The sequence below is a fragment of the Emydura macquarii genome, unplaced genomic scaffold (genome assembly GCF_026122565.2).
Source record: "Emydura macquarii macquarii isolate MOO-44397 ecotype Brisbane River unplaced genomic scaffold, CSIRO-AGI_Emac_v2 contig_1253, whole genome shotgun sequence".
NCBI classification, from domain to species: domain Eukaryota; kingdom Metazoa; phylum Chordata; order Testudines; family Chelidae; genus Emydura; species Emydura macquarii.
In genome coordinates this window covers 99098053-99242231 of record NW_027131390.1, presented here as the reverse complement: position 1 = coordinate 99242231, position 144179 = coordinate 99098053, and the positions used below count along the sequence as shown (strand labels likewise).

Below are 144179 nucleotides of genomic sequence, written 5' to 3'. Positions count from 1 at the left end.
TAATCCTAGCATTCTCTAATTTTGGAGTGCTTGACTTCTGCAACCTTAATAAAGTTCTTTCAAAGTCTGACTTTTTAAAATGTAATTAATAAATACATTAAGCAATACCAGTTCGAATGCAGGATCTTTGGGGGCACCCTGCTGTTAATATTTTGCCATGTTGAAAAGTTTGTTTTGGATCTTTTATTCCAGGCATTCTCAAACTTTTTTTTGCTGGAACCCTCTTTGAAAATATTGCAGGCTGTGATGGCCACTCCCCCAAACCATGCCACCCTTACTTCTGCACTGCTGCTGGCAGCAGCGCTGCCTTCAGAGCTCGGCACCTGACTGGCAGCCAGCACTCTCTGGCTGCCCAGCTCTGAAGGCAGCGCAGAAGTAAGGGTGGCAATACTACCACAACCCCCCTACAATAGGCTCGCGACCTCCTTTTGGGTCGGGATCCCCAGGCTGAGAAATGCTCTTTTAGTATATGGATCTCCAAGCAGTCTCTAAACATAAATCAATTAAGCTTTACAACCTTTTGTGAGGTAGATAAATCTTACCCATCTTACAGACAGGGAAACTGAGGCACAAAATGGTTAAGTGCATTGCTAAAGATTGCATAATAAGTTAATGGCAGAGCTGGGAACAGAGTCCAGGTGTCACTATTTAGTCTCCTGATCTAACAGCTAGACCATCTAGTCTCCCTAATAGTACTCTATTATATTAAATATTTTTTTTAAATGTAATGTTAAGTTTTCATAGTTAATATCTAAAAATCAGGAAGTACAAAAGTTAGGATTCCTACAACAATTAAACTTGGCTATGTTGCACATACAAGTATTTTCCATTCCTGCTTTTCTGTTCTTGTTGAATATGAAGTTTAATACATTCCTGTTTATGTACAAAAATGTAATTTAGATCAGCATACAGGATATGCAACACAGTCAATTTACATTGCTGCAAGAACCTTACCTTTTGTATTTTATCAGAGCTCTATATTATTATTTTATTACTTGAAATTATTATTATTATATATATTATTATTTTATTATTACTTGAAAAATGTTTAAACTATTTTTTGCATTTAACTTGTTTTCTTTAAAGAAAATAGGAAAGCAAAGAAACAGTGCTCAGTAATGTAAGAATTTAAATGTTCCTGAAGTTCATAGCAGATTTTGAGGAATGGAGTCGGAATATAGAACATTCCCCTACATCGTTACATCCCATATGACATCCCTGGCAGAGCAGTGCTTCTTTAGACTCACAAAATTTTTAGCAGGTGGACACTGAGCATTGTTGGGCCCACATTCTGCAGGTACTTAACTTTACTACTGTGAGCACATGGGATTACTCACAGTAATGAAGTTAAGCATCTCTGTCTTTGTAGGACTGGGGCCTTGGATGTAATTTTCCAGGCCCTTCAACTTTTCTATTTTTATTTTTTCCCCAGATCTAACAGTGGCATCAGTCCTCGGTCAATACCATTGACAAGTAAAGCTCCAACTTTCAAAGTTTGACTGTTTTTGTAGTAGCCTGGCTAAAAAGTGTAGTTTTTTAATGGGAAAAGTATTGTTTTTCCACTGTCACTAAATTCAAAAACATTGGTAAAAAGTTTCCAAAACAGAATTTTCATTGGTGGGGTGAGTCCAAGCACAGAAAGTTTTAGCCAAAGGGAAAAATATTTCAGAAACTTATGAACATCTGCAAAGAGGGGGTTATTTAGTACTTTGAAAACATAACTTTCGCTTTCACTACCAGCGAAAGCTATAGTAATGGGCTGTCCTCTCCTTCCTCTTCAAATAACTGCCCTTGAAGTAGTTTTGAGTCACTCATCTTGAAGTCAGCCAAGTGGCTGCTGTTTGAGTGGGAGTAGCAGTGGAGATCAGCATAATGTATTCATTGGCTGACTCCGATAATAATTCAATCACACCTTTGCATTACAAGATAGTGTTTTTACTTGGTCTGCAGTCAATTTAACCACAACCCATGTGCAGATTAGATAAAACATGATGTCTACCCTACTTATAAATACATAAATGCAACCGTTTCAGCCCTGCAGCACAGTCACTAGCTGCTTATTAATGAAGCTTGCATTTACATCAGTGTAGGATTACATGCCCCAAAATGCCTTGAAGGAGACTTTAGTCTATAACTATTTTCTTACATGTTGCTTGTTTCTTTGCCGAGGTGAATCTTGGACTGTAAGGTGACCAGATTTTTTAGTTCTGTTTAAAGAGGTCTTAAAAGTTTTTTAAAATTCTGTTAACAATATTGGAATTCACAAAATATAGCAGACAACAGTATAACAAGATCCAAAAGCTGGAAGTTGAAGCTAGACAAAAATTCAGATGGGAAATAAGGTGCAAATTTTTAATTAATTAATTTTTAATAATCAAGGATTGTAGTGGATTTGCTATCACTGGATATTTTAAAATCAGGACTGGTTGTTTTTGTAAAGGCTATGCTCTAGTAAAAACAGGAATTAATTTGGGGAAGTATGCCCTGTGTTATTCAGGAGGTCGGACTAGATAATCACAATGGTCTCTTATGGCTTTATGATCTCTGAAAATCTCTGATCAGAATACATAATATTGTGGATGTTGAACAGAAAAGAGAAAGAGAGATTGGTTCTGTCCAAACAGGCTGCATAGAAGACAGATCTTAGAGTTCCCAAATACAATGCTTATAAGGCCATTGTAAAAACATGGATGAGTTCTTGAGACTCACCATTGTCTGAATCTTCTTACAGGGGATATTAAAAAAATAAAGATGTGGTGCAGTTATTTTTTTTTAAATGTCAATGAGAGCCATGAGTACACCCATCAGGAGGAAAACATCAGGTTTTTCAATTTCCCATTATAGCAAACGTGATCTCAACTGGTACCCTAGCACTTATACTGAGCCTCTGAGCTGCTTTCAGATACCTTGTTTTTAATAAAAAGAACCTATCACAAAATGTTTCTCCTTCCTCCCAAAAGTAGATCAGGAAAAACAGAGAATGATTGCACTGGTCTGACCTGTGACAGTTTTAATGTCGGCTATCACATGACTAGAAATTACACCTGTAACCACTGGGTTTCCAGGCTTTCTAATGATACAATTAAAGCAATTGTGCTGCCTAGCTGTGGGACATTGCACTAGAAAATACGCAGGGTTTTTGAAAACGTATTAGTACTAATTTTGCTATCACTCGAAAGCTGGCCCATGGTAACTGAGACAACTTGCTTTAAAGGTGGAGAGTTATGAAAAACCACTGCCAATGGCTCTCTCTTAAAGGATAAGGTTTATTGTTTAAAATATGCAACGTAAGCAAAATCCATGCTGGTGTGGCATAAAGGCACTAATTTGGGATGATCTGCATAACTCACGCATGGTTTTGCTACTTGAGAACAATGTGGTAATCCCAAAAATTAAACCTAATAAAAACTGCACACACCTCACTCTTCAACTATTTTCTGTTTATATCCAGCGGCTCATCTCCTAGGTGTCTGACACAGCTGAATATAAAAAACGAATATAAGGGTAAAAAACACAGTCAAGATGTTAACACAAAGACCTTCTGAAATGAAAAGGGTTTCAAACCTGACTTAAAGTCCTCACTTAACAAGTAGTTATTGTTCATATTCCTCACAGCCTTCCTATGGATGTAACAGTTCCCCTCTACAAACTGCTCACCCCCTCAGAGTGAAATTTGATCCAGATTCTGGTTATCATATTGCAAAGACTTGGGATCTGATCCTACTGTCTTTCCTTAAGGAAAAAAAACCACCCCAAATCCTCTCTCTGAGTTTTGGGAGTTTTACCTAAGTAAGGACAGCAGCGTCAGGCCCTTGTGTTGTGTTGTGTTCTATTGTCGAGGAATGCAACACAAGCTGAGCATGAACCTTATGTCATATTGTGCATTCAGTGACTTTGGGCAGAAGCTGTGCACGTAGGCAATGATCATGAAAATAATTATGTCGGTGCCTAACTTTATTTTTTGTGAATCATCTCAGTGACTTGAAACAGCCCTAGCCATAGCCCAGAACGACCAACCAGCCCCAACCCTAAGCCTTATCCAGGGCTACCAACTTGAAATCTAACTTTTGAAGTCAGTGGAACTACTCAAATGCATAAGTAAATCTCTGCAGATTAGGACCTTAGCTAAGTATGTATGTAACCTCATGCTTCTATTACTGTCACTTCTTGTCTTCCCCCTACTCTCCTCCATTGAGTTCTACACTTCCCTACTGAGGTATCTTGTCTCTGCTTAGCTTACAAACACTTTGGGGTAGGGACTTTATTTTATTGCATCCAGTACAGCATCCAGCACAATGAGGCCCTGAACCCGATTGGTACCTCTCGGCACTGCTGGCATACAAATAACAATTGTTTCACTTGTCTGCTTCTCCTGGCTAATGAGGAGTCTGGTTCTGGCAGCAGCTGAGAAACAGCAAGTGCCATTGTCACAGCAGCTGGGAGAGATCAAAGTGTACCTAACTCAAGGCAGAAACAGTGAAGGGGGAGGAGTCTCCACTGGCCCTGTTCCCTATACTCCAGCTGGGCACATTAACTGTGGAATTTACAGAGATAAGGCACAAGAAAGTAAAATTTAAAAAACCAACTATGATCCAAGCACAGAGAGAGAAGAAGAAGAAAAAGCTTTCTACATAGAAAGCAAGGTGGGGAGGGTGTCACTGGCTTGTAGTAGTTATAAAGGTGGAATTGAAGTTAAGGTGAATGGATTCTGGTTTTGTTCCTGGCTCTGCCACTGACTGTGTGAGATGCAGTGTTGTAGCTGTAACAACAACAAGAATCCTGTAGCACCTTAAAGACTAACAAATTTCTGCAGGCATAAGCTTTCGTGGGCTGCAACCCACTTCGTCAGATGCATGAAGTGGAAACCACAGATAGGTGTCGGTCCCAGGATCTTGAGAAGCAGACGAGCTCTGTGTAAGCTCAAAAGCTTGTCTTGCTCACCAACAGAAGTTGATCCCATAAAAGATACTGCTTCACCCACCTTGTCTGATTGCGTGATAGCTACTCTCATCTGACTACATGTAGCGCCACTTAAAGCTGACAGAAATGCTGTACTTTTCGGTATGCTGTTGGTGCCATCTACTGAACAAAACAGGTATCGCATTAATACATTGAAAAGGAAAGCTGACAGGAAATACTGTGCCAAAAGATACATATTCTACAATAATATTAAGTACTAAGAGGTAGTTATCCAGTTACCTGTGAGTTTGAAATCTACTAGAGATGAATTTGGGGATTAACTATAAACACCTTTAAAATTATTTGTAGAGAACTGGAGTGAGATGTCAGTATCTGATTATTATTTGCACAGTTCTCAGGTTTGATAGGCACTTTACAGAGCAGATAAAAAGACAAGACAAAATCTCACAATTTAATGGTAGATGATATATGTGATGGTCTAGTGGATAGGACACAGGACTGAGAGTCAGGAGAGCTTCAGTTTTTTCCCTAATTTGTACCCAACGCAAACTTTATTATTATACTGCACATTTTTAATCGCAGAAGCACAGTCTGATTAAACAAACTTCTTTGTTTCCATTTCTCTGTTTATTATATGATTTATTTGACTGATCTTTCAAAATCAAAGGATTTGTGGATATAGAGCTGCAAATATTTCAGTCTAAAACCAATCAAAGGCCTTTTCTTGCTGGAGGTCAAAAACTTCCTGATAACCTGGTTAATCTTTTCAATAAAAAACCATCTTTTCAAATGGCTGCTCTGCTTTGTTGTTTGTATAATAATTAATCACGCGTGTGAACAGTGCTCCTTCAAGTTTCACTTGTGTACTTCATTATACATTTCTCCGTAACAGTGGATCCTGCTATAGAAAATGCCTGCTCATCCACTCCAATGGGACTCTGACCCTTAGAAAGTAAATATGAGTCCTGGCAAGATGTATTTTAACAAAAGTGCCAGAGCCTTGACAAAGAAAGGGTCTGCATTTTTAGTAGTGCAGACCACCCCAGCGCCCATGAAGCTCAATGGAAGCTGTGGTGAGAGCTTAGCAACTCAGAAAATGAATGTTCTGTGTATTCCATGGCAAGCTGCCCCTAAATCCTGCTTTTTTTGCAGCAAAACTAATGCTGAATTCTACAGCATGTTGAAATTGCTGTGACCATCCAAGTACATTCATGGCAGAGCTTTGTAGTGAATGATATATGCATAGTGAATTTCCCAGGGGGCATGCAATATCATTTCTACTGTCACCTTTTCATGAGCAGCCAGTGTATAAACACCTTTGAAAGTGTAATCCCAGAAGTTAAAGGAATTACAAAGTATTCTAAAAATAAATAATTGAAGGCCAGAGTATGGTATCCTTATGACCCCTTACTCCACAGACAGGTCCCACTGAAGTCAGCAGGGCTACTCATGGAGTAAGGTAGCCAAATCTGGGCCTGCATTAGTTCATCTCTTGAGATATCTCAGACACATTTGATGGTGCATGCATTAGCCGTTTGTTTTAATGTCCAGAGGGACACACTTGAAAAGCTGACACAACAGGGAACTTCAGAGTAAGACACCCACTGTAGATCACAAACATGAAATTCATATTATTAGAGAGATGAGATTATAGTGACTACTAGGGTATGAATTATAAACTGGAAAAAGGCCAATTCCAACCCCGCTCCACTCCACTAGCGCAAAAAACTTTCTGTTGCCCATTATTGATCCCTGTCTTTGTGACATTCATAACCTGGGACCCATTCCTTGCAGGATCTGAGTTCTTGCTGTCCTCCAGCCTTTACGGGTTGAATGTCAGGGTCACCGCTTTCCTATAGAAACCTGATACAGGAAAATGGATGGAACTGTCTTTGTAGCAGTTGTACAAAATTGCCTAGTATGGTTTTAAAAAGTCCTCCAGCGCTGTGGGCCAGTGGGAACTTATCGCTGTTCTCTTTTAATAAATATTTCCCACCCTGTTCTTCCTGCAATTCATCATTGACAATTACTGGTCAACTCAACGGAGCAGAGACCAGTGGCAAGGGCAATAATGGGCCCAAGAAATGACTGGAAACTTTAAAATCTTGAAAGACAAAGGAAAGAAGGGATTAATTTATGAAGTAAGGCTAGACCCCAAAGGAGATGAAACAATTGGTGCCAGTAGCTGATGAAAAGAATGTTTACCATTGTCTCTAGCAAAGGAATCCAATTTATTTAAAAGTGTTAATTCACCGCCTATACATGAATTCTCCACTGGAGACAACCTGTGAAACATCTATCAGGGGCTTGTCTGATTGTTGTTTCTGTGAGCGCCTGGTGGGATCGACTGGCAAGCACAGCTACTTGCCTGATGTAAATTAACTTTGATTTATCTGTCCAATTGGGAGGTACAGCAAAACTTCATCTACAGCAATGCATGCAATGGAGCACGTCCTATGAGAGGCTGAGCACCCTCGAATGCCAAGGAAGGTGGTGGGAATTGAGGATATCAGCACCTTGCAGATCAGGGTAGATATTTCCAATACTTTGCTTTTCTCTGTATGTATGTGTTTCTGTCTCTCCTGCATGGAGAAATTTGTCCCAGTGTGCCACCCAGACCTTTAACATGGAGCTTAAGTGATTCATTGAGTCTTACTTGGGGTGGGTTTCACATTTAATGCAGAAAAAAAGCAACAACTTCCATAATAATAACACTTAGCACAGAGAGGTAGAAGTAGGGGTATAGACCCAGATCCCCGGTTGATGCAAATCAGTGTGGCTGCTTTAACTTCAATAGAGCCATACCGATTTATGCCATCTGAAGATCTGGCCTGTAATTGAATAGACACAATAATCTTGTGAGGTAGGTACAATTATTACCCCAGATTGAGAGACTGAGGCAGAGAGATTAAGTGACTTGCTCAACACAGCAATGTGACACAGAGCAGGGGCTAAAACTCTAGTTTCTTTTCTGAAAAAAAGGGAGCCAGAACATAATATTGGAATTACTGACTGAATGTTTAGCTGCCTCATTGCACTATTTTGCCACATGGGGTCACTGTTTCCCACCCTGTATCTTAAGGCTTTGAGGTTTTAAAAAAACCGGCCTGTCACTATGCAAAAGAATAAATGGACACAAATCAGATATAAAAAATGGTAACATCCATAAACCAATCGGAGAGCACTTCAATCTCCCAGGATACTCTGTAGCTGACTTGACTATACTTCTACAAAAAAAACTTCAAAAACAGACTTCAAAGAGAAACTGCAGAACTGGAACTCATCTGCAAACTTGACACAATCAAACTGGGTCTAAAGAGGGACTTGGAACGGTTATCTCATTACAAGAAGTAATTGTCACTGTTCACACATTCTCACCTCCTAATCAATGATTGTGAATAGACCTCAACTACTCTAACTGAATGGACTTGGCTTATACCTACCTTCCCCATTGTTGTTATTTACCCTTAGATGTATATATATACCCCCAATCTGATTTCTATTCCCTATATCAGACGAAGTGGGTTACAGCCCACGAAAGCTCATACCTGCAGAAATTAAATGTGTTAGTCTCTAAAGTGCTATAGAACTCTTGTTGGTTTAACTATAAGCACGTGACTAATTCTTTGTCATTTAAAAACAGACAGCTTCTAGCATTTGGTGAGCACTTTGGAATTTGTATTTTCTCCATTAATTTAACGTCAGATGTAAAATAGCACCAGACGGCTTTAAGATAAATTAAACTGCAGCATGTGAAAAGTTTAAACTGTGTGTTTAGGAGACAGCACTTTAGACTTGGCCTGCTGGAATTCTAGCCATCAATAGCTCATGCGGTACTAGAGTACTAGGAGGACATGTTTGTCTAGAAAATTACATCATGTCAGCAGCTTGTTTTCACCATCTCATTTCCAAAACTTCAAGCAAATACATCAGTCATGACCATGTTCCCCCGCTGGGACAAAATTAAATACACATGTGAAACTTAGGCAAACAAGGTAACTTTTGTTGAGGAAGCATTTGTTTTACAAAGAATGAATTGATCCACCCTCAATCCAACCTCACAGAAGCCCAGAATAAATGGCTTTTGTGTCAGCACCTGGGGAGAAGTCGTACACTAATGGTAAAGAATCGCAAAAGGAATCACTTTCTTCTGACAGTGAGCAAGGAACTTTATTAGAACAAGGAAAATAATATCATCCCTTAAAGATACTGGATTTAATTCTCCATTCCCTTACAAAAGCATTCCTAAGTAATGTAGCCATTCCAGATTCTTGAACTATACCTTTTATACCACACCCATCACACATTTTATAAGTTTGTTTGCCTATGTCACAGCCAGCTTGGAAAATATCAGCGTTCTAAGGGTTAATAATATAGTCACACAGAGATAAAGGAAACACAATATAAACCAAAGTCTGCTCCCCAAAATACAAAGGACCCAGTTAACATGTAAGGCTGGCTCTTTTGCACCTCTCCACTGCCACAAAACAGCTGTGAACTTGACTTAACTATACCTTAGATCCCTGACTGCCAGAATGGCCTCTGGGAACCAAGGGCAGCTGGCATAAAGTATAGCAGCTCTGAGGCTACTCTGCTTTAAACCAGTGTCTAGTTTTGGACTGAGCACAGCTAGACTGGACCAGAGAACCCAACCTCCAGAATGAAGGACATTTAAGGGGCCTGGGGAAATGGAGTATGATAAAAAGTCATCTGCTGACCTGAATGCTGGAAAGAAAATGAAGACAGTTTTTATCTCTGTGTTAAAGCATCATAGGCTTGGTCTACAATTACCGCAAAATTCGGTGGCAGTCAACAGGAGATATGCAAGCTATGTAGAGTAGCTTGCATATCTCCCATCGATTTCCTAAATTCTAATGAGCGCAGCGTCCCCACTATGCTGCGCCGACGGGAAACGCCCTCCTGTCAGTGCAGTGTTACTCTTTTTCTGGGGGTGGATTTATTAAGTTGATTTCCGGATCAACTGAGCGGGTCTCCACTTCTGCTCAATTGACCCTGAAGAATCAATCTGAGGGCGGCTAATTTGCCGTCAGTGAAGACAGACCCATAGGTTACAGCAGAGCTGTGGGAAATGGTGTTTGTGCCTGCTACGTGCATTGCTCTGTTACCAAGTGACGGCTCCTAGCTTTGTGGTTTGGAGTTTTTGTTCAGTATAGACACATTCTACTTTTGCAGGCAGATTAATATTCCTGCCTTTCATCTGGCCAGAAGGATGTTATTGTTTATGACCAATTGTTTCTGACCCAGAATAAAGAGGAAAGATCCAGCTGCTGAACTATAAACTTTCCCATATCACGTAAGCTGTTGTTTTTCCTTTAAACAGAGGATGTATTCTGTGCCCCACATTTCATTCCTTAGATGCAATTTCAGCTGTTTTGCTTTTCCTTTTTCAAGGATGATTGTAACTTGTTTCCTCTGTAGTTAAGCAGAGAGCAGCCTTATTTAGTGGTGTCCAATGGATTCAGGAAGGGATGACACTTGGTCAATCAGTTTGCTGCTGTAAGTTCTGCCTAACTCAAAATGATTGTGGTTCTGCATGAAGTTGTGAAAGTGACAATGGCATGCAAAAAGTTCTATAAAAGTTAATGGCTACGGAACATAGCGTGCCATTGATTTTAAACTCCCGTTTACCCCTTCTCATAACACATGAGACAATCACTGCTCTGAAGAGCTTACAATCTAATTTAAGACAGACACAACAAGTGGGTGTACTGTACAACAAACAAACGGAAGAATGAGTTAAACATGTAATAGTTTCATTAATCACCTTTGAGAACTGCATGATATTTTTGTGTCAATTAATCTTTAATAAGACATAAGTATGGCAGAAATCCCTGTGAAATGGGTCTTGCAAAGACAGGAGAATGGCTTTATCAAACAGTCTGAGGAGGTGTTCCATTCATCAAATGCCACAAGGACGAAGGCACAAAGACATCTTTGGGAGAAGTGGACAAATGGGCTATTGAGACTGATACCGTTGGTGGACAGGAGCAGATGTAAAGACAGTAAATGACATTCTGGCATCACTGATCAGTCAGTGGGAATTTTGCCACTGACTTCAGTGGATCCAAGATTTCACCCATGAAGTTTGTATTTGATGCAGTGGAGAAGAGGGCGCCGGTGGAGGGCAATATAAAATATGGCAATTCCTATGTCTTTAACCAAATTCCCCATTGGAGTCAGTGGGCAGCTGTGCTTAAAAATTGCTGTCACTAAGTGGATCCTTATTTTATAAATTAAATGACTCAATAAGCGCAGTTCTGGATATTTGGAGCCAGGTACTTGACTGGTGTAAATCAATGCTGCATCGCTGAAATCAGGAACTGGTGCTGAATTGCCAGCCCTGCAGCTACTAAACCGAGTCAAACTTCATTGAGGTTACAGGGGAAGAATTGGTCCAAACTACTGATGACTGGTGGTGGTCTGACTCTTCCATAACAAGGGAGTGTTTTGATAGTTAAGTGAACATCAAGGCCATTAGGAAATAATGAAAATTTTTGTCAAAAACTCTGGAGACTTTCATTTGCAGCTCTTGTGCAAAGTGTGTGTGAAAATATTTTGTGACTACCATTTTTTCATGGTTAGTTGCATCAGAAATGCTGGGCTGCTCTGCAGGTTTATTTCATGAATCACTATACATCCAGCTTCCAATTTGTCCTTTTATTTCTTGATTTCCAAAACTCCATGTATCTCCTGCAGCTAGAAGAATATAAATTATCTTAGCAATAAAAACAAACAACAAAAAACTCTTCTGGATGCCAGCCCACACCAGTCTTGTGGGTGTCCTCAGATTCACAGCCATAATGGTCATGTATTGCATGATTCCCCCGCAAGATATATAATAATTCCCCCCTCTTCTTCCCCTTTCCCTCTCATTTGTTCAGTCGTCAGCTCTTGTGAGGTTCTAAATCCACTAGGTGTCTACAGAATTCTCCTGTTAAAACAGAGGAGACAAGACCCAATATTTTCAAAATAATACAGTAATTTCTTCCTTCCCCCCAGACACTCTCCAACACTCAGGTCTTTATACTTTGTAAAGAAATAAAACAAAAAGGCACACACATTTTTTTTATCTTTTCATGTCAACTTTATAATTAAATGGTTTCAGGGAGATCATGTTTTTGGCCTTTGCTTTACTGAGCACATAAAGATCTTTTGTTTCCCATCAGGTAACCCAGTCATAGGACCTGCAGGTTCAAGGTAGCAGCCATTGTTCATTTCATGTGTAAATCTCCAGGAATAAATGGTTTTGCTGTTAATCAATAATCAGAGTTGAATTTGCTGGGAAACATCTACAATTAAAGGACTGGAAACATTAGCTTCATTATCTATTCAGAACCAACGTCTGGAAGCTGAAGCCAGACAAATTCAAATTGGAAATAAGGTGCAAATTTTAACAGCAAGGGAGACTAACACTGGAACAAACTATCAAGGGAAGTGGTGGATTCTCCTTCTCTTGAAGTCTTCACATCAACATTGGATGCCTTTCTGGGTCAGACCAATGATCCATCTAGCCCAATATCCTGTCTTCCAACAGTGGCCAGTGCCAGGTTCTTCAGAGGGAATGAACAGAGCAAGTACTCATCAAGTGATCTATCCCGTTGCCCATTCTCAGCTTCTGGCAAACAGAGGCTAGGGAGGCTTCAGGGCATAGTTTTGCATCCCTGACCATCCTGGCTAATAGCTACTGATGGGCCTATCCTCTGTGCACTTATCTAGTTCTTTTTAAAACCGTGTTATAATCTTGGCTTTCACAACTTCCTCTGGCAAGGAGTTCCATAGGTTGACTGTACATTGTGTGAAGAAATTCTTCCTTTTGTTCATTTTAAACATGCTGCCTATTAATTTAATTTAACTAATTTAACTAGGGACCCCTAGTTCTTGTGTTATGAGAAGGAATAAATAACACTTCCTTATTTATTTTCTCCACACCAGTCATGATTTTATAAACCTCTGTCATATCTCTCCTTAGTCGTCGTTTTCTGAGCTGAAAAGTGGGATATGGAAGCTGTTTCATACTGATTTTCATTTTTGTTGCCCTTTTCTGTATCTTTTCCAATTGCAATATATCTTTTTTGAGATGGGGCGACCAGTTCTGCATGCAGTATTCAAGATGTGGGCATACCCTGTATTTATAAAGAGGCAATATGATATTTACTGTCTTATTATCTATCCTTTTCCTAATGATTCCCAACATTTTTTGACTGCCACTGCACATTGATTGGATGTTTTCAGAGAACTATCCACAATGACTCCGTGATCCCTTTCTTGAGTGGTAATGGCTAATTTAGACCCCATCATTTTATATGTATAGTTGAGATTATGTTTTCCATTGCGCATTACTTTGTATTTATCAACACTGAATTTCATCTGTCATTTTGTTGCCCAGTCACCCAGCTTTGTGAGATCTCTTTTTAACTCTTCGCAGTCTGCTTTGGACTTCACTATCTTGAGTAGTTTTGTAACATCTGCAGTTTTTGCCATCTCACTGCTTACCCCTTTTTCCAGATAATTTATGAATATGTTGAGCAGTATTGGTCCCAGTACAGACTCCTGGGAGACACCACTATTTATCTCTCTCCATTCTGATAATTGACCATTTATTCCTACCCTTTGTTTCCTATCTTTTAACCAGCTACTGATCCAGGAGAGGACTTTTCCTTTTATCCCATGACTTACTTTCTCCCACTTACTTTGCTTAAGAGCCTTGTCAAAGGCTTTCTGAAAATCTAAGTACACTATATCCACTGGATCACCCTTCTCCACATGCTTGTTGATCCCATCAAAGAATTCTAGTAGATTGATGAGACATGATTTCCCTTTACAAAAACCATGTTGACTCTTCCCCAACAAATCGTATTCATCTATGTGTCTTTTCTTTACTATAGTTTCAACCAATTTGCCTGGTACTGAAGTTAGCCTTACTGGCCTGTAATTGCCGGGATTGTCTCTGGAGCCTTTTTAAAAACTTAGCATCACATTAGCTATCATCCAGTCATTTGGTACAGAAGCTGATTTAAATGATAGGTCACATACCACAGTTGGTAGTTCTGCAATTTCACATTTGAATTCCTTCAGAACTCTTGGGTGAATACCACCTGATCCTGGTGACTTATTACTGTTTATTAATTTGTTCCAAAATCTCCTCTAATGACACCTCAATCTGGAACAGTTCCTCAGATTTGCCACATAAAAAGAATGGCTCAGGTTTGGAATCTCCCTCACATTCTCAACCGTGAAGACCAATTGAAAGAATTCATTTAATTTCTCTGCAATAGCTTTATCTTCCTTGAGTACTCCTTTAGTATTTCGATCATCCAGTGGCCCCACTGGTTGTTTAGCAGGCTTCCTGCTTCTGATGTACTTAATAAAACTTTTGTTGTTATTTTTTGAGTCTTTGGCTAGCTGGTCTTCAAATTATTTTTTTGGGCTTCCTAGTTATATTTTTACACTTCACTTGCCAGAGTTTATGCGCTTTTTTATTTTCCTCAATGGGATTTAACTTCCCTTTTTTAAAGGATGCCTTTTTGCCTCTAACTGCTTCTTTTATTTTGTTGTTCACTTTGGTGACACTTTTTTGGTCCTCTTATTATGTTTTTTAATTTGGGGTATACATTTAAATTCAGCCTCTATTATGGTATCTTTAAAAAGTTCCCATGCAGCTTGCAGGGATTTCAGTTTTGGCACTGTACCTTTTAATTCCTGTTTAACTAACTTACTCATTTTTGTGTAGTTCCCCTTTCTGAAATTAAATGCTATTGTGGTGGGCTGCTTTGGTGTCCCCTCCTCCCGCACAGGGATGTTAAATTTTATTATGTTATTATCACTATTATCAAGTGGTTTAGCTACATTCACCTTTTGGACCAGATCCTTTGCTCCATTTAGGACTAAAACAAGAATTGCCTCTCCTCTTGTGGGTTCTAGGACCAGCTGCTCCAAGAAGCAGTCATTTAAGGGATCCAGAAATTTTATCTCTGCATCCCATCCTGAGGTGACATTTACCCAGTCAATATGGGGATAGTTGAAATCCCCCATTATTATTATTATTGAATTTTTATTTTTTTAGCCTCACTAATCTGCCTGTGCGTTTCACAGTCACTATCACCATCCTGGTCAGGGGGTCGGTAGTATATCCCCACTGCTATATTCTTATTATTCAAGCATGGAATTACTATCCATGGAGATTCTATGGCCCAGTTTGGTTCATTTAAGATTTTTACTTCATTTAACGCTATGCTTTCTTTCACACACACTGCCTCTCTCCCGCCAGTATAACCTATTCTGTCCTTCCGATATATTTTGCACCCTAGCATTACTGTGTGCCATTGATTATCTTCATTCCATCAAGTTGCTGTGATGCCTATGATATCAATATCCTCATTTAATATGAGGCACTCAAGTTCACCCATCTTAGTATTTAGACATCTAGCATTTATATATATCAGGGGTAGCCAAACTGTGGCTTGTGAGCTGCATGCAGCTTTTACAGTTAAAGTGTGGCTCGCGGAGCCCCCTATGCTCTCCCCATTCTCTGCCCACCAGACTGAGATGGGGAGCTTGGAGCTTCTGCCCTGCAGCAGGGTGATGGGGCTAGAGGATTCTGCCCAGTGGGGAAGAGGGTCTCAGGGGGTGAGTAAGTTTGGGCTCCCCTGGTATATAAACACTTTAAAAAATTGTCACTTTTTAGCTGTCTGCCGTTATGTGATGTAATTGGGACTCTTTTTCATTTGACTGTTTCTCATCAGATCCTACCCATATTTTATCCTCTTCCCTCCTCTCCTCCTTACTAGGATATAGAGAATCTCCGTTAATAGATCCTCCCAAAGGGATGTCTCTGTCCGAACCATGTGTTCCTCCGCACCTGTCGGCTTTCCCCCAGCCTTTAGTATAAAAACTGCTCTATGACCTTTTTAATTTTACGTGCCAGCAATCCGGTTGCATTTTGGTGTTGGTGGAGCCCATCCTTCCTGTATAGGCTCCCCCTTTCCCAAAAGGTTCCCCAGTTCCTAATAAATCTAAACCCCTCCTCCCTACGCCATCCTCTCATCTATGCATTGAGACCCTGCCTGTCTAACTGGCCCTGCAGGTGGAACTGGAAGCATTTCAGAGAATGCTACCATGGAAGTCCTGGTCTTCAGTCTTTTACCTAGCAGCTTAAATTTGGCCTCCAGGACCTCTCCCCTATCCTTCCCTATGTCATTGGTACCTACGTGTACTACACCCACCAACTCCTCCCCAGCACTACACATAAGTCTGTGTAGATGTCTCGAGAGATCCGCAACCTTCACACCCGGCAGACAAGTCACTATGCGGTTTTCCCGGTCATCACAAACCCAGCTATGTTTCTAATGATCAAATCCCCCATTACAATTACCTGTCTCTTCCTAATAACTAGAGTTCTCTTTCCTCCCTCCCCCCCTGGAGAGGTATCCTCAATGTGACAGGATACCATGACATCATCTGGAAAGGGGGTCCCAACTATGGGATAGTTTCCCTCCACTCCAGTTTGATATTCTCATTCCCTGAGACTTTCATCCTCCTCAACTGTACAGAGGCTGTCAGATCAGGGGTGGGACCGTTCTACTGTGTCCTAGAAAGTCTCATCGATGTACCTTTCTGTCTCCTTTAGCTCCTCCAGTTTAGCCACCAAAGCCAGGGTAGCTGGAGCAGGACTCAGAGAGGAACCTCTATGGAAAGGGATTGTACCTTCCTATATGTATGTATAAGGCCTACCAAAATGAGGCCCTGATGAAGCCTCAGGTCACAACCGAAAGCAAAATAATCAATAGTAATAACTAATAATTGAAGTCAACATACTGGAATAGGACCTTTGACAGATAAGAAAACTGTCCATTGACTTCAGGGTTGAATGTGGCCCTTTGATTTAGCTGTTCTCAGAGTTACTAATCTATGTATGACTGGTTCAAATAGTCCATACTACATCTATTTCTACTCTTTAATGGAGTTACACTTGTTTATACCAAGGGCTGAATTTGGCCCAACAGAGTTTCAATCACAGTCACTACAATCTGGACGTCATCTTTCATTCTGAACTTTACAGAACTTCAAAGAAAGAGAAGTAATAATTACAAATCAGGGATAGCTTGTTTCATGGGACAGCTGATGATCTCATACTTTAAAGCCGTCAAAGTTCTTTAACAGTCAGAATTCTTTCAAACAATTGTGCTCTTTGCCCGTTTGAGGGCAACATGATAGATTGCTGGGAAAGTTATTTCTCAAATATCATCTCCATTCCAAAGTAAACAGGCAATTCACATAGGACTAGACTTCTATCCTCTTATGTTACTCAAATAGCTATAGGAAAACTTAATCCAGAATAAGGTGTTGAGTCAAAAAAAGATTTCAAAATGCAGTTGATATGGAATTGCATAGGTTAAGGAGTTTCTTATGTGGCTGTTTTATAAGGTAGATTGCTGTCCCTGCAGGCCAAGATTTTCAAGAGTGACTAGTAATTTTGGATGCCCAACTTCAAATATTTAAAGTCACATGATTTTCAGAAAGTGCTGAGTATCCACTCTCTGAAAATCAGGCCTCTTTGAAGTGTCTCAAGTTGGCCAGCCCTAAACAGAAGCATCTAAAATCATTAGTCACTTCTAAAAATCTTCGCCTTATGGAATTTAATAGCGACACAGTTGATGGGGTAATACAGAAATTAACAGTTCTATAGAAATTCTACTAAAAATTGTGGGCCACATCCTCAATTGGTTTAAATCAGCAAAGCCCCACATTGAAACCCATGGATCTTGGCTGATGTTAGCCAGCGGAAGAGCTGAACCTAGGGGTTTTAATAGAGAATGATATACTTACAATCGGTTTTTATATAATCCTTTATAATTCTATTATAGGAAACTCTCTATTCAATTACACCTTTCCTCACCTGTGAGGAAATGATCTGATCTTTTACTTGGCTTTGTTTTGCATTAAAAAAGTGAAAGTTATAATAATACATTCGGAAAAATCACATCACTGCAGCTCCTGTTCCTCATTTTGCAACATCGATGGGAGAGCAGTAAGTGCCCATTCCCTAACACTCACTAAACACTTCTATTCCATTTATAAAAAGTAGCACAGAACAGGGCAACTGCCTCTTTATTTTCCCTCAGTGGTTCAGCAAGGACCCCCAGCTCTCAGGCTTCCAGCTCCCCAACAGTTGCCTATCTTGGGTGAAGACCCATGTCAATCTCCCTTCTGACCAGGATGTGCCCAGGCTGCACAGCTCCCTGCCTTCACTGGGTTGTTTCCCAGCAAAGGCAGTCTGCCTAAACAGACCCGCTTGCTTTCTTTTCAGAGACTGATAGAGTGATTGCTACAGATATAAGTTAAACTACACCGTTCCTTCTAAGCAAGCGTACTTTATTCTTAAGGTAAAAACATGCAAAACAACAAAATAATATAATAATGAAATAAATATATAATATAAGATTACCAGAGCTCACCCTAACATTGATTCTGGCAAGCCCAGGACTCCTGCCAGACCTGCTCTGAGGCATAGGCGTGCACAGCACATTCATTAGGGTGTGCACCCAGGGAATTTTCATTCGGGTGTGCACCCAGGGGTGTCAAACTCAATTCCACCGGTGGGCCACATTTAAATTACCCGCCGGTGGAATTCTCGCTGTGTCCTAGTCTCCACCAAGAAATATCGCGAGGAACGGTATTTTGGAGGCAGATCGCAGCGCGTTCCCATCTGCTGCAAATTCTCGCAGCTCCTTCTTCCTCCTGTCTTGCTGTCCGCTGAAAAATCTCACGCCCTACACTCTTTCGGCAGCAGATGGTGTCATGGAACGCATCAAAAAGGGTCGTATGTTTGGCACCCCTGCATTAGGGTGTGCCTGCGCACACCCAGCACACCCCGTGCGCACGGCTATGCTCGGAGGATTGGGGCCCTCTGTGGACCAGGGTTCCTGTCCGGTTGCTGAATCAGGAAAAAGGCCATGAGCCAGTTTAAACTCAAGCTGTTATCACAAAGTCTTTTATTTGTCTGTTGGGCTCCGGGGAATCCAGTCTGAACTAGTATATGTGTATCTCTCCAGGGCCCTGGCTTGAAAAACTAACAGGATATTCCTGAGCATTCCCTCTCCCTACCAGAGAAGGTAGAGACAATGCCACAATAACACCTACACAATTGCATTTTTAATATCTTGTGCCCCAAAGTTATTAACCCTAATTCAATGGAGTTTATCTGAAACGCATACGGTTGTTCAGGATATTGTTAATCTGTCACATGGGGGTTGGAGGACATGTGGGATAGGGTTGTTGGATGTCTGCCCTTTACTCTGAAATGAAGGAGGGGGCCTTGCTCTTGCCTGGTTTGTGATTATTCTTACAAAAGTTATTCTAAATGTCTAAAGAAAAACAACTAAAAAGAGTGAAATGAGTAGAGATGATCCACGCCAGCCTGTATAAACAACCCCTGGTGTTTGAGAGATGGGGGGGGCCTCTCTCAGAGTCAACAAGCTGCTGTGATCACCTACAGGAATCTTTTATCTGTTGCCCACAGACCCTTGATGACCCGCACCGGCTTCTTTTCAAATGGCTGGTGACTGGCTGAGAGGCTTCACTTTAGCAGATTCCTCCCGTACGGGCCCAGTCCCAAACCTTCTGCATCAAAGTGTGATTGCCCAGACTATTTCATTCTGTAAAATGCAGAAATAATGGACCAGGTAGTGATCCCAGGCTCACCACCCTGCTTGGAAATTTAAAATCTATTTAAATTAGGGGCCTATTAGTTCTAGTCCCAGCTGGTCACAGCTGCTGCAGTATCACACAAGGAGACGTGTCAGGATCCAAACTACATAGGGCATGGAGCACACTAGTATAGCTTTGGTTAAACTGTTTAGTTTAGCAAGAGGCATATAGACGAAAAGGGCCTATTCCCCCTTTCAATGCTGTCAGTGACAAAACTCCCATTGTTTTCAGCAGGGGCCGGATCAGAGACAAAATCCAGATTGTTAGCGGAAAATTCAGCATGTGTCACTTTTGAAAAGCTAATTTTTCTCAACATCTTTATCTGCCTATCTATATAAACACATTACTCCAAATAAATGTGACAGGATAATGACTCAAAAGATAGCTAAGCACAACTGTGTTTCTCCAAGTGTACAACTCTAGTCAGATAATCTAGTCCAAATCAGGGACGTGGCCAGGAATGCCTGCAGATAGACACAATGTTTGGGTCTCCAATAGCAAAGGGCAGAAAAAAAGCCCTAACATTAACATGGATTCTTCTGTTTATTTCTTTTATTCCATCATAGAGAGATACTCAATTGAACGAACTAGGCCATGTTGTTCCCTCGTCTGTTCTTCTTCTGATTATGAAAACTCAAGGATGAAAGCCAAAACTTCCTGGAAGAGACTTCAAAAGGCAATGAAAGACAAGACTAAACTATCTCCAGACACGGTGACTTTACAGTGACTTAATAAATTCCCCTAGACACAGGGTCAGATCCTCAACTGGTGTAAATTGGTGCAATTTCATTGACTTCAGTGGAACTATGCCAGTTTCAGGATAACAACACTGGCAACTTTACTGTGAGTCTCATGGTATTCAGTGTTTATCTTAAAGTCCCAGCTCCTGGAGTCAGGTGACTATCTCAGCTTTCATTAAATAAAAAAGGTTTCTAGCTCTCATAGTTGCACAGACAAGTTATAAAATGTGACCTGAGTGACTGAAGGCTCAAAAACCAGCAGGCAATTAAATAAAACTCAAATTGGCCCAGTCTTAAATTCTGACACTTAGGGGAACATAACACTAAAATCATACAAGTTTCTTCCTCCTCCTCCATCTCCCAACTATGGACATTGCACAGCAACAAGCCAAGATCTCATCTAGTGCTCAAGAGACTACACGGAGGGGGACCCAGCTACCGTGCCCCAGTGAGGTGTGATCATGCTACGTCATGGCCCAAATGCGGTGTGATCGTCCCATCTGAAAATCGGACTGTAAGTGTCTTGTACAACATCACAGGGGAGGGCTGTGGAAGATCTAGGACTACAACCTAGAATGTCCGAGTCCTACTCGAGCGCCATCCTTCCTTTCCCTGCAACATCCCCTTTAGTGTGGGAAAGTGTAACCATACTATAGTGCCTGGTATCAAAGCATGCAGGTGTTCACTATTTCAGGTGAGCTCAACAATCTGAGCTCATTAACCATCAATAAGCTCTGAGAAACAACAGGCAGTCACAGAAAGTGCCTGAGAAGGCGCTGTGCTATCGCGCAGCTATGAGGTGGGGGGATCTTTTAGCAGAGTCAGCCCGCTGGCTGAGATAAAGGCCTGATTAATGCTGTGGTAAATCACGTACTGCCTGTGCTCAGTAGCAGTTTATGAATCACTGCAGCTTCCTGCAGAGAGGCTGAAGCTGCTCGACTCCCTGGAAGGATTAATCCATTAAAAAATAGGGTCCAGCACTTGAGTTGGTGTAAGGCAGTGTAGTTCTATTGACTTCAGTACAGCTCTGCTGATTTACACCACCCGGAGACCAGGTTCACTTTGTACTTTGGGAGTGACAGGGGACCATGCACGTTTAACATGTTTGTGTGATAGATAAGCCAAGCCAGTGATGTCTGCAACTTAATTAAAGGCAGGATGTAGCCTTAAAGAGAGAACGTCGATAAAGTTCCGTGGGAATGGGAGAGACCAAGCACACAGTGAGTGATTCATTCTGGCATTCTGCATGTGAACTGAGACCCAAGCGGGCAGCTGCCCCTGCAGTGGGGAGGGTAGACTATGCTACAATTAAAGGGGCAATACACAGAATGACATCTCCCTTCAGTTTCACAGATATGTACAGCAGTGGCATTGCCTTTGTTAACTCTATGGACTACAGTGGATGTGTTACAGGCTTCATACGGTAGCCTCTGTGTGTAGTAAACGACAAGCATTGTATGAAGGTCAGGAAAGCTTTTGTTAAGACCAGACAGGCTACTCTCGAGGTGACGAGTAAGGTGTTGGTATTCACTAGCAACGCTAAAGTTGTGCTGGGGTTGAACCTAGGAGTATCACAAGTCATGCTCTGAGGTTCGTCACATTCTTGGGCAGGAAATAAAACCTCAGAGCGCCAATCAATCATTGCCTGCTGCATTGTCCGTCCAGAAAGGGGTGGATCCAGGTTTGGAAAAGGTGAGGAAAGTGGGGAGTTGGAGTTGTTCCTGTTTTACAGAGGATCCACGACGAACGAAATGTACGGCTAGGAAAATCAGCCAGTGTTTATTGGTGCGAAAGCATTCTGACATGGGTAGATTAAACATGTCCTGCTCTCATGAACAAAAAGCAGGCCTCTGACTCTCATTAGACACTAGAGTTGGTTTCAGCTTATCAGCAGCATGAGTTAATTTGTATTTAAATAATAGCAAACTCTGAGGCCCTTTGTCTAACAGTCTCCAGATGTAAATGGCTGGGGATTTTAGGCCAAATGCTCTCAGCTCTGCCTTTCACTGGTGGTCTGAGAAGGACAAAGTTTGTTGAACTCCAATGAAAGCGGCAAGACCCATCAAGCTGGCGTAAGTCTGGACAGAAGATTTCCCCAATTTCAGCCATTGCAGTAGGTTCACTAATGCCCCGTTTGGACTGGTAAAGCTGCTATTGGCAGCAGTGCAGCTTATCCTGGGTTCAAGCACAGAGAAGCTCTACCAATGCAAACAGTAGCTTTCCTTGTCATCTCCACTAAGGGTTTGCATTGATGCAGCTGCACAAATGCCTGGCCACTGTGGCTGAATATAGGGCAAAATCCTACTCAAGACAAGGCCTTATAGAATCATAGAAGATCGGGGTTGGAAGGGGCCTCAGGAGGTCATCTAGTCCAACCCCCTACGCAAAGCAGGACCAACCTCAACTAAACCATCCCAGCCAGGGCTTTGTCAAGCTGCACCTTAAAAACCTCTAAGGATGGAGATTCCACCACCTCCCTAGGTAGCACATTCCAGTGCTTCACCACCCTCCTAGTGAAAAAGTTTTTCCTAATATCCAACCTAGACTTCCCCAACTGCAACTTGAGACCATTGCTCCAAGTTCTGTCATCTACTATCACTGAGAACAGACTAGTTCCATCCTCTCTGGAACCCCCTTTCAGGTAGTTAAAGGCTGCTATCAAATCCTCCCTCATTCTTCTCTTCTGTAGACTAAACAAGACCCTGCTTTGGCCCTTGTATGCTGGGTAAGAGGGCCAGAGTGGTGTAGCGGGGCCCTATCTGTTGTGGGTACTGGGACAGCTGGGTGTAAGAGAATCCTAAAAAGGGATCCTAAAAGCCTTGGTGCTGGGTTGAAAAGAATGCCCTAATGCAGACATTGCAGGAGATGGTGCTCTGGGGCTGGGGGGATGCTGGGGTGGGGCTGAGAGCAGGAAGGGTGTGTCAGGGATCAGATCACAGCCTGCAGCATTGTGAAGATTCTGGGCAGCGCTGTGGCTGTATAATTTACAGTGCTTAATTTGTGCCAGGGCAGAGCCCCGGCACCTCTAGTCTTGGTGGTTCATGGCCCTGACACCTCTGCTGCATCAGTTATGAATGTAGAACAATTGCTTAAGTGGCAGCACCTCTTTCATTACAAATTAAGCACTGGTAACTTAGCCCCTCACGGCTGCCAAAATATGCGGGAGCATAGTTTGAAGCCACCAGAGCTCCACTTCCCTCTTGGCAGTGAGTTCTGCGTTGTGACCCTTAGAGGCGCAGCACAGACTGTCATGTATGGTCTTTGCCTTTAGATCTTACAATGTAAGCAGACTAGTGTCATACGTGAGGGGAGAAGGGTACAAGCATTTACATTTTTCATGTTGCCATTCTATCCCCACTTGCTCCCAGCATGGGACAGATTTTTTGCTTGATTGCAGATATGTCTGGAAGGAGGATTGGAAAGAGCAGTGGCCTTTTGAACAGATCATGGGGAATAGTCCTTGCAGAAAAGTTATTGTGGAAGAACACACGGAGAAGTTGATAAATGGCTAGACAAGGTCTGTGCCCTGGCAGAACAGAGGTGGTGGAGAAAGTAGGGGGAGGGAGTCGCAGGAAGAGACAAGAGTGGACAAATAAGGAGGGATGGAGCTGCATGGCCTTCACTGTTTTGCAGTGTTGCTAGGTGTTGTCAAACAGCTAAGGCATAGGACACTGCATTTCAGTGACTGATGACATGATCCTCCATGTGTAAGTATAATGTGACACCCCCGAATGGGTCATTGGCACTGGAGACTAAACCTCTGGATTGAAGAGGCCCAGGTCTGTTAACTGTAAGCCAGTAACAGACTCAGAAACGTCTGTGTTACAATTGCTATGGAAGAGACAGCCCATAAGCCCAGGCTACATATCAAATGGGAGTCATGCATGAATGTCCACAAACCAGAATCGACCTCATAATTCCTGACTCAGCAAGTTACTTGAACACTTGCCTAACTTTAAGCATGAGTGATTTCACGGACTTCACTGGGATTGTTCACAGGCTTTAAAAGAGGGCTTGTCTATATGGCAAAATTGACTGGAACAGCTATTCCGGATTAGCTGCCCGTGTTGATAATTACTTTTGAAGTGCATTAATTAGTCTGGAATAAAAGTCACTTCTGTTCCCAAATAGAATGTCCACATGGGGAGCTATTCTGGAGTATAGCTGTTCTGGAGTTATAGCTATTCTGGCCAATTTCCTTGTGTAGACAAGCCCCCAAGTACCTGGCCGAATTGGGGCCATTGTTTATAAAATGCATTGAGATCATTCTAGATGGAAAGCGCTATGTGAATGTAAATACTTTCTACCCACTGTTGCTGGGCATACCACTGTGTATGACACCTGCGCCTGCTGTGTTGCTAGCTGTAGTAAATATGTCCAAACATTATACTGATTGCAGGGACAGAACAGCAGGCACAATGGAGGAGCAGAAAGCAAAAGCCTTGATTATAATGGCTGAAAGCCGCTCTCTGTTGATGCACGAGGTCCATTTTAGAGCAATCACAGGGAATTAAATAGGCAATCCTATTAAAAATAAATGTGAATCAAACCTTTGCTTCTTCACTCAGTGCACTGAAAATTCGCTTAGTGAGACATGCATCCAATATCATCGTAAGGGCAAATTATTATTGATTTGTAGGCAACACACAGACGATGGCAGACCAAGATGGTGAAATTTTATATTTTTAATAGGGCAGTAATTCATTGCTGAAGCAGGTGTCATTTGGTTTAGAATTTTGAAGCCATAGCTACAAATTCAATCAGGTGATTTTAAAAATGGCTTTGTTATCGGTAACTTGTGTAATTAAAGTCTCCCTTAGCAGCTACTTGAAAAGCTTTTCTACTAGCAGAGAAAATGGTAACCATTTTATTTATCACAGACGGTCTAAAGAGGATGCCCAATAACGGTGAGATTGGAGACAATCCTTGGGGTCTGATTCTGCAATCTCACTGAAGTTAGTGGGAGCTAGTGGTGCTCAACACCTTGCAAAATCGACCCCATAATTTACTAAGGTGCATCCAAAAGTGTGATTCTCAACCTGTTTACCATTGTGGGCCGCAGATGCAGCTCTCTGTGTGTTATGTGAGCCACGTCCACACAATATATATACTGCCTGATTGGCCCTGAGGATGTCACATGGGCCGCAGCTCTGTGCTGATTGGGCCATGGGTTGAGAACCACTGATCTAAAAGCTCTCCTTTGTAAAACATGTGATACTGGTGCAAGATGGTATCTGACAAGTGAATACCTTACAACAGGAAGGCATTGATAAAGTGTCACCATTACTTCATGGCATTAATATCGTGTCTCTGTTATTTAGGGCCACTGGCACATGCAGCTGGTGACAGAGAAACACGGAATGTTCTTGAGAATTTGATCTCACATTTGGAGCACTCCTGGAGTCGGCAGCCATCAGCATACGTGTTGCTTGACAATGCCTTAGTGACCAAGTAGCTTCTGCAGAGTTCAAGTTACTCTTGCCGAATCAGCCCGGCTAGCTATGCTGAATCTGTTCCTTCCAATTCTGCTTTTTTTGTTGATGTAATAGAATTAATACAAACCATCAACCCCTATCTAGTTTTGGTCAGGCCCGGCCAGGACTTTCCAAGGAAAGGAGGCGAGTGTCTCACAACGTAAACACAGGAGACATGTGGAGCTGGGCATCTGTCCTTTCTTGGAGGGCAGGGGCTGCATCCCTGCAGATCTTTAATTAGGTGCTAATAGCAAAATCTGCTATCAGCCCTATGCTGTCCAACAACGGCCAATTGTTTGTTGTTTTAAAATCTTTTTTTCTCTGAACGATTTGTTTCTCGGGTTAAAACAAACAATGCTTTAGTTTACCTCGCTGTCTGATCACTGGATACTACTAGTCACAGGCTCCTGAAAGAAAGAACCGCAGCTGCCAGGGCTCAGTCAGACCTGCTGGATAAGGCATGTAGCCTAGGGCATGGTTTAAAGAGTGGGAGAATTGTGGAATTCCACCATCTGGGATAAATTCCAGAGGGGTAGCCATGTTAGTCTGTGTACAGCAAAAACAACGAGAGTTCTGGGGCACCTTAAAGACTAACACATTTAATTTTAGCAGGCATAAGCTTTCGTGAGGCTCAGCTCACTTCATCAGATGCAGAGGTAGAAAAATGAGAAATATAGGATCATCATATAAATATACAAGTGCATAGAGAAAAATGGGGGAGGTGGATGAAACCCAGCTTTCATCCACCTCCCTCATTGTTCTCTATGCACTTGTATATTTATATGATGATCCTATGTTTCTCATTTTTACCTCAGCATCTGATGAAGTGAGCTGAGCCATCTGGGATAAGTGAAGGCAGGCGGCCTGATGCCCGAGGGGGGTGCACTGGGAGAGACCAGGGAAGGGACAGAAGTATAGCTAGCCCTTTTATAAACCTAATTTTTAAAGGTCTTGAGTGACTTCAGCATGTCAGCTCTTACTTCTCAGCACCTGGGGAAATCAGGCCATTGATTTACGTGTCTAAATATGGATTAAGGGGCCTAAGCGCAGACATCCAGAGATTTTGGGCCTTAATTGCTTCGGGTCTCAGTTTGCCTGGCTGTAAAATGGAGCTCTCTCTGATTGGTATCCCACAGATGTTGTGAGAATTAGTTGGTTAATGATTTTAAAACAGTTTGAAGATATAAATGCTAAGTACTATCATTTTGCATTCAGAAGATTATTGCTTAAAAATGTGCACAAGTATATGAAAAAATCCTTACCAGCTCATTGCTTACATATTTAAAATATATTTAAATGCTCATTCCTTACATATTTAAAATATATTTTCAGACACTTCTTTTAACTCAGACACATGTTATAGTTTCCCCCCAGCAATCCTATAAAATGTCATTTAATTTAAAGAGATTGATAGCTTTTCTCTTATTTTTATGAACAAAAAGTTCATGAACAATATAACAAATGCTCTCTCTCCCATCTACCCAGCATGACATTAATTATCTAGCATTCTAGCCCAAAGATGATTTGCAGATGAAAACATTAACAGTCTCCTAATTTTTAAAATGCACATTTTAACTTAATTTAGTTTTCAAGTGCTCATTTTTTAGGTAATCACAGGGGAAAATGATAAAGCATGATGCAGAATTTCAATATATATTAGCCCAGCTAATGAGACAGGCATTTGCTAGGTAAGATGAATACACCTTAATTTACCAGTATAAGGAAGATAAATAGTAATTTAGCCAATTAATCCTTTTCAAAGTAAGAGAGGAAGAGGCAGATTGACCTGTCCCTAGCAGGCACAAATTTATCACATCCTGCACATCAATTTACATGTTCCTGCCCCATGGAAGTCAAGAGGAGTTTAGCCTAACACAGTTAAGAGTGTATTGAAGTGTTCACCTACATTGTCATTATATATCTCTCTTTTTAGGGAGCCAACCATGCGTTAAATACACACACGGTATTATGGGGCTAGTCTGGAGAAAAACTACAAATTTCCCTACAACAAGAATTCTTAAGTTACTTTCTTAAAAGGGATATTAGGGCAAATAAACCATATTAAAAAAATCCACTTTAATAAAATGTTCTTGGCAGAATACATATTTTTATGGCCAGTGCTTGGATGATGTCAGTTACATTTTAAGTGGCACTGATATAGATTCTCGGACAACAAAAAATATATTGTAATGGAGTTACTCCTGTTAAAAGTACCTGGGTGTAGAAATGAGAAGAAACTTAACAGCAGCTGCTAATTTTTAATTTTAAAGGAGAAAAGGAGGCAGGCAACATTTAAATAGTCACTCTTTGGATAATCACAAACACTTCCCTTTAACACTGAGGTTTTCCTTTGCTAGATTTTAGTCATCACCTTTGGTTGGGGGTGCAGGCTTGTTGTTTGGTGGTCAAATGTGAACCTTTGGGAAATCTTTCCAACTGTGGATAAAGACTCAGTAAGTGAAACTGCCTTGTGAAGTATGTCTGTATTTGCTCACTAGCTAAATACATTATTATGACAAAGAGGGAATTTTTTGTAATATTTTTATGAAGCCTGTGTGCCTCAGTTTCCCCTGTGTGCTGCATTGTTACCTAGGGGGTAGAAAAGCACTGTTTGCTCTCAGAGCAGGCGAAGACACATAGATATGGGTGTAGCCTCGCTGTTTGGGCCTTCGGTCCCGTATCAATGGAGCTCTTGAGAATACAATGGCAAATCCAATTGCCTGGAAATTGATACCTAGCAAGGAACAACCCAGAAAGATATAGACTTCCCCACCTCTCCTCGAGGGGGCTGAGCTGCATTTCCCCAGCTCAGGAACAAAGGACAGGAGAGGTGGGAGCTGTGGGGGTAAGTGTGGACTGCTGGAGGCAGTCGGGGCTCTGACCCGGGATGTAGACCAAGGAGGTCAGACAGCTGGAGAGACAGAGCTTGAACAACGGGGTTCACTTCAACCTGGCTGGGTGCTGGGCTACCCGGAATGGCCTATGCTTTAACCTTCATTCCTCTATGCTAACCTAAGCACTTCCAGATTCCACATGTGTTCCACTGTTTTGACAATGCTGTGTGAGTGTCATTGCAAATGTTTGGCAACGTGCACTTATTCCGGAGTGTACCAGTCTCCATCAGGGCTCTGTCTGAGTGGGAGTTGCTGAGGGGCGAAGCAGGAATGCTGAAGGCCCAGAGGTCCAGTCTGAGGAGGCAGTGAAGCCGCATGGCTTACTCCGCGGGAAGTGCGAGACCCCTAGAGAGTCTGGAACTCTGAAAGGGTTCCTCCTGGAGACTGTTCCAAAGCTGGGGCGGTAGTCCTGATCCAGTGTATCCAGACAGTGGCAATTATTTGCCTCTGATTTCTGCTATTGAAGTCAAGTTAATATTTTGTGGATAGGGCCCTTAGACTCTGATTCTGCAAGCCGATCCCATGCCTGAGCATTTATTTCCACATAGTATTCATTTCATGATTTTCTTTCTATTATGCATCAGTAAAATCTGCTTTTACTTAAGATAACTGGAATCAGGTCTTGGATACTGGTAGGATCCTAGGAGTGCCCTGGAGTCTTGGCTACAATCTTGAATTCAGGCAGGGCAGATACAGCAAAACCATTAACTGTTTACAAACTTCATTTCTGAGCTTCTCTCTTTCCTTATGCTACACAGACCATATACTAACATCAAAATACAAACAGTTTTAAAAAGTTGAAACGTGCTAGAGAAAAATGAATCCAGAAACAGTTTTCCTTCTGTCTTCCTTGACTCAAAGCCGACATCCCAAACAGACACACACCCTTTCTAGTCCAATAAAACCATTAAGGTCCAGATCCATCTAGCTGCGCCACACTAGTGGATCCTATAAAACCTTTGAGCATTTATTAGCCGGTATTAGATAGTTCAATAGAGACAAAGTGAATAAAAAAAACATTGTCCATACTTAATAGTAAAATAGCTATACAAGTAAAACCAAAATTGATTCAAACTAAAATTGGCACTCAGGTTTAATACAGTATAAATCATACATCCTGCTATAGCTAGCTGTCTTAGGTATCTTTTAGTGCATTAGACAATGTTAGCCCCAAAACTTTTCTCCTTTTACTGGCATAAATCCTACTTTTTTCCATTTATTTCCTATAATCCTCCAATCTTCCAGACAAGGCACAGAACAGATGTAAAATACTGTAAATCACTATTGGTTTGTTGCTTATTGCTGTTTATATCCCATTTCTAAAAGGATTCTGTACTTCTCCAGGAGGCAAATTAAGTGGCTTCACATAGGGAAACTAATGCATGCCTTCTTTTTGAGATACTCCGTTTTTAAAAGTATTACTAGTTTATTTACAAAAATAATGTTTAATCACAGAAATAAAACTGTTTTGTGCATGCTGGAAAACGTCTGCATTTAGTGGCTGACACACTTCCGGAAGCCCTTATAATTATTTAGGCAAGTTTCTAGGCAAATGTACAATACATGAGCTAAGACAGGGGATGCACAGAGTACAATTAAGGAAGAACATGAGAAGTTAAGTCCCTTCTATCCCTGTTATGAGTAGAGCAAGGTGGGAAATGGGTTCCCCATCTCATGAAAATGTGTAAGGTTTCAAAAGTGTTTCCTGTTCCATACTGGGACAAAACCAAAATCTTTCCAAATTTGGTGCAAAAAAATGAAAGTGTGAGAGTCACCCCAGACCAGCCAGTACCCAGGGCACTAATTCGGGTCTCCCACATCCCAGTTTTAAATCAGGGAGAACAAGAATTTGAACTTGAGTCTACCACATCCCAAGGGAGTGCCCTAACCCCTGAGCTATTGTGGGGTGGGTTGTGGAGAGCTGAGATACCTTCCTGACAAAAGTTTAATTGAAATGGATACATTTCAATGACAAGTTTTGTTTTGCCAAATTGTCATTTTCCTACAAAAGAAGTTACATTGAAAAATTCCCCAACCAGCTCTAATTGTGAGTATTTTTATTTTTTACTGACGTGGGATAAGCAAAACCAAAATTCATATGCTAGGATGATACAGAATAGAATTTGGAATTATATATCTAGTGCCTGCTATAATCCAGGTATCCCAAAATACTCTGAAGTACTCAGACAGGGGCAGTGCATAGATCAGTGGTCCCCCAACCTTTTAGGTCGTGTCCCCTCCTTACCCCTGTCCGCACCCTCCCTAACGTTCCTCTGGGAGCAGGGCCATGGTCGGGGCTGGGGGTTGCGGCTGGGAGTGGAGCCGTGGTGGCTGAGGGGGCCGAGTTGGGAACAGCAGCTGGGAGCTGGGGGCCAAGGCCGGTGGCCGAGGCAGGGCTGCAGCAGCTGAGACTGGGAGTGGGACTACGGCGGCCGAGACCATGATTGGGCACCAGAGGCTGAGGCCAGGAATGGGGCTGCAGTGACCAAGGCTGGGAATGGGGTGGGGCCCACCTGGGGAATTGCAGCTGGCAGCCAGAGCCGGGAGCAGAGGGTGGAGCCACGGTTGGGGGCTGAGCTGGAGCAGAGCTTGGGGCAGAATGGGGTGGGATGGCGCTCCCTCCCCACCTCCCATGGGGGCTGACCTGGGCCCTGCTATGCCCCCCCACCCACATTCCTCTGTGCCTCCCAGGGGGCACACACCAGTTCGAAGACCTCTGGCATTGATCATGGAAGCAGACGTCTGGCAGCCATGGTGGAGTCAACTCCAAAGATCTGGCCAGTCAGTTTGCCCAACTGTCGTGTTTCTGAAACACAACCTCCTGTAGCTACACGGCACAAAGGAGAGTGAGATTCCTGGGGGCACAAAGGGGGCATTAGCTGCCCTAAATGTCCCCACCCCCACTGCAGAGGCTGTCACCCTCGGCGATGTAGAGTCAGCTCCGTGCCCTTTATTCCGTGGGGCTAGATCTCTGTGCAGTGGCTGCTGGAGCTGGCCCTCGGGGCTGTGGAAACAAAGCACTTCCTCTCTCTATGCTGATCCCTGGCCCAACAAACCCTAAGACACAGAAGCAAGGTGGATCATTCTGAAGACCCAATGCGGAGTTCTGGGGCTCTGCCAGTTGCAGTGCAACTGTAAACACCACCAGGTTTCCATAGCAATTCCATCCATTTTAAACTTTAATCAGCTCATTCTCTGGCTGCCTGGGCCACATCCCTTTCCTCATCCCTTTCTGACCCTGTTCTCCATCTCCACTGTACGTAGCATCTTCGCTGCTTTGTGCTGCCTCGTCTTGGGTACTGGCACACAGCCTTCTAATGGGCTTTACTGGGGCAGGGAATTGAACCCCTGTGTCACACATGTCCCTGCAAATTAGGGTACTAGAGAGACAAGTCCTATTGGGCCTGTTTCAAACATGCCTGGCTTCCTTCAACAGAAGAAGCAGCATGTACCTCCTATATTGAACCCATTGTCATAAGAGAAACTCTCCAGGCACCTACTACTTTGCAACTGTCCAGATTTGCCTTGTTGGCAACTGTGAACTAGGCAGTTTAGCAGAAACCTACTGCCCTCCTACTTTAGCCTCTCCGAAACAGCGAAGAAAGAAGTGGCTGGGGCTTGCTGTAGTTCTCTGACACGTAGGAAAAAACAGATTCCATGTTTGCACCACTCCTAGCAGCGCCTCAGGCTGTGTCTGTGCCCACTGAATTAAATTTGCTTTCTAGGGGGCTGAGTAAAGTATTTCTGGCATGCAACACAGGTCTTAACGTGCATCGTGCACAGCAGCATTTCTTTGCCTTACAGGCATGTAGCATGCAAGATTCAAGCTTTTTACCGTCTCAGCTTTAGATAGCTTAGGCCCTTCTTCAAACTGGTTAACTAGCTCTCCTTAGATAAACTAAACAAACATGCCAACATACTACTTGCCCAAGACAAAAACTGCTTTATATCAGTTGCTTGGCACTAGGAAAAGTTATCTGCATCTCAGGGAAGGGGGCCCTATACTTAAAACTTCCCCCACAGATCACCCCCCACCCCTTAGCTACCTTCCCAAAGTTCAAGCAAGGATTTGTGTTTGGCAATACCCTGGAGCATGCATTCCTCAGGGGTAGGACCATACGTCCTGTTTTGGCTGGGACAGTCAGTGGCGCACTGAGGGGGCCAGGCACTGGCTGGGCCCTCTTCAGAGAAGGCCCCCGCCCCCAACATCCCCAGTGGCTGCGCTGACCCAGCTCCTCCTCCTCCTGTCCTCCTGGTCCCTCCGCCCCTGCGCTGGGTGCAACGAGGGAGCCACGGGGACCCCTGCCGTGCAGGGGCCAGCCAGGCAGGCAGCCCCCTCCGCCAGGTGGCCTGAGGACATCTGCCCCTGCCACTCCTGCTCCCTGCCGCACCCACAGTGCGGGGGTGGAGAGTGGGAAAAGGGCCCACAGCCCCCCCACTGGCGGGGCACTGCCGCCCATGGAGGGTGGGTGGCACAAATACAACTATTGGCCTCCGGGCGCTGGAGGCCCACAGTATGCCACTGGGGACAGTCCCTTTTTTAAGGCCTGTGCTGAATGTCCCGACTTATTTTTAGCAAAAGTGGGCATTTGCAAAGGCCCACTTTTGTCAGAGAAGTAGGATGCAGAGGAACGTGCGGGGAAGGGGAGGGGGGAGGAGCGGCAATACCAGCCGTGCAGAGGGAGGCAGGGCTTGGGTGGGGGGCAGGCAGTGGTTGGGCACAGTGATGCCAGCCCAGCATGGGGAGGAGGGATAAGTCTGGCGAGCAGTTCGGGCCAGCCCCACGCAGGGAGGGGGGCTCGGGTGAGCGGCTCGGGGCCTCCAGGTGGCTTGAGCTAGCCCAGCATGGGGGGGGGGCCAGGGCTAGGCCCAAAGAGTGTCCCCTTTTCCCTTTCAGAAATCTGGTCACCCTACTCAGGGGGGAAGGAGCTCTTCTAAGGGGCACAGTCAAGTAGCACAGTTCGACAGGCGTCTTTTCTCTCAACCGTTCGTGGTAAGCTTGCATCAGACACGCTTTAACTCGACTATACCACAACCCAGAGAATAAACAAGCCCTGCTCCGCCTGCTGCAAAGCCAACCCCCATCTAACCTGTCACGACGTGTCTGTGGCTGTCCAGCAATTCCCCCTTCCTCCTCGTCAATGGTCCCTCTGCACCAGGAGCGTCTCCTTCTCCTCCCTCAGGTGCTGCGCTCTCATCACCCCACCATCCAGTCCACCTGCGTGGGTGTGGCCTGCAAGATACTTGAGCGAGGCGTTAACTCACTGACTGCTGGGGTCTGGAGGGGACTACACAGGGGGTGCTAGTCACCAGCTGGGGATGGACGGACAGACAGCCACGCACGGGGTCAGTTTCCGTCCCTTTCTTCAGGGCTTTGCATGTCATCTTCACAAAGAAGGAAAAGTGCACAAAAAGAAACACAAAACAAACAGTCTCGTTAGGGGTTCAGAGTAGGGTCCTCCAGCAGCTACTGGGTAGGGCCTTTTCGGGGGGGGGGGGGGGGATGACAGACACGACGACTCTTGCTCTGATTCCCAGAGAGTACCTCTCTCCTGGTTTCCCCCTCCCTTCATGGAGCTGAGTTTGCATTTATGTTGTCCAGGTGAGAGTGTAGCCAATCATGAGGTGCTGATCAGCTATGTCAACTGATTCCCAGCACCTGTCTGCTGGGCTACTCTCTGGGGAAGGGGCGGCTGCCCCCCTGGGCTATTGAAGGGGCAGGGGCCCTGTCACAGAGACCGACTTGTATGTTATTTCTTTGTGGACAATCACAGGGTTTAATTCACCCCGCCCAGTACACAGATTGCATGAACAGGTTGGTGTGCAGGTTGAGAATCAGGGTATATCTACCCTTAGGGCCTGTCTACACGTGCGCCACTACAGAAGCACAGCTGTGCCAAGACAGTGTGTCTGGTGAAGACACTCTATCTTTCCCGTTGACAAAATAAAACGACCTCCCTGCAGGGCCCCCACATTGGGGGGGGGGGGGGGGGGCCGGGTACACTTTACCGGGGCCCGGAGGCCCGGGGGGGAGGGAGGGAGGTGGGGGGCAGCCCAAGCTACAACCCCCATTACCATGAGGAAAATTTTTTTTATGGCTCATGAGATTGTATGTACGGAATGAGGGATTGTGGTATGTGTGTGGGAAGGGGCCCATGTTACAAGTTTGTACTGGGCCTGAAAAAATTACGCTTGGGCCCTGCCTCTGGGAACGGCAGAAGCTATACTGGCGGAAGAAGCTCTCACTGACATAGCGCTGTGCCCACTATGTGGGTGCACGTGGGCAAAGTCTGTATCAAAACAATACACAGATTAATAAAATCCAAACACATTTCTTCATGTTGCTTTTTACACTATATTTGAAAGCAGCAGACACACTCAGACAAAATGCATATAACGGTACTTAGTGGCAAAGGAAAGATAGTCCATTAAATATGTGGGGAAAAAAGCTGTATATAAAACTACAAAATAGCTATGTGCTGGTATAGTTTTCTAGCACTTAACCCCAGTGCACCATGAAGGAGCACATAGGGAAAGAACCCCTCACAGAGAGATCATTAAACTCATATACAATATATACAGTAAGGGTCCTAACAGAGATTATACTAGCGGGTGCTTGTGCCTAGACAGGAATCTGTTGCTTTTTGAACGTAATTTCATACCTGTGCTGCACAGATACAGAAGTCCAGACCCAGAGATATTGTGCGGCTGAGATGCAGCACATTAGTGTAAAAGAAACAGCGACTGAGCTGTGGAATTCAGGAGCTACTTTCATGAGCTCGTCCCATATTCCAGAATGAGGGTTTTGTTGAGTGCTTTCTGCTTCATTTTCTCCACGTGTCCTTGCATCCTCTCTCTGAGTTTGCTTTTCTGGGATTGAAAATACAAATCCAGATGGTCTTTCGGGTCTCTGTAGGAGATGGTAAAACTAATTTATACTCGTAACAACAAGGTAAACTGTTACACAATGCGCATAAAACCAAAGAGACAGCCATTCATGCCAAGGTGTCATATTCACTCTCTCGTTAAGGGCAGGAGATGACTTTAATAAAGCCTATGTAAATACTGTTTTACATGAATATACACAGTATTGAAAAGGGTAACAAGAACTGCAAAGGGGGCATTCCACTAAGTGCTGACTGGGGAGCTAAGGACTTATTTTACAGTAAGAATGTTCTGTTCTCCTCGGAGCAAACTCAAGAGTGTCTTTAAAAAAATATAAATGGTATAATCCAGTAAAATACACACATACACTAATGCTGAAGAGCCTTCCTTTGAGAATGCATGGGACTTCCACTGGCATCAAAAGGCACTGCACTGGGCCTTAACTGTTTGTTAACACAAGCTTGGTTCCCCCATCATAAAGCCCAAGAAAATAGGAAACTTTCCCTCATAGCTGTCAGGCAGGAAAAGCTAAGCCAGGGTAAAGCTGTATTACTGCCTATTGTCTTCTGTGACCCCTCTTCCAACATGGGGATTGTGACCTGTGGATTTATGTAATTCCCAGATCCACTGGCTAGGTTCTACCATTTCTGAGGCCTGTTCTCAGTCCTCCAGGCAGCCATGTGGAGAGAGAAACTGGGGGCAACTCAGCACTGGGATGAGAATCATAATTTTTCATATTTATTCTGGTTATTTTGGCCTTCATACCATGAGCTTCTCCGGAGATAAGACACAGAGCCTGCACCACTGCACAATAAAGTATCATGAGAATAAATTCAAACTCCATGTCTTAGCAGCTCCACGGAGAAGCACTTGCATAGTTTAGCACCAGAAGGGGCCATTAGATCATCTAGTCTGACCTCCTTTATTTTGCAAGTCATTACATTTCACTCAGGCCTGATCTACACTGCGGCTTCTGTTGATCTCATAATGTGTGCGTTTTCACTGGCAGGTCACTTCCGTCGACCTAAATCGCGGGACAATTCGACTTAATAAAACCACCTCTGCAAGAGGCGTAGTGCTGAAGTTGAATTGTACGGGTCGAATGAGTGGCAGTGTAGGCAGAGTGCTGCGTAAATCGACATAATTGGCCTCCAGGAGTTATCCCACAATGCTCTGCTGTGACCACTCTGCACATTCACACACTGCCGCACAGCGGCCAGGTACACAGGAAACAGGCCTCCCCCCCTTAAGCCGATTTCCTAATTCCTATTTCCTGTTTCAGTGTGGAGAGAGTTTGCCAGCAGAACTGATCATAGCGACTGCATGCCCCAAACGTGCTCCAGCCTGGAGTTGGATCTCATCGGTCTGTGAGGCGAAGAGTCTGTTCTGGCTCAGCTATGAGCCAGCAAAAGAAATTTGGATATCTACAAGAAGATATCGCACGGCATGTTGGAGAAGGGGCACAAAAGGGACGCGCAGCAGTGCTGCGTTGAAATCAAAGAGCTGAGGCAGGTGTATCAGAAAACTAGGGAGGCGAACCATCATTCTGGCTCGTCACCAAAGACATGCTGCTTTCATGACAAGCTGCATGCAATTCTCGGCAGTGACCCCGCCACTATGCCAACACGCAGTGTAGATACCTCAGGGCAATCCGAGTTCAGGATGAATGAGGATGAGAACAGGGAGCAGGTGAGTGGTGTATCCCTTCTCCCTGAAAGCCAAGAGCTGTTTGCTCCTCAGAGCAGCCCAGCCGGATGAGGAAAGCGTGACTGACTGAGATGCCAGGGAAGGCACATCTGGTGAGTATGTACTGCAATCTCATTTCTGTGGTTGTATCCCCAGTCCAGCTTCTTGTAACTGCAAAATAAAGTCTGTGTGTGTGGGGATGGACTTCAATGGAGTTCCCACTTAAGTATAGGGCTGCCCTCAGAAAAAAATTATTTATGTGCACAGGATGCTCCGAGAATCCTCCGTGGATATCTCCAGGAAACTTTCATGTAGGTACTCTGCAATCCTTTGCAGATTTCATGGGAGGGCAGCCTTATTTCTTCCACTGCGATAGAACACTTTTCCACACCATTCTGTTATTAATTGTACAGACATCATCACAGAACACAGCACAGCAGCATAAGGGCCAGGCCTGTACCCAGATCCTTGCAGCAAATCCTCCCTTTCCACCTATGTTACCCTCAGGAGACTGATATCATGGTCACCTAGGGAAGATGGTGCAAGTTTACTGAACCTGCCCAATACACTGCTTTTTAGGTGCTGCTATTCCCCAGCCATGGATGTTTTCTTGGGTCCATAAACCACTAGTCTATAGACAGGACACTGTTGTTATGGGTCTCAGGGATCTGGAAATGGGTGCCCATATTTTTTCTCCAGGGACACTTCACCCCTACCCGTCCCACACACCCTTTGTACTGCCTCTTCAAGAACCATTTTTTGGGAGGTTAAGGGAAGCCCAACAATCCTGCTGCTTGGGAAGCATGGTGTTGTGCAGCATGGGCTATGGAGATTTCCCTAAAATGGATAGACCAGCCCCTTACTTACCATGGCTGGAACGGCACTCCAACCCGTGCAATAATTAGAGACTGGTAAGTAGGTCAACTGTTCCCTTGGGAATGTAAAGGGGAGCTCTTTTTACATTGTAACATTACTTTACGTCCATGGCTCCAGCTAACATTGGATGCCTGGTGCTTTGCTTCCTTTTCAGCAGACAGCGTGACCTTCAGTGCAGCCTCTAATACTTCTTCTGAGTGCCTGCCGCAGATTAGGAGGCGGAAAAAAAACCCAACTTGGGATGACATGTTCAACAAGATAAGGAATGCCTCTGCGGCTGCTGACACAGAGCTCAGAGCCTGGAAGATTTCATTATCAGAGAAACTGAACATGGACATGGACAACAGGAAAGCAGCCCAGAAACATGAGCATGCAATGCAGGATGAGATGCTGTGTATAATTAGGGATCAGTCAGACATGTTGAGGCATCTGGTTGAGCTTCAGGAACAGCAGCGGCAGGACAGACACCCTCTGCAGCCCGTGTAAAACTCTCCAGTAACTCACTCTTTCCTAGCCCCCATCTCCAAACGGTGTAGGACGAGGTTGAGCAGGATGCAGTATGTGCTCCACTCGACATCGAGTGAGAAGAGCAGAAAGAGGCGCCAGCCTCTTTAAGATCTGGGAATGTGTATTGTTTGCACAGTCAAACTTGTTTGCACAGTCAAACTTGGCTCTGTATCCCCTCATAGTCCCATTACAATGCATGCAAAATGTTAAATTATCTTCCTTTCCTTGCACTGTGAAGGATCAGCAATAAAAACAGACTGCTTTAAAATTCATCACACTTTAATTATTGAGAGCATGGGGATTGGTGGTGGGGGAAGAGGGGAGCACAGCACTGCAAGGGTGGGGGATGGTAAAGGAAGGCACAGCACAGATAAGTGACACACATTACTGTGCCTCATTGCAAAAATGGTTTTTTAATGCTTCCCTGAGGTGCAGTGCTCCACGGTTGACTCTCAGCGTTGCACTGGTATCTGGCTGCTCAAAATTTGCAGTCAGCCTATCTGCTTCCACGACCCAACCCAAGGGGAACTTCTCCCTCTTTGCTACACAGACATTATGGAGCACACAGCAAACAGAGATAAGTATTGGGATGTTTCTTTCACTCAGTTCTAACCTAGTGAGCAAACTGCGCCACTGCGCCTTTAAATGGCCAAATGCACATTCCACGATCATTCTGCATTTGCTATCAGTGTACGGCTTCATGAGCCAGGGGAGCAAGGGGTAGGCAGGGTCCCCCAGGATCACCATTGGCATTTCAACATCGCCAACATTTATTTTTTGGTCAGGGAAGAAAGTACCTGCTTGCATCTTTTTGAACAGACTTGAGTTCCTAAAGATGCGCGTCATGCACCTTTCCAGACCAGCCCACATTGATGTCGGTGAAGCATCCCCTGTGATCCACAAGGGCCTGCAACACCATTGAGAAGTATCCCTTACGGTTTATGTATTCTGTGGCAAGGTGGTCTGGTACTAAGACAGGGATATGCTTGCCATCTATGGCCCCTCCCCCCACATTGTTTGGGAACCCCATTGCGACAAACCCTTCCACTATGTCCTTCAGGTTTCCCAAAGTCACTACCCTTCTCAGTGGAAGTTTATTAATGGCCCGGCACACTTGTATCACAGCTGCTCCCATGGTGGATTTACCAACTCCAAATTGATTCCCAACTGACCAGTAGCAGTCTGGCATTGCTAGCTTCCATGGAGCGATGGCCACTCTCTTCTCCATTGCCAGAGCAGGTCTCAAGCGAGAATTCATGCGTTTCAGGGCTGGAAAGTGGCCTTTCGCATACAAAAGTTCTGCAGCCATTGCTCATCATCCCACATCTTCATAACGATGCAATCCCACCAGTCACTGCTTGTTTCCTGGGCTCAGAAGTGGTGCTCCACCGACTGCAGATGGTTTGTGACAGTCTGCAGCAACCAGGAATTGGTTTGTTCTATGGCTTGCAGCAAGACGGCTTGAGTAACATCGCAGTTTTCAGCACTGCAGCTCCTGTCTCGCCCTTGAAAATACTGCAGGATAAGTTGTGATGTGTTTGTGATGCTCACAATGATAGTGCAGAGCTGAGCGGGCTCCATGCCTCTCCGGCAATGGTGTGCGTGCAGCAGAGACTGAAGGGTTTCCAGAAATGGCATGAAAAGGTGTTCTTCTGTTTGTTTGGGACGGGGTGGGAGCGGGGAGTTTTGGTTAGATTACTGCAAAGTAATCTAAAAAACACAGCCTCCTCTGGCTAGTGCAGAGGTTCCCAAAGCTCAATGAACTGAACATTTCTACTGAAAAATTCTGTTCTGTTCAATAGAGGTTCCTATGCTGTGCTCATCACCATAGTATGTAAGTGCCTTCCAGTCATGCATTAAACAATGTGACTAATACCTGTCACATGTACGTTCTTTCACACACCCACACACACCCACCCCCACACACCCATTTGTTTGTTAGAGAAGAAGAAATGTGCCTTGGTTTGTGATGGTCTTTGGTTCCCCTGAGAGTTCATTCCAAAGCCTGGGGCCAGTCTGTCTCCTGACCCAAGATGTGTTTAAAATACGGTATTTTTTTTAGCTTTGTGGAAAATAAAAGAATTTTAAAAGAATGAATCTTACAGTCACATATCTGCTTACCCAGAAAAAGGAGCAGCAGTATCCCCTGTGTTGCTGGAAGCAAGTTTAAAATCCAGGGCTGTCTCGCTAGGAGAAAAAAGCCATTCTTTACTAACACAAACTATTCCAAATTTTCATATTCTTCACAACACAGTGAGAGGAAATGCTGCATGTAAAGCAGTACTGAGACACATAAGTGAACCCAGGTGCTTATTTACTGTAAATTACTTTCAATCGACACTGCAGAGATTACAATACTGTAATTAACACTTATTTATAGTCGCCATAATGCTTAGCATTTATAGAAAGTTTTGTGGATGATATGGGGCCTCCAGGGTGTGGAAACTCAATTCCTTTTCAAATTCATGGGAATTAGGCGGCTTTGAAAAAATTACAGCCTGCAAATTCAAAGCTTTGTATTAATGGATCTCTCAACAGCTTTGGGAGGGAGGCAGGTAAGCATTATTACCCCATTTTACAGATGGCAAAACTGAGCCCCGAGAGGTGAAGCAACTGGCTCAAACTCACACAGTGAGTCAGTGACAGAGTCAGAGTTTTAACACAGGACCACCTCATGCCTAACTTTGCATTCATTTCGCCTGACCACACTGCCCCAGCTCAAGCCCCACTGTCTCCAAAATACCATGATTACCATCATATTTTACCACCCTGCTCTCCTCAGCCCCCCTCACACCCTCCCGCAGCTCCCCACAAATGTGCTTACTCCCATTCATCTCCCCACAGAGTTGAGTTGCTATCTAATGCATCTTGAAGCCAGGACAATAGTTTTAGCTGTTCTTCTCCCCCATTGCCTAACCCACAAAACCCCTGTCTATCCCCTAGAGCCCACCCATTCCACGGCCTGGCTCCCCTGAATCTCTGTGCTGAGCTGCGTCAGTCTAGCTGTATTGGAGAATGGAAGCCACAAGGAGAACTTGGTAAGTCCCTTGGCTTTTCCCTGCAGAGACAAGGTGATAACGAAAAAGGGGAATGTGTTTATAAATGTGACATTTAAAAAGCAGCTGGTGTGTGAGACACCATGGGAATGACTATGTGGGAAGCTGGGAGTTTACAGAGATTGTGACTCCTTCAAAGTCTAAAACAATCATCATCATCATCCCAAGGGAAATTTCAAAGGACTCATTTCGTCTACCAATGTTAGTAAATATCTGACAAAGAACATTATAGAAAATTCACCTGGCCCAAGAAGAGAGAGTGTGTTTTATTTTGGAGACTAAATTCAAATCTTAGTGTAAAACAGTCTTGCCCAAAGTGCGTGATCTGAATGAGGGTGCTGCTAGCGGACCTCAGCAATGAGCTTGTACATAAACCTGAACAAGAGAAGTGCCCTCAAATTCCTTGCTAGGCATCTTCCCTATATTTAAATAAATATACGTTTACCTTCCATCTTTCAGTGGTTTACTTTTGGCTTCGTCCCCGGATACCTGTACAGATTCGAGCTGCGGAAATTCGGCTTTCAGCATATCCGGAGTAAGTACCACTTTTAACTCAGCTTCATCAGTCTCACTAAAAATGAATGTTAAAAAACACTTTGTTTTTACCTATTCTTATTTTTTTGTTACCTGTCCTATATTTTTGTGCCTGGGAAAACAAAAGGATGCTTTACGCAAGGAGAATCATCTGCACTTTTTTGTTGCTGTGTGAGTGTTTCTACAAACATGCTATATGCACACACAGATACACAAGTGCTAAATACTCAGTGCAAAGGATATTAAATAAATAATAGAGAGGAAACTTACTAGCCAGTTATATTTTCCTTGTCTCTGTCAGGTAAGTCATCCAGCATTGGAGGTACATCTCTTGGAAGCATATCTAAATTGTAGGCATCACTACTGTTTGAATGACATAATCATATGTTTTATATGGGAAGGGTAAGGTAATGACATATGATAAATATGTTCTGGGAATCTTCACACTGTAAATTTTCTGGAAAATTCAGATACTTTGGAAAGCAAATACATCCACTACCTATAGACACATGAGTCACCAAAGCACAGTTTTATTCTTTAAAGGTTAGGTCCAAAACTGGTAAACTTAAGTGCGTAAAAGGGAGGCAATATAGTATATTTTTAGGTATTGAAATAAGTAACTTGATTTTCAAAGTAGCTGAGCATCTGCAGCTCCCATTAACCTCAATGGAGGCTATGAGTGCTCAGCACCTTTGAAAGTCAAGCCATCTATTTAAGTGCTTAAATATCAGCTTAAGTACCTACCATTAGGCACCCAGGTTTTGAAAAGTTTTCATTCAGTTATGAGTGTGTTATACTGCTAATGCAGTAGATATTTGCAGTAGGTACTAAGTCCTCAATTCAGCAAAGCACTGAAGCACGTGCTAATTTTAATCACATGCTTAGATTTCATTGGCTTCAAGGGGACTTAAGTACATGATTATAGTTAAGCACATGATTGAAAGATTCCTATTGGCTTCAATGGGCTTTGGTCAGGGGCCTGCTGAATACGGAAAAGGATTTAAGTATGTTCTGAATTGGGGCCTAAGTGCAATGCTCCAAATGGATTAGTTACTCCTCCTTCCCGTCTGATGAGCTAAAACTATGGGAGCCAGGTGAGTAAAGAAGCAAAGCTGCTGTGACCCATAGTGGCAGCTGGGAGAGAGATGTTGCAATCAGATGCCTGTGTCTTTCCACAGGCTTCTATGGACATTAGATTGGGTCCAGTGAGCAATCATTTACTCTGCACGTAATCCCCTTTGTTTCAGTGGGACAATCTGTAGAGTTAATTACTGGCCAATATGAGTAAGGGTGGCAGAATCTGGTCCAGAGTGAAGGTGTTTTATGTTCAAACTCTTTCTTACCAATGATGCATCACTGTGCTTGTCAGAGTGGGAGCATTAGACAAGGTTGAATAAACCACTGACGGGAATCTTCTCCAGTACGTTACTCCTCGAATGACTTCCTGAAACGACAACAACCACAGTGACCATGCCTGTAAAATGCAATGCAGTAAAAAGAGATGGGGCAGGAGAAATGTGTGCAGGAGGGAATGCTTGATTTTGCTTTGTTAAAGCATCTATTTACTCAACTTCAGTTCTCTTCAACTGAAAAGTTACGGACTCCAGTGCAGGATCTTGAAGAGGCAGTGGGGGATTAAAAAAGGGAAATAGTGAGAAGGACTACTGCAAAAAGGACATGGAGAAGCCCAAGGGTGGAACATGCTTCAACCAATGAGCAACCACATTTAACTGTAAATACGAATTATTAATCAGCTGCATTAATAGTTTAAGATATCTTCCATCTGGGATAACTGTCTATGTTCTTTTTGTGTATACAAGGCAAATTCTCTGCTGACTTACACCCTTTGCAATTAATATTTCAGTGAAACCAAAGGCTGTACCTTGTGATGCAGAAATTTCTTTTGTGTAATCGGGATGCTGGATCCTATGGGATATTCTTTGGTGAATCTATATTTTGGATGAGGGCAAAGATGATATTCAATGTTTGTTTCTGAATAGTCCAAAGGCTGCATAAAGACATATAATCCTGGAGTGGGATTCTGAAAACAAACAAGAAAGATTTAAAAAAAAAAAATAATTCTGAGCTCTTTAAGCAAATCTGTCACTGAAAATTCAGTTCTCATCATTAATAAGAAAAGGATTCCCAGCCCAAACTCCACCATCTAGATCCCACTTTGCTTCTCTTGTTCAACTTAACAACTAATCTCTCCCTCCTGCCCTCTACCCCAGGTCTAAGTCTGTCCTATGATCACCTGTAGAACATGGCTAGCAACAGACACTATCTGGCACCATTCCTGGCCCACTGATTTCAACGGGAGTGAGGCACTTTTGAAAATCCCACTAGGCATCTGGCAGTGCCTTTGGGCACCTAAATACCTTTGAAAACCCACCTATGATCATGGGCACTACAAAATAGATGGATACGTAGAACACAAGGGCCCTTTCTCCTCCCCAACCCTTTCTCAGTCTGTTTAAGGACCAGGCAGACCTGCAAACCTGGAGTTCTGGAGAACTGTGCCAACCCTATCCCACTTAAGGAGGTGCATGATGCCACACAGGGGTTGGAAAGGAGGTAAGGCCATGGCCCTCCTCTGTGCTAACCTGAAAATGAGGACTAGCATGCAAGCGGTTGAGGGGACAGACTGCAGCCCCTATAGAGTGTGGTAGCGGGTGCATGCCAGGAAGCTCTGGATGTCATTCAGCACTTACCTGTTGCTCCCCGTTTTGGTGGGAGAGTGTGGCTCTGTGGCACTTCCATAGCAGGGCTGTGCCCAGTAGCACCATTGGGCCCCAAGGGAAAGAGGTTTTATATATAAACGTATGGAAGGTAATTGTCTTCCAATTCCTTACCAACCCTGTAATGGAACAAACATACATTCCTTGGGGGCTTTACCAGAGCAGAGTTCTACTTACAAATACACGAAGTGGGTGACTGTCTGGAGGCTGCAGTAATGCTTTGGGAGCTGCCAGGTTTAAAAGGCCCGTGGCCCTTTCCAAGGATTTATCTTCTGGGTGTTTGCAAAGATCCCCCTGTGGTGAGGAAGGACTGAGCTGTGGCTCTGGAGAAGTTACCATTGAGATCAGTTCATCCTGGAAAAATTCAGAAGACAAAAATGTTCAGGGTGCAGAGGGAGTTTTGGTGTAAAATATTGTGACAAAATGCTGTACACTGAAACCAAATAATGGATTTTAGTTGACTTATTACCTTGGCTCCCTGCTGTAGTGGTCGGGAAAGTTTTTGAGGTTTATAGCTGATGGATGCATGGTGTATACAAAATGGCTGGTACCCCATAATGCTGAAGTGCTGCGGAACCTAGGAACAAATAAAGATGATTTATTGCTGCACATGCATATGGAGATCAGTGTATTCTAACTTTCCAGTTTTAACATGGAAACTTCATATGTTCTCTTGCTGTGACAGATGCCTGGACTATTACTTGGTAACAGTGACACATGATGAAAACTTGGAGCAGCAATACTTAAGCCCTGTACAGTCAAATGAATTTGTGAAGGAATGTTTTCACTCTAGATATTTTCTATAAAGGCTCATGTCTGAGGTAATTTTTTGCCCAAACAATACGAAATCAAAGGGCTGGAGGAAAGCTGTGTTTGCATAATACACCTAACACTGGTATTTGAAAGTAAAATGGAATGGGAGCAAAGGTACAAACAGGAAAAAAGTTGAGAGCTCCTTTAAGCAACGTTGTTTCTATGCTTGTTGCAATCAGCAAAACTATGATGGGGCCAAATTCTGCACTGATTTAAACCTCGTGGAATCTCCTGACATTAGGGAGTGACAGAATTTGGCCTTTTTTATTTTCTAAATTTTGAGGGAAGAAGAATTAGAGGTTGGAAGGTAAAAAATAGCTTCTGGATTCACAATGCTTGAGAACAAATATTATGTAGCTAAAGATGGAAACACGAGTCTGTATTTACTATCTAAATTAGTGGAATACACAGATATCCTACAGCACCTAGAAAAAAACCATGTCTTTACTTTTTTGTAACCTTTATCGGGGCATTTATTTGCTTTGGGGCCATACCCTGCACTCCTTGCATGTTCAATTCTTGAATTCAATGAGAAATGTGAAATCAGGCCCCTTAAATCAAAAGACTAGTAAGCCCAAGTCATATAGTTTCTCAAAGGCTGTCTTCAGTCTCATGATTCAGGAAGCTGAGAGAGCAGAAGAGCAGAGCCCTGGAGACACCATCCAGAGATCCGGAACCTCACACCTATGATGATGTGGTCTTCATCAGCTTGGTGAGCGCATTGACTGACACTCAAACACTGAGAGTATGAACCCGCAGAGCCCTTGCCTATACACGTAGTCCTATTGGAGAAGTCAAAGAAGTTCTCTGCGTAGAAGTCAGTCTGAGATGCCCTGACCATAGGAGGTCACACACAGTGCCTCTGCACTGCCCCCTATTGCTGACTCTCCAGTAATACCGCAAATGAGCCCACATATTTAGGGATCTAACAAAAGTACACCAATCCCACAGTCCTCTCAGGCCAAACTCTGACCTGAATGACAGGGACTACAGGTTCATACACAAAACATGATACTGTATTTCTGAACTCACACTGACCCTAATGAAAGAAAGCAATATGACACAGGTGAGCGACGGAGCTGTACTGTTTCACCTTTAAGTCGTAGAAGGGGTGAATGTGCTTGACTTTCATGTCTAAAGACTTGACAGGAACTGGACCAAGACCATCGGGAGCCTGAAACAATACAGTTTTTTAAGACACAACAATATACTGGGCATTTTCTTTTTCAGCTAAAATAAGTCATCAGTACAGCCAGTTGGAAAAACAGGGAAAGAATTTTGAAAACATTTTATCATCCTTTTCTTCCTGTCTTTTCGGGTTATTGAAATTTCAAAGAATTTTTTTCTCCCTGAAAAATCAAATTTCATAAAATTTCAACCAGCTCCAGCCATTGTTGCATTATTATGAACTTGAGAACAGTAGAGAGCAATTAATAAAATGTAACATTATTTTGCCAGTATTTGTAATAAACTTATTGTACAATAAACCTATTGTACTTTTAATAAACCAGTACTTTTAATAAACCTATTGCCTGAATTAAGTGGCTGGTGTTTTGTTTTCCCCATATAACCACCATGGTATATGAGGAATTTCACAAGTGAATGCTCTGAGATGGTATCTGCATTTTTACTAGAGATGGTATCTCCATCCTTACAGCATTGCTGTGACCTGGAATCCTCATGATTCTATGATTCATGGATTATTGTTGGGATTTCAATGCGCTCAGATAAGCGCTTAGATGTTCTCGTGGAAGTGAAAGACCCTTTGGGCTTTAACCCAGAAGGCTAGGGAAAACTGCAACAGGACTGGCCATATGCCCAATTATGTCACTGTGCGTTGTCTGAATATATCATGCTTTTAGCACTTTAGTGTAAGTATTCGTAAGACAACTACCACTGTAGCATCTAAACAAGGGGAGGCTGTTTCCTAATGGATAGCGCACTGGACTGGGCTTCAGGAGATGAGAGTTCTATTCCTGGCTTTGCCACTGGCCTGCTGGGTGACTTTGGGCAAGTCACTTCGCCTCTCTGTGCCTCAGTTTCCCCATCTTTAAAATTGGGATAAAGATACTAACCTCCTTTGTAAAGCACTTTGAGATCTACTGATGAAGAGTGCTATATAAAAGCTGGGTATTATCATTAATAAGTATCCTGTTAGATGGTCTCATCATTTCTTTGACTCTTTGTACATGGCGATTAACCTATATCAACATCAGAACTAGTCTGTGTCTTCATGTGATATTGTTGTGTCTCTCTTATTCCATGCACCCTGCAAGATCAGTCTCTGCCCTGGAGGAATCCTGCAAATTATGTGCAAGAGTACTCAGTTTGTGTGATTTTTTTCATCCGCATCTGTGTCTCTGCAGCAATTCAGAATAAAAGGTACATCTTCAACTACTCTTGAAATGGAATAAAGGTTCCAAGCCCAATACTGCCCTCTCTCCCAGTGATTTCAATGGGATCTTTACAGTAATCTTTAAAGAATCTTACAGCGTGAAACCTGTCTGAATGGATCCCTCAAGTGACAAACAAAACCAGGTGATTAACCGAAGTTGTGGATGGTCTTGAACCTCTGGTTCGTATACAAACTGTGTGTAAACCCATACAAGGATTGTGTATTGCAAAGATTTCTGGAGTGGAGTTCCAGACCTGTTGAAACATACAGTTAGTTTTCAAATAAGAATACATGATCTGAAAACAGAGATCTCTAAAGAGTATTGGCCTTTGGAGATCTCTTCCTAACTGAGGACAAAAATTAGTATGAGAAAGGGAAATGACCTTTTTGTTGATATGAATGGTTAATGCGATGACTCTTCTATAATGTGCAGTGTGGGAATTAATTCTTCATAGGAAACAAGGGTCCAAGTTGTGTTCCTGAGTGATACTAACATTTGGAAGTATTTTCAGTAGCCCTAAAGCTACTTACCTCATTCTGACTGAGAGTTAGGAAATGGTACAGAGTGCATATTTTAATGTAAACTTCAAAAATGTTGAGGAAAATGATTGGGCAATAATAGTCTTTTAACCAGCTGATTGGGGGCAGGGACCATGCCTTCACATGTTTGTAAAGTCCTATGCACATCTATGGCATTACATAAAGAGTTTGATCTTTGGTATCGCAGAACTAAGACACTTGTGTTTATACTTCAAGGGTCAGCGCCTCAGCTGGTGTAAATTGTCAGAGCTTCATCAATATCAATGGAATATCAACTACAGCAGCTGATGATCTGGATCCAACTTTCCAGGCTAAATTCTCATTCACACAAACACTGTTTTATCTCACTCTGGGCATTATATTTATACTCATTTTAAGACTCCTTTACACTTCCAGAGTGGGATAAAAAGTGGCCTTAGTGTAAATGAGAATCAGACCCTTCATTTCTAGTAACTGATTGGTTGCCACTGTAATCCTCGGACCTACCAGTTCATCGGACCACTGAGGTGGATGATAGGTTGGGAATTCGAAAGGTAATATGCGATCCACAGACAAGTTGAAAGTGACTCTCTTATGCTCTTCACCCATAGCTGTTGTGCTGATAGTTTTGAAATTGCTGTTTTCTGCCATGTGGAGAGAAAGAATCAAGATTTTGTAATGCATTTTAAGATATTCTCTCAACAGGAAAGCCAAACCACATCACAGACTTTTAATATTTTCCTAAGTCAGGATTTGTCCAACCATTTTGATATAAACTGTAAGGTATTATTTCACAATTGCTCTACATGCCACATTTAAGAGTAGTCTTCGAAGCAATAGATTTTTATTGGTAAATGTTGATAAACATCATTTTCACCGGACAAACACAAACTGACAAAAATATTTCCATCAATAACAGTCTAAATTTACAGATAAGCAAAGGAAGAAAAATGCTGCTTGAGAACATATTAGTTTGATTTAAGGATATTTACTTTGTATATTTTGACCTGTGATGTTGATAATTTGTATTTTAACATTTATAAACCTTTAACTTCTTGAATATCAGCGTCTACTGTCATTAAATAGTTATCATCTGACTCCCACTGATGTCTGACCTACCCCCATAATTTCTGGCAGCTGTGAAAATTTAAATAGATAAAAAAAATTTAAAATGCTTAAACCCCATGATTTTGCATAACTCTGAAAATTTGAATTGATAAACATAAAAAGGTTAATAATGAATATCAATCTCCATCAAAATTATAAAATGATAAAAATCTAACTCTGGGATTGCAAATAATGAATATCAATCTCCATCAAAATTATAAAATGATAAAAATCTAACTCTGGGATTGCTGGGTGAATTCAACGACAAGCCAGTACCAACCTGCTCTTCTCTAGCAATTGTATTTTTGCCCACTTGTTTTCCTTCTCTTCAAAGATTGTTTCATTTATCTGTTTCTGCTCATGCTGCAAGGTATATATTTAAATTTATCAGCTGCACCTGAGAATCTTTTACACTGGCTACCACAGCATCTCAACTTTAAATCGCCAATGGAATTGCTGTGATGGTTTTTGAGGAACTGGAATCGCTCACTGAAGAAACAAAGAACATCCTTTGGGAAAGGAAAGGACATAGACAAGGGACTAGGTGGGTTGCCAAACAGGGTGGGTAAGCAAGAAGGAGAGAGCGGTGAAGGAAGAGACTCAAATCCCATCATCGCTTAGACATCAGTGCACCTGGACTGGCCTTGTCTTGGATAGCTCAATGGTTTATTTCATTTCCCCATTGTTATCAAATGAATAACTTCTGTATTAAAACTTCCCTTTCACTATGAGGAAATGATCCACTACTCTTCTCTGCTTATCAAGAGCCAAGACCAATATCACATAATTATTGGAAAGCATCTGTTCAGAAACAGTGACAGGAGACAAAAGGAGCAGCACTGGCTGGCTGGCTTTGCCTTTTCTGATTCCCCCTCTTTTACTGCACCAAGTTCAAGCATCCTATCCTCTTCACCTTCAAGGTCCTTTCTCAACTCTGCCCCTCCCTTTTTGTCTTCTCACCCCTCTTATCACGTTGCCTCCTAACTTACCCGCTCCACCAATGATGTCAGCCTTATCCACTTTCCACATCTTCCACCCTTATGCATGGAACATCTTCACTGAACTGATCCCTACAATCAATACAGTATCCCTTTCAAGTCCCCCTTCAAGACCCACTCCTTACATGATGCCTAAAAATAATTGCCGAAGTAATAATGGATAAGCTTTGTGGCTCTCAAGAATAGTCAAGGTTTTTTTAATGGCTGTAAATAATGTGCATCAAAGTCACACATATTTTGACGGTAGCCATCTCAAATTCCCATCACAAGATACTTATCCTTTTTGATTGCAAGCCCTTGGGAAGGGATTGTGTGTACGTACATATGCACGTGTATGCGCTATATGTAAAGCATTGTGGGTACTACCACAATAACCACAATACATCGAGATTAGCCAAAATGCAAATGTCTTATTCTATGCGTTACCTGATACAGAACTTTCTTCATCGCTTTGCCCTTTGATGTCTCTATCTAGTCCACGAAACAAAAGTAATACACGATTTAGCCGCCACTGAATCAGGATCTAGGATAGTTATTTAAAGTTTTCAAGTTAATATTAAATTGAATTCTCTACAATTTACATTTATACTGGCATACAGTACTGACAGCTCTGTTTATTCCAAACTGATCACTTGGACTTCAGCTGAAAGGAGTTTTTTGATGTATTGCATAATTTTTGTCCTAGAGTATTTTTGTTTGTTTGTTTGGGATGCATTTCAGGATGCATGCATAAGCTGCAGAATATTCTGATTAAAAACCAGCTAAATGTGACATTACGCATGTAAAATAGATGACTGAACAGGTAGGCTGGGCTGTCAATTTAAAAACAGATTGTAAATAAGTCTCCATTCTGTAACTGGATCCATGTGAATGCAAACATCTGCCCATTAGGATCCAGTTGCACGACAGGACCATGGATGTATTTTTGCACTGTAGAGTAATGAAGTCTTTAACGTGCACTTGTGTGCACTTTACACAGTATTATATATTACAAACTGGCAGCACACAATCATCGATTTTAAGGAGAGAAGGGTCCATTTGAACACACCATAGGATTTCACCCAGTTACCCATCCATGGAGCTTAATAACTCGTGTTTCACGAAAGCATATTGTGACCCTCTGTACCACAAAATAATACCCTGGAACCCCCATATTCACCACTGCCATATGATTATAGGTTTTGTACAATGCATGCCTTGGGAGGTACCATTTGAAAAGTCTTGATCTGTTGAACATTAATATCCTGTTGGATTGAATGTGCTATTGTTGTACGTGAAGTTATGAAGGCTTGCTCAGTGTGTTACTGAAATATGTTGTGTTGCCAGCCTTTCAATGGCAGCCAGACACGTGCTGATGGCCCATTAAAAGGGAATCCACTCATCTAATGACCATACCAGAGACTTCTAGAGAGAGCACAAAGGCAATGGAAACTGCCTGACCAATGGGGGCTGCCTGACCCCCACATCACAACAAGGATCTTTTTAGCAACTAGGAGAGGGTATACAAAGAGACAGTGACATCATCACTTGGCCTCTCTCTCCCCATCTCAACACCTGGAAGAATGTCTGGAAGACAAAGACTTTGAACTGGGGAAGGGTGGCCTCAAGCTGGAAGGTTGTCCCAGCCTGTGTACTGAGAAACTGGAACCTGCTTGTACCATCTCTCAGCGTGAGACATTGTTTGATTCAACTCTTGCTTAGACTAAAAGTTTAGGATTTTGAATGTTATGTTTACTTTTTATTTTCTTAAGGTAACTATCTCTGACCTTTATGCCTACCACTTATAATCACTTAGAACCTACCTTTCTGTGGTTAATAAACTCGTTTTATATTTGACCTAAAACAGTGTGTTTTGGTTGAAGTGCTTGGGAAATCTCAGCTCAGGTTATCAAAGGCTGTTACACGTGCACTACCCTTTTGTCAGAGTGGGGAGCTAGGTAATGAGCTTCTGGCCAGTGCAAGACAGTACAGTTCTGGGGTGCAAGGCTTGGGAGCTGGGGGGAATTGGCTGGAGCCTCTCTATTGATGATTCATGAATGACTGGGAAATCATTCATGTAAGTCAGCTGGGTATGTCCCTGCCTGTAGATGTCTGTGTAAGTGCAGTGCCTGTCAGAGGTTTGTAGCTTGACATCAGTACCACAGTGTGAGAGGCAGCCCAGGTTGGTGCATTTGAAGAGCTCAGCGGTCCCACAGCCCAGCTTGCACCATAGGGACGCCATCACACATATTCCAGCAAGGTATCCAATTTTGAAATTAAGACATCAAGAGATGGAGAATCTACACTGGCCATTGCATTTGGATTTATGGGAAATGAATGGCAGAACTGCAGGGTAATACTTAAATCCAAAAAGACAACTTTTCATTCATTTGGTTTTTAGTTTCACAAAAAAGTGTTTCACATTTGGTTTAGGTTTGTTTGTTTACAACATTCTAAATTTGGAGCCTTTAGCTTTTCTCTCTGCTTAACATTGATTTATTCTACACTAGTGGCTTATGGATTTTTTATTAAACCCCGTTGTTTTCTGAAAAGGCTGTGATACATTTATGACAAACAGTGAAGCCAATGGACTAGCTGCGTAGGTTCCTTGAAGATGGCAAACAAATCTGTGTGGCTTTTTGTGTGCTTCCCAAGACACGTTGCTATTACACTGCATTTTGGTTGTCTACTTTACCCTGCGAGCCGCTTGTTGAAACCGTCTCAGACTCCTGTGTCTGTTGGCCCAAGGGTCGTTAAGGAGAAGGTCAAACTTGGGCTGGACACTTGGACACTGTACAGCACACAGTAAATGAAAATGCAGGTTACAATTGTTTTAATTGGATAGTGGAGAAATATCTAGTAGTCACTCCGTGGATTAAATCCATACAATATTTTCTAGCACTGAGGTTATACCAGGTAAAAATGTTCAGCCAAATAATAAACTAATTCTTTTCCTAAAACCGTATCACACCATCCGTTTTTAAATTGAAATCCTCATTAGTGGTTTCATTGGGAAGCTATTGTTAAATATTCAAAGACACAACATGCTCTTCTCTTGTGCTAGTGTAAACCTGGAGTACTTCACTGAAGTAAGGAGTGAACACTAAATAAATGTAATCAATTAGTGGTAGCATAGGGGTGAAGATAATGGGCCAGATCCTGATCTCCCTGATACCTGTGTAAATCCAAACTAACATAATTTACTTTACTGATGCTAGAGTCAAAACCTGATCCCATTGAAATCAATGACAAAACTTTTCAGTTCAGTGCAAGCTGGTTTGGCCCTTAATCCATATTTAAAATGTGGAACTGAAATAAGAATTTGGGTAATGACATGGGCTGAGTAAATTCACCACAAGGCGAGGCATTTCAAGAAATCCTATAAGTGCATATACAACCATCCCAGGCAAAAAGAAAGGGCTGAGAATGGTAGTGAGCAAATTGCTCCTAGGAAAGCCTTCATAAACAAGCAATCTGCAACTCAGGTTGGGCCTACATGTCATCCTTTATAGCAATAGCAGTATATGAATTAAAGCAGATGCATCAGCCTGCATATTTGTGCATGCAATGCTTTCCACATTGTGCTGTTCTATGTATACAGTGAGCAGCTAGTCCTAACATTCTAAAGATAGCACTGAAAATGAAACACAAATATAAAAATTTTAGAGCTCTCAACTTAATAGGAAAAGCAACTGATACAGAACAGTTCGGTATGCAGTATTAGCATAATAGCCAAGAATTACACGTAAACATACCTGTTTGACAGATCGGATAACACGTCTGAAAGAAACTTCCACTTTATTCCTTTGAAACTCTCTCTCCATAATGGGATCTCCCCTTTTGATCTGGTTTGCCATCAGTAAGAAGGTCCACATTAGTGCAATGTATTCAGAATGTTCTTTTGTCACTTATAGTAAACTAAAACTGTAACATTCCACAACTAAACATGTAGACAAAATGCAGACTTCATACATTTCAGGGAGATGATGATCATTGCACTTTAGAAAGTCAAACAAAGTAATGTTATGACTCTCTGGTCCCCCTTCTGCAGCCACCATGTCACTGGAACAGCCACTGAGTTCAATGAGTGTAAGCGCCTGGGAGGACAGGTCCCTTTTCAGGGTTAGGGTTGGGGTCTCCAGACCCTCAGCATGGTCAGGAATCAAGGAAGTGAGTTGAGCCCACAGCCTGCTCCCATGACTCAGTCAGAACAAAGGACCACTTTTCTATGCAGCAGAGGCCAGCCCCTAGATGAGTTATAAAACCAACACAGCAACAGCCTCCAAGCTCTCAGCAGCAGTGGACCAGGGAGTTTCTTCATTGTCCTTCTGCATATTGGCTACAGCTTTCCCACTTCTGTAACCTCCTAAGTGGAGGACTTTGCATTTGTTCTTATTGAATTTCATTCTATTTACTTCAGACCATTTCTCCTGTTTGTTCAAATCATTTTGAATTTTAATCCTATCCTCCAAAGCACTTGCAACGCCTCCCAGCTTGGTATTATCCACACACTTTATAAGTGTACTCTCCATGCCATTATCTAAATCATTGATGAAGATATTGAACAAAACCAGACCCAGAACAGATCCCTGAAGGACCCCACTCGATACGCCCTTCCTACTTGACTGTGAATCACTGATAACTACTCTATGGGAATGGTTTTCAAACCAGTTATGCACCCTCTTTATAGTAGCTCTATCTAGGTTGTATTTCCCTAGTTTGTTTATGAGAAGGAAACGTGAGACAGTATCAAAAGCCTTACTAAAGTTAAGATATGCCACATCTATCGCTTTGTTCCTACCCACAAAGCTTGTTACCCTGTCAAATAAAGCTATTAGGTTGCTTTTGACATGATTCATACTTCACAAATCCACGCTGTTATTTATCTTACTTTACTATCTTCTAGATGTTTGCAAATTGATTGCTTAATTATTTGCTCCATTATCTTTCTGGATACTGAAGTTAAGCTGACTGGTTTGTAATTCCCTGGGTTGTCCTTATTTCCCTTTTTATACATTGACACTATATTTGTCCTTTTCCAGTACTCTGGAATCTCTCCTGTCTTCCATGATTTTTTGAAGATAATCACTAATGGCTCAGATATCTCCTCAGATAGCTCCTTGAGTATTCTAGGATGTATTTCGGCAGGCCCTGATGACTTGAAGACATCAGTAAGTAATTTTTAGCTTCTTCTTAACATGAGGAGTCCCACTGAAGACTATTCATGCAAATAACGTGATTTACATCTGTGAGTATAGACTGCTGTTTACAGGCCAAGGGCCATGTCTTTCATTTGTTCTGTGCAGACCCATGCACATATATGGCACTATAGAAATAGTAATAAACAAAAGTAATAAGGGGGTAATACGTGAGGGAAGCAGCATAGCTAACACCGGTATGTATCAATCTATTTAATAAAACCAGCAGCTATTAAAAGGAGGGCATTAGTTCATTAGTCAGTTTTATTTAGTCCAAAAGTATAAAATGTGATTTTTAAATTGCAGAACAAGCAGTGAAGACTAACCTTGTATTGCTCTTCTTCCCGTTGTCGCTCTTCGATAATCTCTCTCTTTAATTTAACAGAAATTGGATCTTTTCCTGTATGAACTTGCCTGCATTTACAGTAGAGATGAGAAAAATCCTTTGTGCCACATCATTTGCTTTATTTAAAAGATAATGGACCTAATTCTCCTCTTTCTAAGGCTTCTATCCAGCAAATCCTTTGATTTCAATGGGACTACTGATGTGTTTAAAGTTAAGCGTGTGCGTAAGTGCTTTTCTGGATTGGGGCTTTACATTTTTTTTTTTTAAACACAGGTGTAACTCCACTGACTAATTTACCTCAGCCTGGGCTTGATTCTGTACTCACTGAAATTAATGGCAAAGTGCCCATTGACATTACTGGTGAAGGAGGAGGGCAGATGAGAGTAGCATCTGGACTGTTTTCAACAGCTTTCTTTCTGAATGTCAGTCAAAATAAAATCACTGTGCTTATTGCCTGCTACTACTATTAACTAGTAACTACTTATCAGATTCCTCTCAAGTAGAAAGAAAATGAACGTGAATAGAACAAACGCAACTTATTTGTTAAATTAATCTACCACGATGTGAAAAAGGCAGTTTAAGCATGAATAAACTGCTTGCTTCATTCAGAGAAGTCATATTTAAACAAATCTTTTATTTCTATTATAAAAATGTATAATTAACACTCACCACTTAAGGTGATTTGCTTCTTCTTCCTGAGTATCTTGTTTGACTTTTAGTTCAAATACAGCTTCCTTCATCTGTCTGGTTTTGGCACCTTCATTACCTTGGCCCAGGACTGTGGACAAGAGCAGACAATTATTCCACCACATCTCAAACCAGAATTCTGTGTAAAATGAAAATATATTTTTACTGGGAAAATCTGACTGCTGCAATAATTGATCTTATTAATAAAGAGTACGGCTAAGTTGACACTTTCTTCAGAAACTTGGATTATATTTATGCCATCAGTTTTGAAGCCAAGCTCTCTACCTGAAACCATCACGGAGCTCTGCTAAAAATCCAAAACCAAGATGACGCCCTTCAACTTTATTTTATTCTGGATTGTTTCATTATGTTACCTTCTTTCAAGTGTTTAATCTTTAATTTGCCTGGCTCTTGATTCAAAACAGTTGCCACTGCATAGGGATTTGACAAATCTGCTGGGAATCGCAAGTTTTGGTATTCAATCTCCTATGGGATAAAAATAAAAATAAGAAATAAATTGTGTGTGTGGTTTTTTAAGAAATAGTATCAGCCCCTGAAGGTATTTTAGGTTAGTAGTTCTCTGTACCTTTACTTTCTGAATTTGGCTGGATTGGGAATGCTTTAAATGGTCTTTTCTCCGTACCACTGGTTTTCCTGGTGACACTGTTTTCTTCTCTGTGAGAGTTTTTTGTGTTTCATATTCTTCTTTTCTAGATTCCAGAAGAATAAACACAACTTTAATCAGTATTGTGATTGCTGAATAGGAGTCCACCACATGTCATTCTATGCCTTACATATATACAAGAAAATTGTGATGGTGTCTCTCAAATTATAATAATGGGAACATAACTTCCTAATCCAGCTTCTTCACAATTCTCAGGAAGGACGAGAAATGTTCCAAAATATCTCATTGTCCCCTGGATTCTTAAGCCCTCGTGATCAGAATGTTTATTGTATTTGAATAGGTGGAGCAATATGTGGTGGAATATATTATTTTTAATTCATTAAAGTTTCACTTAATGCAGTCTAGTTGCACTTTAAGCAGAATGGTGTGTTATCAAGAGACTTGGTGCATTTGAATAACGCAAGCTAAGTGACACAGCAAAATAGCATGAAATCGTGTTTCATTAAGGTATTTTAAAAACAGAAATGGGCAAAAATATTCAACGATAAATCAGTGACACATACATTAAACCCCCACGGGGTGTTGATGTTCCGGTAAATACACATACATAGGGCTTAGAGTTAAATTGTGAAATCCACAACTGCATTTTCATCTGTGCTGTTCCATATTCAAATGGTGCATATTTAACAGCCACATCCACTTTCCCATTGGCTGGAATTATTCCTGTAAATGGGAACAAAAGAACATTTACACTGAAGTCATGGGTGCAATCTGCTTCTGAACAACCCCAATCAAATGTGCTGAAATGGATCATGGCTGACATTTTTCAGAGTGAACAGGGTATCTGGGTGTCCCACTATCTATTTGGATGAATAACTTCAGACACCTGAAAGGAGCTGTATTTTCAGAAAGTGCTGTGCACTAAAATCAAATCACCAGTCTCTACTGAAAATGTAGGTCCATATCTGTATCCCTCTGTTGGAATTCTTACACCACTTGGATAAAATCCTGACCACACAGAAGTTAATAGGAGTTTTGCCATTGACTTCAGTGCAGCCAGGATTTCACCCCTTCTGTGTAAAGCAGGTTTCCTTTAGGTGTGAGCTGGTATAGAACTCCCCCCGCCATGCCCTTAATATCTCAGACCATTCTGCCAGCTGATTTGCCAAACAAAATATAATTGCTGGACATTGGGCTGAATGGCAGTAGGTCCAGAATATCTTTCATCGCTAGCAAATCAGAAATGTATTTTGAGAACTACTAATCCCCAGTCAGCTAGCAGTATCTTGAAATGGTAGAGACAACGGAGGCAAGGACTCAGTGGTGATGGCAGAATTCAACTACCCAGACATTTGTTGGGAAAATAACATGGCAGGGCACAGATTATCCAACAAGTTCTTGGAATGTATTGGAGACAATTTTTTATTTCGGAAGGTGGAGAAAGCTACTGGGGAGAGGCTGTTCTAAATTTGATTTTAACAAATATCTGGCTGAAACTGGTTGAGAATCTGAAAGTAGAAGGCAGCTTGGGTGAAAGTGATCATGAAATAGTAGAGTTCATGATTCTAAGGAATGGTAGAAGGGAAAACAGCACAATAAAGATAGTGGATTTCAAGAAGGCAGACGTTAGCAAACTCAGGGAACTGGCAGGTAAGATCCCATGGGAAACAAGTCTAAGGGGAAAAACAGTTCAAGAGAGTTGACAGTTTTTCAGAGACATTATTAAGGACATAAGAGCAAACTATCCCGCTGCATAGGAAAGATAGGAAGTACGGCAAGATCACCTTGGCTTAACCAGGAGATCTTCAATGATCAGAAACTCAAAAAGAGTAAAACAATGTGAGTCCTGTAGCACTTTAAAGACTAACAAATTTAATTTCTGCAGTTAGTCTTTAAAGTGCTACAGGACTCTCGTTGTTTTTGCTGTATATAGACTAACACGGCTACCCCCCTGGAACTTTTCAAAAAAGAGTACTACTAAAAAGGGGAAACTAGGTCAATCTACAAAACATGAATATAAAAAAATAAAACTAGTATATAAGGACAAAATTAGAAAGGCCAAGGCACAAAATGAGATTAAACTAGTGAGAGACATAAAGGGGTAACAAGAAAACATTCTACAAATATATTAGAAGCAAGTGGAAGACCAAGGACAGGGTAGGCCCGTTACTCAATGAGGAGGGAAAAACAAGAACAGAAAATATAGAAATGGCAGAAGTGCTAAATGAGTTTTTGTTTCAGTCTTCACCAAAAAGGTTCTTAGCGATTGGATGTCTAACATAGTGAATACCGGCTGACTGAGAAGATATCTGAGCCATTAGCGATTTTCTTCAAAAAATCATGGAAGACAGGAGAGATTCCAGAGTACTGGAAAAGGGCAAATATAGTGCCAATCTATACAAAGGGAAATAAGGACAACCCAGGGAATTACAGACCAGTCAGCTTAACTTCAGTACCTGGAAAGATAATGGAGCAAATAATTAAGCAATCTATTTGCAAACATCTAGAAGATAATAAAGTAATAAATAACATTCGACATGGATTTGTCAAGAACAAATCATGTCACACCAACCTGATTGCTTTCTTCGACAGGGTAACAAGCCTTGGGGATGGAGGGAAGCAGTAGATGTGGTATATCTTGACTTTAATAAGGCTTTCAATATGTCTAGAATGTCCTTCACATAAACAAACTAGGGAAATACAACCCCTAGATGGAGCTACTATAAGGTGGGTGCATAACTGGTTGGAAAACCGTTCCAAAGAGTAATTATCAGTGGTTTGCCGTCTAGTTGGAAGGGCATATCGAGTGGGGTCACACAGGGATTTGCTCTGGGTCCAGTTCTGTTCCATATCTTCATCAAAATGATTTAGATACTCACATAGAGAGTACACTTATAAAGTGTGTGGATGATACCAAGCTGGGAGGCGTTACAAGTGCTTTGGAGGATAGGATTAAAATTCAAAATGATCTGGACAAACAGTAGAAATGGTCTGAAGTAAATAGAATGAAATTCAACATGAACAAATGCAAAATACTCCTCTTAGGAAGGAACAATCAGTTGTATACATACAAAATGGGAAATGACTGCCTAGGAAAGAGTACTGCAGAAAAGGATCTGGGGGTCATAGTAGATCACAAGCTAAATATGAGTTGATAGTGTAACAGTATGCAAAAAAAGCAAACATCATTCTGGGATGTATTAGCAGGAGTGTTGTAAGCAAGACACGAGAAGTTATTCTTCCGCTCTACTCAGCACTAATTGGGCTGCAACTGGAGTACTGTGTCCAGTTCTGGGTGCCACATTTCAGGAAAGATGTGGACAAATTGGAGAAAGTCCACAGAAGAGCAACAAAAATGATTATTGGTCTAGAAAACATGACCTACAAGGGAAGATTGAAAAAATTGGGTTTGTTTAGTCTGGAGAAGAGAAGACAGAGAGAGGACATGGTAACAGTTTTCAAATACATAAAAGGTTGTTACTAGGGGGAAGCTCGAGAAAAACTGTTCTCCCTAACCTCTGAGGATAGGACAAGAAGCAGTGGGCTTAAATTGCAGCAAGGGCGGTTTAGGTTGGACATTAGGAAAAATTTCCTAACTGTCAGGATAGTTAAGCATTGGAATAAATTGCCTAGAGAGACTGTGGAATATCCATCACTGGAGATTTTTAAGAGCAGATTAAAGAAATACATGTCAAGGATGGTTTAGATAATGCTTCGTCCTGCCATAAGTGCAGAGGACTGGACTAGATGACCTCTTGTGGCTCCCTTCCCTTCCTATGATTCTATGACCTACATAGCAAAATGTACTATTACTGTGAAAATGACACAGATAAATTACTACCATCTGCTACTCTCAAGTCTTCCGGTATTTGCTGCTGTCTGAAGCAAGGTAATATAAATGTATTTCTTATTTCTTTCCCAAGTCTTAGGATTCATGGGTTGGATGAATTAACTGCCTTTAATGGTTCTAATTTCGTTGCTATCTGCTCTAGTGTTTCATAAAATGCTTCTAGCCCTTTACTTTGCTTCCATGAACACTTAGCACATCCCCTGGATGGAGCCTCTACTGTTGTCCTCATTCCTGAGACAAGGAGTTTATTCAGGGCCTTAGCAGTATCAACCTCACATGTCATTCATTTCCCAATCTTGGCTTACAGTGATCTCAGTCTGCCTCCTATACTTTTAAAGTACATTCAGTTTCCTCTTATGTATTATTTGTATTGCTATGGCTATTTTAGGGCCTAATGAATTCAGTAGGAGTTGAGGTTGCTCAGCACTTGCCAGGTGGCCCTCAGCATCTTGAAGGATTACCCCTTAGATTTTCAGTTACAGCCCTTTACTTTTTGTTATGTCTCTTTTTCAGAGGTGGGCTCATTCAGAAACATTGACCAGGATAAAATAGTACTCTGATCCAACCAGCCGGTACCAAAATTCAATTGATGGCAAAATTTAAACCCAAGCCATTCCTGTTTTAGCCCATCTATAATATTTTCCTCCTTTGATATGGTATCATACTTCACGTACGCAGACTGCAATAAAGCAAGGAAGAACATTGAAAGAATAATCAAAATAAAGCAACAGAGTAAACTGTCTTCTTTTTTATCCACACAGGTGTTAAAATCCTAGTTCCAGAGGGGTAGCAGTGTTAGTCTGTATACAGCAAAAACAAAGAGAGTCCAGCAACTGAATGCAACTGACGAAGTGAGTTGCAACCCACAAAAGCTTATGCCTGCAGAAATTTGTTAGTCTTTAAGGTGCTACAGAACTCTTGTTGTTTTTCCTAAAATCCTAGTATTTGCTTCATCTGAAGGCAAGAATGAAAATCCATCCAAGTTAAGTAAATTTTAGAACCGTTTCACAGTTAACACCAGACATGTCAGAAATAAAGGCCAGATTATATTACTGGTAGGGCTGGGCTTTACTGGGAAATGAGGTCATGTTAGAAAATGACCTTGAGGAGTCATGTTAATTAAAATGTTAAACATGATTTAGCAGTCAGTGTAGACAGAGACCTTTACATTTAAAATGATCATGGGTAAGCTCTATTGGAAACAGAAAGTTAAGCATATCCAGCTGACACCATGTTTAAACAGTGTTGTCCCTGTTTATACCATGCTTAACATCATGTTAACTAATTTGCCTCCACAAGGAGTGTTCTAACATGACCTAATTTTGTGGTGGAGTGAAGTCTTATGTTGAAGAGTAATTAAGTAAATTAAGGGGAGTAAAGTGTTACTCAATATGGGCAAGGTTACCAAAGTCTGTGCCTAAATTTGCAAGGTGTTTCCCCTTATTGTTTTATAAGGCAAGAGCTAAAGTTATTATAAGCAGATGAAAAATTTCAGTTGCTGTCTGTGCCTCTACCCAATGAGCTCCTATTCCTACAATCAGTTTTTCTATTTGCAAGGACAGAGCAGCTGAGGATACTAATTCTGTTCCCTCTGGATTTGGGAGAGCAAGACTCAGTTGCTGTCTTATTATAACTAACGAATATTTTGGATCTAGTCCTAGAAATGGAGAATAGTTTAATTCCACTGGCATTTATTCTACATAGCATGTCTGGGAACAAATCCAGACCATCTGTTACATTTCCAATACTCATTTGTCTGACATGGTGCTTTCCTCTACTGGGAAAAGATGTAACAAACAAATGGATAACCGAGTAAGTAAAGAAAAGAATGCTCTTTTGTTGGAGCATCAAGTACATCATTTAGAGAAGAGAAGCTTTAACTTTTCTGCATGTCTAATTGAAAGCATGTGCAGACAGTAGCTGTGACACTACACTGTGATTTGATGGTCTAACTCGAAGGAGTTGAGAGGTGTCACCTTCCTTTGTTTCTAGTTATGAGTGTTATTAAATTGAATATTTACCAGGATGTAGGGCTCATTCAAATCACAGTATAAAGGGAGATGGATACATTTTTCAAAAGTACCTCAGTGACTTAGGAGTCTAAGTCCCATTTTCAGGAATGACTTAGGCACTTAGGGCAATTCACAAAGATCTTTAGCTGCCTAAAGACGTGGATGGGTGCCTAGTGGGATTTACAAAAGCACCTGAGTTAGGCACCTAAGCCCCACTGACTTTCAATGAGACTTGGGTACCTAACCTGTATATGTGGTTTTAGAAATCCCAGTGGATGCTTCTCTGCATCTTTGGGCACCGCTGTACATGTAACTTCATACTACAAAAACAGTTGAGCAAATGGTATTTTTGTCTGACTCATAATGGTCGGTCTCGTCTGCATATCCAGATATGTGAAAACATGTGACTAAATGACATCCAAATGCTGTGCACCCAGCCCCTGTCTCCTGTAAAACCCATAGCACCTGATTCTCAGTTATGCTAGGCCTCTTTATATTATCTAGAAGTATAAAGGGGTGCAAAAGTGGCTCTAAATTACACTGCAATTGCATGATGTAGCCATATATCAGATGCAGATTACTAGAATAGTTACTGATCCTGGAATATTCATAATTTTATTGAGCTTTTCCTGATCCTTTGGGCAAACACAGGTTTTTCTGATATTTTTAATGAAACAAGGACCAGCATGGCTGCCTTTTTTTTTTCCCTTTCTTTCCTCTCTCTCTGCATCATCAATAATATCAAAAGCCATGTGCAGAGTTGTGCCCATAGTCTTCATTAGTGGCTAGATTTCTTGAGCAGGAGGAGCTAATTACATGTTGGAATTAACTGTGTTACATCAAAACAGAGGCTGTAACCTCTTCTGAAAAACTGCTTTAGAAAAATCTTCCAGATCCTATCCATGTCCACATCACCCAAAGAGAATTGAAGACTTATGCGACAAAGAAAGACACTATGGCTGCATCATAGTTCAACCTTCAATTGAAGTTACCCGTTCGTTTTTCTGTACACATATACGGAGCTATGTTTCAGTTGCATAGTTTGGGTTTAACTGCAAACTTTTTGAGACAGGGATTGTATCTTCTAATGTTCATTTCTGTACAGCAGTGAGCACACGGTCATAAATAATATCACTCAACAATCAATCACTTGGATGTTTAGAGCTTTAAACAGATGTGGCCTACCTGATGTTGGCTGAATGGTAAAGGCTTTGTGAGGCTGAATGTAATCAATATGGAACTCAAAATCTATTGGACAGCTGCACTGCAAAGGGATCACATACTCCTTGCTGCAAATGAAGAAAGGAAGAATCATGAAAGAAAAATGAGTAATAACTATAATCAATGACCACAGCCTCACATCTGCAAAACAATATTTTCTCCATCTAGAGCACGCATTCCAAGATATAGGCGTCATGGAGATGAGTTACCTAATTTTAAAAACGTAGTAGTTTTCCATAGCTACACAACAACTAAGTCATTTTGGAAGACATTCAGATTAGAAAATGAGAGTAAAATCTTGTCTTAATTGCTGTGTTGTGCTCCATCTCCTATCCTTAGTTTCTCCTATACATACACTTAAACTAATCACATTAAACATTAATCACACTAATCACATGATATCACATATGTGTTTTACAAACTGTACCATTTAGTAAACATTAACATTGAAATTTAGAGCCACATTGGCTATACAAACAGAAATCAGCCCTAAGCCACAGCCCATCAGGGGGAAAGAACAAACCACACATGACATACGTTAGGTATGTTGCACAATGGTTTATTGGAAGGCAGTCATATACTGTGGTGATGATTATGGTATGAGAGTATAAAAGTATAACAGGACAGAATCAGTGAATACTTTTCTCCTATCTACTCTTGCCCCTCGGCTGGAATAGCAGCTGTAATCAGTAATGGGAATCAGGTAGTGTTGTTACATATTTTGTACTGCTGCAAATATGACCTGTCTCTAACTAAGGACCTGTTGGAAATGAATTTCTGAAAACAAACTCAGAGCTGCCACAATATGTTGGCTGCAGTTCACTACAACAGAACAGGTCACTTGTTTAAATACAGGCTAAAAAAGGAAAACCATGTTAAAGAGTCCACATGTCAGACAAGATGTCTCATTTCTCTCCATGGAAAAAGCATGGCTTAGTTCTGAACTAAACCATGCTTTATTTGTTGTATCGCTTGGAGAACAAGTGTTCCTGTTGGTAAGTAGCATCCCCAATCCCATTGTTTTGGACAACTGATAACAACGGGATAGCTCTAAGACACTTAGTGTTGGTTTGGTTTTTTATTCATTTGAGTTTTTAAAGGGACACTGAGAAGTTAAAAAGCAGAGATGAACAAAATTCCATTCCTCTACAAATAATACCTTGGAGCTAACATAAATATTAAAGTTTAATTTCCTTTTCAATATTTACAATGTTTTTCTGCTTCCCTCAGCTTGGACACTGAAAATAGACTAAACAATTTTTCTGTAGCTTCACCTTCGCTTCTTCCTTTTTATGCCCCAAAACAAAATGATGCAAGTTGAAAATACTGAGGGGAGTGTTTACTTTTAAAATGCTGTTTCCACTGGAATTTTTAAAAAAATTAATACACACATTTCTATTAGTCTTAGGTTTTGTTGAAGCTTATTTTTTACCTAATCTAAATTTGGTTTAACTGTGTTTCTTTAAAATCCCTAACAACTAAAATAACTAAAGTAAATTTGTTGTTCAGCTCTCATTCACATAAGTAAGTAATGCAGTCACTTAAGACCTAATTCTGCACCTACTGCAGTCATTGGGAGCTCTCCCACTGACTTAAAGGGTTGCCAGATTATCTTCTTAGAGACCAGGCCTGCAAAGCAGTGAGCGCCTAAACATAACACAGGATTGGGCCTTGGAGCAATAATATCTAGTGTGTTAGGGCCTGATTTTCATTTCCACTTTGGCAGTGTAAAGAGGGCTTCATACAAATAAGAAATCAGTCCCCACACTTTCCAAAGTTGTGTCTGCTTTTCTGTGCATCTATTTTCATGTGCCCAAACTGGGACAATGATTTGGTGAAACACTGGATATCATCCTGGAAATCTAGAAACATATTTTACACAAGATTACTCTGCTTTTTATAACTATTTGGCTGATGATATATCCCTCTGATTATTAAGGAATGTACTTTATATACAGGGCTCCTTTGGAAAGCATACTTCTAAAGGTTAGGGAAATAAAGAATAATGGTGAGTGTCTTTTCTTTGTGATTTTCAATTCTAGCCTGTGTCTTAACTGTGAACTGCTCTGGGAGTTAAAAGAGAGGGGAGCACTTTGCCATAAACATCTGATCATTATAGTGTATTGTAACCAAGGCAATTACATTGTCATGAGGCTCTAGGGATAACACAGCCAAGATGTCACCAGAGTACTGAGCTGGAAATAACTCCACGTAGCTCACTGCAGCCCAAATGGCCTATTTGGTTCCCCATCATCAAAGGTCTGCTGCCTTTTGGGTTCTACAGCCCAGATCCTCAAAAGGTATTTAGGTTCTTAACTCTCACTGAAATCAATGGGCATAGGTGCCTACATACCTTTGAGGATCTGGGCCTATATGCCAATGCAGAATGGTGGGTGGCAGGATACGGAAGTCTGATCCAAAGACCACCGAGGTCAATCTTTTCACTGACTTCAAAGGGCTTTGGATCACGCATGTGGTCCCTAAGCCTATCTCCGTATCCTGTACATTATTTGGGATCTCAAATAGCTTTTACCTTTAAAATAATCACTACAAATTGTATATTTTCTGCCCGGCCTGCTCCATTCTTCTTCATAGGCAGGAGAGCAACATATTAAAGAATTCTGTTCCTGGAGGTTTTCTGAAAGCATCAGGATTCTTGTGTATTTCAGCACTGTGTTTGCTTATAAGAATGGAGCAAATAAGCAAAGCTGAGTCACATCATGACATGCATGTGTAGGTGACCTGAGATCAGAGACAGATTCAGGGTTTATGGTGAGTGGATCGCCCAGTTGTGGAGCTGGGATTTCATTTATGTGGGTTTGATTGTTTGGAGGAGTTATTAGATTATTCAGAATCAGAAGGATAAGTGAACAACAAGACCTCTGGTGCCGAGTTTAGCCATTTGCTACCATCAATGTACATCTGTCATTATCTGAACTCTAACAATTTCACACCTTCACTTCCAGAACCTTTACATAAAAAATGATGCTCTACTTGTTTAGGTCTCATGAACACAAGGAAGTTGTATCCCTTTAACTAGACCAGTGCAAAGTGATATAAACCTCCCAGTGGAAATGCAGCTATACGTATAAAAGTGTTTATACTGGAATAGCATACTCCTGTATGAGACGATATGCTGGTATATGACACTTTTATACTGGTATAATTAGGTGTTATATGGGTATAACTACTGCAGTAAAAAAAAAACAAAAAACACACCCATAACCAAAACAGTTCTACTGGCACAAAAACAGTATGTAGACCAGACCTTACGCTGAATTTCTAGATCCTCAAAATAGATCTTAGGTCAAGCATAGACTTATGTTGGCTCTCTGCGTATGTGGAATTTCACTTGTAAAGAGAAATCAAAGCTAGATCAAAAGAGAATCAGTGCCAATTGATAGCAGTTGAGGTTCTGGCCGTATGTTTCTACAGATGTTTAGTTTATGCAGAGTTCAGTCTTCTATGAACATACTCTTGAAAACAGTCCTGTGTAGTGGTTTTACAATCTATATGGTAGGTGACATAATTAAAGTGTCAGAGGTCTTACGCTTAGATAATAGATTAACAAAAAATAGATTATATATATTTTAAGTTTTGGAGGACCTAGAAAGATGTTGACAATTGTTACCTTAACTCACCTCTGTCCAAGTGAAACATCTGATAAGCTTATGTATGATGGAAATTCTAAAACATTCATAGCAGGGTAGCCATGGATAGGAACAAGCAAAGTGTCATCTCCCTGGAAGAAATGGGGGAAAATACTAATTTAATAGAATGAATTAATGTTATGTATAGAAAGGGGGCTAATTTAGAATCACACTTTAGGAATCAGTTGCCTATCCAGTGACCCCAGAACATTTTTGATCAGTAATTAGCAGTTAGGAGGCATTTGAAACCCCTCCTCTAGCATTCTATAGACTGAGGCTGTAGAAACTGTGCTCCTTTCTAAGTACCCCTCAGCTTCTCTCTGCCTTTAGAATCTATATTTGGAGCTCCCCCATGTCTGCTCAGCTAACACATTACCGACTGTGAGATCTGCATCGGATACAGTCTGACTTATGAGAAAGAAGGGATTATTGAATAAGGCTGAGGGCTCGCAGCTTTAGTAAATTTTTTGTGGACCTTGGATTTCTGAGGTCTTCAGAAGCCAAATTAATCTAAGGTCAAAATTTTTGGGTGCTTAAATTTGGGCACTTGTACCCATATTTAGCAGTCTATATCAAAGTGTCCAAATAGTCAGTGTTCTTTTGTGGATTTGTGCCAAGCCCTTGACAATATTTCAATGTATTTTTGCTCTGAATTTTATTTTGATTGACAACAAGCCAAAAAGTCAGGTGATCTGCATTGGGCATAATGAAAGAGAGATCAATGAGGCACCATAGAGGACTGTGAAGTATTATGAATGTTTGTTACAAATATCTATACTTTATTATTTCCTGTAAAGTATTTTTACTACATTACACCCAAAACTATAGACTTTTATCTGAGATACTTCTTACCTGACAGTGAATTCGGATACAGTCATAGTAATATCGCCACTCATCCGGACAAAAATCAACTGTAACTGCAAATGACAAGCCAGGGACAAGCCGATGCTATAAAATGACACAGAACATAAATTAGAAGGTACTTTAATGCTGTTTGTGTGCAATGTTACCAAGTGCAAAATCAAATATGAACAATCTGATGGTTATTTTTGATACTTACTGTTTTGTTATATTTGATCTGAAAGTACTTTGTCTGGGGTGGCAAAATGTGAAGATTTATTACATCACCAGAAATATTTACCAGATTCTGTAGAACAAAAAATAAAAAAAGTTATTTTTATGAGAACATTTGGTAATATTGTAAAGCTGCATTTTTGTGAGACCGTACTTTACAAAGAAAGTCTGTTAAACATTGAAATAAAAGATAGAATGTTGACAGAGAAAATGCTGAAAGTTATTATTTATAAGAATTTGAATTACCATCGTGACTTGGATCCTTTGTCATGGACCAGGAGCCCAATGTGCTAGGCACTGTACAAACACAGAACAAAAAGACAGTGCTGCTCCAGAGAGCTCATAGTCTTGTTCAGAATTTCAAAATGCAATACAACCAGCAGCTGATATAAAAAAGAAAATGGTTTATGTCTTGTATGTAGAATCTCTCAATCATAAAGGACCAAATCCTAATACCTTCTGCATGATGAGTTGTACCTTATTTCACAAGTAATTCCATTGAAATCAGTGGGGCTACTTGCAAAGTAAGTTGCTACCTTTCAAATGAGAATCTGGCCCACAGTTTTTGCCCCTTAAATATAAAAGGATTAGAAAATGAAATGACTAGTTTATATACTTTTTATAGAGGCCTTTCAAACAAAAGGAAATTAAATGATTTTATTTCCTGGCGGTTTCTGGAGGTTTTATTTAGATCACAACACTTTGAACAGTGATGGCTCTGCCAGCAAAGATGAAGGGCTGCTGCCCCTTGCCCCACTTGTAACAATGAAAAAACAAAACCTCAGAATAAGTTATATTAGCCTCCTTCCCAATTCTAAGCAACATTAGCAGCTGTTGTTATAACAGAATAGCTTTCCCAAAAGAAGGATGCATACAGAGGTAGCTGCTTAGGTCCTCAAAACTGGATGGAGCACATATGCACCTTTCAGGGCATCAGGAGTTCGCTGAACAACCTTGGCAGCCACAGTATTATTTGCTTCATAGGACCCAACTCAGATTGGGGCTCTGTTGTGGTGCACACTTCACAAACACAAAATCTGAGACATCAAAGAACTTACAGTCTAAATACACAAAACACACAACGGGTGGCAGCGGAAACAAGAGAGATGAAATGACTTGCCCAAGGTCACTCAGAAGGTAAGTGGTAGAAAGCAGGTACTGAACCCAGGTCTTCTGACTCCCAGTCCAGCCCTCCACATATATGAGATCACTTTCCTCTGGAAGAGGATTGAGGGCATGTTCAAAGTTTCCTTTGATTAATGAGCACATGTGCAGCCAAATGCAATCACAGCGACCTGGGAAAATTTTGGGATGGATCCACCATTGGCTTTATGGCAAAGTGTCCTGTTAGAGGACTCCAAAGAGCAGTAGGTCATGCTGGCCAGGTGGGCGGAAGATTGTTGAGCATTATGCACAGGATTATCCCTTTACAGTGTATTAGCTATTCCCTGTTTCAAGACTTACCAGGATCTGCTGGTGATGTTTTTCTATTTCATACCCTCCATAATGCAATACGGCAGGCTTAGCCTGTATGACCTTGTTTCTCAGGAGTTTTGCATAAATCTCTGCAATGAAAGATAAGCAAACCTGAGAGAAGGAGACTGGGCCACTGTGACACTCTGTACCTCAGAGTAGCTTCTTGGAACCCCCATATTCACCCCAGTGATATGATTATAATATGCTCTGTACAAAGTATGCCTTGTGAGGTATCATTTTAAAAGTCTTGATCTGTTGAACAGTAATATCCTGTTGGATTGTACTTGCTATCATTGTATGTGTTACTGAAACATGTTGTCAGATTGGGAACACCCACAACTAGTCCTTCAGTTACAACAAAGGAGTAGCCATCACCACCCAGACCAGGCTGATGGCCCATTAAAGGGAATCCACTCTCCCAAGGGCCAGAGATTTCTCAGAGGGAGCTCATATACAATGGAGACTGCTTGACAAAAGATCTTTCCAGCAAGCTGGAAGAACATATAAAAGAGGGGAAGTGACATCATCACGTGGCCTCTCTCCCCTCCCAACTCAACACTAGGAGAAATGTCTGGAGGACAAAGACTCTGAATGGGGTAAAGGGAAAAGAGGAAAATGGAAAAGAGTTCCAGCCCGGGTATTGAGGAACTATACCATCTGTCAGGGTGAGACACTGCTTGATTCAAATCCTGTTTAGTTTATAGAACTTGGACTACAGATTTATTGGGAAATCTCAGCTCACTTTACAAAAGCTAGTGTGTGTCCTCTCCACGTTGAGGGATGGGTGAACTGGGTACTGAACTTACTCTGGCCAAGCTCCTGACCAGTACAAGACAGTACAGTTCTGGGGTGCCAGGCTGAGGAACTGGGGGGAACTGGCTGGAGCTTCCCTATTGATGGTTCATGAGTGATTGGGAGAATATTTATGTAACTCAGTTGGGTGTGTCCTGCCTGTGGAAGTCTGTGTAAGTGCAGTATTTGCCAGAGATTGTGGCTTGACACACCATCACAGTATGAGAGGGATACCCCAGATTGGTGGGACAGAGGGCTCAGTGGTCCCACAATCCAGGTTGCATCCTGGGGATGCCATCACAGCCACCTAAATATCATTATTGTTAATTATACTTATTTAGCATTTGTATGTAACACCATAAGCATGCACATGAGAGACAACAAAGATACAGGGCTGGGTCCTCTTATCCTGCTGAGCTGTGCTTGGTGCAGGACCAAGGAGGGGAGTTAAAGTACCTTTACGCCAGCTCTGCAGATCCACAATCCAGAGGCCAGCCTGACCCCAACACAATATTAAATTGCATCTGGCTGCTGATGGCTCTGAGGGCCATTCCAAAAGCTTGGGAACAGCCGAGCACAGCGGACTACAGGCTCGCCCCTTTTCCCTGGCCATACCCTCTACATCTGGGCCAGGAGGGAGGTAGAGCTGCTATGTCACAGAATGGGACTTCAAAGAGAACAGGACGAGGTATCTGAAAAGTAAATGATGAACATTTGATGGCCCTTTGGTTTGCTTCTGACCTGGAGGGTGGTCAGACGGCAGACTACTTACTCGACTCCAGCAGGTGATTGGGGACACCATTTCTCTTTTTAGGCTCCTCCACTAGGCTCTCCAAAAGAATGGTGGGTACTTCCTTAAATGATTTTTCTGCATTGCCGAATTCTAAATGGGCTGACTGAACTATCTCCATGTTGGCAAGGAAATGTAGTCCCAGAAGTACCAAGATATGTCATTACCTGTGATCAAGCACAAAATCTTAATCTTAATATACAATACCATGCTGACTGATAATGTCTCTTTGCCTCCACCATCTATCTGTATCTGTCTGTTGTCTTCTGTCTTATACTCAGATTGCAAGCTCTTTGGGACATGAACTGTCTTTTTTCCTCTGTGTTTGTTCCGCACCTAGTGCAGTAGAGTCCTGGTCTATGGCTGGGGCTCCTAGGCACCATGATAATACAAATAATTAATAGTAATAATAACAGAATAAGTAAACAATGCATAAACTCAAGACACTTTAGTACAAAAGCCAGGCCTCTGGTCAGCTTAATGTGACTTAGCAAATTAATTACAAAATGAAAGATGATAGAATCAGTTATTGATCAAACCGGAGTGAAAAGGGAACCAAATGAAATCCTTCCCTCATACCCAAGTAATGGGGTCTCATCTGCCCCTGATCGGTGGAGATAACACCCAGCTAAACACCTAACATACATAAATATGATAATTTATATAAGTAAAATGTCTCAGTCCAGTCTGACCCTGAATGTTACAGAAATGTGCTACAGAGGATTGTGTGTAGGAGAGAGTACCCTTGATGCTCAGGGCCCAGATTTCCAATTTTTCCAAATGATGGGAGAAATTCTGCAATTCTTACTCATGTTGAGTAATGTTTACTCACATGAGCAGTTCCCCACAATGAGATTCAGGCAGCAGCTGATCCCTCGGGTAAACGCATCCTATATTATTTATGGCTTTAGATGTTTAAAATAACACCTTGAAATGCACTCACACATACTGGCAGGCAGTGCAGTTCCACATCACTGACTCCCATGTACAAAGGCTCTGCAGAAGTCATGACACCACTTTTGGTAACAGCTTCAATCTGCAAGTGTTTTCAAAGGGAGTCTCAAATAAAGCTCATTATTGCAGTAACCCAGGAGAGAACTTCAAAGAGCATTGGTGAGCCTGGCAGTCAAGCCCAGAAAGGATCAAAACTAAAGAAACAGAACAATCCACTTCTGACTACTGCTAACACCTGAACTTCCAGGTGCTGCTCACAGTTAAAAATGACCCCCACACCATGCAGCTTACCTCCCCTAGGGCTGACTCCATCAATAGAGAGAAGCTCTAAGGAACAGATTTGATTATTTAGTCATTTCCCTCATCTCACCCGTAATACCTTTGAATTACTGGGCTGAATCTTGAACAGCAGTGTCACATCCAGTCGGGACACTGAGACAATAACAGCCTGAGCCAAAGGGAGGGATAGAGCAGGCAGGAATTATGCAAACATGCCCATAAGGCTCTGCCAGTGGACTTCAGCCCTGACCTACAAAAACTCAGTAAACGTTATAGCCTGCTCTTGCAGAAAACAACTGCTTGGGGTAGGGTTAGTGATAGAGAGGTGGCTGCAAGACTGGCACTTGAGACATCCTGACAGGTTGCCAACAAGCTGGCATGATGCGCCATGGGCAGAACGTTACTGCCCCTCTCAACAGGAGCAACACGTGCTCCCCAAAATCTGCTGGATACCTGCTGCTGATAGCAGAGCGTGGGCTAGGCATCTGAAGACCTTTTCCACCAGACCACACTCCCATGGAGAACATGGTGTGCTCCTTAAGAGATAGATTCATAAATACCAAGGACAGAAAGGACCTATAGTCATCATTATCATCTAGTCTGACCTTCTGTATAACACAGACCACAGAACTTCCCCAGAATAATTCCTAGAGCAGATCTTTTAGACGAACGTTCAACCTTGATTGAAAAATGGTCAGTGATGGAGAATCCACCACAACCCCAGGTAAATTGTTCCAATGGTCAATTACTTTCACTGTTAAAAATTTACACCTTATTTCCAGTCTGAATTTGTCTAACTTCAACTTCCAGCCATTGGATCATGTTCACCACTGATAAGATGGAAAAAACCTCCCTGCTTCCCCTCAACCATACATGCTTTAGTATCTCCTTGACCTAATGGAAATATTCTGCCTGGATGCTAGTGATGAGACCTTCTGTTCCCCTCAGCATCCTTCAACAGAAGCAAGGGAAGAAAAGGCCTTTTTGATAGATTTATTGTCCAAACTGGTGTCTGATGAATATTTGGGCTTGAGGTGTTAACTTGCAGCTTTCTCTTTAATTGTTAAATGCTAATATGTCAGATTATCAAAGCGATATTTAAATCCTTTGTTTAAATACTGTTTGGATGTGTTATTTATTTAACAAAGATAAACATATAATCCAGCAAGCCAAGGAGATTATGGATCCTGTTTAAGTAAGCAGAGTTATCAGAACAAAAATGTATCTAGACAAATGCCCAAAATATTGCGCAATAAGGAAACCAGACATAATGCACATGGAAGTATGTTCATAAAAATAGTATGGGCCTCTTTGTTCCCCATTTCCTGCACCTGCTGGAGGTGGGCAGAGGCGAACAAAGCTTTGGCACAAGCATGTACGGAAAAAGCCACTATGCCAGATGGTTCTCTCTCTCAAGTAGCCCCCTTTTCCACAAATGTTCTTCGTGGCCTGGGGAGAATGGCTGTGGCCAGGGACAGTGAGTGGAGCCACATTAAGTAGCATGCATGAGACCCAGGGTTAAAAACAATCACATGCTTGATGCAACATTAACTCCTGCATGTGTTATCACTACCTACTCAGTGTGGGGCTCTGTCCTCCTCTAGCGAGAGCTGGCCCACATGCAGAGGTTGATGAACCTGTTACAGGCTTAGCTAACAGAGCTGGCTCTTTTAACTCAGACAGTGGAAACTCAGGCTTTTAGATCCAGAAGTCCCACATCAATCCCCACTGCGGACAACCCATCCAGGAGCACAGCATTACACATGCTCTACAATTCCTATACTCTCACAGGGCCTACTGGCTACAGTGGTTGAGGAAGAACTCCAGGGAGGAGCACTATAGAAAAGACCCTCCACACAGGTTGCCTGGATCTGCTGATCTGGGGATTAGAGACTCACAGATCCCTGGTACCTTGTTTTGTGGTCTTATGTCCTGTACTTTGTTTGTCTGGCCTTCTTAAGGGCGGGGACTGTGCTTTTTTTCCTAAGCATGTAAAGTGCCATGTTGATATCTGGCCCTGTGTAATGTTTATTAATAAATGAGCATGCCTCAGCTTTATAGGTTAGCTTTTCTGGATTCAATACTTTACATAAATCTGGATGAGAAAACATCAGTATTGTGCAGGGCAAAGCTAATTTTATACTGGTCCGATCAAAATGTACACCACAACATCCTCAAACAATTATAAATACCAGGCTACTTTCCCTCCGTTTGTATTACTGAACTATTAACTTTATACTTTGAAATTTAACTATAATATAAAATCACCATCATCATCCTCTTCGCTACTGTCTCTCATTAGGTGTAGAAGATTTGAAAAACAGGTGTCAGAATTACATTAGTAAAGTATTCTTCCATACAGGTTCATATCAGTAATTGACAACAACAGCAAACCCACCATCCCCCTTCTACATTACATACACTCCATATTATTCCCGCCCAGTATATCTGGGTCTGTCTTTACAACCCTGATCCTACGCTTGCTACTGAGCAGGACTGTCAATGGGACTACTCTGTGCAATAAACATTATGGGTGAAATCCTGGCCTTATTGAAGACAATGGCAAAACTCACATTGACTGAAATAAGGCCAGGATTTCACTCTATATCTATTAATATATGAGCCATTAGATCTTCTTGTGTTTTGTAGAGCACCACTCACACTTAACAAATAATAATTTAAATACATAAGAATACAATTAAATGCAGTGCACTGAGCATGGGATTTTCAAAAGCACCTAAATGAATTAGGAGCAGGGATCCTAGTTTTCCATGATAAAAACCCCCAAATTCCTCAATAAAAAACCTTGAAATCCAGGTTTTTCTACAATTAAAATTAAATGTTGAAATTTAGTTTCCCTAGCCAAAATATACAGAAGAACCCCTTTTATCTAAGCTTGAATTATCCCGCTTTCTGTATTAACTGAACCACCAGCAATGGCGTATTAATGTATGGGCCCATGGGGTCTGTGCTCAGGGTCCTTGGCCAATCTGGACACCCCCCACAGGAGCACCAAAACCTGTGTAGAAGTGGCAGGGGGCCCACCAGCACCGAAGCTGTGGTCCTGCCCCCTGCTTCTCCTCTTCCCGAGACCCTGCCCCCTGGCCAGGCCGGAAGCCAGAGCTCAGCCGTGGTAAGAGCTGCCCAGGGAGTCTGGACCGCTGTGGGGAGCCCTGGAACTAACACCTGCTCTGGGTATGGGGCCCAAGAGCAGCCCCCAGCCTGTGTCGCCAGGCCCCAGGGCACGCCGCCCAGGGCATGCCGAGCATCCAGAGCTCCCCACAGCAGCCCAGGCTCCCTGGACAGCTCTTACCATGGCCCCTGGCCCGGCTCTGGCCTAGCCAGGGGGTGGGGCCTCAGCTCAGGGGGAAGAGGAGCAGGCGGAAGGGCCCCATGACGAGCAGGGGCTAAGGCCCACCTCAGCCCCCCGCTGGAAAGATGCTGGTGCCACTAGCAGGGGCTGCGTTTTGTGGCGGGGAAGCTGATTGCCTTCTCAGCTCCCTCACTGCGAAGCGCAGTCCCTGCCGCAGGCTACTATACCCCTATTAAAAAGTAGGGGAAGTAGGGCCACTCTGGTCCCCCCGTTCCAGTGCCCGTGGGCCCCCAGCATGTGGGGGGCCCAAATGTTGTTTGTACCCGGGGCCCCAATAAATTTTAATCCGCCTCTGACCACCAGCCACCCAGGGCTAACAGCAGCTGGGCATGGGCGGTTGGTCCCAGGCAGGCGGAGATTGGGCAATCAGCCCTGAGCGCGCCTGGGGCTAACCGCCTGAGCCCTGCTGCTCTCAGCCCCGGGCGGCTGGTGGTTCGGTTAATACGGAGAGCCAGATAATGGGAGGCTTGGATAAAGGGGGTTCTGCGGTATGTTCACCTACCTAAATTTAAAGCGCATTCAAAAATCAACCACAAGAGGGGGAGGTTGCATGCACTGAATAAGTGACGCACTTCCAGTAAAATTTAGTTAATAGTTAACATGTTTTTATTTTTTCACATAATGTAAAAACTAAAGATTCTCTCTAAAAACGCAAAATCCATGTTTTTCCGTGGCAAACAGATTTCTAGGAGGCCTGGTTAGGAGCAATGGGACTTGTGCTCCAAAGTCAGTGAGGCACTTTTGAAAATTCCACTCATATAGGGAAAGAGGCTGCTACTGATTTCACTCCCAAGTCTCTTGATTCCTTAGTGTCACAGTCTTCCAATTATGAGTGTTTTGCATATTTTTTCAGTTGCTTTAAATAATTCTTCATTTTTTTTATTTTATGAAGCTAAAACCTTCATTATTTTATTCACTATCATAAAAAAAAAAAGTTAAAAGTACCCTGTCTTGAGACTTACTGCCTCTATTATTAGCATTGGGCTGTGTCTCACACCATGTGAGAATCTGAATGGAGAAGATTTAAAATAATTCAGAGTTAGATTGTAAAGGCCAAAATTTCAGTGTAATTAATCGTGCCCTTGACACACATCCTTGTGCACGCACAAAACCCACACAAATGTATTTGGAAATCAAGGCCCTGATCTTGCAACCTGCTCTGTACAAGCGGAGACCACCCGGGGGGTGCTGTTTGCAGGCTCAGGGCCACAGTAACTAGGATTAAAATCAGTGGGAATTGGGCACCTAAATACCTTTGAGGATCTAGGCCTGAGGTGCTTACATACCTGATTGGCATGCATGCACTCAGGTTTTTGCATGTCAGATACACGATCACCTGACTGGCACCTGTAAATAGGGCCACTTGAAGTGCCACACATGGAACACATGCACATGTCGTAAAAAATCCTGCCTCCCGCAGCCAGCCTCCCTTAAAATGAGCCCCCCAGGATGGGAGGGCGGCCTGAGATGTAGGGTAGCGTGTCTGTTTGCACTGAGGTGCTGTGGGGGTCCTGAATTCTGCACCAGCACCCGGGCACTCACAACAGGTCAGGCTGCCAGCCACTCACCTGCGCTCAGCCTGCAGACAACTGCTGCATCTGCACCTACCGCCTGTGAAGGCCACTTCCAAGAGCCTTGCCCACTGCCATGAGCGAGAGGGGAGCAGGGCAGCCCAGCCACCCTATGCAGAGCAGAGCAGAGCAGGGCAACCAGCAACTCCCCAGCCCAGCTCCTCTCCCCTGGTTGCTAGGCTAACATCAACTCCGTTCCAAGAGACAAAGCCTGCAGTGGGCTGTACCATGTTCACTTCTTGCACAGGGGGGAGAAGCTGCAAAGTTGGGGGGGAGGGGCAGAAATTAAAGAAAAACACCAGGATTTTTTCCCACCATTTCTAATTTTCACATTTTTAGCCTGCAAATCTCATGTCAGTGGTTTGTGAAAGGGTTTTGGGGGAGTGAGGTTAGTCTTAGGCGGTACCACCTGTTAGTTAGAAAGGGGTAGGCTGGGAACGTGTAGAGCAGGGAAGCAGGGTCTTAGCTGGAGGATGAAGTCTCAGTGGCTGGTGGGTGTGGGGGATACTTTAACTGTTACTTATCTATGGTGTCACTGGAACAACAGCAAAGCAAAGTATTTGTTCATCCCTATCACTTTGAACTTGTCAGTGCCCCTTTAAGGCATTTGCAATTAAATCCTTAAAGACAGTTAGCAAGTGCCTTTATCTTTTTGGATTGCAAAAGGGTGGGTTTTAATTATAGGCTTTACCGTTCAGTTTTTACTCCTTACTCCTCACTCATGCAAAAATCACTAATGGGCCTAGGGATTGCAAGATTCTGTGTTTTTATTCCCTAATAATGTATGTTCTTGGGCAAGGAGATCTTCATAATTACAATTAATTATTAACTATTATTCCATATAATTGCTTGCAATTGAATAACGTCACATGCAAAAGATAACCAAACAAAGTGTTATATGAGTTGAATATATACAAAGATTATACCTGTCCCATTTAAACCCTGTTAGTTCACTCTCTGTATTTAGTTTCACATTCTTGCACATGGTTCACTGCTATAAAAGGTCATCTAACAGTTACTGTAGTTTGTCATAAAAGCAAAACATTTTAGTTGCAGCCATGAATGCTTACATTTAAGGGATGGCATGATTTTTTTAAAATCCCTATAAAGAAATCAAATAGTTCTGCAGATATTAACTTGGTAAGGGCTTTAATATTATTGAAATCCAATTTGGAGACACTTGATCCTTGCAGATATAATTGAATTACATGGAAGTTTATTCTGTAATAGTAATAACTTCAGATAATAAAATCAATGAATACTGTCAATTTTTATATTAACAACTAAAAAAACCTATAGCTGAAACATTTTGTAACTCGATTGCTTGACAAATTACATGTGTAGTTTTGTGCTGCCTGTTTATCTCATTCTAGACACTAATAAGAAAGGGCCTAATCCTGCAAACCCTTATTCAGGTTAATAATCTCATTGATTTTAATTAGGCTATTTGCAATGGGAGAAATTGATCTCTCTGCATAGGTCAATTCAAAGCATCCATTCTACTTAAGTGCCACCAATACCCTATTTTGAAGTCTTAAGCAATGCATAGACACTGTGTAACTACACAGGGATCAGTTTGATTCAGTGGAATGTCTTGTGTTAGTGAGAGGTTTCCAGGATTGAGCCCCAGTGTATTTTTCATTGTTTATACTATTTGACTATTATTTGGGTGACAGTAGGATCCAAAGGACTCATCCAGGATCAGGGTCCCCTTTTGCTAGATGCCATATAACAGTTGTTGTCTACCGCTGTTTGAACTTCAATCAGCTCGGGTAAAGGAAATTTCACTTTTGTTGCTAGTTAGCTTCCATTCAGTTCAATATTGCACGTTCTCCTGCATTAGCAGGGTGCTGTAATATTTGGGTTGCAAATGCTGCAGGGAAATTTAAAAAACCAAACCAAACCATTTCTCTTGAAAGCATAAATGAATAAATATTTTCCTTGATTAAAACCTAGTAAAAGGGCCTTTTTTGTTTTTTGGTAGCAAATCTACATTTTGGGTCTTCATGGTCTTAAAATGTCCCCGTAAGCCAGTGTTTCTCAACCGTGAGCCTTGGGGGAGAGAGGACTGTGATGCACTCAAGATTTGATTACAATGGAAAACAAAGAAAATCTCTCTCCCCTACTCTTGCCCATCTTTAATCTTCAAGGTCAAGTATTTTCTGTTAACCTCTCAAAACACAAACACAAATTATTTAGGCTTATCATTGTTATCATTGATATATTTTTTTACTTCTGCTTTTATAAAATATGGGTTGTGGATTTTTTTTTAAACCACAAATAAGGGGTCACCAACCTGAAAAGTTGAGGAACATGGCTTTAAATTTATAAGAGACCTATCTTCCTGATAACCTACTCCTATGTTGCTGAAGATATTATTGTATCTTTAAAAGGTATATTTAGTAGCGGGCCTCAAAACCTGGCACTTGCTTTGAAGTCAGTGAAATTTCCATGCACAAGGGATTTGCAGGTTGAACACCAGACTATGTTAATTTACTTTCTCCGTTTTGGTGATCTCTAAAACATAATTATTAACAAAGCATTTTGTGGCAGTCCCACTTGTTTCCCATTTTGTATATATTTTTCCTGGCTCTGAGCACACATCTGGAACAAATCAAATTACTGTCTATGCCATTGTTTGCACAATGTCTTGAAGACACCTTATTTGGAGGAAGTGATTGCTTCTAACCCCCTTTTTTATTTCCATATACTCTAGAAATAAAATAATTCTGTTCTATTAAGTATAATGAAACCATAAAAATGGAAGGTAGCAGTGTAATCCTCAAATCAAAACACATGTGATCCAGAGGTATTAAACCATTTTTAAAAATTAGCTCATAAAATTCAGCTCTTGATATCTTCATTCCTTTTGTTTAGTACAATATAATTGCAAGTAATTAAAAATGGAGTACATCCATATGCCTTACTTTTATATAGAAGTACTTACTTTCTGTAGCATGTTAGAGAAAAAATTCTGTGTGATCCTTCTTACTTTTATGTTATCTCTACTGTAACAAATGCAGGGTTCCTAGGACTTCATGGTTGTCACCATTTTCATGTAAACTGAAGAGAATCTCCATTAGCTGTTATTTGTATATGGCCTATGAGACACAATTGAGACGTTCTGATTCTATCCAGTGAAGGGCAGTGGAATACATATGTACTGTACTAACCAGCACATTACATTATTCCGTGTGAATCAGAAAAAATACATTGATAACAATTAGTTTAAAAGTTTGCCCAAGATGTTTTTCTCTGAAGAGAATTTTATGTTTGAAATGCAAGGGCAGAATTTTGCAGGTAACACCTGTAGGCACAGAAATACAGTTTTTTCTAAAGCCCACAGAGACATTTAGATATTGATTTTTAATAAACAGATCAATTTGGCGCAACATACTACCGGTGGAAGAAAAATGTGTAGGTTTGGGAGCTCTTCTACTGGAATGATCTGTCACAAATTGATATTACATGAAGGTCAGAAGAGGCAATCAAATCACTCTAATCAGTGGAGGTGACATTCCTTTTTTGGTTAGAAGGATGTGAGGAAGAGAAAGGATGGTCTAGGGGCTAAGGCACTATCCTAAGACAGCTGGTTTCAAGTACATGCTCTACCACATCCTTCCTGTGTGACCTTGGGCAAGTCACTTAGCCTCCCTGTGCCTCAGTTCCCCATCCCAAAATGGGGATAACTGTACTTCCTTACCTCACAGTGAAAGATTGTAAGATGCTCAGACATTACATTAAAGGGGGTCATATAAACACCTAAGATAGCCAGAATTTCTTCCAAACCTCAAATTGTAGACTTTATCCAATAGCTCAGTTTCCTCTCCCAGATGCCAATGACTTTGTCTCTGATCTAGGCACAGAATCATCTGACTTTAGCAAATATTTGATCACTTCAAATATCAGGGCAGTAAAGTGCAGAGTTGGTGCCTGTTGCTTTTCCAGATTCTGCACTCACATTCACCAGCTAACAGCTTTTCAAGCAGAGAGGATGAGCTTCAGTCCATGGTGCCCTCACTGTAGCTGGCTGAAGTTCTTTGATCTTGCAGAATGACTCTGTTGAAGACAGACAGACAGAGAGAGAGAGAGAGATGGGACTACAAGAAGGAGAAGAACTGTCATCTTCAGAAATCTTTGCTCTCTCTGTGGCACTATTTTTGGTTTGAAAGAGACATCTTCAGTTCCAGGGTTCAATCCCAAAGGGCTCAGACTGACCTTGTTTTGGCACACAGGAGATTTGTACAGTGCTGTCTTCATTTACCTGGGAAGAACACTTCAGGCAATTTTTAAAAGGAGCAGATTAGGAAAAGAAAACACATCATAGCAAAGAGGGTATTACAATGGTTTAGTCCCATGATGGCTCTCAAAGACATCATGCATATATCTCTCCATCTATCTATTGATCTATCTATCTGCATAGTCATATTTAGGGATAATAAATATAATAAAATATAATAAAAGACCTGCAGCGGCCCGGATCAGGTGACTCAGGCTTGCAGACCTCGGGGCTATAGAATTGCAGTGTAGATGTTCAGGCACAGGCTGGAGCCTGGGCTCTCAGACTCCAGTCCCAGAGCTCAGGCTTCAGCTTAAGCCCAAATGTCTACAATGCAGTTTTATAGCCTGCAACCCAAGCCCCATGAGCCCAAGTCAGCTGACCTGCGGCTATGCTGCAGGTCTTTTATTGCAATGTAGACGTACCCTGGGGGTCCAAACTATAATCAGGTTCCATACACATCTCCCTCCCTAGCGCTGCAAAACCCTGGATCTGAACGTACTGTGCATTTCGAAAAGTGCTGTGTACGTTTTCTTTGGAATGATGGCACTCAGTGAAAAAGCTAGGCTGAATGAGAGGATCAATAGCCAGAATGATGAAATTTGCTGACAGGGCCAAATTAAAGAAAGTCCTAATGAAGACAAACAAAAAAGTCCATTTAAAAATTGAGTGTAAAACTATCTATGTAGGTATTTATGCTATGCGCATCACTCTAGTATCTGATCACCTTACTCAAAGTATTGGTCTGAATCTACAGAGCCTTTCATCATGTGAGCAATGTTCACACAGAGTTCAATGGTATTGGAACTATAAGTAAGGGTTTGACAGATGAAGGTTTATATTGGTGATTCTGGCCTGTGATTCTTTAAATCCATATTCCAGACTTCAGGTTAAAAAGATGTATTGCATGGCTGTCAAGTCCTAAAGGAGGCAAATTAATCCTGGATTTAAATATGGTGAGGATTACAACTCATAGGAAGGAGGACAACTAGAGAAATTTTAATAGAAGTACTGAAAAAACTGAAATGTGTTATTAGCAAGCACTTGCGACTGAAGTTAGTTGGAGCTTAATGTGTAAAGAATCTAAAAATGTGAGTAATATAGTTCAAAGTGCACTCTTGTTTAGCTTGCTTATAGAGCCATAATACAAAGTTCATTTAACAACATACTATATCTGGAGCATCGCACGATGAAACTAATGCAGCTTTTGTATTTCACTGACTACACTAATAATGGGCCATATTCTCAGCTCCGGTGTTGATCTGGATCTGGGCTTTTTGACTGTTCAGCCCCATATGACCCTCTCTTTTCAATATAACTGGGGGTCCTGGTGCTACGGGAAAGGGTGAATTGGGAAGAGTGCTTCAAGACACTTCTGTTGTTTCATTGCACTGACGCGTTTCTGCTGTTCTTTGAGGCTTGCAAATACTCGTTGCACAAGTGTGGTTCGCTGGATGTGTGATTGCTACTCACGACTTCGAATAGACACAGCAGCTCGAGATTTTTGAACACTTGGGTTTGGCGAGCCTGTAGCCCACAGTCCCCTTTAAAAATGGTTTGCTTCGGAAGCAAACGCCACTAAATTGAAAAGTTTTCTGCTGCCAGAGAAACAGGATTGCTGAGAGAACTAGGAACACTACAGGGAGCATGAGAGGGGTCGATAAACCTACACTTCATCGAGAGGCACAGCAGATGTATGTAAGTGATGGTGACCTGAAATCTGTTGTCCATTACAAAAAATAGAACAGTTCTCTTGGAGGTTTTATGAGCTCCAATGGCTGAGGAAGTCCAGGGAATATTTAGATTCCTCCCTGTAGAGGGTGTGAATGACAGATCATATTCCACTCCCACCCCTGAAACTTGTCGTCGCCTTTAAATGTATTTTAATGTGCATTGCTGCCTGCAGCCCTACCTGCTTGGTAGGTGACAGTGGTTGGTTTCTCTATAGAAACTCTATCACTCTACTGATTTCTCCTTGCACTTGCCCCATCTGCATGCTCCGGAAACACATGTTCACAGAAGAGGAGGTTCGGGCAGCCTGAATCACATTCTGCAAGCCCCGTCTCCCAGAAGGGCACTTATTTCTGGGCAGTGTACATCTCCGAGCCCCACGGTGATAACTGTTTTCCCTTTACAGATTAGCTGTGCCATTGTGAAACTTGCATCTCACACAGGAGCCCTGCTTGTTCCCTTATCAATGGGAACATGAGGAATGATCATTCCTTGCTGACATGCAGCGATAACAGTGAATAATAGCAGAGAGGGGAAGAGGATGGTATTAGGAACATGCTCAACAGAGGTGCTTGTTATTCTTGGGACAGCATACTGCTGCAGAGAAGGAGAGTTTGGGGGGCTGCTGTCACTTCTGATGCTTCTGTCACTTCAAGGGTTCAGCAGTAGGAGAGGAGCATTGGCTCAGGATGATAAAAGCTCATTCCAGCCAGGAGACCAGGAGGAAGATGAACTAAGTGAAAGAAACTGACGGGATTGAGAAAGTCACAGTGGAGAGCACAAGTCTCCCGTGCAAAGGGATGAAGGAAACAGACAGCAACTGAACATGTGGAGTATCCTGGTGATTCTTTGCTGGTTTTCAACTCTAATGGTAAGTTTTTTGTAGCTGTTTATTTTATATCTCCTGGAATCACATGTGGCATAAATAAATACACACGTGTTGCATGGGGCAGAATATTCTAATGGAGAGAACACCAGACGGGGAGGTAGGAGTCCTGGTTCTATTCCTGGCTGTGCTGCTTGACTCACTGTGTGACCCTGGCAAGATATGTCGGTGTTCTGTGCCTCATTTTCCCCATCTCACAATGGGGAGGCTAATACTTACTCACTTTTATAGTGCATCTGAAGATCTGTGGGTGAAAGAGTAATTTTATACAAGGCAATCGTATATAAAGAGCCAAATGAACTTGGCTGGAGCTATGCTGATTTGCATCTGCTGAGAATCAGGGCCTTAATCTTAAAGGGAAACACACATAAAAAAAATGTATTCAATACTACAACCTCTGACTTGTTTAAAATTGAAAGACTGTAATATTCTGACATGCTTTACAAAATATATTTTGGTTTCCTAGCGTAAGATTCCTAAAGATATTGGGTTTTTACCCCATTATTCACCCTCCAGTACCCCTGTGTCTCACCATCAACTAATTACAAAGGATAGCTAAACTGGGGCACAATCACACCAAACTGGTCAGTTTACACCAGTTTTTGAAACGAGTGTAAAATCAATACTTGAATACACCCAGCGTGGGTGAGTGAAGTAGGTATCGGGCCAAATTCCCTGCTGGTGCAGATGAGCACAGTTTTATCACAGTCAATGCAACAGATTATTTACACCAGCCAGGAATTTGGCCCATAGTGGCTGGATAATAGGTTAAACTGCATCTAGGTATTCTGCTTCCATGATGAATACAGGTTGCTGACTTTTTCGCCTTTCAATCAGCTTCCACAGTAAAAATAGTGAACATAATTTTCATGTAGAGCCAGTTTCTCGTTATTTTTGTTTTCTGGTTCTTAGGTTCTAGCAAAAGGGTTCTCTAGATTTTTGTTTTAGTTAGGACTCCAAAAGCACCCGCTTTCTTCTGTGATTCCAACTGCTCCCTTCTACCTCTCTAACCATTTTGTGCCTCGTATCCAAGAACCCTTTGCTCTCTTTCATTCCCCCTCAAATACAAAAACCAAAACCTCAAGTGTCATACAACATAATAACATGCCGATCTTTTTAACTTCAATGTGCTGTATAACGCCAGCGCTGCTATTTACATTCCTTATGTATAGAACTGAGAGTTTCACAGGTTTAAAAATGTATGAAAAAGGATAGTTGATTGTTATTGAAAATGTCATGAATTGCAGAGTTCTGTAAATTCAGCACACCTAATTATTGTAGCTGGTTATATCTGGAACATTTTCTATATAACTAGAGCAACTAACATTTTTTGGGGAAATTAAAACTTAGAATGTGTAGAAAATTTTGGGACCCCCCTCCCTAGCCCCAAACAGGAACAGCGTACACACAAGGAAGGAGTCATTGTTTAAATCAAGGCAGTTAGGAGAGCAACAGAGACATTCTGGAATCAAATGTTGATTTTCCTCAGTAAACACTAGCTGGTTTGCTGCACACTGCACTAAGTGTTTTTTAAACATGAAAAGCGGCAATGTACAAGGAATTGAAAACTGAATGGGCTCAAAGTCACTGGGGTAGAAGGAATGCGGGATCCGGCTGTTTCCTTGGAACTTGTGTATTGTAGACCCTAGACAAATGAATTGTATGGATCTCTGGTCACTGCACTAATGGTGCTCAGGACATTGCAGAAAGTCTTCAGCGCATGGCAGAACTGGACCCACAATGGGCCCGTATTCTTCATTCCTTGCATACTCCAGGTTCCACTGACATAAAAGAATGAAGGATCAAGCCCAGTATGAGCCTCTTTTTAGTTGGAAACAAAGTTTCTAACTCAGAAGTTAATTATCTGATTGAATGCCAATTCTGGCTACCAATACTGAAGTCAATGACAATAAGACGAGTATGATTTGGCCCTAAAACACAGTCATTTAAAGAAATTAAATTTTATATGCACAACATATGCTGTTTAGGGAATAATTACTGTGGCAAACCAGATACCTAATAAGTTGCCAAATAGACACATATGTTTAAAGCAGACAAAAACATTCTAAGGGACAGAAAAATAATATGTAATATAAATTCAGAAAAAGAAACAGTTTTTAAAATGTTATAAAATACCTTTTTGGGGACCTTAAGGAAATGACACCCAGAGATGATATATGGTATTGTAAGAAAAAAAATGGTACTGTTTCTGCAAATATTATTAACCAGGTCACTAATATTTATTTTTGGTTTCGGCTAAGCAGTGCCTCAAATAGCTAATATCTACGATAGAGGATTCTAGGACATTTTCACTATTTGCTTTAACAGATCTTGATATTGCTACTGATTTTCCTATTTTTAATTAATGTTTTGCATTGAATTGAAACACTATTGCACAAATATATCTTAACCAGGACTGCTGTGGTTGTATTGCTGAGTCCTGGAAATGTACTAAATTTCTTTAATAATGTCATTGATTCAAATATAAAAATACATTTATTAAAAAGGCACCTAATGAAATTCAGAAATGATTGAATCCAATCTATAATTAACATCAGAGAATAACAACTATAATTAGATTTCTTTACACATTTAAATCCAACAAGCATGCCTCTTTCTGGAAGACTTTTGTTATAAATCTAATGGTTTATAAACCCTGATTTCATGAATAGTTATTTTCCTCTTAGGTGACTATTCTCTGCTTGTGTGATTCCAAAAAGTTCTTTTTATCATACATGAATGTGTGACCTTTCATTGTATTATGGCAGGATGCACAATGGAAAGGGAAAAGGAGGAAATACTGAATAGAATAGACCAACTGGATGAGAGATGATCCACTTCTAAAAAGAGCAAACTCTGTTCAAGAAGAAAATATCAAGAAAATATTCTTGGGGTAAAATCCTGGTTCCATTAAAGTCAACGGGATTTTAGCTGTTGACATGAATGGGACCAGGATTTCACTCCTGTTCTTTCAAACAGACTCAGCACTAGAAATCATTATGGGTCCTATTGTACAAGGTACTTATCCTCTCCTCCAAGGTTGTCAGCGCTGACTGACACTTCAGTCAAATCTGAAAGTGCCCAGCAACTTACATGATTAGTAAAGGGACACTGTCATGAATTGTACACAAAACTCTCAGCAGCAATTCTGCTTTCGCGTCTCCACCTGCAGCCATGCTGATTTGCAGCAAGATTTCTGAATGAATGAGCACAGTGTTGTTTGATGGGATTGTATGTGTACAACCAATAGAATTTGGCCCAGTTTTGCAAGTGAAAGGCAGGCCCAGAGAATGACCAACCATTCTGTAATGTAGTATTCTGTAGGGCTGAAATCAGCACTCAGTTGTACCAGTACAACCCAATAGTCCCACTGATGTTTTTGCAGTGTAGCAGAAGACAATTTGGTTCATGATACAGTATTTAGAGGAAAAACAGGACCAAACTTGATCACACTGATGTCAGGACGCAGGAGCAGGCCCACTGTAAAGCATTAAGTGCTCCTATGAAATTGAATAAAAAGTTTATTTTTTTATGCTATGTTTCAAGGAAATGTTGCTCACAATCAGATGATGGGGCAGTGTAGAAAGTGTTAGTGTAAGGAGAGTTTTGTGGGTGGCAAATGTTTCATGAGAAAAGCAAAACAACTCAACTGCTTTTCCAAATGTGCAGATCAAAGCCATCCCACCAGTATGTGACTTGCTGAGTGTCCTGAGGAAGGAAGAAGAACTCTGTGCTGAGACTCTGTCCCAGGAAGGAAAGAACAGAACATCTGAAAATGACCAGTTCATGAGTTCAGGTAAACAGTGGATCTTGGGGAAAATTCTGCCCTCAGACCATCACCGTGGATGTGAGATCTGATATTGTTCCTCTCTATAGGCATAAAACTCTCATAGAAAATCTATGGAAGCTCTGACCCATGGGGAGAGTAGAATATCAGTCAAGGTCTGTTGTGTGGCTCTCAGAGCAGATTTTTGCCCTTAATATGAGTATAACCAAGTATTACAAAATTCCACATGCTAAGTCCAAAGATAGGTCCCAGCTACCAGATTTAATCATTCTTACTGACTGTGGTAGTCACAATACTCAATACATTCTGGACAGAAACAAAAGAAACAACCTGAATGCACCAAATCTTGAAAAATGCAGAGTACCTGCAATTCTCATTGACTTCATCATCTTTCAAGAGTTGGCCAAATAAGTACAATGTAAATTTTACCTTCAAAAAGCTGTGTACATGGGGAGTGGGGGAGAATTCTATGTGGTTAAGAGACCCCCATTGCTTCCTACTCAATATAACCTCTCTTCATGTGAACAGCATTTTCAGTCCAGAAAAAAATTGTGATCATATGAAAGTTCTTTGGTTTTGGCGTATCTTCTAGTTCTAGTTCATGCATCATTCAGCCAGCCTTCCTGTCAGACCATTTGTAATGCTTCCACCCCTGTTCTAGAAGTGTCTAGAAAAGTAATTTAAAGTAATAATTTATGCTTGTCTGCAAGCTGTGTTAACTCCACCCTCCTATACAAGGGAGAATATCTTATGGAACGTGCTTGGTGCAGGGAACAAACATGTGTATGGGTCTGGGTTTGTGTGTACACAGCCTCCTCCTTGAGAGATAGACCTGTGTCATGTGAATTTTCTAGTGCACTGAAATGTTGTTGGATAGTTGTGCAGAGCGAGGGGCCCTGGAGGTACTATGGCCTTTGCCCACTGGAGGCCTGGTAGAAGAGGACCTTAAATCCAGTACAGAATTTAGTGGAGAGACTATGCAGAACATGGGGGTCAGTGTGACATGCTCCCCCTGAGACGTCCCTGTCAGGAGCTGTGCTGCAGTGTGCTGGATGAATTGAAGCTTCTGTATAACTTTCCCAGTCAGATCTATGCAAAGGGCGTTGCCACAATTCAGGCTAGAGCTGGCAGAGATTTGTGTCACAGTGACCTGGTCTGTTGCTACGAGCAGGCCTGAAGGTGCAGTTTCCTTGGCCCGCTTGTGTGGGTGTGTAGTTCCACCCCCCCTCATTTTATTATAATGTCCTTCGGTCCAGGGAAGGCAGCTTGAATTCTCAGCAGACTAGGATGAGCGAAGACCCAGCGAAGCCCGAGGATGAAGTACAGTACTGCAGAGATCTGTTTGCAGGATTGTCATCTTGGCAGATGTGAACAGCTGCCTACAACACATCTGATCATAGCCCCAGCCCTGCTGTATCAAGGTTACCCAGGACCTTATTGTGGTTTGTCCGAGTGGTATCTTACTGACAAGCAGATGGGTCTTAAGAGAAACTCTTCGTTAGGAAGGAAACTGTGTACAGAAATAGGGTAACAAAACTCCCTTCTACTCTCCAGTTGCAGCCTGCGACCATGCCTGCACTGGGCTACATTGTTGCTTCTTTTACCCACCATGCAGTGCCTCACAGGAAAACCAAACGGCTGCGTAAAGGGTGTGCAAGAAGTGTGGCATCTGTGCACTTCCTGGAGGACTTTTATTTTATAGCACAATATATTTTTCCAGAGCCCTCATGGTGTGTCTCATCGAAGCACAATAGGCGTCCTTTCCTGCCTAAAACAGTCCCTGTAGTTGAATATTAGGTCACTTGTTTAGTATTTAACTGATCACATTTGCCATTTAACTGCTAAGGAAATGGAGCCCCACAGATGTTTACACCTGCATGTTCAGAAGCACTGCTAATGTGGGTTGCCTCCCCCTTTGTTGTCCCAGTGAGTGAGATGCCAAGGGCCTGATTTCTAGTGGTGTTGAGAACTTGCCTCTCATTTGTCCCAAGACTGTGGAAATCTTGCATGGTGAACAGATCTCATGAGACTCCTGCCATTTGGGACCCAAAGATTCTGAGTATACCTTGCGAGATTTCAGTCCAATTAAATCCAAACCATCATCCTGATTTAGTCTCCAACTCGAATCCCAAAATCTAGTCTAAACCAACCCTGGGTCCAGATCTGAAAACTGCCTCCTTCACCTGTCTTTGGTTGTTACTGGAAATCATCACATGGGATTTGCTACTGGAAAAACAACTGTGAGGAAACCAGTTAAAAACAAAGGGCCACATTCAATCCTCAGTGCAACTTTTTAAATGGAGGTCAGAATAAAGCAGCTCAGTTCCTGTAAATCAATAGACTCTGATAGGATTTATCAGTCACCCTTGTAGAGTGGCAGTGAAAACACAGGCAAGTGAGTGTGGGAGGCTGGGCAACTCTTCCTGGGCAATGACTTCAGATCAATGATTGAACTAAAGAGCAGTACTGGTAGGGGAGTGGCACTATATGAACCATAGAATCAAATGAAATAAAAATCTTAAATGAACCAACTGTACCATAAAATCTCTATGGATAGTAATTCCATGCTTGAATAATAAGAATATAGCAGTAGGGATATACTACCGAACACCTGGCCAGGATGGTGATAGTGATTGTGAACTGTTCAGGGAGATTGGAGAGGCTATAAAAATAAAAAACTCAGTAATAATGGGGGATTTCAACTATCCCCATATCGACTGGATACATGTCACCTCAGGATGGGATGCAGAGATAAAGTTTCTTGTTACTGTAAATGACTACTTTTTGGAGCAGCTAGTTCTGGAATCCACAGGAGAACAGGCAATTCTTGATTTAGTCCTAAGTGGAGCACAGGATCCGGTCCAAGAAGTGAATCTAGCTGAACCGCTTGGTAATAGTGACCATAACATAATACAATTTAACATCTCTGTGCAGAAGGAGGGGATACTAAAGCAGCCTACCAGTGTAGCATTTAATTTCAGAAAGGGGAATTACACAAAAATGAATAAGTTAGTTAAACAGAAATGAAAAGCTACAGCGCCAAAAGTGAAATCCCTGCAAGCTGCATGGACACCATAACAGAGGCTGAATTTAAATGTATACCCCAAATTAAAAAACATAGTAAAAGGACCAAAAAAGTGCCACTGGGGCTAAACAACAAAGTAAAAAAAGCAGTTGGAGGCTTCCTTTAAAAAGTGGAAGTTAAATCTTATTGAAGAAAATAGAAAGGAGCATTAACTCTGGCAAGTAAAGTGTAAAAATATAATTAGAAAGGCCAAAAAGAATTTGAAGAACAGCTAGCCAAAGATTCAAAAAGTAACAGCAAAATTTTTTTTAAAGTACATCAGAAGCAGGAAGCCTGCTAAACAACCAGTGGGACCACTGGATGATCGAGATGCTAATGGAGCACTCAAGGAAGATAAGGCTATTGCAGAAAAACTAAATGAATGCTTTGCATCGGTCTTCATGGCTGAGGAAAATCATGACTGGTGTGGAGAAAGTAAATAAGGAAATGTTATTTATTCCTTCTCATAACACAAAAACTAGGGGCACCAAATGAAATTAATAGGCAGCAGGTTTAAAATGAACAACAGGAAGTATTTCTTCCCACAACGCACAGTCAACCTGTGGAACTCCAGAGGATGTTGTGAAGGCCAACACTATAATGGGGCTCAAAAAAGAACTAGATAAGTTCATGGAGGATAGGTCCATCAATGGTATTAGCCAGGACAGGCGGGGATTGCAGTTTGCCAGAGGCTGGGAATGGCCAACAGGCTGGATCACTTGATGATTACCTGTTCTATTCATTCCCTCTGAAACACCTGGCATTGGCCACTGTTGGAGGACAGGATACTGAGTTAGATGGACCATTGGTCTGATCCAGTATGATAATTCTTATGTTCTGCCTCCTGCTTGTGTGTTAATGTTGATTTGTTGTTAAGCTGGTGTCTTATGTAAATAGAGCTGTGGGTTTTGGTTTCTAATATCAATGAGATTAATTTAAATTACATCCAGCAATGGCTGAAGTTGTGGGAACCTGTCAGCACTAGTGGCTCCAGGCTTTTGTCATCTGCATGCTTTTACGCTTGCACCTATGCGGAGAAACATGCATGCAGTGGCCCTCAGTTTGTTGCAGAGAGGAGCCAACCTCTGGGCATCCTGTGGACATGATAGGAGTAGGCATGCAGGAAAGAGGAAGGCAGCTATGCAGGGTGTTGCTTCCCCATTCCCTCCCCTGCTCTGGCATACCTGCCTCAGAACAGAGGTGTAGCCAGAACTGATTTTTTGGCAAGGCCTGTTGAGATGGGTGGGCACAAGCCTAGTGTCACAAGCGAAACAGAGGCAGATAAAGATGCGGGATGAATTGCTTAAAATCTGATTGGGTCAGCCTGCTTTGAAAGCAGGCCCTCCCATAGCTACGCCACTGCCCAGACCCTTCTGAAAAAGCTCTACCTGGTGAATGAGGGAGCAGCTGGACATGGAGTGGGGGCTGGGAGGAGAAGGTGGCATATTCTCCTTCTGATGATGACTAACATCCATTTAAAAAGCCCAAACAAACAGGATTAGTTAATGGTGTTCTGCACATTGCGGATGTCTGTGATGTTAGGGCAGTGTGAGCATCAGGCACGAAACATCTAAGCCAAAGGCTGTGTACTGTAGTTTACTGTGGAAATAAAAGGAGCCCTTTGGATTTTCCCACCGACCTGAAAACACCCATGGTTTAAGAGAGGAGTGTTACACTCAAGTACCAAAGGGGTGTGTCTACACTGGAGCTCGGGGTTACTTCCAGCACAGGTGGGACATACATGTGCTGGCTTTGATGGAACTAGCTTGCTCAAAATAGAAGTACAGCCACAGAGGTGCTGGCAGTGAGGGGCAATGTTCCCAGGTGGAGTCGTACTCGGGGCGTCTAACACAGCCTGTTGCCTGCGCTACCACAGCTACTCTTCTATTTTTAGCACACTAGCTAGATCAAAGCTAGCACCTGTATGTCCCCAAGCTGGAAATTACACCTCCAATGTCAGTATATCCTTTACTGTAACACTCTTTACTTATACTCTAGTTTATAGGGGGGACCTTCTTTCTTGCCTGGAATCTGTTTGGTGCAAGGGAGTGACTGGAGAGGGAGATTATTAGGGAACTGGGATCTTTATTCACTCTGGCATAATTCAGAGCAGTTTAGGGGCTGCCCTAATTTACATCAGCTGACTATTGTCCCTTAGAAACTATCCACCAGCTGAGAATCAGCAGAATGGAGCTGTGCTCTGCCCTCACTCTGACATGCCCCCTACACTAGAGCAGAGGTGGATGGGTAATTGGCACACGAGCCAGTATGCCGGCTTTACAGCAGCTGAGAGATACCTCCTCTCCGAAGCACTTCTCAGCAAGCCAGCTACATCTAGATTCCACTAGCTTTGTGCCGCATGCAAATCTGACCTTATATGTCCAAGGCCAAAAGTAGCTGCAAACTTGTTTGTTCTGTCCCCCTATCATCCCTGGAGAAAACCATCTCCCAATATTACAAACTTGCTAGTGTTTAAATTGATATGGTACTCTGTGAAATGAAGGAGTTGGCAGAACAGTCTGTTTTTCAGATTTTATACCAGCTCTGTTAACACAGAGCTTATAAAGCCAGTCAGCACAGCAGATCTCAACATAAACATCATTGGGGTTAATGTATGGTTTGAGTGAACTGCAGTAGTTACATTATATTGCTTAGAAATAAACAGTTGACAGGTCAAGTGTGGAGGCATTAATCAGAGCTGAAAGCTATTGGCTGTGAGTAAGCTACTTTTTTCTAAACATGATACTCATACAGGAAGGAATCAATTGAAAAATGATGGAACCATTTCTGGAATTTAGAAATGTATGTTGGGCTGATAGAGGCTGATCATGTGAGGTACTAAACACTGTGTAGAAAGTGCCAAGCACTTTTCTCTCTCTCACATTTTTTTGAAAGTTCTCATTTTCATTCTGCATCGCAACAAAAACAAAGTTGGAAACCACAACATTTTTCACAAAATGTAATTTGTGTTTTCTAGTGAGTCCTATTCAACACATTCTACAAGGTGTCCAGCAGCTTGCAGGATGGAGCCCTTATCTTGCAAATGCAGCATGGCGCCAGCTGGCTTTTTTCTTGGTCTGTTAGAAAAGGTTGGTGGTGGGAGGGGGAAGGGTTGCTAAAATGAATATAACTGAGTGAAAGCGAGTGTAACCTTTTTCCATGCACACGTAGCAAAACAGGTCATTTCAATTTGAATGGCTTGTGCTTAAATGAAGAGAACAACAAAACAAGAAAGAACAAAAGTAAAGTCTTCATACAAGAGAGAGAGAGAGCAAAGGGTGTGTGTCTTCTGTGCTAACGGTCTCCACTCAAAATGTCTGCCAGTCATTGCAGAGGCCTTAGTGATTTAAAGATGTAGTACAGAGAAAAAGAGTCACAACAGTCACATCACTAAACACATTGCAGTGGGATTTCAAATTCAATAATGGTTCAAAGGTGGGGACTTAAATTGAAATAACTGGTGGGAAAGTAGGTTCAAACAGTGCAGTCAAAGGCATAGCTTGTACAAGAAATAATGTTGTCATTAGTCAGCACCCCTGTCAGGTTTTACTCGTACTTGGGAGGAAATAATTACCTTTTTCCCTCCTTGATTTGTGACTAGCAGGTGTAATTCTTTTCCTTTATAATCACAGTAATTGCTTTTCTAGAATAGCTAAATTAAGTTTTGATCTCTTACAGCAGGAAAGCAATCGAGACCGCAGCTGAGCCCGGAAAGTTGCACATTAACATTATTCACTCTAACACAATCTCAGCTGTAATGAAGAAGGTATTGAAGTGGTAATCAGTATTTACATTTGGACAAGTATGGCATCAGTACAGCACCTTCCTTCTCTTTCTGTATAATTTTGTAGCTGTTTAACATGTTAATCAGGTTGTGCATTTTTGTATGTATCCAAATGAATTGTGATATGTAAGTAAAAGACTAAATAGTTTCCAAATGGCAGTTTTAGAAAGGCTGAGGTGACTCAAAAAATTCAGATCTAGTTTTCTTTCATCTTTCCAAATTCATTCAACAGTTCTTGTGGTAGAGGACTACGGGCAAAGGGCATGATCCAAATCCCATTAAAGTCAGTGGAAAGACTCCCATTGACTTCTCCGCTTTTGAATCAGGCCCCAGATCTTCCTCACCTTCATGAAGCGATCCAAAGGAATTAAGGGGACTACCCATAGCTATAAAATTAACAGAATTTACGCTTTGATCCCGCCATCATTGTCTTCAATGGGAGCAGGAGCAGGCTCCATTAAAGCTCCTTCAAACTTGCTTTTAAGAGTACTGAATGCTTTTATTCTCCGAAGATGAAATTGTCCAGGGAATACGTTCTATAATGTCTTTGTTCTTACATCTTAGGCAGATGTGCTGGAATGTGGGATAACATGAGCTGCTGGCCTTCTTCTTCACTTGGACAAACTGTCAATGCTCATTGTCCAGAATTCTTCCAAATGCTTACTGGGAAAAAAGGTAAAATAAAGTTGTGATTTTTTTTTTTTTTAAATCGACACTTTCGGGTTAGATTTTGTTTTTAGAAAACCTAAATCAAGAAAAAAATGTTTCCATGTTTTTTTACAGGCCAGTTACCATAATTTTGACGTGTTTGCAGCTTGAATATTTTAATAATTGTACTAATGCAGGGGAACTTGAAAATGAAATTGACAAAAAACTAAAATAAAACTAACTATTCTCTTTTTATTGTAGTGATCCTTAAGGCTCAGACAGGGATGAAGAATGTCTTTTGGTTTTTCATTTTGAAATGACTTTTCATTTCAAAATTTAACTTATTTTATACCTAATTTAAAAAAAAAAAAAGGAAAAGAAAAAAGGTTGAAATTGGAACAAAATGTTTGACATTTTCAAAACTAAATGTTTCAAATGATATTTTTTTAGGATTTTCAGTTTGCAAAAAATGTTCAATGTTTCATCCTTTCGAAATGTTGAGTATTCTCATGGGATAGGAAATCTATTTCCCAGCCAGCCCTACTCATGCTGATTTTAGACTGTAAAAGCATGAGCCTCTGTATGTTAAGTGAAGCACAGCCACTAATTCAGCCACTAGAGAGAGCTGCTAACACTTGAGAAGGTCCAATATTTAGTCTGATCAGTAGAAAACAGTAGTACACATATCCAAGTTGGGTGATGATTGGAGTGAAACAGAGGTTTGCACATCCAAAGGTTACTTTCTGAAACCATGGGTGCATTCTGTTATCTGAGGGAAAGGGAAACCATAACTCTAGCAACTCTAAACTTAATTTGCCCTTAATATACGGAGTGTCAGAGTTGTAGTGAGTCACTAAATATATGCAGTGATCAAAGTGACTGGGTTCAAAACAAAATTGCAAGACAATGTCCACAGGCATTAAAATTTGTTTGACACTGTTCATTCAGCATATTGGGTTGAAATCAATAAGAATCTATTTCCAATATAGCTACATTCTGTTCTACTACATATGTTGTGGCTTATTTGTGATTCATATGTTTAAACTCTGACAGTGCCTATTGCCCTATCCAGGGCCTCCACATGGGGGGGAAAAGGGTACATTTTACAGGGGCCTGGAGGCCCTGGGGGCCCGACCCAGGCTGCAACCCCCATTACCATGAGGAAAAAAATGTTCATGGCTCAAGAGATTGTATGTATGGGATGAGGGATTGTGATATGTGTGTGGGAGGGGGCCTGTGTTACAAGTTTGTACTGGGCCTGAAAAGATTATGCGTGGGCTCTGGCCCTGTCTTATGTAATTTTCAGGGGAAAACCAAACATACACAAGATTTGTTTGTTTTCAAGAAAAACAACTGCCAAAATTTTGCTCTTTTAGCCACTTAGCTACAAAGAATACTGATAGTCACAAATACAAAAGAACCATATTAGGGACACAGATGGGTCTGAACCAAAACCCTGATCTAAACATCTCTGAGCTCTGGGATTTAGAACTGCATCAGCACCACAAACTTCTTGGCTGACCCCCACCTATGTAATGAGCTGAAACAAAAGTCTGGACTCAAATATCCTATCAGTGCAGAGATTCAGAGAGACCTGAATGTTGAATTTCACGCCCATTCAGGATGGAGGCTCAGCAGAGTAAAAAAAGAGAGCATGTTGTCATTTCCCCAAAATATAAATATTTCCGAAAAAACAAATAGCATCATTAAAACTATACTCATCAATATTCAATTTCCCTCTTGAGTAAGCATATAAAGCTTTGCACTTTTGCACATATATCCCCTTTTATCACGCCTGGTCCTCTGACACACTTGGAACCTTTTTTCCTACTCAGGGTTATCAGTTATGGGCATGCTTCCAGGCACACTTCTAAGCACTGCATTTGGGTTTAACTTAATCTTGCTTAGCTCTGTCTGACCAAAACACGCTGCAGTTTGCTTCTACAGTCAAGGACACTTGCACTCCACTTTGTAGGCAGGCTGAGGGGGAAGGACAGGGTGGGGAAGCGAAAGGGAAGATGTGGATTGTCAGGAAAATGCTCCGTCTCCTTTTTGCGGCTGTGCTGTAACAGAACTTAGAAAGCGTGTTTCAAAATTCAAAACTGACCTTTCCAAAGAGATTAGCTAGCACAAGACTTTCATGAAAGTAAATAATAATCTAATACCTGGCACATCTTTAATTCCTGCCACCCCAGGAGCTCAAAGCCTTTGTCAGGCATCTTTCTTTTCCACTAGATTTTTAAGTGGCCACCTTTTTTCATGGGTCATAGTCAAGTTAGAACAAAATGCAGATGGGCTGTCAAGATATCAGAATTGTCCTGTATGGTGCAGCAGCCCAAATGTTGTGCTGATTTATTCTCCATACAATCCCACTGACTCCAGTGGGGTTCCACAGGGCATCAGCCAGTGCAGAATCTCACAGTTTGTGCAGCTCAGTTGCTTTTCCTTCTAAGCCTTAATTATTGGAGGGATCTTGCCAGACTCTCCTGCTGCAGAAATGTGATAGCTTAGCTTAGAATCACTGGGTCTGCAACAAAATGGAAAAAAAATTAGAAGCCTTCCTGTGATACTATCCAGAAAAACAAAACTGGTCAGGAACCTACTAAGGTAATTGAAGAGTTGAATATGGCCCTCTGAGTGATGTTTCTGCCCTGGAAGAGTACAACAAGAGATGGAGAAGAGCAAGTGGGCGTGTCCTGAGAATGGACATGGCTGATGATGTTGACATCCATGAAATCCTGAACCTACTTGAGTTAATAGGAATGTGATTCAATATGGTCAGGATTTTACCCCATATCTCTAGAGTAGATGAGACAGTGATAGCTCCTGCCCGCCTGTTGCACATGGCTATTGCTATCACCCAGGCTTTATTTCTTGGCAAAAATACATTTCTCTTCAGCATACCATGTGTGTTGGGCTCAGATGGCCATAGTAGCAACTGGTCTGAGTTACTTTTCTCCAATGATCTGATATTAGCTTGTAGGGTGTCTAGGCCGAGACCAGGACTTTTTACTTGTACTGTGAGGTGCCTAATACAAGTTTGAGCATTATGACATTAATAAACTTACCCACATTCAGCACGTGATTGGTTCTTTAGAAATGCCAATTGCTTCTGATTATTTTGCAAATCCCAGCCCCACTGTGAGTTACCACATATAAAATCCATACACATGCATGTTCACTAGGGAAAAACTACTGAGGGACATTCCTGTGCTTGTAAGTTTCATGGAATGCATCACACTTCAGATAGTAAACTGAGTTCTTGCTGGAAACCCTCTGCTCAACAGACTGGTAATATAGTCAGTTGGGTGCTGTTCTTTTTCCACGTGGTAGAGAATACACAGATATGGTTTACTGCTGCAAGAAGGACTTGTATCCATGTTATAATTCCACAGGTATAAGCTCTCCCCTCCTCTTTGGCTCACAAGCTCAAAGATCAGATGTTTTTTTCCTTGTAAATCTCATAAAAATACACAAAATACAACACACTCACAGTTGTGTATTTAAAAGAAGAGATCAGCAATCACTCAGCGATCGCAGCAGTGATTTCGCACAGACTGAACAGAGAGCCCCCAGCACTGAGCCATTGTTTGTACTGTTATGAGCTGGACGACACCTTGTTATGGGTTGAATTACAACCTTTTGCAAACTGATGTGTGAAGATGCCTTTCATTTAAGATAGTTGAAAGGAACATTCAGGGGCCACACACCTAAAACCTAGAAAATAGAATCTGCCCAGAAACAAGCACTAGGTGGGTGGGAGGTTCCATTGGGTATTGTGACCAGCTGTATGAGAGAACATATGGAAACTGAGAAGAGACAATAGCAGAGAGAGAGGCAGAGGCAAGGGGCGAGAAAGCCAGAGCCAAGCAGCAGTCTAGTCTCTGAGTGCAGTGTGACCCTGACGGGGTGGAGAGATAGAGAGGGCTTTTGGGTCTGTTGGATACAGAGGCTTGGGTCTGTGAGCTAGGAGACTGCTCCTCTTGGTTCTGGTTCCTCCTGTGTTCAGAGGAGAAGGAGTTTGTGCTTTCCTTGTGGCTAAACAAGATTGTATCGGGAAAAACACCAGAATCCATCAGTTTCTACTTCCAACTGGAGCATCCCAAGGGCCCCAACATTTGACTAGCCTCTCAGGTCGAAAAGGGGCAACAATATTAACTGCTGCTAATCAAACATCTTGTCCTCTCATCAGCTAGAGATAAGCAATCAGACATCTGAGCTAGGAATCTTCAAGAAAACTTCTCCGTGGCGTGAACCTGTGGTGCAATGAGTCACAGATTTGCTGTTCCTAGAATACGAACCAAACGCCAGATGCACAGAACAGCTTTACTTATTTATGTTTCAATTAATAAAATGCGCAGATCATAACTATCCCTGGATGCGTGAACAATATCATAAGAACCACCAAATCCATTGGGCAAATATCAATATAATTAACTCACCGCCTCATTGATAAACTGCATGTTCTGTGCACAGTAATTTCCCCCTAGGCACAACCATGAAGAATTGATGGGCTTTGCCCTGTACCTCTAATGGTTAACAGTCAAGGGTCCATGGCTGAGAATCACATCTCTAGCTGCCAGATGTTCCAGACTAGGGACTGTTAGTAAGAACATCTCAGCTGTTGTGAAGACACACAAGCAGAGAAGCAGTCTCCCATGTAGCCTACACCCAAACAGTAGAGGGCTTTAGGGCCTAGTTTAACTCCCATTGAAGCCATTAGCATAACTCACATTCACGTCATTAATACAGGATTATAGGCTGGATCCAAAGCGCATTGTGGTCAATAGAAATCTTCCATTGACTTCACCAGGCTTTGGATGAGGCCCAAGCTCAAACCCCCCTAGACACTTAGCTGATTCATTTTGCTTCTGTTCACGACAACTACATCAAAAAGATGCTCACACTGGTAGCTGCATTTCACCTGTATTATGCTGTCTGCACTCTGAGAAGGGAACTGTTCTGCATGCTGGTGGAACACAGCCATTTGCTTGTTACTGACCAGTAGGTGGAATAATCATCTGTGTACAGTTGTGAGGCATTACACCTTGCTTTGTTACTGCTGCTACAATACAGGTTTTGTGCATCGAAACTGCACCAGTGACGGTTGGTCAGAGACATTCCCGAGACCCGATGTTGCTTGTGGCTATGACGTGAATGACACTGCCAATGAGGAGCGAGTGAGTCTGATTTATTGTTTGTAAGTTACAATTTGTTGCTTCCTGAAATAATGATCTTGGGGGAGACAGATTCCAAACCAGTAACAGAGAGAAAGGATGGTGTTTGCGGTTCAAGAGTGAGATTAGGAGTCAAGCAGGGTGTCTATGTGTATGTGTCCATCTATCTGTCTATACATCTGTCCCAGAAGATCCTCCAGTTCGCATACCACACTCCTTCCCCAAAAGTAGAACACCTGTGTTTATGAAAATATATATATGTGAAACCATACAAAGAAAGAAAGTGGATGCCCTTCTCTTAATATGTCAAAATGGGCTGACTTCCAGTAAAAACTAAAACTTATAACGAAGATTCAAACGTATGTCCCTTTTCAGCGCGCCTACTTCATGAAGCTGAAGACCATGTACACAGCTGGATACAGTACCTCCCTTGTGACCCTGACAATAGCTTTAGGAATCCTGGTCTCATTTAGGTGAGGGGAAGTTTTCTGCTGTTTGTTTGCATTTGTTTGGAATCGCTGGTTAATCTTTAGAAGCCCCACATTTGTTTGTTTGTTTTCAGATGACTTTAAATGGTGAAATTTTCAAAATCATTATAGAAATCGGAGCTGGAAATAAGCTCAGGGGTCATTAATCCATCCGCTGCTGGGCAGGATTTTTCCTTGTAGCATGTTTTTCTATGCTTTTGCTAGTCTGGTTTCCAACGTTGGCACTGCCAGCACTTACTTCCCTTATGAGACTGGCTCACTTCTTAGTATTTCTCACAAGCAGGAAGTTTTTGCCTAATTTCAGCCTCAATTTCCCTTTTTAAATGCATTGTTTGGGACAATTCTGTTCAGGTACACCACAATAAATCTGGAGTAACTGCACTGACTGCAGTACAGTATTTCATATTTATACCAGCCTGACAGAGAACAAATTTGAGCCCTGGACATGTGTAATTTATGTATGCTGGAGGCTTGATTTTGTTGGTTACTCAACCAAATACACTTCATTTATCATAAATAATGTATCAGTAATGTGCCTTAGGAACCCAAAATGCTTTGCAAACTATAGTCTGTCCTCAGTCTGCAAACACTTCAGGTGCAGATCTCCCATTAGCTGCTGGGGGAATTCAACACTTAGTGGGTTTGCAGGTACAAATCTAAAATTAGAAAGCACCACTGCTGTGCAACCAGTTCTGGGTGGTGGCAGCAGCTTGGTGCTCATCACACTTCAGAATGTGCAGGGAAGGGAAATTTTGACCAGAGATATTACAACAAGCCCTCATTATTTTATGGCAGTGCCCTGATATCATCCCTGTTCATGGAAAACAGACATGAATTTGCTTTTTCATAAGGCTGTCGATTAATTGCAGTTAACTCAAGTGATTAACTCAAAACAAATTAACTCTATTAAAAATTAATCACGATTAATTGCTGTTTTAATCACACTGTTAAACAATAATAGAATATCAATTTAAATTTATTATATATATTTTGGATGTTTTTCTACATTTTCAAATACATTGATTTCAGTTACAAGAAAGATTACAAAATGTACAGTGCTCACTTTATATCATTTTTATTACAAATATTTGCACTGTAAAAAAAACAAACAAAATAAATAGAATTTTTCAATTCACCTCATACAAGTACTGTAGTGCAATCTCTTTATGGTGAAAGTGCAACTTACAAATGTAGATTTGTTTTTGTTACGGAAGGACACTCAAAAACAAAACAATATAAAACTTTAGAGCTTACAAGCCCACTCAGTCCTCCTTCTTGTTTAGCCAATTGCTAAGACAAACAACTTTGTTTGCATTTACGGGAGATAATGTTGCTTGTTATTTACAGTGTCACTTGAAAGTGAGAACAGGTGTTTGCAGGGCACTTTTGTATCTGGCGTTGCAAGGTATTTACGTGACAGATACGCTAAACATTTGTATGCCCTTTCATGCTTCGACCACCATTCCAGAGGACACGTTTCCATGCTGATGACAGATTCTGCTTGATAACGATCCGAAGCAGTGCGGACTGACGCACGTTCATTTTCATCGTCTGAGTCAGATATCACTGACAGAAGGTTAATTTTCTTTTTTGGTGGTTTGGGTTCTATAGTTTCTGCATAGGAGTATTGCTCTTTTAAGACTTCTGACAGCATGTTCCACACCTCGTCCCTCTCAGATTCTGGAAGGCACTTCAGATGCTTAAAATTTGGGTTGAGTGTTGTAGCTATCTTTAGAAATTTCACATTGGTACCTTCTTTGTATTTTGTCAAATTTGTAGTGAAAGTGTTCTTAAATTGAACAACATGTGCTGGGTCGTCATCAGAGATTGCTATAACATGAAATATATCGCACAATGCAGGTAATACCAAAGCAGGAGACATATAATTCTCCACCAAAGAGTTCAGTCACAAATTTAGTTAACACATTATTTTTTTTAACGAGCGTCATCAGCATGGAAGCATGTCCTTTGAAAAGGAAGCTGAAGCATGAAGCAGCATACAAACTTTTAGCATATCTGGCATGTAAATATCTTGCAACGCCAGCTACAAAAGTGCCATTCGAATGCCTGTTCTCACTTTCAGGTGACTGTAAACATGAAGCAGGCAGCATTATCTCCCATAAATGTAAACAAACTCGTTTGTCTTAGCGATTGGCTGAACAAGAAGTAGGACTGAATGAACTTGCAAGCTCTAAAGTTTTACATTGTTTTGTTTTTTAGTGCCGTTCTGTAACAAGAAAAATCTACATTTGTAAATTGCACTTTCACGATAAAGAGATTGCACTACTGTACCTGTATGAGATGAACTGAAAAATACTGTTTCTTTGGTTTATCTTTTTTACAGTGCAAATATTTGTAATAAAAATAATATAAAGTGAGCACTGTACACTTTGTATTCTGTGTTGTAATTGAAAACAATATATTTGAAAATGTAGCAAACACCCAAAATATTTAAAGAAATGGTATTCTATTATTATTTAACAGTGCGATTAACTGAGATTAATTTTTTAATCTAGCGATTAATCGCAATTAATTTTTTAAATCATTTGACAGCCCTAGTTTTTCAGATCTTCTCCAAAAGAACCCCTAAGGGTGGGTAACTTGCATGGAATTAACACTGATATACCTTTCAAGGACAATGGACTGAGTCGATTCTTCTAGGCTTTGGATCCGTAGGGCCTGGGAGTCTAGGTATTTGAAATCTGATTAGATCAATAAGCCATCCTCTTTCTAGAAACATAACCTCATGGGATTTCTCTCTTTTGGGTACAGAAGACTCCGTTGTACAAGAAACTACATCCACATGCATCTGTTTACGTCCTTCATTTTCCGAGCCTTGTCAAATTTAATCAAAGACATCGTTTTGTTTTCTTCTGAGGATGTTAACCACTGCGGGGCACACACGGTAAACCCCTCCACTTCCCGAATCTTCAGTTCCCCACCCTCCCACTGGAATTTCAAACAGGCAGTTTGTAAGGAAATGGTGATGCAGGAAAGGAAGCCTACTTTCTTGGTCTTTACTTATCGTAGAGACTTACTGGAGAAGAAAGCAGTGTCTTATCAAATAATAGCACCCCTCTCTTTCCCCCTTGTCACTTTATTGTGCATGTTAATTATGTCAAGCTGAAATTCTCAGAATTCAGAATTCAGAAGAACCCAAATGGATGGGGGAAGTGCTCTGAGAACTCTGGGTGAAATCCTGTCTCCACTGAAGTCAATGGGAGCTTTGCCGTTGATTTCAATGAAGCCAGGATTTCTGAGTTGAATCTTGCAGAGTGTCACCAGCTTTCTGTCCTCTGTGTGTGTGGTTGGGTATTAGATGGCCACAAGGAAGAGGAAAAGGGAGCACCTGTTAGACCATGCAGAGCCTGTCCCGTGGATCTTAGCTCATCTGCATAGGCAAGAAACCCCTCTCCATAACTCTCTTAGGAGGCATGAAGCCATAAGCTTTCTCCTCTGCTGCGATGCATTATTCCCTCCCGCTGCCCAGGGGATAGAGGCTATGGAAAGAGAGTCAGTGCTACATTTGCTCCGCAGCTCAGCCGCCTCACCCCAAACCTATGGAGCTATATCCACCCATCATCTATGAGGATGGGCATCACCCTAATCAGGAGGGAAAATGGTTTTGCTCTCTTGCATATCCATGATCCATACAGTCCTTAGCTTCTGTATAGAGGTCGCCAAATTAAGGGACCAGCAAGTGCCAGCCTTTGGCAACTATCTTAGTTACTTATACAGCCCCATTACCATACTGTCTGAGCATCTCACAGTCTTTAAACTATTTATCCTCACAGCAATGCTAGGCAAGGGCTATTATCCCTGTTTTACAGATGGGAGACAGAAAGAGACTAAGTGACTTGACCAAGACAGGAAGTCTGTGCCAGAGCAGGGAAGTGAACCCATCTTTCTCAAATCCCCTACCCATTGGACCACCCTTCCTCTCCTGTCCTGTCAACACCTGGAGTGAGCCCACCAACCTGTTTCAATGTTGGAGACCAAAAATGATTGTGCATTTGTTTTGACCTTCTGTCTCTCTGCAGGAAGGTAGATGGAGATGCAGCAAAAGCTAACGATACTGTCTCTGTTTCTTTAGACTGGGTGTAAATTCATCATGATCTTCTTTCAGTATTGCATCATGGCTAACTTCAGTTGGCTTCTTGTGGAGGGACTGTATCTCCACACCCTTCTGGTTGTTACTTTCTTCTCAGAAAGGAAGTTCTTCTGGTGGTTCATCGCCCTGGGATGGGGTACTGTTTGTTTATCTTATCAATCAAAATAATGGCGTGTGATTATTGATTTATTTGTGAGAGGTTTATGGAACAATAACTGGCTTTTTCCACTGCAGGCACCCCAACCATATTTGTTATAGTATGGTCCATAGCCAGGCACGTACGTGAAGATATAGGGTGAGCCATTTTAATTAAATACAAGTTTTACTCAATCTGGGAACGTGCAGCATAAAGGTATAAGCTGCAGCTTCATAGATGACCTGCCCGCTGAAAGCCTCTTCAACTGTGATGACCGTATAACCCCAGTGAACCAAACTCCACTTTGCTGAGGTTCAATTAGGGCCTGAAGGTTTGCAGATACTTCAACCCTGATTGAGAACTGTGATGCTTTGCAGGTTCACGCAGATTGGTAAGGAGTTCAGTCACTACTTGCCCTGGGAGCATCTGTGCTGCACAGCTTTGGCTCAGAACCCTGATGTCAGCAGCCTGCTCACAGCACAGGGGCATCCTCCTGGCTGCACTAGCCTGGCTACTCTGTGCAGGGTGACACCAACAGCCCTTCCCATCCCAAATCGCCCCCAAACCATCCCCCTGCAGTGTCCAATCCCTATCCTAGAAGAAGTGGAGTTCACTGCCTCCAAAGAGGCAGAGCACGCACCAGCCTGTTCGTTTAGCTGAGGATGTCGCTGTTCAGTCTAAAACGCAGCACTGAGCTGGTTTTGTACTACGTTTACTGACAAAGACCACACATTTAAGTGATAATAAGTAGGACTAGAAGACACAGATATGGTTACAAGTGCAACAAAAGGAAACACACTTTCTAGTGAGTAAAAGTTAACTTCAGTAAGTTGCAATCTTTGCCTAAGCAGGTTTTCTCACCTATAGTCCATTCCCGCTGCTCTTGGTTTTCAGGCCAAGAGGATCCATTTTTCATGCACTCAGAGGCTGCTGCTCCCTCTTTGTCCTCTAGGTGAGGGATGCCAGAAAGGGTCTCTGTTTCCCAAAGTCTGTTGTGTCTGTTTCAAGAGCCAGGAAGGCTCCTGGGGTTGCAGGATCCATCCCCCATTGTAATTGTCAAGCGGTCTCTTCCCCTTCCCCTCCCCCATTTCCTGGCTTTGTTTACCTTCTCTGGAGATGTACTTTTCATTGTCCTCTGAGGTATTACCTGTCTGCATTTACATTGGAGACACACAAAAACTGGTGAAACAATATTCCTTTGTCTCAGACAAAGGGCTTATGCACTACTCACAAAACACCTTTTAAGAACATGTTTCCAGGACACATCTATACTTCCCTCTACCCCGCTGTACAGACATCATACAATGATATTAATGACCAGCAGGTTACCGGTTTGCATACCTTACATGGCATCTTTTAGAAACAGATTCTGACAACAGTGTGCTGGGGCAATGAGTGTGTCAGGCCTGAGGAGAGTTCTTGTATGGTGTGCCCTCTCCCAGATGGCGCTGAGGGACTCAGTGTTCATCAAATGATTGTAAACTCCTTTTAAACAGGGTTCATCTACAAAGGCAGCCAGCATTTTCAAACCTATTGGAAGCCCCCTTTAACACCACCTGGAATTCTCTTTTTTGTGCTCCCGTCAAAGGCTTGGAGCACAGCCATTTCAAAGCCCGTAGCTGACTTCTAAGAACAGTGAGCCCTCATTTCTCTGACCGTTTCAGGTGTTTTCCCCAAGGCTTTTGGATACAGAGGATTGTACTTCATTTTTAAGGGCAATATGTCGTTTGGCTAGTCCAAATGCAATCTGGCTTCACTGAAGTTTTGCCACTGATGTCAGTGAGAGCAGGAGTAGGCCCCGAATGGAAATGATTTAGCATTGTCAAAAAATGGAATAGAGACCCATTTGAAGAGCCAAGAGATTAAGACCCTGTGTGAAAGCTGTTGGCATTTGAGGTTCTAACAAGTACATCTTTTTTTTTTATTATTATTACAGGTGTTGGGACATTAACGCCAACGCTGCTATCTGGTGGATCATTAGAGGCCCCGTAGTCCTGTCTATTTTTGTAAGTCTGTTCTGCAACCAGTGCTTTCAAAGGGCATTTCCAAATATTGTGAAATCAAAGATCACCAACTCGACATGCTTTAAAATTGTGTTTATCAAATTATTTTAAACATGTGCCTTCACTGGCATGATGCAACCTCAGTGGCTTTTGCTTAGTAGGAGTCAGTCTGTAACTAATGCCTGATGACTAACTTCACAAGGAAATGCTGAGATTCCTTCCAAGAAGCAAAAGCCTAAGGGGGATCAGGTTTCCGCGTCCTGCTGATTTCACATGAACTTCAGCTGGCTTGTGGAAGCTTGTTTTGGACTGTTCCATGTGAGGCTCTGGAGGAGAAACAAAAGGGCTGAAGATTTCAGCACATCAGTTGTTTTTCCCTACGCTCTGACGCTGCCTCGTTCAGCAAGGCCAAAACCAACTTGCTTTGCACCACACAGCCGCCAGTTTTAGCTTTTAGGTGTGAATCCAGGGGCAAATTCTGCCCTCATTTACACCCATACAACTCGCTTGCCCCCACAAAGATGAATGGAAGGCTGGACAACTAGACAAGCCAATCACAAAACTTAGCAGGACCATAGCATTTCTTTTCATTGACTGCAACAACCTACATTCATATCAGATGGGGTGAGATTTAAATTCTAACAAGGTCAGGAAATTCAGCAATGAAGTGACAAACTTAACTGGGTATTGAGGGTTGGGGTGTGTCTCCCAGAGCAGCGCAAAGCACAGCTATGAAGATGGCTCACATCCACTGCAATGGCAATATTATTTTCAAGCATAAGTCAAAGAAATTACTCATTTAACAAATCTACATCACACAAAAGGGCATTCCTATCTGCACTGTCCACTGGGGAAATACAGAAAGGTTTTACTCAAATTCACCTGAGACCCCAAATATAAGGCATTCCATTGAATACAATATATGTAGGAAAGGGTTAAAAGCTACAGTGCAATGGTGTGTTGAAGAAGCCATTGAGTAGCGTAATGGGGCACTAGCTGAGTAGTGGATGGAGCACAGAGTTATCCACATTGAGAGATGTGAAACATAGATAAACTGAAATTTATTTCTCCATACTCCAGTCTGGTTTACACTGCTCCTTACCAAGAAAGGAGAACTGAATCTGTCCCTGACTATATCATATTGTTTGAACTCTTTGTCTGCCAGGCCAAATGAACAGAGAAAGATATTGCTTCCCTTTCCCCCCTTCCCAAGAAGAGCTCAGCATTTTTAGTTGGTTTCCTCCTTGCAGAGGAAAACGGAACGTTCCTACAGTGGTTACCAGGATGAAGTCTGCTTTGCCTCTAGTTAAGGTGGTTTCAGTATCCAAGATCCCAGTGGTCTCCAAACTGTGGGGCGCACCACCCTATAGGAACGTTCAGGGGGTGCGATGGGGCCAGGAAATCCCCCCCTGGGGGATGGGGAGGAAGCGCCACCCAGCTCCGCTCTTGCCCACAGCTTCGCTCCAGCCCTGTCCCCAGCCCCAGTTGCAGTTGCAACCTTGGTCCCCGACTCTCCTCCTGGTTGCGGCCCCAGCTGCAACTCTGGCCCGGCTCCCAGGCCTCTGGTTCCCAGACCCCGACTGCAGCCCCGGCTCTGACCCTTGCTCCCATCTGCAGCTCCCGACCACAGCTCCTGGGGGGAGGGAGGTCAGACCAGGTAAGAGGGGGCACAATGAAAAATGTTCAGGGACCCCTGCCCTATACGCAGAACAAATGGTATCTGTAATAATGATTGTCAAAGGGTGACTTTAATGGCTTTCTCTGAACATCTGCACTTGTGTCCAATTGAGCAGGGGCAATCAGCTGGCCTACTAAAAGCCAGGTTTTGAACAGGGGATATATGTAAATTGCAGCTGCTATTAATTTTACCAGAGTGCATCACCTCCCTTTTCTTTGCTGGTCTGACTTGAAGTTTGGATAATGAGTACCTTCAACTATTTAGTTGCTCCTGGGTAAAATTAACCCCTAGGCAGGGGGGCAGCACAGGTTCTGTGTGCTGCTTAATTCTTCAAAATGGGGATTAAATAGGATTTAAGTGATGCATAAGGCTGCACCCAGAGATGAATGTAATTAGTTAAATCAGCTCTGTCCTGCACAGAGCACAGCAGTGAGCAGCTAAGAAGAGATGTCAATAGTCTGACATCTGTCATCCATGTTTGTTGTTTTTACAGGTTAATTTCATTCTTTTTGTAAATATTTTAAGAATCTTAATGAAAAAGCTCAGATCGCCAGAAGGAAGGGGAAATGATTTCAACCAATACAAGTAGGTTCTCTCTTAACTATTTAAACACCTCACCTTTAAATAGCTCCCCTTTCTTCCATTTTATGGTATCATCTTCTCATTTATTTCTACTCCTAGGAGACTTGCAAAATCAACGCTCCTTCTCATCCCCCTTTTTGGAATTCACTACATCATTTTTGCTTTTTTCCCTGAAGACGTGAACAGTGGCACAATGGAAATTCAGCTGTTTTTTGAATTAGCACTCGGATCATTCCAGGTGAGGTTTGACATATAAAACTTTTTAATAAAAAAAAGGACATTTCCCTTCTTCATAATATCCCATCTGCGCTCAGAGTGGCACCAGTAAAAGCAAGATACTAGATCTGCTTTCAGTTTTTTTTAATCAATTCTAATCTGGAAAAAGTGCCATTGAAATACTCAGTCTGGTTATTAATATGGTTCTGTTCTTTTACAGGGCTTTATTGTAGCTGTGCTTTACTGTTTTCTCAATGGCGAGGTGAGTTTTTCACATACACAGCTCCTATAAAGATACCTCCATAAACTCAATCATACTGTAGCAATGTGTATTAATTCAAATTATTCTTTCCCATATGAATTTCACCAAGGGAAAGTCATGCCTTCTAACCTGATTGCTTTCTATGAAGAGGTGACTGACTCTGAGGATGTGGGGAAAGTGGTGGACGTGATATACCTTGACTTTAGCAAAGCTTTTGATACGGTCTCTCACAGTATTCTTATCAGCAAGTTAAAGAAGTATGGGTTGGATGAATGGACTATAAAATGGATAGAGAACTGGCTACAGCATAGGGCTCAACGAGTAGTGATCAATGGCTCCATGTCTAGCTGGCAGCCGATCACAAGCGGAGTGCCCCAGGGGTCAGTCCTGGGGCCGGTTTTGTTCAATATCTTCATCAGTGATCTGGAGGATGGGGTAGATTGCACCCTCAGCAAGTTTGCAGATGACACCAAGCTAGGGGGAGTGGTAGATACCCTGGAAGGTAGGGATAGGATACCGAAGGACCTAAACAAACTGGAGGACTGGGCCAAAAAAAATCTGATGAAGTTCAACAAGGACAAGTGCAGAGTCCTGCACTTAGGACGGAAGAATCCCATGCACAGTTACAGACTGGGGACCGACGAGCTAGGCAGCAGTTCTGCAGAAAAGGACCTGGGGGTAACAGTGGATAAGAAGCTGGATATGAGTCAACAGTGTGCCCTGGTTGCCAAGAAGGCTAATAGCATATTGGGCTGCATTAGTAGGAGCATTGCCAGCAGATCACGGGAAGTGATTATTCCCTTCTATTTGGCATTGGTGAGGCCGCATTGGAGTATTGTGTCCAGTTTTGGGCCCCCCCACTACAAAAAAGATGTGGAGAAGTTGGAGGGAGTCCAGCGGAGGGCAACAAAAATGATTAGGGGGCTGGAGCACAAGACTTATGAGGAGAGGCTGAAGGAACTAGGCTTGTTCAGTCTGCTGAGGGGGGATTTGATAGCAGCCTTTAACTACCTGAAAGGGAGTTCCAGGGAGGATGGAGCTAGGCTGTTCTCAGTGGTGGCAGATGACAGAACAAGGAGCAACGGTCTCAAGTTCCAGTGGGGGAGGTCTAGGTTGGACATTAGGAAAAAGTTTTTCACTAGGAGGGTGGTGAAGCACTGGAATGGGTTACCTAGGGAGGTGGTGGAATCTCCATCTTTAGAGGTTTTTAAGCTGCAGCTTGACAAAACCCTCGCTGGGATTATTTAGCTGAGGTTAGTCCTGCTCTAAGTAGGGGGTTGGACTGGATGACCTCCTGAGGTCCCTTCCAACTCTATGATTCTATGAATTGCCTTATACTTCATTTGTCAGCCTGCTGCCCATTTGCCTGGCTTCACCTCTGAACTTCCCAATGAAGTTACTCATAGTCTTCTTTAGATTTGGGTAACTTAAATAATTATGTACCATCTGCAAACTTTGCCACCTTTTTGTCCCTCAACCCTTTCCCCAGATCATTAAAATATTATTAAACACCAGGCCTGGGATGGAACATGAGAGCGCCTTGTTAACCATTGGCCATGTATTCCTACACATTAGTGTCTGTATCTAAATTAGGTTCTAATCCATGGCAGTACTTTACTTGTCACCCCATGACTCCTTAGTTTCCTTAATTGGCTCTTGTGAGGGAAATTTTATTAGAGTCCAAATAAATTGTATCAACTTAGATCTTTGAGACAGGGACAGTGTTCTGTGTTTGTACAGTACCTAGCACAATGGGATCTTGATCCATGACTAAGGGGTCCTAGGTACTATCTCAATTACTGCTGGGTAGGAAACAGTTTTCTCATCCCAGGAAAATTTGAGATTTCAAAAACTTTCCCCATCCCAAATCTGGCCAAAAAATCAAAATCTCAAGTTTTCACTAACTGAAAATCTGAAGATTTTTTTTTGGATCACGTCAATCAAAACATTTTGTTTAAATATCAACCTTTAAAAAAAGATAATGTTTTAAATTATAAAATCAACTTCAATTTCTAAATGAAAAAAGCCACTGCAATCAAAAAATGGAACTTTTCATTCTGAAAATGTCAAAACCCAGGATGTTTGCACAAGTTAGAAACTTTAAAAACATTTCAAAACGGGAAATTTGTCAAAACGACTTATCCTTTTCTGAAAAAAAAAGTTGTTCAGAAAATTCTCAACTTGCTCTAACTGCAATACAATAATAAAATAATGCTCTGCAGTGCTTACCTCCATTCTTAAGCTGGGGGTTAAAAAGACAGTCTTCTGTGGAACAAACATAAGCTTTGGGTCAGGTTACCAATCTCTCCTTTTCCCATTGTGCTGATTCTCTGCAATGCAAGGTTCTGCACAAACACGCTGACCAAAATATTCTGTGACTTTACTGCTTAGGTTCAGTTGGAAATTCAAAGAAAATGGAGGCAGTGGCATTTAAGCAAAGCTGTTCACTTGCGTCAGCAGCTCAACTCTTCATCTAGTAACGGTGGAAGTGGCTTCACCCAGGTGATGCAGATGATGAAGCCCAGCCCTCAAGAGCAAAAGAGGGAGACTATCCAGAAGTCAAGTGTAATTTAGCAGACAAAGTACAGTCCAGGGCTAATTCCTTTCTCAGATGTACATGGACAACTCCCATGGACTGCACTGGGAACCTCCTGTATGTGTCCGAAAGCAGAACTTGGCCCTTGGTCAACTGTTCTTGCAACACATCTGTCAATATCCTGTATAGTGTTATCACTACTATGGTTATTTTGCAAGGATTTTGCTCTTTCCTGCCCCCCTCCCTCTTCTTGTTCCATGACAGCTAAAACCAGATTACATACAATGCTCATTGTGCCTACATTACTCTAAGGTACTGAGTACACGCTACAAACATATGAAATGAGGTGCCTGGGCCATATCCCAGGAGGGACACGGCTAGATAAACTAAAATAACATCCGTAGAAAACTGGAAGTGCAGTGCGTGACTACATTCATTAAAGGGTACCAATGACAACAGTTTGGTCATGTTGCTAGAATGACCCCACACCAACTGACTAATATTGTAGAAGAGCGCACAGTGAGAGGCTGTGGACATCCAAGGAGACAGTGATATAACACAGCACACAAAACCATCCAGGCAACTACTCAACAGACTCAAATGCTAGCTCAAAACCGACATAGATGGAACCTGCTCAGACCCTCAGTCCTATCCGAATTTGGTGTTGGAAAAAGGAGATTATCTAATGGTGATAATTTCCACCTTGTGTGACGAGTCAACCTTGAGTTACTTCTGAAACTGAGCCTGCCTAAATCTAATCAGTCATCCCTGAGCCAGAGAATGCGATGAGCCATCAGGGGCAATTACCTGCTGGTCTTGTGATAGGCCCCAGGCCATTCAACCAGGGTTCAGCCAACCACAGGTGAGGACCAAGGCAGATATAGGCTCCTAAGGGAAATAGTCCTTCCAGTCTGCTCAGTGTCACTACATGGCTGGGAACATTCCCATTGCCTAGTAGTTCTATGTTGCTGACCAGGCCCTGGGCCGTCAGGCCTAGTGGTGAAGGCGAGAGTTCGTCCTACCAGTTAGATCTGGGCCCAGGGTGGGTGGAGTCCAGGAAATGAATTGAGTGTCAGTACTGAAGAGACAGAAGCCAAATGCTAGAACCAAAGGATCAACAGGAGTCGTAAGCCAGAGGCAGAGCCAGAAGTCTGAAGCCAGAGGTGAGCAGGGATGGGGAGCAGGCTGGAGCAAGGGCAAACACAGGAGCAGACATGGTATGCATTGAGCAGCTGCTGAACTGCTGTGGGGGCCAGGCCTCTAAGCAGGACTGCTAAAACAACAGCTCATCAGAGGCCATGGCACTAAGGCGGTGCAGCTGGGCTCACTACCTACCAGTGCAGTTAGTCAGGGAGTGGGCCAGTTCCTAGCTGGTCTGGACCCTGACATTCTGACAGACTGCTCCTGCTCCAGCCAGGCCTCACTCCTGTTCGTGTTCCAGCGCCTGTTTCTACACTAGCTAGCCACTGCTCCTGCCTCAGCTGGCTGCCTGGCGCTTCCGATATCTTGAGATACCCTTTAATTCCTTCTTCCTGTAACATGGCTTCCTTCCAGGCCATTGTGGCTGGATTGGGCTCATGATTTTAAAATGTTTCATATTTCGTTTTCTGTTGAAGGCTGGACCATAGATGATAGTCTTTGCAGGATAAAGGTTGCACAATATAGTCTAAAGCACCATATTGGTTGAAGATATAGAATTAGTTGTTTAACCCTTTGTTTCACCCTAAAACTTGTCTGTCTTCAAAATCTCCCAGTTGTAGGTGAAATATGCTGGGAAGGCTAAGGCTTGGTCCAGATGTTGTTTCTTCCCTACTATGTATCCATTGTATAGCTAGGTTTCAATGGCATCAGAATATATGGGTATAGTTTTCTTCCCTTCACAATGCAGTTATCAGAAAACAACACAATTGTATTGTCTGGGTTAAAATGATCACTTGAATTGGTAGAAGCAGAGACCCAGTCTGACAAGTTCCCATATTAACTCCCCTCCCATAAATACAAAATTAATAAAGTAGCCTTCAACACTTACTGTTGTGTCTATACTTGTGAGATCTGGCTCGTTGGTCTTCTAAGTGAAGTGAAAGAAACCTAGTCACTTGACAGGACAACAGAAAATAAAGTGTAGGCAATAATATTACATTGGCATGGGAAAGTCTTTTCAAATTCTGCCCTTACACAATATTACTGGTATCAATGAGATTATGTGGAGCATGACCTCAATGGAGCTACACATATATGCCATCTGAGCTTCTGGTCCAAAATTCTGATTTTAAGAATAGTATCTTGCCAAGCAAGTCCTCTTGGTCCCGATTAGGAAGGGATAGAATCATAGATCATAGAAGGTCAGGGTTGGAAGGGACCTCAGGAGGTCATTTAGTCCAACCCTCTGCTCAAAGCAGGACAAACCTCAACTATGAAACAGTTCAGCTGAAAATAAGAATCAGACCAATTGGTGGCTGTTTTTTTTTTTGAGAGCTTAGAAAAAGTTAATTTAGATTTTTTTCCTCCACTTGGGTTAGTGCTTTCCTGGCTTTGTCCAGTGACAGAAACCCCAGAATAAACAATGGATTAGAGACTTTTTTTAAATTCTTTTGCGTTTTCTGATTATTTAGTATAGTTTTTATGATATGGGGCCATTGTTTCTTTTCTGATTCATTGTACAGTGTTTGTCAGAGGTGGCTAAGGTGTTCAGATAGATGTCACCTCTTGTTTAAAAAAATCTATATAAATAAATAAGACATGAATGCCCCTGTTTTAATAGTAATTGCAACTCAACCTAAACAAGGAAGTAATAGTATCTCACAAGAGGGCCTGATTTCAAGAGATTTTCCACTGAAAGAACTTGAAACAATAAAAAAACTTAGCATTTCAAGAACAATTTTCATCTTCAAGTGACTTACAAATAGAGCTGTTCAGAAAACAGAAATTGTTTTTCATGGAGGATTTCAAAATTTGTTTTTATTCCAATTCAGAATGAATCCTGAAAATTTCAAAATTCTCCAAAAGAAAATACAGGAAAAGAAAGTTTTGAATTGATCAAAATGTTTCAATTTCAATTTCTTTTTATTTTACATGGGTTTTATATATTTTATAATACAAAAGTCAAAGATTCAAAACAGAAGATCATTTTGAAAGAAAAAAAATCAACAAGTTTCATTCATCGGAACGTCCCAGTTTGATATTGTCAGAACTTTTTTCTTTTTTTTTTTACGACACAAAATTTTGGTGAAATCTACATGATTTTGCAACACATTTTGATTTAGATGGAACAGCATTCTCGGGTGGGAAAAAAACCTGCTCCCTCAAAGTGTTTATGACCAGCTCTATTTATAAACATTAACTAAATAGTCCTCATGACAGACCTATGAGGTAAATTTTATTATCCCCATTTGACAGAAGGGGAAACAAGTCCAGAGAAATTTAAGGGACATCTTCCATTTTAAAATCATACTTTTGTTAGACATGATTTGCCTGCTGTTGCAAGTAGCATTTAAGATTTCTACAAATTAAAGAGTCTAAGCAAAAAATACAAGCTGGATTGTGCAACACTTCGTCACACTGGTGAGCATCTCCTCATATGATTAGCGTAATTGACTCAGTGGAACTACTTGGGTGAGAAAAGACTCATAAATAGGAGGAAGGGATAGACAATCTGGCATTGTGTAAAGTCAGTTTCACTGTTTTCCTCTACATTCAGTTAGCTTTACTGTTGATATTGTAGGTCACCCAGCAACAGGAAAAGGAAAAGTTTTTAAAAAAGAAAGATGCCTGTGTAAAACCACACAAATTGACAGGACTTCCCAGGAGCAGACCTACAACCTGGAATCACTGTTAACTTGTGTTTTTGAAATTGGCTGAAATTCAGGTTGGCTGTGTACCTCTAAGTTCGGGTTGGTCTACACTGAAAAGTTACATTGGCATAGCTACGTCTCTCAGGGCTGTGAAAAATCCACACCCTTGAGACATGTAGTTAAGCCGACCTAACCCCTGGTGTAGACAGAGCTAGGTCGATGGAAGAATTCTTCCAATAAGCTCTGTAGTCACAAAACTGCATTCCCTCCCCCACTTCTTTTGCTGGCATTCTAGCACCAAATGGCGTTTTAAAAGGTCATTCCGACTGATCATCTTTAACCCAGTTAGAGTCCAGTGAGGAAGTGTTCTCCACATTCCATGTTCCCGATACTCTACTTTGGGCATCAGGGACAGTATGGGGCCTGTTTTTCAAAGGTTCGGAGCACCTGCAGGATCCATTGTATTCAGTGGAAGTTGGGGGTGCTCGGCCCTTCTGGAAATCAGGCCCACAGCATCAAAGCACCAGATGCAGATGGACACGTGTGCTATGGGTGTTGAGAACTGAACAGAAAAGCCATCAGTTTGTTACACTGGGCGCTCCCCCTGCTCCTCTTCAAAAGCAATAAGCAAAACTGCTGTTCCCCTCTGTGGATATTTCTGCTAACGGCATTGGTGCTGTGGTGCAGACAGATGGGAAGTGCTGTGAATTTCTACAGCACTAGACTCACACTGAAGTGTGTACTGAATAGAACAAAAATGAATAGGAAAATGGTTCTCAGGAAACTTTACAATGGGGAATAGGACAAAATGATTATAAAAGGACTTCACACAAAATCCTGAATCTAGTCACCTGGGGCTACTTATCTGCCATTGAACAATGAATGTAAGTATAATTTGACCATCAGAAAATCCATGTTCAGAGTTCATTGACAAGATGTATTCCTTTCCCAGTGCATTGCTCCCTTATGTTCAGTATACTGCACTTCAGTGACGTTTGTTAATCATAAATTGAACTTCTATAGCATCTCTCATTCATCCATCTTACAGCCCTTTAGAAACATTCACACGAGACTGTGAACCCCTTACTGGCACAAGTATTCCCATTGAAGTTAATGTGACTACTGGTGTAAGTAATAGTTCACCAATGGGATGAAAAGATTCTCACTCTGGCCTTAAAGAAGTAAACCTCATCCCACCCCTGCAAGCTAGGAAAGTATTATCTCCATTTTATAAATGAGAAAAACAGACATTGATTGACTTCCCTAAATTCACACCTAAATTCATTGGTAGAACCAGGAGTCCTAACGCTCAATCCTGTGATCTAACCCCTAGAACCACAACCTCTGAATAAAACCTCTGGACCAGAGATCAGGTTGTTCTTATATATTTCACTTGGTTGCCAGTATCCCAAACTCAGAGACCAATATAAAAATGGGAGGGGAGGCAACCACATTTGTAATGTGTAATTTGTAATGTGTTTGCCTGGTGAGGGCAAGGAGAAAGCACAGAATTGTGTGGTAAAACAATATGTAATACAAGGGAGGTACGTGTGTGTGTCTATGTAAGAGCACGGTTGTTGCCCCTAATCTACATAAAACACTGCAGACTGCAATCTCCCTCCCAGAGTGATGGCCTGACTCTGCAGGACAAGGTGGACATAAGTAATCTCCCCATTAAACATTAGGTGGGTGTAGGCCACAGCTGACCATATTTGAGCATAGAACAAGATGTAAAGGCAATGGTTTCTCCAGCTTCCTCTCTGATTAGTTCTCTTTAGTGTCTGTGCCATCATACACATTTGTTGCATGTAATATTACGTATATTTTTGGGGAGGGGGTGGGGAACCCAGATAACATCTATTCATTAGATTGCATTCAAATAAATCAGAGTTGAACTGAATAGTCCATTTATTTCAAAGTAGTTTATTTAACATAGTTAACTTCAGGGATATTGACTTTCAAACTTTTTTTTTTTGGTCTTAGGCTTTAGAAAAGGTACAAACTACTGTATATACAGGCATTTATTAGATGCAATAACCTAAGAAAAATCAACAGTAGCATTATCCTATTCTGCAGCATTTACTAACAAAATACACCTTGTAATCACAATGTAATCATCAAGCAAAATAATTTGCTAAAGACAGTTATAGAAAAAAAAAAACATTGCACAATTCTTTCAGTAGGGGACTTTTTCAAAAAGGTCATCTTATTTATTCATAAAAATGTACAGGACCATCCTTAAGCAATTGTTGTGTGTCCCATGTGGACTCACTAACTCATTGTTTGATTTTTTCCTCCTTTTATGTGATTATGTGGGGATACAACTGATGGTCCAATTTCCCCTCCTCCTTCCAAAAGAAGCAGGACTAGAGCACGCTTGGTCTAATTCTTGCTAGTGTTAAGGCTGGCCATGGGAAGTGAACATCATTTATTTCCATTTTTTTGAAGCTACCAAGAAGGAATGTAATTTAATTTAGTGTTGTGCCTCCATAAAACCCTGGATACACTGGCCATTAATCTCATGCAAGTGCTCCGTCACCAGGTGATACTGCTCAGCGGTACTCTGCATTTGTATCCTCATACTGAAACACGACTTAATGATGGCTTAAGGCACTCACTCCACAGACTAGCACAGTTGATATAACCAATGTGCAACCATTTGGGGCTTGATCCTGCAACCTCTTGCTCATACAAGTAGTCCTACTGAAGTCAATGGGACTCCTTATGTGTTAAGCGGTTGCAAGTTCAGCCTCTAGTTTTGTTAAACAAACAGTGCAATCCAGTGAAGCAAAAGCACCTTCTTTAAATAAGAGAAAGAGCTAGGATCACAGTGCAACATTCCAGAGGCCGATCAAGGGGCATGATTTAGTATTCCTTGTGCATCCCAAGCTCCTATTAAAGGCAACAGGAATTTTGGGTGTGCAAGGCATAGGCCCAAATATTGCAAAAACATAAAATTCAACAGTTACCCTGGGTAACTTAGCTCAGTGCAGTATCATATATCAGGAAGACATACAAACTAGGATACTAGGGAACAACAGAAATTTACCAGAACAAGACATACATATCTAGGTTTGGACTGAAAACTCATTCTCACTGTACTGGTAAGGAACACAAAGAGGTTTAGGAGTTTATTCTGTGAAAGTTATGCCAACCCTCAAAGAGAAAAGTATGAGAATATTTCCTCCTTAGAAAACAAGCAGTCAGCTTGAGAGCATTTTACAAGATTACAAAAGTATATGTAGTCAGTGCTTATGATTCTTGGCCTTAAAGAACAGATTTGCTCAAATCATAACATTTATTCATGGCTCGTAAAAGTAGCGCTCTCTCTCCACTACATTTCTTCTACAATTATACTCGTGTGTTTTGTATTGGGTGGAAGAGTATGTTTTAGAAACGTGTTCAGTACAGTAGATTGTAGTTGAGTCAGTACTTCTTGAGTAAGCATCAAAGATGGAGCATGTTTAAATATTTGTCTTCATAGAAATTAAAAAAAAAAAAAAAAAATCTTTCCAGAAGATATAAAATAGATTTTATCAGATGCTCTGAAACACTTTCTAAATGTTTTAATCCATTGTCAATGGAGTGTTGTACTCTGAACAGGAAGGATATTAAAAAGAATTTGGAGCAGTGCTCCAAGCACTAAATCCAGATGCTTGTATTCTGCTTCTGCCAGCCATGCAGGAACTTCACTAGATTGTCCACGGCTTGACTAATTTTACTACATCAACAACTTGCAGGGTTTTTAAAGCTGTAATGAATTTATCCATCATTTTAATTAGAGAGCTTTGGTCTGGCATTCTGCTCTCCGTGACACCAGCAATTTCACTGACTTCAGTGGAGTTATTCCTGATTTACACCAGCGCTCAGTGAATGCAGAATCAGCCCCTGTGGCTACCTCATTCTTGAGGAAGTTTTTTTTTTTTTTTTTTTTTTTTTAAATGTTTTCTCATTTTAAATCACAAGGGGAAATTATTCTGTCAAAATTGTCAGGTCTACAGATTTTCTCTCTCATCACAGAAGGGCCTCTACATGGCAAAGCGAATGAGTTCATTTCTCTAGCTACATGAGTGAAGTCATTCCCGTTGACTTACTGGGAATTATTGGTATTGTGCAACAGGCTAATTCTGACTGTAAATGGTGGAAGGGAGGAGTGAAGGGTCATTGTGGAGGAGTAAATCACATCAGCTAATTTAACACTCTCAAACATGCTTGTCCCAGGAGTGAAGTGAAAGGAGAATGGGCAAATTAATTATCAGAAATAACAAGGCTCAACTTGAATTAACTCTATGGACCAAAGTCTACCCTGTGGGGATGTCAGGGAGCCAATTACAGCTCCCTGATTCTGGGTGCTGGTCTGCACTGGCATTTACTAAAGTATCCCATGGGCGCTGACACCAGCAGAGGCTGGGGTAAGGTGGCTGATGCAGAAGCAGGTGCTCCTGGCTTTTCAAAATGGAATTCTTTGCTGGCCACATATAGCCACAATCCAGTCCTTCTGCACCGCTAGGGAGTAGAGACAAAGTGAGACTCTGGCCCTATCTCCTAACCACAGTGGATGTACATACCCCAAACCCCTAATATATTATATGTACGGAAGGGACAATTACAGAGGAAATGTGTGACAGTGGAAAACAGGAGCTAATTAGCATTGATTCAGATCTGTTTCACTCATGTCTTGTGAAGAGAACGATGGGGCGTGAAACCCTGATAAAGATTTTCAATATGCCACACTAATAAATGTGACAAGGCATAAATAGTCTATCCAATCTGAAGTGAAGTTCCATTGGCAGGGCTGAACATGCTTCCTTCTCACGCACTGTTCAGATATTCCAGAAGAGCAATTGACGACTGGTATTGCTTTACTCCCCCAACCCAAAAGCATCACCCAGAATGTTTTACCTCCAGTACTTTAAAACAGCTTGTGCAGATTGCAATTTTCAGATTTTCTATTCATAAAACCCTTCAAATGCTTCCTTTAAATTTAAAACAAAATAGGACTCTTTCCTTACTTTGTTATCCACTACTGCAGAAAATTTAATTTAAAACTATAGCAGGTCTTAATTTCCCCCCCATGACTAATATTCTGCAGCCATCCTCAATGAACTGTGGCTACATCCTATGAAATTCTCAGATTGACTCAAACCTTTTCTCTTTGCAAATGACTTTAAAAACCTGATGTCCTTTTCAAAACTTCATTTGGCTGATTTTTCCAGTCTAAATGGCAAAGCTGATTATACAAAAGCAGCATACACCCATCAGTTCTAAAATTTTCTTGCTCGGTTCCATGGGTACGTTATGTTGTTAATGTGAAGTCCACTCATTCCATTGAGGAAGAAAAGGCAGGCAGCAATGAACTCACACCAAAAGGTCAGCGTGAAGCCCGTGAAGGTAATGTAGCCCTTCAGGAGAATTAAAAAACTCAGGACACCACTGGAGGACAGGAGAAATGAAAGAAGAATAAGGACTGATCCCATTGACCATTTTCGTCTTGAATTAGTGTCTTCACAGACTTGGGAGACCATCAGAAGTTCCAGGCCAAATATTGCTACAACCACAGCAAGAGAGACCACACTTCTTGTGAGAATCATTCCTACATTCATTCCTTCCACGTTGGCCTGATTGAGAACAGTGACACATTTCAATACTGTGCTGTTGCCTATGATGCAGAAGTGCCACAATCCAAACAACTTTCCTTTTGCAAAAAGCCAGTGGCCATCACAAACTGAAATGGATGACAGGACTACTGCTATTGCCACGCATAAAATAATGAGGCTTCTGATAAACGTCTCAAAGAATGATTTCTTGGGTCTTCTGTGAGCAAGCAACCTCTGTGCCTTAAAGAGAGATGACAAAAGAAAACAAGTTACATAATTCGTCTGTTTTAGTTACTATTCAAGATATATTTAAGTCAGAGGAACAAAAGAGGCCTTTAGAAATGATGCAACTAATTTGAATGCATGCTTAATAATAATAATTAATGCCCTATTCTCATGATTGACTAAATAGATCCTGCAATGTACATATATGTTTTAAAATTAGAGAAGAATGGTATTTTTGTTGAAACAGCGTATGGAGACTCAGGAAGTCTGTGCTGAACTCCCTGCTTGACCACAACCATTGTGTAAGTCGTCATTCTCCTGCCCTTACTTTGTCTGTCTTGTCAGGCCCCAGTTCTATGAATACTTATGCATATGCTCAAATTTGCACACATGAATGGTCCTACTCCTCCCATATGGAAAGTTAAGCACATACGTTTCAAGATCAGGACTCTAGATTGGGCAGGGACTGTCTTTTACTGTGTATTTGTATAGTGACAAGAGCAATAGGGCCCTGATATGGACCGCAGCTTCAAGACACTACTATAATGCAAATAAGAATTTATTTTACATTGGGAACTGTGTATTCCCCCACTCTCCTGTCACTCAAGGATGGCCACATAGATTCTGCTCAAATTAAAAAAACAAAGAGAAAAAGTCACCTTGGAAGAGAAACCAAGCATGGAAAAGTTAAGACCGAAAGATTAAATTTTCAGAAAGGCACTAGCCATCGAAAACAAGAGGTTCCAGTGGAAACAGCTACAGCCTTAAAGATAACAACAGCTACTACGTGCACCAGATGTAGGCTGGGACTGTCAAAGAAGCCTAAGCAGGGAATGGGAACTAGGGTGAATTAACTCCCTCAGTCTCCATAGAAACCCAGCCTTCATGAACATAAACACTCACTGGGCCTGATTCCCATCTCACTTACACTGGTGGAAAACTGGTGTTACACCATTGATTTCAATGGCATTACTCTTGATACACAATTAGTATTCGTGAGAAGAGACTCAGACCCACTCGCTTTATGAAACAATTTGTAATATGCTTCTTCAGAGATTAAAGAGATAGTTGCCATATAATTTTAGGACCAAGCTTTGACCTTCTTTGAACTGCTAGCATCTGTATTCTCCATTAGATTGTCTGCCCAAGACTGCACGCTGTGCTCAGACAAAACTCCCCTGAAAGTCAGTGGGAGTTTTGTCTGAATGAGAGTGTAGGCCTGAACCCTCTAATTAGAGGGCAGATTGGGATAGCCTTGTTAAACAGTACCTTACACCAGGAGTTGTCTCACTGAAATCAATGGGACTCCCAGTAGAGTAAGAGTATAAGCAAGGTTATCACAATCTGACCTATATTATTTAAATCCCATTCTCTCAAAAACAAACAACAAGTAAATATCAAAACAGCCCCTTTTGTGTATAGTGAAAAATATTTTGTGCTCTGCTACTCCAGAACCAGCTGGCCAATAGGGCACAATGTCATGAACAATCCCTATCCCTGGAGTGAGGCTAACACCACTACTGATGGTGCTAGAACACAAACAGGAAACACATGAAGCAGAGCAGTGTTTCCTACATGAGCCAAAAGGAAAATGGGAAAAAGAACTGTTTGCCAAATGGAAAGGGTAGGGATAGAAGTGTTATGCTGAACCTGCCAAGCGGGTTTAACGCTCTATTGGTTTTTAACAACAAAAAAAGTAATACATGATCCTTAAAACGTTGCTTATAAAATGCTCTAAAATCTTTAATCCTTTGAGTTGTTTTTAAAATCAAATGTGAGTGCTTAGTGCATTCAGTTTTTAGAGCCTATACATTCACAGAATATCCTATCCATGAGGAAACAATCTCTGAATTTATTTAAATTATTGTATTGTGCAAAGATATCCACAAGATATTAAGTTGAGTCATAATGCAGAAACTTTGTACTGTCATGCATCATCCTACGCAATGTAGTTGCAGCCATGTCGGTTCTAGGATCTTAATCCTGTATCATCCTAGAATATAGAGGCAGAACTGACACTTATTAGTCAGAGATCAGAGCCCAATTGTACTAGGAACAATACGCACGCCCAAGAAAAAAAGACAAATCTCTGTCCCAAAGTTTACAGTCTTAAAACCAGATTTTCAGGAGTTCAACACCCACAATTACAGCCAGATTTTCAAAAGCGTTCAGCAGCTTCCATTGTCAGTCCCTTGCAAAAATACCATATTATATATTATTAAAAATATATATTATAACAATTATTATTATAAATACCATATTATATACTATGTACATCATTCCAGCATTAATTTTCCCCAGTTCCCTGTGCAAACAATATTTGGGTGCCCGGGACAAGCATGGCAACTGCAGCAGCCTAAGATTGCCTGCGTATCACTCAAGCATGTTCAATAACAGCAAAGTAGCAAATTCCAACAGATGATTTTATAACACTACACCTGCCAATCTACTGCCTGTGACTCAGTGAGAGCAGGTGCTTCCAATCCAAAGCCCAAATACACAGGCTGTTCTGTGCCTCCATGTATTCTGCTTCCCCCGCTACTCCCTGCACTTGTCCACTCTCCTTTAGGTAGGTTTTCAGCCATGCCCTCCATAACAGCTAAAGACAAAATACACCCCATGCTGCATAAAACCTTGAACTCTGTATCTCCTACTCAAGGTCTTAAATCTCTTTAGTAACTTTACAATGCAGTGACTTGCCCAAGTACAGAGAAAGTCTGTGTCCAGCTAGAAATAGAACTCAGATCTCTATCTCACAGGCCTATGCATTAACCAGTAGACCATTCTTCCTTTATGTAGGTTTGGGATACTTAATTTTCTTGAATGGTGGTAAAGGTGGGAATCAGTTTGGCTTGTCGTCAGCTAATAATATTTGTCTGGGTTTATTCTCCCCACATACTACATTGATTAGATCAACACACATTTTAAAATAACTGCAATTGTTCTGTATCTTAGAGGTGAAAATAAACATATTTGGTGGTTCTGACATGGATGTGCTTAATAAGTAGAGTTAAATCCTAAAATAACTTACTGTGTAAGTTACTGCTACTACTGACTGCTCTTTATATCAGTAGGTATGTTCTCACACAAACAGCACACTCCTTTCAGAGTGGTGCAGCACTGCAGGTTGTAACCCACAGAGGACTCCATCTGGGGTGTATAGTCTGATTAGCTTGCGGGTCAGTCCCCTTGCTAATGTAGGACTGATTCCTCCAGTACCTGTTCTACAGTTCTGTCCAGTTTTAAATTTCTCAAATGAGGTGGCTTCCCTCACTTTTTTGGGGAGACTATTCCACAGCTTAGGAGATTTTACTGTCAGTGATTTCCCTCCTTTCTCCATACCGATACACTTTATTTTGAAAGTATCACTTTTCATACAAGGGGTCACAAGACACTTAGAGGAAGAGTCTACACGGCTGCAGTGCACGCAACCCGTCAGTGATGGAGAACTTTGTAAACAACCCACGACACTGGGGCGGTGGGGAAGGGAAATGGACCAACTTTGCTTGTATTAGTTCATTATTATTGTAAGTCAGTTTGGATATACACGTCTCACACTACAGCCACTTGTTCATAAAATCTCTTGAGCTCTATCTGAGCAAACTCTTGTTGTTATGGAACCCTGCGACTCATTTCTCTAGACCCAGGCACTTCCCAGACACACGTTATATTAATAACCCTAGAGTTGGTCCTGGAGCTAGTAAAAGAAAGGCTTGATTTTGAATGATCAGTGAGTGGATTGAAACCGCGACAGAACAGTAAGAAGACAGCTGGTGCTTACAGCTTGCGGTAATTAAGAAATCTCTCCGAGGAAAAAGGTCGGATTAGATTTAGAAGGCAACAAACAGCTCCTTCCCTAACCCTTTGTCACTTTCCATTCTCTGGGGGAGACCAAGGCGCCGGTGCTCTGCTCTGGACAGAGATGGCCCAGGCGCTCTCTTTTTTAGTTCACACATACACCCAGAGGAAGTTTTCTGACCGCACAGAGCAACAGGCAGCCAGGACTCAGCGTCGCTGGCTCGCGGGGTGCAGCTGTGCAGGGGGAGAAACATTGCGGACAAAGGGAAGAAACCCCCCGCAGCTGGAAGGAGCCCCCGGGTCTCTGCATTCAGCCCTGCACGAGGGGAGTCAACGCCGCAGAGATCTCCCCCGGCCCCTCGTTACCTGCACCGCTATGGCTGTCATGCTGACTCCGGCAGCGAAGAGGAAACCCGAGGGAAACTTTGCTCCGCTCCGCTTCGCTTCGCTTCGGGTGCTGACCACCAGGTCTCCCGTCCCACCGGCTCAGAGCGGGAGGCTGCCGGCTGGGAAAGCAGCTAGCCTGCCCACATGTTGCCGGGCCCAGGGAAGCCGGGGAGGGCTGGCTGCTGCGAGCCGGGGCTGGCCGCTGCCCTTTGAGTTTCCCCTTCGGCTGAGTCAGCAGCCGCCGCTGTGCAGCCCGGGGGAGGGGGAGGAGGCGGCGGCCGCCGCCGCCGCCGCCACAAAGGAGCGGGGCGGAGGGGAGCGAAGCGCTCCGGGAAGACCGGGGAGCCGGGAAAGGGCGAGGGCGGCGGCGGCGGGGGCAGCCGGGCAGGCGCAGGCGGGCAGAGCAGAGCAGAGCAGAGGAGGGAACTGGAGAGCAGGATCCAGACGGTCTCTCCCCCTTGTCCCTAGGGGATCTGGGGCAGGTGTCCGGGGTCTCCAGCATGTGCCTGGGCCAGGGACACGCCGGGCTCGGATTTCGGCCTGTGAGTGGCCCGGGACGAGCCCCAGCCCAGCACCTGTGCCCGTCTCGGCAGGGCCCGGCCCGACACAAGTGGGGTGGGCACCGTCCTGGGTGGGCGGCTGGCCTGGACCTGGCTGTTGTGGTTGGTAAAAGTCCAACACAAGGCCGGGCAATGGGCTGCGGCAAGATGCAAAGCCCCTGGGAGAGGGGGAAGATCCTGTCTACTCCCTAGGGCCAGCTCCTCTGATTTCCAGGGCCCGTTTTGCAGTGTTGGAGGGGTTTTTTATATATATATAAAGCCCCAGCTGCTGGAGGCATGTGATGAGGTGAGACTCTCTGCTTTCATTTGTCAAAAAGTGACTTTCCAGTCCATGTGGTTCCCAAGAAAAGCTTGAAAACACCCCTGGAGTGCAGGCGAACACACCCAAAGGAAAATGCAAAGCTCCCTGTATGTATATATTTTTAAAGAGCCCATGGTGTGTAAGCCAACCTCGTGATTTTCTGAAGCCTGACTCATGATTTTTGAACTCTTGGGGTTGGTGATACAGTATACTCACCCCAGAGAGTCACTGGGGGATCAATTAAAGAGTGTTCATAAAGAGCTCTGAAGATGAAAAGTGCTATAAAGTGTGTGCTAGGTTTTATTAAAGCATAAAATGCATGGAAATGAAGGTGTCCTCTCCACTAAACAAATTTGGATTAGCTAAAACATATTAATTTGTAGGAGCTCAAAGTCTCATGAAGACATGGATTTGTAAGGGATTTGCTTTTTTTCCTTATAGAACATCCTGACCTTACATCATTAAACGCGCAAAAATAAATAATAAAGTACCCGGCTGACTGAATCTCAATACCAACTCAACCAAACTCAACCAAAAAAAAACAAAGCTAAAGAAATTAATACAATTTCAGACTGTCCCTTTTACCATACCTTCCAGCCTGCCCTGGTGCCCATTTGGACTTTGTCTGCACTGAAGATGTAAGCCACTGTTCCAGCTAAACTAGTGCAAAATCGTAGAGTAAACAAGCAAAGGTGATATACACTGCAGGTTGCACTGGTACAGTTTACCCTGGTTTCAAGCAAAGGTGACCTGCACGTTTACTGCTAACAGTGGCTTAGCCATTTTATGCTAGGGATTTTGTTTGTGCCTGCCCCCTGATGACTGTTACTAGAGCAAATCCCCAGTATAGATAACACTGTCTCCTTGGACAGGAAGTGGGGTGACTGATTGTAGAATTGAAGGCAGGAGGAACACCTTGCCTTCAGCTGGCCCCCAGAAGTTTAAACCTTTGAGCGGGGGAAGAGTAAGTGATCTCTTAAACTAGTCTACTAAAAATACAATACAATCAACACCAGCTTTTCCTCCATGGATCCAAACTAGCACTTTGAAAGTTTCTGGATGGCGTTAATACTTGGAGCATTTCTTTGTCCAGAAGGTTAAACACATCTTTGCTTGCGCGCTAAACCCTCATCTCCACATTAGGGGGCATGCACACAGAGGGTCTGATTGCAATCTTATTTTACATTGAGCTGCTCCTGATTTATGCTAGCAGAACTGTGAACAAAATCTGGCCTAGTGAGTAATCTCTCACATGCTCCATTAAGAACAAAATAGCCTTAGAAGAGACTATCACCTGCTGCTAGATTTCCCCTCACTTCTGCAAAGGACAGGATTGTTGTCTGCAGCAGCAGCAGCTATTACTGCTATTATATTAAAGAAGCATCACTCCACTTTCTTTTAGGCTTTTCCCTCTACTTTTCCGAGTGCTCGGTGTTACTGAGCTGGGAGCACACAGGGCTTGATCCTGCTTCACAGAAGTCAATGGGAATTTTGCCGTTGATATTAATAGGAGCAGGATTGAGCTAGAGTTTTTAATGTTATATCCACAAAACAAGCCTGCATTAACTATATGCCCAAGTATAGATATAAGGGCATATAGTGAAAGCTATAGTTAATGTTGCAAAGCCATTTTTTATTATACAATCTTGCTTTAATTTGCTCACGACTGTCTTAAAAACGTGTATTACACTATCATTCAGGCAGCTGTGGCTCAGAAGAGATGTGTTGATTTTTACCCTCAGACTCTGGAAATGTTCATAGACTCCAAGGCCAGAAGGGACCATTGTCATCATTTAGTTTGACCTAAAATTATTTCCCGTGCTGTCTTATCAGATACCACAATGATGAGCAGCCATAGAAATGCCCATACATAAAATAAATAAACCTCTCTCCTGGGAGCCTTAAGATGTCTCCTTGTTGTAATGAAGGGCAGTTCCCTTCCCTGCCATCCCCTGTCAGTAGTTGCTACATGTGTTTGTATTTCCAAAAGCACAGCATTGACAGACACTCCCCTCCCTGGGGATTGTATTTACAACATCTCCAACCTCTCACCTTGGCTTATGAGTGAAGACAGTAAACATCCTTATCTGTTACCAACAAGCTTGTGGTTATATATCTCTCTACCTGTGCTGTCAGCAAAAATATCTCCACTCATAAAGTGTCTTTTCTTTGTCTTTTCTTACTTATTTTTCCCACCCTGTAATGAATTACTGATCACTTTATTTTCTTCTGCAGAAAGTACATTTTTTTAAAAAAGGAAGTTCTGGGTTTTTGCAGCGTCATCAAACATCCTTGTCTTACTGCCAAATTCTGATTTCAATTATAGCAATAAATGTCTGGAGCGACTCCATGGACTTTAGTGGAGATATTTTAGATTTAGGCCCCGGTCCATGGATCCCCGATCCACACTCTAAATTTAGGCCTTATTGAACCTGGCCCATTCTCTTCTATTTCTCTACCTGTATTGAATTCTGATGTGCTCTTTCTCACTGTGCAGCATTTAGGTGATCATAACTTCTTTTCCCATTCTTGTTTCTGAGCAATATATATGGCCATAGATACTACTTATTTTTGTTAATCTTGTGGCAATTTTTTATTTTACCAGGACTTTTAAATTTATTTCCCTAGAAATACATTTTCCTGAAGAGAGTTTTCTTTCATAACACTCTTTTTCTAGTATTTTTCTCCTTTTTGCAAATTCTCTTACTTTAGCTTTCACATTTTTATGGTAAATTTGGACCTTTGCATTCTCTCTATCCCAGAATCTTTGCTTAAATCATCTGTAACGTATATTATCTGCATTTTGTTTCAAGACTGTAGTGAATTCTGAGAGTATGCTTCCCCCACACTCTGTACTATATATTTTCCACTTCATTTTTGTACTATGTAACAAATTTTGCAGAGTCAGTAAGAAATTCATTCTTGTGGTTTTTCTTCAGTTGTTGACCTGCTGCAGTTCTGTCTTCTGAATACATTTTCTATGTCATCAAATTTTACACTTCCTATGTTCCCTTTCTGTTTTAGACTTATCATAAAATGGGATGTACTACTGTGCAAATTATGTTTATTCAGCAGGTCATATTTCTATGTTGCGGGGTCTAGACTGATTGCGTGTATTTGCTGTTATATCTGGCAATCTCCTATGCTGATTGGAGAGTAGTTACTCTTGGTTCATAATTGCATGAAAATTAAATTGTCTCTGGGCATGTCTACACTTGAAACTCTGTAGTGGCACAGCTGCACCACTGTACTGCTTCAGTGTAGATATTATGACGATGGAAATTGTTCTCCAGTTGGCATAGCTAATCCACCTTTCCAGGAAGCAGTAGCTAGACTACAGGTACAAGAATTCTTCCATCGACCTAGCGCTGTCTACACTGGATGTTAGGTCAGCTTACTGTGCCACTCAGGGATGTGAATTTTTCACACTCCTGAGTGACGAAACTGGGTCAACCTAACGTTTTAGTGTGGACCAGGCCTTAGGCTATGTCTACACTTAAAATGCTGCAGCTGCAGTTGCAGCGTTGTGTCGCTGTAGCACTTCAGTGTAAACACTTAGTATAGCAACGGGAGGGGTTCCCCTGTCACTGTAGCTAATCTACCTCCCTGAGACACAGTACCTAGGTCGACGGAAGAATTTCCCCATGTCTCCAGGGTGTGGATTTTTCATACCCCTGAGAGATATAGCTATGTGATGTAACTTTCAGTGTAGACAAGCCCTCATTTTGTGCCCAAAAGAAGGAAATGGACTGAGAAAACTCCACTTGCATGTGCCCTTGCTAAGGAAACTCAGGCTCCGGCAAACTGCACAAAACTATTTTCCCCGGAAGAAGTCCATATGACGTCGTCCTGGTGTGACTTTTAGCCTCAAGCGTGCAAACACGTACGCACTAATCTCTCGTTCAGCATGCTGAATAAGATCATGGGCCTTTCTTTAAACACAAATATAGGCCCATTGACGTCTGTGGAATGGCTTCTGAGTTTAAAGTTAGGCACATCCTTGCTACCTTGCTGAATCACGGCCGCTCTCAAGTGGATAACAGGAGCATCTGGATAATTGTCTGCAGGATCAGGAGCTTAGGGCCCCATCCATAAAGATAGTTGGTTAGATGTTGCTCTGCTCAGGGTTGCGACACTTAACTCCTAGGTTGGCTTGCTGCCCGGTGGAATTTTCAGTCCTGAGGTAGGTGCCCGGGGATCCTCTGGAGCCAGGCTAATTATTGCTGCTGCTCAGTGTTGGAGTACTAGGGTGCCAGGAGTGTGTGACAGGAGCAGGGTCACCACAACTCAGAGGCAAGCATGATAGGCCCTTCACCAGCTAGCCCTGGTTGGTCCCAATAATCACGCAGACACCTGGCTCAAGAAAAGGCTGGGCTGGCAGGAAGGGGAAAGGTTGCAAATACGCTGGGTATAGAGGCTTAAACAGTTGCAGTTCAAAGTGAGTGATAATGGTAAGAGTTTGTCCAATTGAGAGTCAAGGCTGTTCAGGCCTAATGCCTGGAGTGCCCTCTCTGCTCCGGAGTCTGTTCAAAGCAAATAGCAGCTCAAGCCAGTCTCAGTTATTGTCTCTCATTGGGGACCCCCTGCACTGGCTCCCTACCCAGGTGCTGCTGCTCCTTTCCCATAAGTCCCACACTGATCTGCACCCAGCTGTAATGTCCAGCACTGACAGCCTATTCCACATGCAGCTCTCCTGCCTCCCGCTTCTCTCCAGCTCCCCACCTTGCCATGAAGCTGTGGCTGCAGCTTCCCCGCTGCTCTTGGTTTCCTGTGACCCCTGCGCCCCAAAACAGAGCCCAGCCACTTCCTGGGTCAGGACCTTTCCCCTCACCTGGCCTGGGGAAAGAGAAGTGCAGTGGGGAAGGGATTAATGGAACTCATACTTCCTTGCTTGGCAGATCCAACACACCAACAAGGTGAGCAGGAAACTGCCTGAGCTAGTGAGGAGTGAAATGCTGGGGAGACCTAAGCAGCTGATCTGATGGGCCTGGCCAGAGATAGGCACTGCCCTCCACTCAGGTTCCTCTGCCATGAATACTCCTGGAGTTAGGCACTTAAGCCAGGTCGGTTGCTTAGGTTGTCCATATGCTAGCAGCCGAAACCGTCTCTGTCTCTGTTTCGTGCTCCCACTTAATACCTCTCTCACTTAATACCTCGCCGCATGTTTCCCTGTGCCCAGCTGTTTGTATGGGAGCTCTGCTGCCCCCCAGGTGGTCTGCATGTGGTCCTCCTGCTGTTGAATGGGACAGGTCTCAGGTCTGCTCTGAGCATGTCTATAGGCTCAGGACTCCTCGGTGAGACAGGTATTCCCCTGCTGAGTTTAAAAATCCTGCTTCAGGGCCTCGGCTTGAGCTAGGGCTTTGAGTTGCTCAATAGGCTGCTTTGACAACGCCGACCAATGAAAATTTAGGCACCCAGGAGATTTAGGTGCCTCTGGCATTAGGCGACAGCTGAGTGATGGTTTTGAAAATGTCAGTGGCTCCTAAATGGTGGACTTGAGCACCTAAAGAAACAAATGGGCACCTAAGTATCTTCAAGGATCTGGGTCTTAGTCTGTAGTTGGCTGATTTGAGAAATCAACACTGCTTTAATTCAGATTAGGGCCCTTTAGTTGGTGTATGGCTGGGGTGTCAAACTCACTTCGCATGGCGGGTCAGATTGGAAGTAAATGTACTTCAAGTGGGCCATACCCTCATCTTACCTGCCACCGAGAAATCTCACGGTGTCCTACCTTTCGGCGGCAGCTTGTGACGTCTGGACCGCCGCCGAGAAATCTCGCAACATCCTACCCTTCGGTGGCAGCCACCAGGGGCCAGACCAAAAAGGATCGCGGGCCGTATGTTTGACACCCCTGGTATATGGTATTGGCCAAGTTGGTTCAGTAAGAAACAAGATTTTTGATGGGCAACCAGCAGAGTAAACATTTGATTATGAAAACTATTTTTTTTAAAAATTGTCGATTGCATGCATCTCTGCATATGTAAAAATTAGTTAACTAAACTCAAACTAAATACAAGTAGATTCAAACCCCAGAATTTATCTGTAAACATGACATACATAAATCATGTATATTTTATGGTAGTATACTAAATTCCACCAGAAAAATAGGCCCAGTATAGTATTACACCTGTGCAACCTGCCCAGCTTACATTGTTATTGAAACACCAACTTTTATATTTCCTGACCTTTTGCAATTTAACTGCAATCTTAAAGTTGCTTTCACGTAGTTGTTTGCCTTAAAGAGAAAAATATGGGAAAGTAGAAATTCTCTTTATTGCTCTTAAAGAGAAAAAGTAAAGTAGAAATTCTTTTTAACAATGGAAAAATGTATTTCTTTTCATGCTATCATAACTAAAATCAGCCAATGATTTTACTCAACCTTTTCAAAGTAAAACAACAGAAACACTTTTAAGCAAGTATCAGCCAGGGAAGATCGCAGCCCTGAGATTATTATTTTGGAAAGTTATGCATACAAAAACTGTGTGTGTTAGAATGGGAATAGCTTAGTGCCTTTAAAGGGACACTGATATCTTAAAATTATTATTTTTTTATATTATCATAGCACCTAGGAGCTTCAGTCATGGCTCAAAACCCTATTGTGCTAGATACTGTCTTGGGCAGGCCAACCTGCATTATTGTGGCTTAGAGAATAGTTAATGATATAGCCTTGCAAACGATAAAGCCTTGCAATTCTAGGTTAAGCAGTGTAAATATATACCTACCTCTCTTTCTCTCTTGGATGGGCAGAATTCAAATTTTTCCTTTTTTGTAATTTTGACAAATAATATTGATGTTTATTTTTAAGCGATTTTTATCAATTTAAATGTTCACAGTTGTCGGATATTATCAGGGGGTCAGACAATAATTGTTTAGTGACAGTACACACTGAGATTCAAAAAATTAAAGCTTTATAATTGTTACAACACAGACTGTCAACATCGTATGTCAGAATTTTTGCCTTAAATCAAACTCTAGTAAGTTCTGAAGCAGCATTTTTCTTACGTTGCCTATCTGTAAATTTTAATTAGTATTGGTGGAAATATTTTTTCGTTGGTTTTAGTGCATATGGTGAAATTGATGTTAATCAACATTTACTGATAAAAATCTAATCTTTCCAAGCCTATATATCAGGCGTAGCCAAACTTAATGACCCTCCCCCCCGACTCCTCCTCCCTGCTGGGCAGAATCCTCTAGCCCAGTGTTTCTCAACCTGTTTGATACTAGGGACCAGCTTGCTGCCTTCCTAGCTGTGTGTAAGCTGTGTCAGGGAGATCTCAGGGACCGGCACTGGTCTATGGACCAGTCATTGAGAAACACTGCTCTAGCCCCATCACTCTGCTGCAGGGCAGACGCTTTGAGCTCCCCACCCCAGTCTGGTAGGCGGAGAATGGGGAGAGCATAGCAGGCTCCGTGAGTCACATTTTAACTGTAAAAGCTGCATGCAGCTTACAAACCACAGTTTGGCCACCCCTGATATATATACAGATCAGATTTTGGTTCAAACCCAGCCCATATTGGAACTGTCTCCAACCACAGTTGGCACCCCTTTTTGGCAGTCTCATCAGGGTCAAATAGATATGAAGATTAAAGTACCCTTTCATTTCTAAATGTGGTTGCTCCAGAATCAGCTCATGGCTGAGTTCTAATGGCAGAAGGGGAACTGTGCACCGCTGTTGTCCATGATGAATCTTCTACATGACTAGAGGACTTAACTTTCCATGGCTGTCAATCCAGCATGATCCTCAAATGGTACATCCATGCAATTATATTTTTAAAACCTACACTGTAAACATTGCATGTTAGTTCTTTTTAGATGGGCATGCACCAGACGTGTGAAAACCACCAGGGCTGCTGATTTTTTAAAAACACTTAAATATGATATACCAGGGTACAATCCAGACTAGTGGGAGGCTGCATCACCTCTGCCTTGCAACCTTGCATACCTTACAATGCCTTGCTGTAATAGCTCCCATGTGGGCTGCTCACAAACGGCCTTCCAGCATGCAAGCCAGACACTGAGTGTCTGAGTGTAGCTGCAGCCTGCCTGGCTCTCACCACACACCCAGGCCCGGATTTCCCCCCCAGAAATGTATGTCCTGCACTGCCTAATCCTCTCCTGGACAGTACAAATATTTTACAAATCCGTTATTCCTTTAAGGAATAATATACCAATTAATTATCTTAAATCCAGTTACTTCATCTTAAACACACTGGATTAGATAAAACAATAAAACAAGTTTATTAACTACACAGAAATAGATTTTAAGTGAGTACAAGAAAAAAGGCATAAAAGTCAGAAATGGTTACACGAAAAATAAAGATTAAAACACTTTCTAGTATCCACTTAAGAAATGATCTTGGTTGCAAAGCGAACTTTCATGCTTCAGCAGATTATTGACCAAACTCTTCAGGTCAGGAAAACACCCCCCCCCCAACGCACTCCAAGTCCAATGGCTGTTTTCCTTTGTCTTCTTAGGTGCGATGCCAGAGACAGACACGGAGAGGCAGGGGTGTCTGTCTCTCGTTTTTATAGTTACAGTTCCCCTCTCGAAAAACATTTCCAGCTGAGAATCAGGAGACAAAGAGTTTAGGTGCAAGGATATTACCTGCTGGTTTTTCCCACCTATTTGAGCTTCCTTTCTTTTCCCTACCTGTTTGATGACTCTCTTTACTGCTTAAATGCAAATTAAAGTAAGCACACATTCCTTTGTTTAGGACAGATCTGTTTGCAGCTACTGCTTGGGTAGGATGGTGGGGTTTGGAACATGTGTTAATGACATCATACAGGGTACATTATAACTTCACATAGAAGGTTGCTACACATATTGTATCAGGACAATACTGACAAGCAAATTATGAGTTTTCAAACAATACCTCACTAGGCATGCCTTGTACAAAGATTATTACAACTGTGTGTAGGATGTGAATGCAGGGGTGTATTCCATCACAGTAAGTTTCTCTTTTTCTTTCATAGATAGGTGCTTTGCACACTAACATTTTTAGCACTGGAAGACCACCACCGATTTAACGAGAGGAAGGAAGATTTCCATCCCCAACATGCCCTTCCTGCAGAACAACCAGTCAAACCATTCAAAGTAAGGAGCATCTGTAACGTCAGTGAGAAAGAGCTTTAGGAAAAGAGTAAGGTGAAATGTAACAGATTTAATCTGTTTTACATACTCCCATCCTGGTAGTGATAAAGTCATTCCAAATAGTTCAAATTAATAATAGTACACATGCTGAATAATAAAATGATCAACTTTTGCACAATCTCTTATTGCATTTGATAGCATGCAAATAGTGCTTTCGGGTAAGGAGTAATAATATGAGAATGATAAGTAAAGGGCTATTTTATCACAGGCTCAAGTTAACATTTATTATTGGCGTATCCAAAGTCCAAATTCCATCCCACACTTGCTGCAAACTCAGCAACCTAAGCCTGAGGACATATGACTGCCAGCTGCCCTCTGACTCACCTTCATATTGGGTCTGCCTGAGAGCACAGCTTTCCCTCCTGCATACTCTGTGGTAATCCGGATGTCACACTTCTTCATAGATGTAACATCATTCTGGGTTGGAAACTGGTATTGCTGGAGAGACAATAGCAACTCCCTGAGCAACTATCAGAGAAATTCTCCTGTGAGACTCTGTACTTCAAAGTAGCACTGCGGAACTCCCATATTCAGCACTATGATATGTTTTGTACAACGCATGCCTTGTGAGGTATCATTTGAAAAGCCTTGATCTGTTGAACAGTGTTATGAGGGGGCATGGCCCCCTTCTGAGACTGACAGGGAGGAACCTCCGCCTGTCCCCTGGTGGCTGGAGCAAGGATGGCCATGCCCCCTGGCCGGAAGCAGAAGAATGGGGCAGGAAGTATAAAAGGTGAGCCCTGCAGCTCAGTTGGGCTGCAGCTGCTAAGCGAGATGGCCGCTTCCCAACCGCTGATGGAGCAGGATCTTGCAGATGACCCCAATGGCACAGAGGGCTTGTTGGGACTGCTAGACGACCCGGATGCTGAGGAGCTGCTGGGATTGCCACTGACTGTGTACCTTGGGGAGATGGAAGATGACCCCGCAAAACAGGTATATGTCAAGGCAAGAGTAGGAAACAGCCCAGAGAAACCAGACGATAGTCCACTTGTATTGTTGCCTTAAGCCAGGTCAGCGTATTTTGGCTGGACCCTTGCTGATCCAGTGGCAGAACCGTCTGCCACTGTTAGGGCTCTGGGTTGGGAACTGGTGGAGTAGGGCAGGCCCGGGTCCTCCTATCCCCTGCTGCCAACCCCACCCCTGGGCCCTGGAGTCCTGCAGTCAGTCTGCCATCTGTAGAGTCAGGACAAGAGACTGTTTGGTGCTCCTCCCTGCTTGAGGGCCTGAGCCCCTAGACCAGCGGTTCTTAACCTTTCCAAACTACTGTACCCCTGAAGCCTGAGTCCCACCCCCACGGGGCTGAGGCATGTAACTTAGTTTCATGGCGCCCCTGTGGCTCCAGGCAATTGCCTTTCTTGCCACCCCCAATACCAGCTCTGCACTTGCGACCCCTCTAAACCCCCAGGTTAAGAAACACTGCCCTAGACTGTCTTCTAGCTCTGCCCTGCCCAAAGGGCCCCTAGACTGCTAATTTCCCCATGCAGATTGCCTTCTTAGGTACGGGACAGCGAGAGGGCGTGGCCTCCCTCTGAGACGGACAGGGAGGGATGGCCACGCAGCCCTACAAACATTAATATCCTATTGGATCGTATGTACTGTCGTTGTCTGTGAAGTTATGAAGTACTGCCATATGTTACTGAAATGTGTTGTGAGATGCCCACAGCCAACTTTTCAGTTGCAACAGAGCACCAGCTAGATGTGCTGATGGCCCATTAAAGGGAATCCACTCTCCTAATGACCATCTCAGAGAGTTCTCAGAGAAGGCACAAAGGCAATGGAGACTGCCTGACCAACGGGGGCTTCCTGACCCCCACGTCACAGCAAGGATCTTTCTAGCAGCTAGGAGCAGGTATAAAAAGAGAGATGGTGACATCATCACTTGGCCTATCTCTCTCCCCCACCCCCATCTCAACATCTGGAAGAATATCTGGAAGACAAAGACTTTGAACTGGGGAAGGGTGGTCTCAAGCTGGAAGGTTGTCCCAGCCTGTGTACTGAGAAACTATAACCTGCTTGTACCATCTGTCAGCGTGAGACATTGTTTGATTCAACTCTTGCTTAGACTAAAAGTTTAGGATTTAGAATGGATGTTTACTTTTAATTTTCTTTAAGTAACTATCTCTGACCTTTATGCCTACCACTTATAATCACTTACAACCTACCTTTCTGTAGTTAATAAATCTGTTTTATATTTGACCTAAAACAGTGTGTTTTGGGTTGAAGTGCTTGGGAAATCTCAGCTCAGGTTAACAAAGGCTGTCGCACGAGCACTACCCTTTTGTCAGAGTGGGGAACTAGGTAATGAGCTTACACTGGCCAACCTTTTGATCAGTGCAAGACAGTACAGTTCTGGGGTGCAAGGCTCAGGAGCTGGGGGAATTGGCTGGAGCCTCTCTATTGATGGTTCATGAGTGACTGGGAAATCATTCACGTAAGTCAGTTGAGTGTGTCCCTGCCTGTGGATATCTCTGTAAGTGCAGTGCCTGTCAGAGGTGTGTAGCTTGACATCAGCACCACAGTGTGAGAGGCAGCCCAGGTTGGTGCATTTGAAGGTCTCAGCGGTCCCGCAGCCCAGATTGCACACTGGGAACCCTGTCACACTCCCTCATTCTATTATTCCCCTGCAATGAGAAATATCTGTTTTTCCATTAGTCAAGGGTCACACATCTATTTATCTAGGGTCTTATATGGCATGCATCACAGTGGTTAATGAGTCAACAGATCCTTTAGCTTTTTGAGTAGAGCAAAACACCGAATATGAAGCAAGGAGGAACATTCTGGTCCTGGAGGGCTTGCGCAAGAACATCCTACTAGCATTAAGAACAGAGAGACACAAACAGCCCGTGAAGCTACAGAATGCTCATCCTGCTGATAAACAACTCAGAACTTCTGAATCTTAGTTGCCTTCTTTTTCAACTCTGTTCTCTGCAGAAATATTGAGTATCATACAAATTTTGAAGAGTAAGAAGGTTTGCAAACCATCAATGTCCATATACCAACAGAATCTATCTAGTGAGTGTTTGTACCTGGTAATGATTTCTAAGTGCATAAGTAATTTTAATAGATTCATAGCTGACACTTTTGTGCCTTTGGTTGTCCACTCCATGCACAAATATTAATGCATTAATTTTTGCATAAAGACATTTCTTCCTTAACACCTTTTCTATACTCTCTTACTGCATGGTCTTTACTTATGTGGCAACTAGTAAATTTCATCGCCTGGGACTCTGCGTCCTCTTAGATGCCCAGCTGAACCTTGAAGGGCTGATTTAAATGAGATTCTATTCTTCTGTAATTTACATGATGAAGTGTCTGGGGGCAGGAAGAAAGTGTAAATTACATCCATTCAGAGCTTGTCTACGCTGGGGGCTTAATCCGCAGCTTTTGGACGTGCGTCAGTTAACACACGACACATAAGCTGTACTAATAGTCAGCACAAGGTACAGTGTGCCCTCTTTCAGTGCACATCAATGTGTACACGCAGCGGCAGCTTGCTGCATATTCAGGGCACGACATTCTTGGTCCTTCACTGCTCTACGGTTTGCATTCTGGGATTTTTCTTGCTGTTCATTGTGGGATTCATAGCGGAAGCCAGGAGAGTTCAAATTAAAAAGAATCCAATATGTCCTCTGTCTCCACCTCATACTTCCTTTCTGGGTGAACTAGGCCTTTTTTAATTGCTGTCTGCCAGCATGGACCCAACAATGCTCTGCGCCGGTATGCTTGCAACTGTGAATCCGTAGAGGCAGCTTGGGCTGTATTTCAGCACTGAAAGCCAGATGAATTCGGCTTTGGCCTTTGCCCGTCACACCCTGAGCAGATAATATAGCGGCAGCAGCAGCAGGAAGAAGTGAGAGGAGGACATGGAAGAAGAGGGGGACATCCATCAACTGATAGTACAGGACAGAGTCGGGGAGCAACTTCACACCATGCAGTGGCATTTCTGGGCTCAGGAAACCAGAGTGGATTGGTGGGGAAGAATCGTTCTGCAGACCTGGGATGACCCGCAGTAGCAAGAGATTTTCAGGCTGAGGAAGGTGACCTTTTTGGAGATATGTGCTGACCTCGAGCTTCAGTGGCAGTGTTGTGCCAGCATGCAATGCACAAACAGGTTGCCATCTGGAAGCTTTAAAAACCATACGCATCTCATCCCTGAATGCTACTGCTCCATAGCCAACCAATTCAGCATAGAAAGATTGACTGTTGGGCCCATTGTCATGCAGGTACATTGTCATGAAAAGATACTGTTGCACCAGGAAGCTTGGTAATGCTCAGGAGATTAGTGATGACTTTACATGCCTGGGCTTCCCAAACTGTACTGGGTCAACTGATGAGACCCATGTGCCTGGAGAGAGTCCAGCGGAGGGCAACAAAAATGATTAGGGGGCTGGAGCACAGGACTTATGAGGAGAGGCTGAGGGAACTGGGCTTGTTTAGTCTGCAAAAGAGAAGAGTGAGGGGGGATTTGATAGCGGCCTTTAACTACCTGAAAGGGGGTTCTAGGGAGGATGGGGCTAGGCTGTTCTCGGTGGTGGCAGATGACAGAACAAGGAGCAACGGTCTCAAGTTGCAGGGAGGGAGGTCTAGGTTGGACATTAGGAAAAAGTTTTTTACTAGGAGGGTGGTGAAGCACTGGAATGGGTTACCTAGGGAGGTGGTGGAATCTCCATCCTTAGAGGTTTTTAAGCTGTGGCTTGACAAAGCCCTGGTTGGGATGATATAGCAGAGGTTAGTCCTGCTTTGAGCAGGGGGTTGGACTAGATGACCTCCTGAGGTCCCTTCCAACTCTAATATTCTATGATTCTATGATTCTATTATTTGTCACCTCCCAACACGGATCAGAATTTATAAACAGAACGAGGTGTTTCTCCAGGGTGCATCAAGGGCTGGTTTACCACGGTAACAGCTTTACAGACATAAGTGCAGGGAGGCCTGGAAGGGTCCATGATGCTAGGGTCTTTTGGAACTCAGTCCTATTTACCTTAACAAAGAGAGAACTGCTTGTCCCCAGGATCACTATGGACTATAATGGCATGCACACAGCTCTGCTTATCCTGGGAGACCTAGCTTATCCTTTGCTTCCATAGTTACCGAAGCCATTCACAGGCTCCATGGACAGAAGAAAGGAACTGTTTAACTACCACCTCAGTAACTGCAGAATGATAGTGGAATGTGCATTTAGCCATTTGAAAGGAAAGTGGCGCTGTTTGTGGAATAGGTTGGAAGCCACAGAAAAATACCTACTAAAGATTATAGAAGCATGTTTTATTTTGCACAATATTTGTGAGAGTAAGGGGAAAGCCTTAGTGATGAATGGGAGGCTGAGGTGCAGAGACAATGATTTGAGCAGCTTTCAAAGCATTCAATAGAAAATGGAAACAGGCAGATCAATAGTGTCAGGGATGCCTGTTGCTCTTATTTTGAGTCCCAGGCTCAACTGTGAAGCTGTACATCCAGCTATTAACTTGTGGAGTGGTGTGTGTATTATGAATAATTCAGTGTTGTTTATGGGTAGTGGAGGTGCAACATTGGGGCAATCGTTATTTCACCTCCTGCCTTTGACTAGATACTTTTATAAAACCTTGTGCATTAGGGGTATGGAAAAGCTTCCATGTGAGGAGAGATTAAAATGGCTGGAATTGTTCAGCTTGGAAAAGAGACCATGACAGAGGTCTATAAAACCATCAATAGTGTGGAGAAAGTGAATAAGCTGCAGGTTTAAAACAAACAGAAGGAAGTACTTCTTCACACAACACCCAAGCTGTTGTCCACGTAGCCTGTATTGTCCAAACTCTGAATAACATAACAGGGTGATGGTTTATAGCCTGTTATAGTAACAGCAACATGTGCAGGAACAGAGCATTTTGGCTTTGTATTGCCGCTGCATCACCATCTTTATTGATGCTCCTTTTTGCCATGACAACGGTGACCCTGGCAACTGCCATGCTGTCCTTGGCCACTGCTACAATCTTTCTGGAGATCTCCCTCAGTGGCTCTTTCTCCCTCCTTACCCTCTCATACCATTTCCACTTCTCTGCTATTTGGGGTATTTTTGGGGATTCTGCAGTGATGCCAGCAACCATTTCATTAGGACTTTGCCCTTGGGCCTGGGAGACTGTGCGGAGCATGGTAGTGTGAGAGCCTGAGAATTATGCTCATAGTCTGGCAGTCTTGGTATACCTTGGAGAAGCCACTACGGTGTCAGAGGCACTGGAGGGGAGTAGCTGCGAGTGAGCTAGATGGCAATTTCCTCC

The 144179-nt window shown here is 42.2% G+C and overlaps 3 protein-coding genes across 4 annotated transcripts; 1 reads left to right on the top strand and 2 right to left on the bottom strand.

Annotated features, from left to right (window-relative positions):
- Positions 1-35217: 35217 nt before the first annotated feature.
- Positions 35218-78853, bottom strand: CFAP221 (cilia and flagella associated protein 221). 2 transcript variants are annotated; one of them, XM_067549921.1, is made up of 25 exons: positions 78744-78853; positions 72552-72736; positions 70976-71076; positions 69498-69584; positions 69290-69385; positions 68429-68529; positions 64752-64855; positions 58268-58427; positions 57666-57789; positions 57454-57565; positions 57062-57170; positions 56373-56460; positions 54604-54693; positions 53544-53639; positions 51296-51392; positions 49272-49408; positions 46944-47024; positions 45507-45614; positions 45215-45391; positions 44182-44340; positions 43643-43743; positions 42570-42662; positions 42211-42336; positions 40831-40896; positions 35218-35665 (listed from the first exon to the last, which is right to left on the bottom strand). In XM_067549921.1, the coding sequence occupies exons 2-25, from the start codon at positions 72688-72690 to the stop codon at positions 35527-35529; spliced, it is 2691 nt and encodes an 896-aa protein (XP_067406022.1). In that variant the 5' UTR covers positions 72691-72736; positions 78744-78853; the 3' UTR covers positions 35218-35526. The 2 variants fall into 2 exon arrangements, with proteins under 2 accessions (XP_067406022.1, XP_067406023.1); XM_067549922.1 differs by having other exon boundaries at positions 35218-35625.
- A 6729-nt stretch (positions 78854-85582) lies between these two features.
- Positions 85583-114152, top strand: SCTR (secretin receptor). Its single transcript, XM_067549920.1, has 13 exons — positions 85583-85627; positions 89312-89438; positions 96842-96952; positions 102002-102105; positions 102478-102575; positions 105363-105495; positions 106684-106837; positions 106936-106996; positions 108774-108843; positions 111012-111103; positions 111200-111338; positions 111537-111578; positions 113970-114152. The coding sequence occupies exons 1-13, from the start codon at positions 85583-85585 to the stop codon at positions 114150-114152; spliced, it is 1359 nt and encodes a 452-aa protein (XP_067406021.1).
- Positions 114153-119807: 5655 nt separating this feature from the next.
- On the bottom strand, positions 119808-128221 carry TMEM37 (transmembrane protein 37). The gene is made up of 2 exons (XM_067549571.1): positions 127892-128221; positions 119808-123742 (listed from the first exon to the last, which is right to left on the bottom strand). The coding sequence occupies exons 1-2, from the start codon at positions 127910-127912 to the stop codon at positions 123170-123172; spliced, it is 594 nt and encodes a 197-aa protein (XP_067405672.1). The 5' UTR covers positions 127913-128221; the 3' UTR covers positions 119808-123169.
- Between the last annotated feature and the right edge of the window lie 15958 nt (positions 128222-144179).

Excerpts from the sequence above, each read along its gene's own strand:
- CFAP221 (XM_067549921.1), bottom strand. The coding sequence starts at position 72,690 with ATGGAGATAGTTCAGTCAGCCCATTTAGAATTCGGCAATGCAGAAAAA. Across the intron at positions 69,386-69,497 it reads AGATCAAATATAACAAAACA|CATCGGCTTGTCCCTGGCTT; the intron begins GTAAGTATCAAA and ends GTCATTTTATAG. Across the intron at positions 53,640-54,603 it reads TTATCCGATCTGTCAAACAG|TGTCCAAGTGTCCAGCCCAA; the intron begins GTATGTTTACGT and ends TGTGCTGTACAG.
- SCTR (XM_067549920.1), top strand. The coding sequence starts at position 85,583 with ATGTGGAGTATCCTGGTGATTCTTTGCTGGTTTTCAACTCTAATG. Across the intron at positions 89,439-96,841 it reads TGACCAGTTCATGAGTTCAG|GCAGATGTGCTGGAATGTGG; the intron begins GTAAACAGTGGA and ends CTTACATCTTAG. Across the intron at positions 106,997-108,773 it reads CACGTACGTGAAGATATAGG|GTGTTGGGACATTAACGCCA; the intron begins GTGAGCCATTTT and ends TTATTATTACAG.
- TMEM37 (XM_067549571.1), bottom strand. The coding sequence starts at position 127,912 with ATGACAGCCATAGCGGTGCAG. Across the intron at positions 123,743-127,891 it reads TGACAGCCATAGCGGTGCAG|GCACAGAGGTTGCTTGCTCA; the intron begins GTAACGAGGGGC and ends TCTCTCTTTAAG.